This window comes from Cetorhinus maximus, chromosome 21 (genome assembly GCF_964194155.1).
Source record: "Cetorhinus maximus chromosome 21, sCetMax3.hap1.1, whole genome shotgun sequence".
In the NCBI taxonomy this organism is placed as follows: Eukaryota; Metazoa; Chordata; class Chondrichthyes; order Lamniformes; family Cetorhinidae; genus Cetorhinus; species Cetorhinus maximus.
The window spans coordinates 8962177-9087324 of record NC_135899.1 but is presented as its reverse complement, the minus strand read 5'-3'; the positions used below and the strand labels follow the sequence as shown (position 1 = coordinate 9087324).

The window sequence follows — 125148 nt, the reverse complement described above, 5'->3', positions numbered from 1 at the left end:
TGTGTGTGTGTGGTGGGGGTCCCTGTGTGTGTGTGTGTGGGGCGGGGGTCCCTGTGTGTGTGTGCGGGGTGGGGGTACCTTTGTGTGTTTTTGGTGTGGGAGTCCGTGTGTGTGTGTGTGTGTGTGTTTGGAGGTTGGAGGTCCCTGTGTGTGTGTGCGTGGAGGGTGGAGGTCCCTGTGTGTGTGTTTGTGGGGTGGGGTTCCCTGTGTGTGTGTGTGTGTGTGTGTGTTGGTTGGGGGTCCCTGTGTGTGTGTTTGTCGGGTGGGGGTCCCTGTGTGTGTGTGTGTGTGTGTGGGGTGGGGGTCCCTGTGTGTGTGTGTGGGGTGTGGGTCCCTGTGTGTGTGGGGTGTGGGTCCCTGTGTGTATGTGTGTGTGTGTGGGGGGTGGGGGTCCCTGTGTGTGTGTGTGGGGTGGGGGTGCCTGTGTGTGTGTGGGCTGGGGGTCCCTGTGTGTGTGTCTGTGTGAGTGGGGTGGGGGTCCCTGTGTGTGTTTGTCGGGTGGGGGTCCCTGTGTGTGCGTTTGGGGGGTGGGGGTCCCTGTGTGTGTGGGGAGGGTGGGGGTCCCTGAAAGACCAGCGAGGACCTCTGTAGGGCTGGGGGAAAGAAGGAGGGGGAGAGAAGAAACAAAGAGAAGCTTAATTGCAGAGAGGAACTTACTGGGTAGAATGAGCTGTGAACTGCCGGAACCCGGTGACCTTCCTGCCTGTAATGTTGCTGCACAGGCGGAAGGTGGTGGAACATCAGCGTGTTTGAGATGAATCAGTTCAGTGATCCTCAGACTGGGGCCCGGTGAATCTTTCCAGGAGGTCCAGGAAATAATTTCTTAAATAAAAAGAAATGAAGTGGGGGAAATAACAAGCTCCCGCTTTGTATAAATTCCCAGGAGTTAGTGTTATTCCTGCATGAGCAGCTGTCAAGATTTCCACTCCCAAACCTCCCGAATTCTCCCCTTCTTCATGGTGATGGATATTTCGGCTGTCATGGTTTTCAGCGGTGAGTCTGACATTTCCTTTCGGTCGGAGGGGAGGGGCGGGGATGGGAGGTGGGAGACCAGCTGCTGCTGTGATCCTCGGCTGTCCTTCAATTTGGGCTCAGGCAGTGAGCAAGTGCCGTTATCATGCTGCCTGGCCTGCTGAGTATTTCCATCATTTTCTGTTTATATTAATCTCTAGTTGATTTGTTTCTTATAATCGTGATAAAACTGTCAGTTTGACTTAATCCAAACTGTCACCATGTTTCAATAACCGAACTTACTTGAGTGATTATATAACACTGAGAAACTGGACTGGGTTTGTACAGTTCTGTAAAAGAAGTTGCCTTGAGACTGTTTAAACATGTAAATGATGTGAGATTGCTGTGAGAAGTGTTTTGACAGTCTCTCTGTATTGAAGATGATGTGTGAACTGATCGGGTTTCTCTGCCATTAACAGATAATGTTTAACCACATGAAAATCAGTTCATTTGCTGCACTAGAATGTTATTGGATGTAAAGTTGGGTCTGCCCAAAACTTGTTGGTCTTCCAGCGCAAAGAGTTGTCCCTGACCGAGTGTTGCAGACTGGCACATTCCAATGTCCAGGACTACGTGCTGAGGGACGCACTAAAGCTTGGGGCAGCCGCCGCAAAGGCGCAATGGGGAAGGGTCACTGTCTAAGACATTTCTGCCACAGTGCACCGAGGGGCTGGGAACTGTTGAGAGCCCCTCGGGCTGTACTGCTCAAAATGAATGTCTGCATTGAATGCTAATTGTATTATAAATGTATTGAAGCACCCCAGAGTGCAACATGATGTATGTTGACAACTCCAATACCATTGTCTGATTAAAAGAGTTGACGTTTCGAGTCCTCATGACCCTTCAACAGACCCTTCTCTGTTGAAGGGTCATGAGGACTCGAAACATCAACTCTTTTCTTCTCTGCCGATGCTGCCATACCTGCTGAGTTTTTCCAGGTAATTCTGTTTTTGTTTTGGATTTCCAGCATCCGCAGTTTTTTGTTTTTACCATTGTCTGACTGTCTGCTTTGACCATATTGAAATGATTGAAATATTCATTGATTTTATTGATGCACCTTGTGATACATGTTGTAAAAGTTGAACCTGATTGTACTTTTGTTCTACCAGATATTTTATGAATTAAGTATGTTTTTCAAAAAAAAAGTCAGTGGAGGTAAAGTTGGAGCAGATTTCCAGCATCCGCAATGTTTTGCTTTTATCTTAAAGTTATCATTTATCTCTGGTTTGTCTGTTTACCTGTTTTATTAAAAACATTATTAAAGCTCTCTGTGCATGTAACCTGTTCATATTATGGCTATTATATAGAATTATAATTTACACTGGGTGTCCATGATTACATTTGTAAATTGTTTCTTCAAACAAAAGTACCTGAGAACCACTGGAATGGAAGACGGATTCTTTTGTCAAAAAGGACACAGTCTCTCATTAAATCCAAGAAGCAGAAACTAAACATGTTGTTTGTTTTATTTCCAAATTGCTCCAGAGTCTGGATCCTTCCAGCGTCCATTCCAGTTTCATCAGGGTGATTTTAAGAGCCTCCGGCTGGAGTAAATGGAGAGATAGTTGTCTGGAAATGGGACTGAAGTTTACTCTGGGACTTCATGATTCAATCATGACTGATCTGCACCTCAACTCCATTTACTCACCTTAGCTCCAATTCACTGCATCCACATCAATCCCATCTGGAATCCATACGAAATACCAGCAGCTTCTCCTGTTCCTGTCAGGAAAAACCGGACCTGGAATTCTGTCCACTATCACAATGATTTTTAAACAACATCACCTGTCACTCAGAGGATGGGAGGCGGGTTTCCAGCGACTGGAGAAGGAGATTGGCTGAAGAGACCGTCATTCAGCATAGGGAGGCGGGTTCTGGGGATGGAGAAACCGATTGGCCGGAGAAACTGTCACTCAGATTGGGGAGGCGGGTTTCCTTGAATCGCGAAGCATATTGGTCGAAGGCAGTGTCACTCTGAGTGAGAGAGGCGGGTTTCCGGAATTTAAAAGCGGACAGACTGGACCGGCAGTTACTCCGCGCGAGGGAGGCGGGTTCCTGCGGCATTGTAAAAGGCGATTGGTTTGAGCTCCTGTCAGTCAGAGTGATTCAGCGGTTTCCGACCAATACGGAAATGACCACTGACATTCAGAGAGGGAGGCGGGTTTCCGGGGAATGAGGAAGCCGATTCGCCAGCGCACCTGTCACTCAGTGAGTGAGGCGGGCTTTCGCGGAATGTGGATTGGTTGGTGTGCCTGTTACTAACAGCAACGGGTTTCCGTGGAATTAGGAAGCTGTTTGGTCGCTCCGCTTGTCACTCAGACTGAGGGAGGCAGGTCTTCAGGCAGTCGGGAAGCCGCTTGGTCCATGAGCATGTGACTCAGAGAGCGAGAGAGATGGGGAGGGTGGAAATCGGTTTTCGTTAAATGGGGAAGCGGATTGGCCGACGTGCCTCTCATTCAGGGCGATAGAGGCGCGTCTCCGGTGACAGTGAAAGTGGATTGGCCTCAACGCCTGTCACTCAGATTTATTAAGCCGGTTTTCCTGGATACTAGAAGGTCATTGGTCGCAGTGAGGAGTTGTTCCGGGTAATGGTGAAGTTGATTGGTGCTCGTGCCTGTCACGCAAAGTGAAGGAGGCGGTTTCCGAGGAATGGGCAAGAGGATTGGCGGAGCGCCTGTCACTCATAGGGAAGGAGGCGGGTTTCCGAGGAATGGAGTAGCCGATTGGTGGAGCGCCTGACACTCAGTTTGAGGGAGGCGGTTTTTCCGGTTTGGGCCTCGGTCGTATTCGGACTTCGGGGCGTCCAGGAATGAGGCACCGCTGGCTCTTGTGTCGGGACTTATACCCTTTGGAAGCTATTGACGCCTGATTTTACCGTCGGGAGCGTTTATCGTTTAAAGTTTTGACTCGTGTTGTTATTGTTCACCCTGTGGAAGCGCGGACGCCATGGCAACGGATTTGGTGAGCGAGCTGGAGAGTCGCTTCTTTCCCGAGAACCTGCTGAGCAGCGAAGACTGGGGTAAGGAGGAAGCGGGGTCGGGGAAATGGAGAGGATGGGGGGGAGGGGGGAGCAGTGGGTGGGGAGGACGGCGGGTTTAGGGGGTTTGGAGGGGGAGGGGGAAGACGGGCGAGTTGGAGGGGGGACGGCGGAGGGATGGGGGTGTGAGGGGGAGTAAGGAGTTTGTGATAGTCTATTACAACACCTTCAGCTTTGTAATGGATTGTTACAACGGGGAAAGCTCCTTCTATATTGTATTTGCAATCACATGTTCTACTGACCCAGCGAGTGAGGCCTATAGTCCGAGCTTGTGGGTACATCATGTCTGCCAGCCAGATGGTACAGTTTTAATGTGTAATCCATTAAGTACATTCCTGCCAAGTGTCAGTTTTTTGTAATGGGTGCAATAAATAGCACCAATTTTTAAATTAACAAACCAAAGCCAAGTCTCCAACTGACTGGGCCCTATGGTCTGGAATGTTCTAACTACACCTCATCCCAACCAGTTGATGCTGATGTTTATGTTCCACTCGCATCTCCTCCCATCTTTTCTGATCTAAATCTCTCATTGGAAACATCTATCCTCTTCTCCCTCATCTGCTTGTCTAGCTTCCCTTTAAATACTGTTCACTCCCTGTGGTAGCGAGTTCCAAATTCCCACCATTCTCTGGGTAAAGAAGATCCTTCTGAATTCCCTATTAGATTTCTTGGTGACTATCTTATATTGATGGCCGCTCGTTATTCTCTTCCCCGCAAGAGTCGGGGGGAGTGGTGGTGGTGGGTGTTAAAAGCTTGCATCATTTTCAAGATCTCTTTTAGGTCCCACCTTGGCCGCCTTTTCCCAAGAGAAAAGAGACCCAGCCTATCAGCTCTTTCCTGATGTGTGTGTCCAGGTATTTCAGCTTATCATCCTTGTAAGTCTGCTCTGCACCCTCTCCAGTGCCTCTATATTCTTCCTATAATCTGTTTTATAATATATACTGATGCACTACTCAGTGTGGTCTAACCAAGGTTTGATACAGCTTTAGTGTAACTTCACAATTCTATTCCTCTAGAAATAAAACCTAGCGCTTGGTTTGCTTTTTAACAATCTTGCTCACCTGTGGTGCAGCTTTTGGTGATTACTGTTGTACTCCAGGATCCTTTTGTTTCTCTACTCCACCGATACTTGCACCTTCCAAGGTGTCCTATTCTTCCTGCACAACGTACTGCCTCACATTTTCCTGTGTTCAACTTTATTTTCTAATTATTTACCCAAGCAGCACGTTTATTAACGTTCTCTTGTAATTTGGTGCAGTTCTCCTCAGTATTGACTATTCCCCATTTCCACTAATTTGGTGTCATCTGCAGATTTAGAAATTGTGGATCTTTGATTCCAAATCGTTAATGTAAATTGTGAATTGTGCTGATCCTTGTGGAACACCACTTCCTACCTTTTGCCACACCTGAATAATTCCCCTTTACTCTCACTGTCTGCTTTCATTCTTGAAGCCAGCTGGTGATTCATTCTGCAACTTGTCCCTTGACTCCCCTTTTTCTGTTATTAGCCAATTTGTGGCATCTTATCGAAGGTTTTCTTAAATTCCAGGTAAATTGCATCTGTACATTCCCATTGACCCTGTTGCCCACTCAAAAAAATCAAGAAGGTTAGTCGAGCAAGATTTTCCTGTTTGAAATCCATTTCTAGGTTTTCTTCTATCCTTTTCTTTATTAAAGTCTCCATTATTTTTCCTACCACTGATGTTAAGCTGACTGGTTTATAATACCCTGGACAAGTTCTGTCCCCTTTCGGAAATATTGGGATTACATTAATTATCCATTGTCTGGTGCTATATCTTTTTCAAATGAGTTATTAAATGTGAGTAGTAATGCCTCAGCTATCTCTCCCCTATATCCTTTTCAAACATATGAATGCAACCCATCTGCATCAGGGACTTTATCCTGAGTTTGTTTACTCCACCATCCCCAATTTTTATTTTAAATGCACTTACCTCACTACTCATTTCCAGTCAATGTCCTGTCTACCTGTTCTATCGCCCTCGTAAATACCAGACCCAAATAATTATTTCATAATTCTGCCATCTCTCTCTGCACTGCCGCTGAATTTTGGCCTTGATTATGACTCTTGAATCTCTGGTGTGGGCCTTGAACCCACAAACCATAAGACCATAAGATATAGGAGCAGAAATTAGGCCATTCAGCCCATCAAGTCTGCTCCGCCATTCAGTCATGGCTGATAAGTTTCTCAATTCCATTCTCCCGCCTTCTCCCTGTAACCTTTGATCCCCTTACCAATCAAGAACCTATCTATCTCGGTCTTAAATACATTCAATGACCTGGCCTCCACAGCCTTCTGTGGCAATGAATTCCATAGATTAACCACTCTCTGGCCAAAGAAGTTTCTCCTCATCTCTGTTCTAAAAGGCCTTCCCTTTACTCTGAGGCTGTGCCCTCGGGTCCTAGTCTCTCCTACGAATGGAAACATCTTCCCCACATCCACTCTATCCAGGCTTTTCACTATTCTGTAAGTTTCAATCAGATCCCCCCTCATCCTTCTAAACTCCATCGAATATAGACCCAGAGTCCTCAAACGTTCCTCATATGTCAAGCCTTTCATTCCTGGGATCATTCTCGTGAACCTCCTCTGGACCCTCTCCAGGGCCAGCACATCCTTCCTGAGATACGGGGCCCAAAATTGCTCACAATATTCTAAATGTGGTCTGCCCAGAGCCTTATAAAGCCTCAGCAGCACGTCCCTGCTTTTATATTCTAGTCCTCTCGAAATAAATGCCAACATTGCATTTGCCTTCCTAATTACTGACTCAACCTGCAAGTTAACCTTAAGAGAATTCTGGACTAGGACTCCCAAGTCCCTTTGCACTCCATATTTCTGAATTCTCTTACCACTTAGAAAATAGTCTATGCCTCTATTCTTCCTACCAAAGTGCATGACCTCACACTTCCCCACGTTGTACTCCATCTGCCACTTCTTTGCCCATTCTCCTAACCTGTCTTAATCCTGCTGCAGCCTCCCTGCCCCCTCAATGCTACCTGTTCCTCCACCTATCTTTGTGTCATCTGCTAACTTAGCTCGAATGCCCACAGTTCCTTCATCTCGATCATTAATGCATAAAGTGAAAAGTTGTGGTCCCAACACTGTTACATTCGTGATTTTCCAGTCCTCTGGGACCCTCCCTGACTCCAGTGATTCCTGAAAGATCACCACTAAAGCCTCCACTATCTCTTCAGCTATCTCCTTCAGAACTCTGGAGTGTAATCCATCTGGTCCAGGTGATTTATCTACCTTCAGATTTTCAGTTTTCCTAGCACCTTCTCCTTGGTAATGGCCACCATACTCACCTCTGCCCCCCGACTCTCTTGAATTTTGGGGATGTTACTCGTGTCTTCCACTGTGAAGACTGACGCAAAGTACCTATTCAGTTCCTCCGCCATTTCTTTGTTCACCATTATAACTTCTCCAGCGTCATTTTGCCGCGGCCCAATGTTCACTTTTGCCTCTCTCTTACCCTTTACATATCTAAAAAACTCTTGCAATCTTCTTTTATATTACTGGCTAGTTTACCCTCATATTTAATCTTCTCCCTCCTTATTTCTTTTTTAGTTGTCCTCTGTTGGTCTTTGTAGGCTTCCCAATCCCCTGGCTTTCCACCGCTCTTCACCGCATTGTATGCTTTCTCTTTAGCTTTTATGCTGTCCCTGACTTCCATTGTCAGCCATGGTTGCCTCGTTCTCCCTTTAGTATGCTTCCTCTTCCTAGGGATGAATTTTTGCTGTGTCTCCCAAATTACTCCCAGAAACTGCTGCCATTGCTGTTCCACTGTCTTTCCTGCTAGGCTCATCATCCAGGCAATTCTGGTCAGCTCCTCCCTCATGCCTCTGTAGTTACCTTTATTCAACTGTAATACCGTTGCAACTGATTCCAGCTTTTTCCTCTCAAATTGCAGAGTAAATTCTATCATATTATGGTCACTTTCTCCTAAGGGTTCCTTCACCTTAAGCTCCCTTATCAAATCTGCCTCACTATACATCACTAAATCTAGAATTGCCTGTTCCCTAGTGGGCTCCACCACAAGCTGCTCCAAGAAGCCATCTCATTGATATTCCACAAATTCCTTGTCTTGGGATCCACTACCAACCTGTTTTTCCCAGTCTACCTGCATATTGAAATCCCCCATGATCATTGTAACCTCGCCTTTCTTACACGCCTTTTCTATCTCCTGGTGTATCTTGTGCCCCACATCCTGACTACTGTTCGGAGGCCTGTACATAACTCCCATTATGGTTTTTTCACCTTTGCGGTTCCTCAACTCTACCCACACAGATTCTACATCATCTGACCCTACGTCGTTTCTTGCTATCGATTTAATTTCATTTCTTACTAACAAAGCAACCCCACCCCCTCTGCCAACCTGCCTATCTTTTCGATAGGATGTATATTCTTGGATATTTAGCTCCCAGTCCTGATCCCCCTGCAACCACGTCTCTGCGATGCCCACCACATCATACCTGCCAATTTCAATCTGCGCCACAAGCTCATTTACCTTATTTTGTATACTGTGTGCATTCAGATACAACACCTTCAGTCCTGTATTTCCCGTTCCCCTTCTCATTGTTGACCCTTTATCTGATGTGCTTGAAGTTAGATTCCTAGCCCTTTCCAAACACACTCCTATTTTGTGTTCTGGTGACTTTAATAGCCTTTCCTGGGCTCTCCTTCCTTTTCAGTTTTTTCATAATTTTCCATGAAGTTGAATCCACCCCCCCACATGCTAACCTGCTGCTTTGTTTCCCATTAGTCATACTTCTTGGAATTTTACCCTTCCCCTCCCCCCCACTTTCTAGTTTAAAGTCCTGTTGACTACCCTATTTACCCTTTTCGCTAGAACATTGGTCCCAGATCGGTTCAGGTGGAGACCGTCCCAACGGTACAGATCGCTCCTGTTCCAATACTGATGCCAGTGTCCCATGAAATGGAACCCCTCTTTCCCGCACCACTCCTTTTGCCACGTGTTTACTTCCCTTATTCTCACGTCCCTACGCAAATTTGCATGTGGCTCGGGTAGTAATCCGGAGGTTATAACCCTTGAGGACCTGTTCTTTAATTTATTTCCTTGTTCCTGAAAATTCCCCAACAGGTCCTCTTTCCTAGTCTTACCTGTGTTATTTGTCCCGACGTGGACCACAACAACTGGATCCTCCCCCTTCCTCTCCAATATTCTTTCAAGCCGGTCAGAGATGCCCCTCACCCTAGCAACGGGCGGGCAACATACCATGCAGTACTCTTGATCCTGCTTACAAAGGATGCTATCAATTCCCCTAATTATAGAATCCCCTACAACTACCACTTGTCTTTTTGCTCCCCCCTCTTGAATGGCCTCCTGTGTCACGGTGCCGTGGTCAGTTGGCTCATCCTCCCGACAGCCCTGTTCCTCACCTACACACGGAGCAAGTACTTTTTTTTGAAAAATATACTTTATTCATAAAATATCTGGAAAAACATTCCAAAACATTTCAAAATCACCATCACAAAAGTACAATCAGATTCAACTTTTACACATGAATCATAGGTGCATCAATACAATCAATGAATATTACAATCCTTTCAATATGGTCAATGCAGAAAATCAGACAATGATATTGGAGTTATCAACATACATCATGTTGCACTCTGAGATGCTTCAATACAATTAGTATTCACTGCATACATTCATTTTGAGCTGTCTAGCTCGAGGGGCTCTCAACAGTTCCCAGCCCCTCGGTGCACTGTGGGCAGAAAAGTCTTAGACAGCGACCTTTCCCCATTGCGCCTTTGCGGCGGCTGCCCCAAGCTTTAGTGCATCCCTCAGCACATAGTCCTGGACCTTGGAATGTGCCAGTCTGCAACACTCGGTCGGGGACAACTCTGCGCTGGAAGACCAACAAGTTTCGGGCAGACCAAAGAGCGTCTTTCACTGAGTTGATGATCCTCCAGCTGCAGTTGATGTTTGTCTCGGTGTGTGTCCCTGGGAACAGCCCGTAGAGCACAGAGTCCTGTGTCACGGAACTGCCCGGGATGAACCTCGACAGAAACCACTGCATCTCTCTCCAGACCTTCTTTCCAAAGGCACAATCCACAAGGAGGTGAACAACGGCCTCGTCCCCAGCACAGCCACCTCGAGGGCAATGTGCGGAGGGGGTGAGACTCCTGGCATGTTGGAAGGATCTGATGGGGAGGGTCTTTCTCACCACCAGCCAAGCTACATCTTGGTGCTTGTTGGAAAGTTCTGGCGATGAGGCATTCCGCAAATGACTTTGACAGTCTGCTCGGGGAACCATCCCACAGGATCCACCCTCTCCTTTTCCCGCAGGGCCTCTAAGACGTTACGTGCTGACCACTGGCTGATGGACTTGTGGTCAAAGGTGTTTCTCTGCATAGATTTTTCCACGAGGGACAGGTGGTACCCCACGGTCCAACTACTTGGAGCGTTCCGCGGCAGCGTGGCCAGACCCATCCTTCGCAACGCCGGGGACAGGTAGAACCTCAGCACCTAGTTACACTTGGTGTTTGCGTACTGAGTGTCTACGCACAGCTTGATGCAGCCACACACAAAGGTGGCCATCAGTATGAGGGCGATGTTGGGCACATTTTTTCCCCCTTTATCTAGAGGCTTCTACATCACATCCCTGCAAACACGATCCATTTTCGACCTCCAGATAAGGCGAAAGATGGCTTGGGTGATTGCCATCATGCAGGAGTCTGGAATAGGCCAGACCTGCGCCACATACAGCAACAGCGAGAGTGCCTCACACCTGATGACCAGGTTCTTACCCGCAATGGAGAGGGAGCGTCGCTCCCACATGCCCAGTTTTCTTTGCACCGTAGACACTCGCTCCTTCCAGTTTCTAATGCGTGCCCCGGTCCCTCCGAACCATATCCCCAGACTTTCAGGCTGTCAGCCCTGATGGTGAAGGGGACAAAGGATCGGTCAGCCCAGTTCTCAAAGAACATGGCCTCGCTCTTCCCACGATTTACCTTGGCTCCCGAGGCCAGTTCAAACTGGTCGCAGATGTGGATCAGTCTGCGCACCGACAGCGGATCCGAGCAGAAGACGGCGACATCATCCATGTACAGGGAAGCTTTGACCTGAGTGCCTCCACTACCTCGGATCGTCACTACTCTTATGCCCGGATCCTTCCTGATGGACTCAGCAAAGGGTTCTATGCAACACACAAACAGGACAGGGGAGAGAGGGCAGCCCTGCCTGATTCCAGATTTAATAGGAAAGCTATCTGATACCCACCCATTGATTCAGACTGCGCTACTGATGTTAGTGTAGAGCAGCTGGATCCAATTGTGAATTCCCTCCCCAAACCCCATTTTGAAGAGCACATCCACCATGTAGGTGTGCGATACTCTGTCAAAGGCCTTCTCCTGATCCAGGCTGATGAGGCAGATGTCCACACCCCTGTCCTGCACATAGGCAATCGTATCCCTGAGCAGCGCGAGGCTGTCAGAGATCTTCCTGCCCGGCACAGTGTAGGTCTGGTCAGGGTGGATCATCAATTCCTGAGCGGACTTAACCCGATTGGCGATGATCTTGGACAGAATCTTATAGTCCACATTCAACAGTGAAATGGGTCGCCAATTTCTAATTTCCTCCCTTTCCCCCTTGTGTTTGTAGATGAGGGTGATGGTGCCTTTCCTCACGGATTCTGACATGTTGCCGGCCAGAAGCATACTCTCGTACACTTCTAGCAGGTCTGGGCTGATCCAGTCCCACGGAGCCGAATACAACTCTGCCGGCAAGCCATCGCTTCCGGGAGTTTTACTCTTCTCGAAGGATTCAAGGGCTTTAGTCAGTTCGTCAGGAGTTAGCGGTTTGTCCAGGTTCTCCCGTGCACTGTCGTCTAAGACCTCCGTGATAGAGGACTGGGAGGCCGTGCTGTCTGTGGGCTTCACGTCGTACAATCCGGCATAAAAGGATTTGCTGATCCTCAAAATGTCGGACTGCGATGACTTTACTGAGCCGTCTTCTTCCTTCAGGCTGCTGATCACAGAGCTCTCTCTGTGTACGTTTTGGAAGAAGAAACGTGAGCAGGTATCATCCTGCTCCACGGAGCGAACTCTGGACCGGAAGATGATCTTGGAGGCCTCCAAGGCAAAGAGTGAGGCTTGCTGGCTCTTCACCTCTTGGAGTTCCTAATTGACATCGACCCCCATCGACTGCAGCCGGAGCAGGTTCTGCATGTTTTTCTGGAGTTGGGACATTTCCCTCTGTTCCTTTCTAGCTTTCTGGGTGCTTTTGAGGATGAAAAACCTCTTGCTGTTTCCCTTGATCACTTCCCACCAGTGTGTCAGGGACTCAAAGAGGGGTTTCACGATTCTCCAACCTTTGTAATCCCTCTTGAGCTCCTCAATGTTCTCTGGGGTCAACAGTTGCACGTTTAGCTTCCATGCCCCCCCCTGCCCATCCTCTGGTCTTTCTCTAAGTGACAGTCAGCCAGTAGGAGGCAGTGGTCAGAGAAAAACACCGGCTTGACGTCGGTGGATCTGACTGCGAACGCACGGGACACAAACAGGAAGTCTATCCTGGAACGGATGGACCCGTCTAGCCGCGACCAGGTGTATCTACGCTGCGCTCCGTCTGCAGGGTTGCTGAAGACGTCTTGCAGCTTGGCATCCTTAACTGTTTCCATCAGGGATCTGGACATAGTGTCCAATCTGCTGTCGGCCCTGCCGGATCGTCCAGCCGCAGTTGAATTCACCACCCAGAATGACCAGCCTGGAGGTCGCCAGCAGCAGTGGGAGCTGATGAAAGATTGCCAGCCACTCGCCCTTTTGTGCCTGGGCGTACATGTTAATTAACTGGGGTGGAGCATTCTTGTACATTACCTCTGCTACAAGGAGGCACCCGTCCACCACCTCCTTAACCTAGGAGATGGTGAAGTTGCCTCCCCGCAGCAGAATACCCAGGCCAGAGGAACGAGAGTCATTTCCTCCCGACCAGTTCGATGGCTCATGGGACCACCATCGTGACCATTGCCTGTAGGAGCTGAGGTGCGGTATCGCACACTCCTGCAGAAACAACAGGTCAGCTTTGACCTTGGCAAGGTAGTCCAAGGTCGCAACACATCACATAGTAGATTTAATGCTACACACATTTATGCATACAATCTTTACACCCATTTTAAAGCATTAAGTCTCTTACCAAACCTGTTGTCTTTGAGAGTTCCAGACCTTTGGTCTGCTCTTGCATACCCATAGTATTCACAAATTGCCTCACTTTGGATGGGCTGAGGAAACTGTCCTGAACCACCACATTGGCAATGTTTTGCTCAGGTAGCATCTAGGGGTTCGTGCAAAGAACGGGATTTGAAATGTCCTCTGCTAGAGAAGTCTCTCCAATCCTCGCCCCCTCTGGGGCGTTGCTGCTCCCGGCTTCCCGGAGCTGGGGTGCGCTGAGCGCTTCCCTGCTCCCAGATTCCTGGGGCTGGGGTGCGCTGGCCTCTTCGGGTTGTGGGCAAAGTTGGGGTGCGCTGGTCTCTTCATTGTCTCCAATATCCTGGAGCTCAGGTGTCTCGTCCTCCAACTCCCTAGAGCTTTGCCGCTTCTTCTGTAGGTGCCGCCTTTGCACTTCTTCGTCCGAAGAGCAGCTGCCCTTGTTAGATGGGAGACGCCTCTTGCCACTTGTCTGGGAAGTGGCTTGGTCCCTTCTTAGCCCCTCCTTCCCTTTGGCTCTCTTCACCAGCTGCCACTCCCCCTGCTGATTTTCCGCTGCTTCCTCCTCCTCCATTGATTCGCTCTCCTGAGGAGTGGGAGATTCAGGGGGCAGTGCTCTTGTTTGGCTGTCTGCTGCCTCAATCTTTTCCTCCACCTTGTCTCTCTCTGTGTCCTCCTTTGTCCCGTTGTTCTCACTGGGGGCCTTGGTGGTTGGAGTGTTGCAAATGTCCTTGGTAGTAGTGACACGAAGCATTTCCTCTGCTTCCCCCTCGTTGGCTTTGGCTACCTGTGCATAAGTGAGGCAGCGTTTGGGGCAGGTCCTGTAGAGGTGGCCTGCCTCGCCACACAGGTTGCAGCACTTAGTCTGTTTGCAGACCTTGCAGAGGGCGGCGCTGCAGTTGGCCGCCACATGATCAGACTTGCCGCATGAGCGACAAAGTTTGGGCTGCCCAGTGTAGACAAGGTAGCCACAGCTTCCCCCGATAGCGAAGCTGGAAGGAGGTTGGAAGATGGCTCCCTTACCATTGGTCTTGAGCGTGACCTTAACCTGGCGTTTGCATGTCCAAATCCCGAAGGAGTCTCTAACCTCGGTGCAGCTCCCAACCTTGTCGACTTACCTGGCGAGGAAAGTGAACACGTCGGCGCCAGGAACGTAGGGGTTGCAGAGATGCACAGTCACCACACAGTCCCGTTGCAAGGGCAGAGCGAAGAGCGACTCCACCATCAGGATCTTCATCTCCGGTTGGTCTCTCTTCTCCTCGAACACCTTCAGGAACTTGACGCAAGCTGCCACAGGCTTGAAAGTCACGTCGAAAAATCCAGCGCTGGGGAAATCTTGCAGGGGGTAGATCTCTTCCGCTTCAAATCCACACGCCTTCAACAGGATCCACTGATGAAGAAGGCCCGATCCATGGGTGCTCCTCCTTCACTGTCCTTCACCGTCTCCCGAATGGTGTTACGTACCCCATGGTATGGGGCTTGATTGGTTATAGCCATCGCTTCACGACTACACTTGATCTTAGCCAAAAGGCCGAGAAGCGATCCTCATCCACACAGGGAGCAAGTACCTCGTACCTGTTGGACAAGGTCAAGAACTGAGGCTCCTCTGTTCCTGAACACAGGATTCCTCTACCTGCCTCACTTGCAGTCACACCCTGCTGACCCTGACCACTGACCGAATTTGAGGTACTTAATCTAACGGGTGTGACCGCCTCCAGAAACAAAGCGTCCAGGTAACTCTCCCCCTCCCGGATGTGCTGCAGCGTCCGGAGCTCGGACTCCAGCTCATCAATTCTGAGCCGGAGTTCCTCCAGCAACCAAAACTTGCTGAAGATGTGGTCACTGGAGCTCGCAATGGGATCTGCCTGCTCCCACATCGTACAGCTACAGCACATCACCTGTCCAGCCATCTCGACTTAGTTAATTAGTTTATTAATTAGCTTTGCAGTGTTTTTTTTTGTTCAAATTTGGTGCAGATTTCCTACTAACCAATCAGGTCACAGCTTTCCTGCGATGTCACTTTTTCAGTTTTATCCCGGGTCTCCACCACTCTCCTCGCGCTCTTTTATCCCGCGCCTCTGCCGCTCTCCTCGCGCTCTTTTATCCCGCGCCTCCGCCGCTCTCCTCGCGCTCTTTTATCCCGCGCCTCCGCCGCTCTCCTCGCGCTCTTTTATCCCGCGCCTCCGCCGCTCTCCTCGCGCTCTTTTATCCCGCGCCTCCGCCGCTCTCCTCGCGCTCTTTTATCCCGCGCCTCCGCCGCTCTCCTCGCGCTCTTTTATCCCGCGCCTCCGCCGCTCTCCTCGCGCTCTTTTATCCCGCGCCTCCGCCGCTCTCCTCGCGCTCTTTTATCCCGCGCCTCCGCCGCTCTCCTCGCGCTCTTTTATCCCGCGCCTCCGCCGCTCTCCTCGCGCTCTTTTATCCCGCGCCTCCGCCGCTCTCCTCGCGCTCTTTTATCCCGCGTCTCCGCCGCTCTCCTCATGCTCTTTTATCCCGCACCTCCGCCGCTCTCCTCGCGCTCTTTTATCCTGGGTCTCCGCCGCTCTCCTCGCCCTCTTTTATCCCGCGCCTCCGCCGCTCTCCTCGCGCTCTTTTATCCCGCGCCTCCGCCGCTCTCCTCGCGCTCTTTTATCCCGCGCCTCCGCCGCTCTCCTCGCGCTCTTTTATCCCGTGCCTCCGCCGCTCTCCTCGCGCTCTTTTATCCCGCGCCTCCGCCGCTCTCCTCGCGCTCTTTTATCCCGCGCCTCCGCCGCTCTCCTCGCCCTCTTTTATCCCACGCCTCCGCCGCTCTCCTCGCCCTCTTTTATCCCGTGCCTCCGCCGCTCTCCTCGCGCTCTTTTATCCCGCGCCTCCGCCGCTCTGCTCGCGCTCTTTTATCCCGCGCCTCCGCCGCTCTCCTCGCGCTCTTTTATCCCGCGCCTCCGCCGCTCTCCTCGCCCTCTTTTATCCCGTGCCTCCGCCGCTCTCCTCGTGCTCTTTTATCCCGCGCCTCCGCCGCTCTCCTTACGCTGTTTTATCCTGTGTAAACCCCCTGAATCCACAATACTAGATGGCAACAGTTGGGGCAGTTCTTGGAGCTGGTGTTGCCCTCCAGTCACGCTATGAAGAGGATTACTTCTACCCAGAGAGTTGTTAGACTGCTGAACTCACTACCGCGTGCAGTCACTGAGGTGCATAGTATTAGATGTATTAAATATGAAGCTAGATCAGCAGACAGAAGAAAGAGAAATGAAGGATACAATAAGGTGAGATAACAGGTGGAAATCAAACCCCCATATGGTCCAGTGGGGACGAATGGCCTATTTATGTACCATAAACCATGTACGATGCCAGGGGACATTGATGAGTAACTTGGTCAAAAGAAAATAAAACAAAATGTGTTGATTTATTTTGATTTAAATCAACAACCTGCATTCCACAAACCAGTTAACTCCCCTAGCTGTCAGTTTGATTGGAAATGTGCATTTATGTAACACCTGTACCATCCTCAGGACATCCCAAAAAAACTTCGCAGCCAATTAAATACTTCTAAAACATGATCACTGTTGTAATGGAGACAAGCACGGCACCCACATTATGCACAGCAAGCTCCCACAAGCACAACGTGTTAACCAGATAAAATATTTCAGTGATGTTGGTTGAGAGATGGATATTGTCCAGGAAATCGGCGAGGACTTCCTTTGCTCTTCAAGATAGTGGCCATAGGAGCTTTTGTGCTCACATGAGGGGGCAGCCAGGGCCTCGATTTGAAAGTCTCATCCGAAAGACAGCACTTTTGACAGTGCAGCCCTCCCTCAGGACTGGCATTGGATTTCTCTGCTCAAGTCTCTGGAGTGGGATTTGAACACACTGCTGACTTGGAGGCGGGAGTGCTACCCGTTGAGCTCAGGCTGACGCACGTCGGTAGATATGAGTGTTAAGCAATGCTTAATATTGAGCTTCTGTTGAAACTTTACAGGGAGCACTTGTATCTGATTTGTCAAACAAGTTAAACTTGTATCTCTGCTTTTTAATTGCTTATGCTTTTGTCTGTTATAAAATACTTCACATTGAGCTGAAGAATGTGACTTTCAATGTTCAGCCACTTGCTCAATCTATTCTTCCTCCACATATCGTTTTTTAATGTATCCATTGATGGGATGTGGGTGTCACTGGCTGTGCCAACATTTATTGCCCATCCCTAATTTCGCTTGAGAAGGTGGTGGTGAGCTGCCTTCTTGAACTGCTGCAGTCCATGTGTAGGTACACCCACAGTGCTGTTAGGAAGGGAGTTCCAGGATATTGACCCAGTGACAGTGAAGGAAGGGTGATATATTTTCAAGTCAGGATGGTGAATGGCTTGGATGGGAACTTTCAGGTGGTGGTGTTTCCATGTGTCTGTTGCACTTGTCCTTGTAACTGGTAGTGGTCATGGATTTGGAAGGTGCTGTCGAAGGAACCTTGGTGAGTTTTTGCAGTGCATCTTATAAATGGTACACACTGTTGATGATGGTGGAGGTGGTGAATGTTTAAAGTGGTGGATGGATGCTGATCAAGTGGGCTGCTTTGCCCTCGATGGTGTCAAGCTTCTTGAGTGTTGTGGGAGCTGCAATCATCCAGTGGAGAGGAGAGTATTCCACCACACTCCTGACTTGTGCCTTGTAGATGGTAGACCGGCTTTGGGGAATCAGGAGGTGACAGACTTTAAGCTTGGATTCTTGCTTTGCTAGGCCCATTTCAAAGCCTGCAGCTTTATTTTAACTGATCGTGCTAGCGGGGCCACAAGACAAAGCTTACACTGACCGGCTTGACCTTGGTTAAAAGCAAAAAACTGCGAATGCTGGAAATCCAAAACAAAAATAAAAATACCTGGAAAAACTCAGCAGGTCTGGCAGCATCTGCGGAGAGGGTAGAAAGCAGGACGAGCAAGGTACAGATAGCCCTAGTGGGGGTGGGGTGGGGGGAAGGGAAGGGATCGAAATCGGCTAAAAGGTAGAGATAAAACAACCTCAACAGTGTCCAGCCTATCTCCCGCGCATCCGTCCTCACACCTTCCTCTCCCTCCCAGAAACATGATAGGGTCCCCCTCGTCCTCACTTATCACCCCACCAGCCTCCGCATTCAAATGATCATCCTCCGCCATTTCCGCCAACTCCAGCATGATGCCACCACCAAACACATCTTCCCTTCACCCCCCTCCGGCGGCATTCCGCAGGGATCGTTCCCTCCGGGACGCCCTGGTCCACTCCTCCATCACCCCCTGCACCTCAACCCCCTCCCACGGCACCTTCCCATGCAATCGCAGAAGGTGCAACACCTGCCCCTTTACTTCCCCTCTCCTCACCGTCCAAGGGCCCAAACACTCCTTTCAAGTGAAGCAGCATTTCACTTGCACTTCCCTCAATTTAGTCTACTGCATTCGTTGCTCCCAATGCGGTTTCCTCTACATTGGAGGGACCAAACGCAGGCTGGGTGACCGCTTTGCGGAACACCTTCAGTCTGTCCTCAAGCATGACCCAGACCTCCCTGTCGCTTGCCATTTCAACACTCCACCCTGTTCTCATGCCCACATGTCTGTCCTTGGCCTGCTGCATTGTTCCAGTGAAGCTCAACGCAAACTGGAGGAATAGCACCTCATCTTCCAACTAGGTATTATACAGCCTTCCGGACTGAATATTGAGTTCAACAATTTTAGATAATAAACTCTCTCCTCCATCCCCACCCCCTTTCCGATCTCCCCCCGCCCCTTTTTTTCCAATAATTTATATAGATTTTTCTTTTCCCACCTATTTCCATTATTTTTAAATGTATTTCCATCCATTGTTTTATCTCTACCTTTTAGACTATTTCGATCCCCCCCCCCCCCCCCCCCCTCCCATCCCACCACTAGGGCTATCTGTACCTTGCTCGTCCACCTTGCTCGTCCTGCTTTCTACCCTTAATGTCACCAATTAGCACATTCCTTAGATAACATCAACACCTTCAACACCTCTTTGACCTTTTGTCTATGACATCTTTTGGTTATCTCCACCTATCACTGGCTCTCTATCCAGCTCTACCTGTCCCACCAACCCCCTTAAACCAGCTTATATTTCACCTCTTTTCTATTTTTACTTAGTTGTGTTGAAGAGTCATACGGACTAGAAACATTAACTGTGTTCCTCTCCACAGATGCCGCCAGACCTGCTGAGTTTTTCCAGGTATTTTTATTTTTGGCTTGACCTTAGTGTCAGCCTCAATATTAAAAAAAGATGCAAATTGTGTTTGTATCGCTGCATTGAAGAATCATTTCCTCTGTGGCTGCGTTTTAAATATAGTCCACTGCCTTGCAAGAGTTTTTTAAAAATCCTCAGCAATACTGCAGCGCATAAAGTTAATATGCAGGTCACCTCAGAAACCGTTCTGCTGACTTCCTCCAAGAATTTGACTCTGGAATTTTAGCAGAGACAAGCCACCTGCGGTTCTGTCGCCCTGCTAGAAATTTGCACTGTGATTGACAGATTGAGGTGATTTTTGCCTGCACATTAAACCTGTTCCGCAGGGAGTGTGGATGTGGTGGAAAGTTTAAATGAGGCAGTCTCTCTGGCCCTGCTGACAATCTCCTACATAGTTGCTTTTCATTTTTATTTAATTTCATTTGTGTCTGGCAATGTCAGGTGAATGGAAACAGTCGGAGACTTTGTCCGGATATGTTTAGAGCTAACCCCTGAGCAGAGGGAATCTGGTTTGTGCCTCTGCTGTGTTGAAATCATGGTCTTGGGCAATCTGTTGGTGTAGACTTGCTTCTGTGCTGGGTACCTGGTGGACAAAGGAGCACAAACCACTTTCTCTTTCCCTGTCCGCACCCCACCAGACTGAGTGCAATGCCTGGCGTGAAAATCCGATTTAATTCCCCAGGCCCATTCTGTGCTTTGTTTTAAAATAAAGATAGCCATGAATTTTTTTCAAAACAAAAACAGAATTACCTGGAAAAACTCAGCAGGTCTGGCAGCATCGGTGGAGAAGAAAAGAGTTGACGTTTCGAGTCCAACATGACCCTTGTTGAAGTTTTTCCAGGTAATTCTGTTTTTGTTTTGGATTTCCAGCATCCGCAGTAGCTTTTTGTTTTTATCCATGAATTTTTTTTGTAGCTTTACATCACTGCTTTATCTGCTCAGCAAGGTGAGTTGCTGATGGGAGCCTTCTGATATTGCTGCTGATCCCCAACTCTCTGGTGGGTCTTCGGCCCCTCTTGCAATGCCTCACCCCACCCGCACTTTGTGTTCCCTCTGCCTCCCCTCTCCTTGAGCCGCCCTTTCTATGATTGCACTGTCTGTTAACTCTGAGCTGTAGATATCGTAAGGTGGAGCCCCAGCCCTTGATATTAAAAGTGGTTTGCACCTCCCTGAGAAGCCACTGCAGCAATCACTATGTTGTCGATCCCCGCCTATTTAAATTAGGAAACATTGGCCGCAGCTGCCAGCTAAGGTATTGGTAGAATGAAGGATGAAGTCTTGCAGGCAGATTTTTGGGGAATTGGATTAGGGTGAAGGATGCTATGAGCCCAGACTGGTTAAACCCCAACAAAGTCAAGTCTAATATTGCGACAGGGAGATTTGCTAGTGCTGCTCGGGAAGGTTTAAACGAGCTTGGCAGGGGGAGTGGGGGACTGCAATCTGAATGTCGATTCAGAAGAGAGACTTGATGCCAGTCTAGTGAATGAGGCAGGTGAACTGAACTAAATGAACTAAAAGTCATAAACTAGGGAGAGACCAATTTTACTAAGCAGAGATTTGATTTGGTAAAAGTAAAATGGAGATGGCTAGTTGAAGATAAATCAGTGCCAGAGCAGTTGGAGTCATTCATGGCGGAGATGCAGAGAGTTTAGAACAAGTATGTTCCTACAAAGAAAAGGGTGGGGGTCTCAAATCTAGAACCCATCCCTCCCCAACCCCCCCAAACCGGATGTTGAAGAGCATATACAGCAGGACAAAGCCAAGAAGGGAAGAGCTCAGTATTGGAGGAGGTATGGAACGTGCAGGGGTGAAATTTTTTTAAAAATCAGAAGGCAAAGAGGTGGCATGATTATATCCTGGCAAACAAAAACAGATCTCTTTTATAAAAACATAAACAGCAAGAGAATAATTAAGAGTAGGGCCAATTAGTGACCAAAATGGTAATTCATGTCAGGAGGTAGAAGATATGGGCATGATTCTTCATGACTATGTCTGTTTTCACAGAAATGTGGAAGACAATTGTAGGTGAGGAGGTGGAATATGAAATATTGGATGGAATAAACATAGGGAGGAAATGTTCAGGTGTCCTTAAATTGGATAAATCACCAGGCCTGGATGAAATGTATCCTAGGTTTAAGGAAACAATGGAGAAAATAGGGGAGGCTCTGACCATCGTTTTGCTACCCTCTATCTACAGGCATGCAGCTAGAAGATAGGAGGTCTACTAAAGTTGTATCGTGGCTTAAAAGGGAGGAAGGGATAGCCAGTTGGGCTAACTTCAGTGGTGGGCGAGTTATTGGAAGAAATTCTGAGAATATAAATAGTGATGTAGGAAGGCACAGATTAATTAATCCATGACAATCAGCATGAATTTGTTAAGGGAAGGTTGTGTCTGATTAATTTGATTGAATTTTTTGAGGTAACGGGAAGGGTTGATGAGGGTGACTGGTGTGTTTGATGTGGCCTTTATAGATTTTAGCAAAGTTTTTGATCGAGTCCAATATGCAGACAGTCAGAAAAATGAAAGCTTGGGATCCAAGGGAAGGTGGCAAGTGGGATCCAGAGTGGGCTATGGCAAGAAGCAAAGGGTGATAGTCAACTTGTGTTTGTAACTGGAAAGCTGTTTCCAGTGAGGTTTCATAGGGCTCAGTACTGAGTCCCTTGTTTTTTTTGTGGTATACATGTTGATGATTTAGAATTAAATGTAGGGAGCGTGATTAAGAAATTTGCAGCTGATACCAGAATTGGCCATGTAGTTGGTGGTGAGGAGGAAAGCTGGAGACTGAAGGAAAATATCAATGTCAAGTAGGCAGGAAAATGAAGCTCAACCTGGAGAAGTGTGAGGCAGTGCATTTGGGAGGGCAAGCAAGATGAAGGAATACAGAATAAATGGTAGGATTCTTAAAAGTGTAGACAAACCTAGGTTTGTATGTCCACAGATTTCCCTGAAAGCAGCGGGTCAGTCGATAAAGTGGTTAAGAAGGCATAAGGAATCCCCTCCCTCCTAGAAGCATGATAGGGTCCCCCTTGTCCTCACTTATCACCCCACCAGCCTCCGCATTCAAAGGATCATCCTCCACCATTTCCGCCAACTCCAGCATGATGCCACCACCAAACACATCTTCCCTTCACCTGCCCCAGCGGCATTCCGCAGGTATTGTTCCCTCCGGGTCGCCCTGGTCCACTCCTCCATCACCCCCTACACCTCAACCCCCTCCCACGGCATCTTCCCATGCAACATGTGCAACACCTGCCCCTTTACTTCCCCTCTCCTCACTGTCCAAGGGCCCAAACACTCCTTTCAAGTGAAGCAGCATTTCACTTGCACTTCCCTCAATTTAGTCTACTGTATTTGTTGCTCCCAATTCGGTTTCCTCTGCATTGTCGAGACCAAACGCAGACTGGGTGACCGCTTTGTAGAACACCTTCGGTCTGTCCGCAAGCATGACCCAGACCTCCCTGTCGCTTGCCATTTCAACACTCCACCCTGCTCTCATGCCCACATATCCGCCCTTGGCCTGCTGCATTGTTCCAGTGAAGCTCAACGCAAACAGGAGGAATAGCACCTCATCTTCTGACTAGGCACTTTACAGCCTTCCGGACTGAATATTGAGTTCAACAATTTTAGATCATAAACTCTCTCCTCCATCCCCAACCGCTTTTCGATCCCCCTCTTTTCTTTCCCAATAATTTATATAGATTTTTCTTTTCCCACCTATTTCCATTATTTTTAAATGTATTTCCATCCATTGTTTTATCTCTATCTTTTAGCCTTTTTTGATTCCTTCACCCCACCTCCACTAGGGCTGTCTGTACCTTGCTCGTCCTGCTTTCTACCCTTAATTAGCATATTCCTTAGATAATATCACCACCTTCGGCCCCTCTTTGTCCTTTTGTCTATGACATCTTTTGGCTATCTCCATCTATGACTGGCCCTCTATCCAGCTCTACTTGTCCCATCCCCCCCTTAAACCAGCTTATATTTCACCTCTTTTCTATTTTTACTTAGTTCTGTTGAAGAGTCATACGGACTCAAAACATTAACTGTGTTCCTCTCCGCAGATGCTGCCAGACCTGCTGAGTTTTTCCAGGTATTTTTATTTTTGTAAGGAATCCTTTGCTGGCTGAGGCGTGGAATTTAAGAGAAGGGAGATTAGGCTAGAACCTGTATAAAATACAGGTAGCCCTTACTGCCTTCAGTTCTCGTCATTGCATTACAGAAAGGGTGTGATTATATTAGAAAGGGCACAGTAGGCACCATGGTATTGTCGCTGGATTAGTAATCCAGAGACCCAGGGTAACGCCCAGCGGGCCTGGGTTCAAATCCTGCCACAGCAGAAGGTGTAATTTAAATTCAATAAAAATCTGGAATTAAAAGATGACCATTAAACCATTGTCGATTGTTATAAAAACCCATCTGGCTCACTATTGCCCTTAGGCAACTAGGGATGGGCAATAAATGAACAAATAAAAAAAAAACCCACAAGGATGGAGGCAGGACTGGAGAATTTTAGCTAAGAGGAAAGATTAAATGGGCTTGGGTTTTCTTTAGAATACCGGGGATCAAGGGGAGATTTGAGAGACCTGGATGGAGAGGTGGGGATTCCATTAGAGAGGTCAATAACCAAGGACATAGATTTAAGAGTAAATGGAAGAAGGATGAGAGGGAGTGGAGAATTATTTTCATCGAGAGGGTGGTGGAGGTGCCCTGGAACTTGCTGTCTGAAAGGGTAAGAGAGTCAGAAACCCTCTTCACATTTTAAAAACTTATATAACGAAATTGAAGTCCTGTAACCTACAGGGCCACAGACCAGAGAGCTGGAAAGTGGGAATTGACTGAATAGCTCTTTTTTTGGCCTACGCAGGCATGATGGGCCGAATGGCCATCTTCTGTGTTATAAATTCTAAGGAAGGCCTGGGGCTGGGGGTAGGGAGGTGCAGGGAGTGTGGGGTGGTATTTTTTTTTCCCTTCCTTCATGGGATGTGGGCAAGGCCAGCATTTGTTGCCCACCCTTAATTGCTCTTGAAATGAGTGGCTTGCTAGATAGACCATTTCAAAGAGCACAAGAGTCCTTTGGATCTGGAGTTGTATGTAGGCCAGACTGGGTAAGGGTGGCAGATTTCCTTCCCTAAAGGACACTGGGCTTTTACAGCAATTGATGATAGTCTCAGTAATGGTGACCATGAAACTAGCTTTCAATTTCAAATTTATAACATAATAGAATTTAAATTCCTCCAGCTGCTGTGGTGGGGTTCGAGCCTGAGACGGGGTAGGGTGGGGTGGAGTTGGGTGCCTTCAGAGAGACCGGAGAAACTGGGTACATCTCCTTCGAGCTGCGAAGGTTAAAAAAGAGATTTAATAGAGGTGTTGAAAATCATGCATGGTTTTGATAAAAGAAGTGAAGCGAAACTGTTTTCAGCAGCAGAAGGGCTGGTAACCAGAAGGCACAGATTTAAGGTGATTGGCAAAATAAGCAGAGGTGATTTGAATTGAAAAGCACTGCCTGAAAGGACGGTGGAAGAAGATTCAGTAGTAACTTTTAAAAGGGTATTGGGGATAAATACACTTGGGCTTATGGAAACTGAGCAGACACTATTTGGATAGGCTTACCAAAGAAATGGCACAGGCACAATGGGCTGAATGGCCTGCTATGCTGTATCATTCTGTGTATCCCCATCCCGTGCAGAACCCTCCATCTTGCCACTTATCAAATCTTTGTAACCTGCAGTGGCCTCAGCTGTCTCCCACTGATCAAATCCCCTGTGGCTGTACCTCAACTCCCTCCACCTCACAGCCTCCTCCTGAGCTGCTGAGAAGTTGCTGGCCCCATAGCCCCGGCAGCTCGTTGGCTGACGGGTAAATCTTGGCCAGGGAGAGCTAGCCCTGCACCTCTTTAAACAGTTGGCGTGTGATCCTTTATGCCCATCCGAGAGGGCAGACAGGCCCCTTGGCTGAAAGTCTCAACAGAAAGACGAATATCAGCGCTTGCAAAATAAACACGTACACAACAGGTTTCCTGTAGTTAATAAGTCAACCATGAGATGCAGATGCTTTCAACAAACAAGCTGCAGTGTACAAACTGAACCCTTTTGCTGTCATGATGTGATTTGGCAGAGGGTTCAGTTTTGTTGGGGTGGGGAGATGGCCGATGAATGACAGCCAGCGGTTGTAAAATCCAACTGTTTCGCGATTAAAGTGACCTCCTTTTCTATCGTGACCAGGGACACTTCCTATTTCTTCAGTATTCTAATTCGATTTCCCACAAGACCCGTTTGTTCCGACACGTTAACCCTCTGTGGAATTTGGCACCTTTTCAATTTAGAAGTGAATGCCTGAGGTATGATTTGTTCTTGTTAGTATTATTGTGCTTCCACAACGCTGTGCAAAGAATCTGCTGCGTTGTACAGAGAAAAACAATTGAAGAACAAGCCTTTAAACCCGCCAAGATCTCTGCGCGCCTCCAATTCTGGCCTCTTGGGTATCTCCAATTTTGGTCGCTCCGCCATCAGCAGCTGTGCCTTCAGCTGCCTTAGCCCTAAGCTCTGAAGTTCCCTCCCTAAACCCCTCTGCCTGTCTACCTCTCCTTCCTCCTTTAAGAAACTCTTTAAAAATCTTTCTCTTTGACCAAGCTTTTGGTCACCCGTCCTAATACCTCCTCATGTGGCTCAGTGCCACGTTTTGTTCGATAATCTCTCCTGTGAAGCACCTGAAGGTGTTATATAAATGCAATGTTTGTTGTTGAAGGAACACTCATTGTATCCATGGCCCAGATATAATTGGTGACCACTAAACCTTTCTATGGGGACTAGAGTGCCCTTCCTGATTGAGATTTTTGACCATTTTATCTATGTTTAAAATTGAAAAATTGCATGCATTTAAGTTCAAATAGAACCTGTGAATCATATTATTTTTGGCATGACAGAGTTCAGTGTATGGAGTGTTATTTATAGAATGTGCACTGATGAAGATCAGATATTCTGTTTCTTGCATGCTACCACAGATCAGTAGGCCCCACATTCACACCCGCAGGTCCTCATGTAGTGAACAGCTGGATATTGCTGTGGATGGCTGGGTGAAAGTGGAACCCAAGCATTTCACTGCAAGTAAGGGTAAATACTTAGAAATGTTACAAGAACTAAAAGGTGTAAGGCAGCACTGGACAGCTTGTTAAATGTTACTTTATCAAAATGTGAAAATAAGGCCTTCAACATTTATACAATGACTTTCATAACCGTTGAAATTCATAAAGCACTTTCAGACCAGTGAAATACTTTTGAAGTGTAAGCACTGCAGTAATTCCGGGAAATGCAGCACCAATTTAGGTAGCCAAATCCTACAAACTAAATGACCAGATAATCTATTTTAGGTGTTGGCTGAGGGATAAATATGGCCTCTTATACCAAATAAAGCTCCCCTGCTCTTTTTCAAAATAGAAATGTGTTTTTGTTGTTGAAATAGTGCAAATAGGGTCTTTTCCCTCAAGCCAAGAAAGCAGATTGAAGGGCTCATTCGAAAGGCAGCACTGGGGGAGTCAGTGGAAATTTGCTCAGGCCTTTGGAGTGGGGCCTTCACACTCTGAGGCAAGAATGCCGTCCACTGAGCCGCATTGACACTGATAAACAGCAGATATGTAGTAATTACTATAAATGTTACTATTGACCAGAAATTTAACTAGACCAGCCATATAAATACTTTAGCTACAAGAGCAGGTCAAGGGAAACTGGAAATTCTGTGGCAAATACCTCAATCCCTGACTCTCCAAAGCTTGTCTACTCCACTTGCCTGGATAATTGCAGCTCCAATAACATTCAAGAGGCTTGATGCTCTCCAAGATGAAGTAGCCCACTTGATTGGCACCACCTTCAACATTCTGCCTCCACCACTGACGTACAATGACTGCGTACCACCTACAAGATGCACTGAAGTAACTTACCAAGTTTCCTTAAACAGTACTTTCCAAACCCCCAACCTCTAGCACCTAGGATAGATGCATGGGAACACCACTACCTGCAAGTTCCCCTCCAAACTGCACACCATCCTGACTTGGAACTATATCGCTGTTCCTTCACTGTCATTGGGCAAAAATCCTGAAGCTCACTCCCTAACAGCACTGTGTGTGTCCCTACACCACATGGACTGCAGCGGTTCTAGAAGGTGGCTCACCACCACCTTAAGTGCAAAAAGAGATGGACAGCAAATGCTGGCAACACCCCTTGAAAAAATAATTTTAAAATGCTATAACTTTATGCAACACAAGTCTCTTTACCAACTTTTCGGAAATCTGCATGTGTAATTTTCTTTTTCTTTTTCTTTATTCTTTCATGGGATGCGGGTGTCGCTGGCAAGGTCAATATTTGTCGCCCATCCCTAATTGCCCTTGAACTAAGTGGCTGGCTAAGCCATTTCAGAGGGCAGTTAATAGTCAACCACATTGCTGCTGGAGTCACATGTAGGCCAAACCAGGTAAGGATGGAAGATTTCTTTCCCTAAAGGACAATAGTGAGCCAGAAGGGATTTTACGACAATCAATGATAGTTGTCATGGACATCATGCTAGCTTTATATTCCAGATTTATTAAAAGAATTGAAACTCCACCAGCTGCTGCAGTGGGATTTGAACCCAGATCCCCTGGATTACTATTCCAGTGACATTACCATTACACCATCATTTCCCCAATCACAATGTTAAATTAAACTAAACAATATAATGAGCTCAAAGTCCTGCTGGAACCTCGGTGTATATTGTTCTACAGAATCATAAACTGTACCAATTGTGCAGAAGGTCAGAATGTCTTCACAGCAGGTGCATGTCTGCTCTAGGGTTGTTAGATTTTGTAGAGGAGGTTAGATTTTTATGCTTCCAAGTTTATGTAACTGCCTAGAGGCTGTTTTTCCTGGCTGGACAGTCTAGAACTTGGGATTATTGTCTCAGGATAAGGGGTCGGCTATTTAGAGTTGAGATGTTTCTTCTCTCAGAAGATTGTGAATCTATGAAATTCTCCAGCCCAGATGGCTGTGTTTATTTGGTTATTGAGTATATTCAAGACTGAGATTGATAGATTTTGGGCTCTAAAAGAATCGAGGATATGAGGATAAGGCAGGAAATTGGAGTTGAGCTATAAGATGAGCTGTTATATTGAAAGATGGAGCAGGCTGGGGGTATTGGATGGCTACTAACTGCCTGTTAACAGAAGAAGTAGAACTGTTAGAAACTGAGCAGAAATACACACCACTCTGATTAACTTTAGCATAGATACCTGGAGCAGCATCTGAAACACTAACTTGCTAAACCTGTGCTTCAGACTGTTCTGTAATCAGATAATCAGAGTATAACACACCAACTACTTTGCAAAGATTGTTGGACATTTTACCACCACTAGTGCATAGATTAAATTATATAATCTATGAAACTTGTAATTGATAATTAATGGCAGATTTTTGTTCAGTCCAAACTATCTCCAAGCAGTTGGCAATAGAAATTCAACTTAATGGTTTGTTTTAATACCTCATGTTAACAGTTGCCAGCCGCAAGACAGGAGCAGCAAGACTCAAATGTACATTTCTAATGTGAATAGTTATAATGCTAGATTGAAGTTAATTAGTAACTATAAATTATATAAACCTAATTGCCTGAGGTTGTATAATGTCCAAAGAAAATCACCAATTATTTCAGTAGATTGGGAGAAATTATTCCCTATGGTGGGGGAGTCAAGAAAAGGCTATTTGATGTCAGGAAGCACTTCTTTATACAAAGGGTACCTGGAACTCACTCATGCATCACTGCACCCGCCCCCACCCACCGAAAAAAAAATGCTGTTGAGACTAGCGATCGATCATTGAACACCTTGAACATTCACCCCCTTTGCCACCAGCACAAAATGGCAGCAGTGTGTGCCATCTACAAGATGCAGCGCAGCAACTTCCAAGGCTCCTTTGACAAACCTACTTCCTCTCCAACCTTGAAGGTCAAGAGCGGCAGATGCATGGATAAACCGTTTGCTGCAAGTTCTCCTCCAAGGCAAACGCCATTCTGACTTGGAACTATATTGCCGTTCCTTCTCTGTGACTGGTCAAAATCCTGGAATTCCCTCCTCGTTCTCCTTGGACCGTCCTTTGGGATCAAGGATGACTTGCTTCCATTCCAAAGCAATGGATTCTGAGCTGGTTGATAAGTCCAATGTGCGATCTGCAGAATGTCACTTGCGAGGCAGGTGAGGCTTTCAAGATTGAGTCGATGAGTTGTTTGGAGATTTGTGCGTTCCCTCTTGACTTCACCGCTACATGTTCCTGACTAAGTTGATATGCTCAGTGCCTTCCCACATGAACCTTCTCCGTTTTGGTCAGTCAAAGCCAGGGGCACCCATGAGTTGAGTGGGATCTTTGATCTCTTCGGGGTTGCTTTCAGAACTCCCCCAAAGTGTTTCCGCTGTCCTGTCGCTACCGAGCTCTGAATAGAGCAAATGCTTTGGGAGACTTTGGTGTCAGGCATATGAATGACATGTTCATCCAGTGGAGCAGGTTTTCAGTGGTTAGCACCTCCATGCTGGGCAAGTTGGCTTGGAAGATGATGCTGCTGTTGGACCGCCTGTCTTGCCACTGGTTTGAAGGATCTTACAAGGGCTCTGCTAGTGGCAGTTCTCCAGTGCTTTGGGCTTCCTGCTGTAGGTTGTCTGAAGCACATAGGAGCACGGAGATCACTGCTACCTAGTAAACCATGACCTTAATACCTTCATAACAGCATTGTTGGTGTACCTACACCACGTGGACTGCAGCGGTCAAGAAGGCAGCTCGCCATTACCTTCTCAAGGACAATTAGCGATGAACAATAAATGCTTGCCTAGCCAGTGATGCTCATATCCCACAAATTAATATAGGGAAAAAAACCTCAAAACTAAGATTTATGGTTTTTTATTGGACAAGAATATTGAGATATGGAACCAAGGCAGATAAATGGAGTTTAGATTCAGATCAGCCATGATCTAATTGAATTATGGAACAGGCTTGAGACACCATTTAGCCCCCTCCTGCTCCTATCCCTTTATACCCTTGCCTACCCATGCCCCTAACCAAACTGTTTCAGTACAGCTACAACACTGGCATCTACCCGGCAATGTGGAAACTTGCTCAGGTATTTCCTGTACACAAAAAGCAGGACAAATCCAACCTAGCCAATTACCGTCCAATCAACCTACTCTCTATCATCAGTAAAGCGATGGATGGGGTCATCAACAGTGCAATCAAGCAGCACTTGCGTAGCAATAAGCTGCTCACTGATGCTCAGTTTGGGTTTCACCAGGGCCACTCAGCTCCTGACCTCATTACAGCCTTGGTTCAAACATGGACAAAAGAGCTCAATTCCACAGGTGAGGTGAGAATGACTGGCCATGACATCAAGGGCGCATTGACCGAGTGTGGCCTCAAGGAGCCTTAGCAAAACTGGAGTCAACGGGAATCGAGGAAAATTCTCCACTAGTTGGAGTCATACCTAGCACAGAGGAAGGTGGTTATGGTTGTTGGAGGTCAGTCATTTCAGCTCCAGGACATCACTGCAGGAGTTCCTCAAGTTAGTGTCCTCAGCCCAACCATCTTCAGCTGCTTCATCAATACCCTTCCTTCCATCATAAGATCAAAAGTGGGGATGTTCACTGATGATTGCACAATGTTCATCACCATACACAACTCTTCAGATACTGAAGCAGTCCATGTCCAAATGCAGCAAAACCTGGACGACATCCAGGCTTGGGCTGACAAGTGGCAAGTAACATTTGTGCCACACAAGTGCCAGAAAATGACCATCTCCAATCTAACCATTGTCCCTTTACATTCAATGACATTACCATTGCTGAATTCCCCATTATCAACATCCTGGAGGTTACCATTGACCAGAAACGGAACTAGCCATATAAATGCTGTGGCTACAAGAGCAGATCAGGGGCTAGGAATCCTGCGGCGAGTAACTCACCTCCTGACTCCCCAAAACCTATCCACAATCTACAAGACGCAAGCCAGGAGTGTGTTGGAATACACTCCCCTTGCCTGGATGAGTGCACCCCCAACAAAACTCAAGAAGCTTGACAACATCCAGGATAAAGCAGCCTGCTTGATTGGCACCCCTTCCAAAAACATTCACTCCCTCCACTAGCGATGAATAGTGGCGGCAGTGTGTCCCATCTACATGATGCACTGCAGGAGCTCACCAATGCTTCTTAGACAGCACCTTCCAAACCCATGATCTAGATGGACAAGGGCAGTAGTTACATGGGAACACCAGCTGGAAGTTCAAGTCAGCCACCGTGCTGAGTTGGAACTACATCACCGTTCCTTCTCTGTTGCTGGGCCAAAATCCTGCATCTCCATCTCTAACAGCACTGTGGGTGTACCTACACCACAGGGACTGCAGCGGTTCAAGAAGGCATCCACCACCACCTTCTCAGAGCAGTTAGAGATGGTTAAGCCCAGCCAGCGATGCCCACACCCCTTGAATGTATAATTTAAAAAAAAACAAATCTATCAATCTCAGTTTTGTAAATTCCAATTGGCCCAGCATCCATAACCTTTTGGTGAGTGTTTCGGATTTTCACTGTGTGTGTGGGAAGATGTTTCCCAATGTTACTGCTTTAATTTTAATATGGTGTCACCTTGTTCTTGTGAAGCTTCCATGCAATTAACCTATCAAAATTCTGAAGCACAGTGTGGCAGATTACAGTGCATGCAATCCTGCCTGAATCAGCAATGATATTTCTTTCAGACTGCATACTGTGGCTAGCCAAAAGAAACAAAATTGCTTTATAGTAAACATGTTTGTAACAACCTTCATGAAGAAGTTTAAGCAAGTAAGCCAAAAGTTAATACTGGGGAATATTTGCTGGGATATTGACATGACTCATGCTAAACTTGATGCTACCAAAAATTTGGAATCTGAGTTTTTAACTCTTCTTTGGGATGTGGGTGTTGCTGACTAGGTCAGAATTTATTCCCCATGCCTAATTGCCCTTGAGAAGGTGGTGAACCGCCTTCATGAACCACTGCAGTCCATGTGGTGCAGGTACACTCACAATGCTGTTAGGGAGGGAGTTCCAGGATTTTGACCCAGCGACAGTGAAGGAACGGTGATATAGTCCTTCGGGGTGGTAGAGGTTGCGAGTTTGGAAGGTGCTAGCAAAGGAGCTTTGGTGAGTTGCTGCAGTACATCTTGTAGATGGTGTACACTGCTGCCGCTGTGTAAGTGGTGGCAGGAGTGAATGTTTAAGGTGGTGGATGGAGTGCTAATCAGGCAGACTTCCTTGTCCTGGATGGTGTCGAGCTTCTTGTTGGAGTTGCACTCATCCAGGCAAGTGGGTAGTACTCCATCACACTCCTGATTTTGAACCTGGCCGATGGTGGACAGGCTTTAGGGAATCAGGAGGCGAGTTACTTTCTGCAGAATTCTCAGCCTCTGTGCTGCTCTAGTACCAGCAATTTTTATGTGGTTGGAGAGGGGGATTCATTGAAAGTAATGCCAGTGAATGCCATGGGGAGATGTTTAGATCCTCTAACCTTTAGATGATGCTCTTTCAAATGAAATGTTAAACCAGTGCCGTGTCTGCACTGTCAGGTGTTTATTAAAGATTCAACACTATTTTGAAGAGCATAGGAGCTCTTGACATCCTGATCAATATTTATCCATCAACATACACTGCCAAAACAGATGATTTGGTTGTCTTCACTTTACCGTTTGTGGGAGCTTGATGTGCACAGATTGGCTCCTGTATTTCTACATTATATAAACGCAAGATAGTTGCTAATAAATTTAATAGGGAAGTCAGGGGAAACTTTATCCAGAGCGGTGAGAGTGTGGAACTCACTACCACATGGTAAAAGCAAAAAACTGCGTTGTTTTGGAAAAACTTTGTTTTGGAAATCCAAAGCAAAAACAAAAATACCTGGAAAAACTCAGCAGGTCTGGCAGCATCTGCGGAGAGGAGCACAGTTAACGTTTCGAGTCCGAATGACCCTTCAACAGAACTAAGTAAAAATAGAAGAGAGGTGAAATATAAGCTGGTTTAAGGGGGGTGGGACAAATAGAGCCAGTGATAGGTGGAGATAACCAAAAGATGTCACAGACAAAAGGACAAAGAGGTGTTGAAGGTGGTGATATTATCTAAGGAATGTGCTAATTAAGTGTAGAAAGCAGGACACTACTACATGAAGTAGTTGAGACAAATAGCATAGATGCATTTAAGGTGGGGGGGCAGTGTCTGGATGAACACAAGAGGGAAATGAGAAGAATAAATAGATAGGGTGAGATGAAGTGGAGCATTCAAGCCAGTATTGATCAGTTGGGCAAAGTGGCCTGTTTCAGACTTTTGGGGTAACACACAAAGTGATTGAGATGGAAAATCTTTTATTGTCTATCCCCTGAGAACAGTTACGAGGCAACCACATTGCTATGGGTCTGGAATCGCATGTAGGCCAGACCAGGTAAGGACAGCAGATTTTCTTCCCTAAAGGGCGTTGGTGAACCAGATGGGTTTTTACGACAATCGATGATAGTTTCATACTTACCGTTACTGTGAGTAGCTTTCAATTCCCTTTTTTTAATTAAATGAATTTATTAAATGAATTTAAACTGCACCAGCTCATTAACCTGAGCTTCTAGATCACTACTCCAGTAAACTATTACCACTTTGCCATCAGCCAATTCTGGGTTAGCGGACATGGGGCTGAGTGTAACTGGGACTTGGTGCAGGCTAGGATACTGGCGATAGGGTCTCAGGTTGAATTGTAGGCAGTAGGGCACAGAGCGAGCCCACATCATGCACACCTGGAGAGGAAGACTTGTTTTTTCTATAGAGACTTTCATGACTCCCCAGATGCCCCAAAGCACTTTGTATCTATTGAAGTGCTTTCAAAAAGTAACTTGCAGTTGGGGACTGACCATTACAGCGTTGTTGCTCAGATCAAAGTTGGGATTTCTCTGTCAGTGTCTCAACACTGCTGGGATCAAAAGACTGGAGGGGAGAATGTGAAGTTGTCCCTCTTGCAAAATTGGTTGCGTTGTATTTGTACGAATCTGAACAAATGCCATGGATATAGAATTCCCCTGTGTTCAATGCTTACCATTTTCTTGACTAATTGCCAACAAGTTGGAAACATTGGGCTGCTGCCAAATCCTGGGACTAAGTGGAGGCAAGGCCAGGACTTGTGCCAACAAACATGAGGCAGTTCAAAGTTTTTAGACAGGGGTATAGATGTTAAAAGTAGTAATCACATCAGGCTGGAGTTTTTTTTTAAAAAGTATTAAAAATAAATCTTGATGGTTCCTGTCCAAGGAGTTTGAAATGCTGCTGTACAGAACCTTTGGAAAAATAGTAGCAGCCTCCTGAACTTGGTGACAGATGAATGTGGCATTCAACAGTTAGCAACAAAGCTACTAACATAAAGATTTTGATTTTTATTGAACCTGTCACAACATCAGGACATCCTAAAGTGCTTCACAGCCAATGAAATACTTCTTGAAGTACAGTCGTGAGTTTTACTGTAGGAAGTATAGCAGTTGATTGTTTGCGGGAGCTTGCTCTGCTCAAATGATGTGATCTGTTTTACTGGAATTTAAATGTTGGCATCAGGACACAGAGGAGTGCACTGCTGCTCTTCTTTGAAATAACAGGATTTTATACGCTCACTCAAGAGGCCGGCTGAGCCCTCTGCTTAACGTCTCATCCAAAAGAGGTCACCTTCGACAGTGCAACATTCCCTCAGTACTGGCACCAGCAATGTCAGCTCAAGATTGTGGAGAAGGATTTGAACCCATGGACTTCTGATGTAGAGGTGCATCAGTGTTACTCACTGAATCATGGTTAGTTGTAGGACTGGTATCAGAGAGAAACACAGCAGTATGTGTGGACATCCTAACATGGGTTCCTTACATAGGAAATGTTTACATACAACTTTACAATGGGTAGTGTGACTGACCTGCATCATTAGCATAATTCTGTTAATAGATTTGGTTGTTTCCTGCCCTTGACTCTCCACTATCTGCACACCCTGAGATGCAGTTCTGTGCTAACTGGAGCTTTGTGATAGTGAAAGGGCTTTATGGTACATCTGAGGGAAAGAAGGGTGTAACCTGACAAAAATTCAAACAGGCTACATAGGACTGACTACTCTGAATGACAGGATTGGTGCATGTGATGTACAGCATAAATGTTCTTCACTTTGTGCAGTTTATAAACAGTATTGATAACAGCCTTCAGCTCCCATGACAAGTAACATTCACGCCACCGAAGTGCCAGGCAATGATCATCTCCAGAAGAGAGAATCTAACTATCGTTTCTTGACATTCAATGGCATTACCACTGCAGAATCACCCACCATCAACATCATGTGGGGTACCATTGACCGGAAACTGAACTGGACCAGCTATATGAATACTGTGGCTACAAGAGTAGGTCAAAGGCTGGGAATCCTGCGGTGAATAACTCAACTGACTCCCCAAAGCCTGTCCACCATTTACAGGGCACAAGTCAGGAGTATCATGGAATGCTTCCCTCTTGCCTGGATAAGTGCAGCTCCAACAACAAAAGAAACTTGACACCATCCAGGTCAAAGCAGCATGTTTGACCCCATCCACGGTAAACTTTCACTGCTTCCACCACTGACACAGTGGCAGCAGTGTATGCCATCTACAAGATGTGCTGCAGCAAGTTGTCAAAGCTCCTTCAAAATTCACAACCTCTGCCACCTTGAAGGACAAGAGCAGCAGATACATGGGAACACCATCTGCAAGTTCCCCTCCAAGTCACACACCATCCTGACTTGGAACTATATCTCCATTCCTTTACTGTCGCTGGGTCAAAATCCTGAAATTACCCCCCCACCCCAGCTAACAGCACTGTGGGTGTACCTACACCATGTGGTATGGAGCAGTTCAAGAAGGCAGCTTCTCGAGGAAAGTTAATGTCGGGCAGTTAATGTTGGCCTTATCGGCGACACCATATCCTCTGAACAAATTAAAACAAGCTGCTATGTAGGTCAAGGGGAAGCAAAAGAATACAGAAGTGTGGTACCCCACTCCTGAGACTGGAGCACAAGAATCTAAACCAACACTCCAGTGCTGTACTGAGGATGCTGCCCTGCTGTAGGTGCCATCCCACTTAATGTAAAAGATCCCTTGGCGCTATTCAAAGAAGAGTACGAGAGTTCCGCTGATGTCCTGGGGCCAATATTTGTTGCTGTCTGTGCAAACTTGCTATGTGCAAATTGGCTACTGCGTTTTCTCCATTACAAAAGTAGCTGCACTTCAAAAGTATTTCATTGGCTGTAAAGCGGTTTGAGACATGAGCTAATGAATGGTTCTGTATAAATAGGAGTAATTTATCAATTGATGCTGGAGTATAGAAAAGCCTTTGTTAAAAGTGATTGGTTGTAGTAAGAATGGAAAAATTTATGCAGAGAAACACCTTTGACCACAAGTCCATCAGGCAGTGATCGGCATGTAATGTCCTAGAGGCCCTGAGGGAAAAGGAGATGGTGGATCCTGCCGGATGGTTCCCCGAGCAGACTGTCAAAGTCATTTGGCAGAATGCCTCGTCGCCAGAACTTTCGAACAAGCACCAAGACGTAACTTGGCTAACGGTGAGAAAGGCCCTCCCTGTCAGACCCTTCCAATATGCCAGGAGTCTCACCCCTTCTGCATGTTGCCCTCGAGGTGGCTGTGGTGGAGAAGAGACTGTTGTTCACCTCCTTGTGGAATGTGCCTTTGCAAAGAAGGTCTGGAGAGATACGCAGTGGTTTTTGTCGAGGTTCATCCTGAGCAGTGCTGTGACACAGGACTCTGTGCTCTACGGGCTGTTCCCAGGGACACACACCAAGACAAACATCACCTGCAGCTGGAGGATCATCAACTCGGTGAAAGACGCTCTTTGGTCTGTCCGAAACTTGTTGGTCTTCCAGTGCAAAGAATTGCCCCTGACCGAGTGTTGCAGACTGGCACATTCCAAGGTCCAGGACTACATGCTGAGGGACACAGTAAAGCATGGGGCAGCCGCTATAAAGGCGCAATGGAGAAAGGTCGCTGTCTCAGACCTTTCTGTCATAGTGCACCGTGGGGCTGGGAATTGTATAGACCCCTCGGGCTGTATGACTCAGAACGAATGTATACAGTGAACACTAAATGTATCATAGTTGCATTGAAGCACTTCAGAGCTCAACATGATGTGTGTCAATAACTCCAATCCCATTGCACTGTCTGACTGTCTGTAATGACCATATTGAAATGACTAATAGTCATTGATTGTATTGAATCACCTCTTGATCCATGTGGGAAAGTTGAATATGATTGCACTTTTTGTGGTGGCCGTTTTGTAATGTTCTTTCAGATATTTTATGAATAAAGTATATTTTTCCCAAAAAAATAGTGAGAATGTAACACTTCCCCAATTTCAAATGCACTGGTGACTTGTAAACCCGCATCTCACTGACAGAGGATGTAATGTTGTGTTTTTAATTTCAGCTGGTGCTGACTTTATTTTATAAATATATGTATATAAATATGATTGGGCTACTCTTTGGCTTCCAGCTTTTTGAAGTTCCACCCTATTTAGATTGTGAGGAGGGACAGGTTTCAGAACCAGTAGCATTGGGAGAAACAAGTTACCATCCAGTCATTTCAAAACCACTGTTATCAATACGCTTTCCTGGTGCCAGGGGACTCTGACTGGGATTCTTTGCTACTGCACTCACCAGCCCTTGGCAAGGACACAAAGAGCAGAAGTAGGCCATGTGGCCCCTTACCCTCTGTGTCATTCAATGATCTTCCACCTTTATTCTACTTTCCCTTTTCTATCCCCATAATCCCTCACGCACAGTGTCCAAAAAACCTTATCGGTCTCAGTCTTTAATTTACTCAACGTCGAGCACTCACTGCTCTGAGGTAGAGAATCTTGAGAGATTTGCAGGGCCCTTAGGTGGAGAAGTTCCCCCTCAGCTCGGCTCTAAATGGTCAAACCCCTTATTCTGCCAGCAGCATTTCTCACATGACAACAACGACAGTGCTTCAAAGGCGCATCATTGGCTGTGAAGCACTTCACCTTTCACCACAGCAGGACATCCCGCTGTGTATAAACACACTTTTGTTTTTGTGTGATTCTGTTTGTGGGTTTGTTTTGTTGTCGCTCGTGGCCAATGTTCATCCCATGCCTGGAGCCTGTGTGTGAGGATATCACCCTTGCAGAGTTAATAGTTCTGATGCAACACTGCCTGTAGATTGAGGGATCGAGGAAGTTAGTCCATGTGACCTTGCCAGCATTTTGATAGTTAAACTGGAAAGGAACCATCTGAGCTTATCAAGCCAGAATCAAGCTATAAAGAGTTCTGAAGTTTTGTATGCTCTATAAAAATTTAATAGTCTGTTGATGGAACAGAAGTAAGCTTTGTGAAGTGGGTCATGCGTCGCTGCCTCAATTTCATTTTTGTGTTGTGTTTTTAGTTTCTCTTCCTCCTCAGTTTTTAACTCCATGACTTCTAACGCTCAGTATATATACAGCTTTCACGGTTGGCCCCCTTTATCTGGGGTGGGGTTTGCCCCTTTTGCAGATGGCTGCACTCGGAAAGAATGTGTGAGGAAACAGGTGCCCTGTTTTTGTCTGGTTGGCAAAGCATCAGTGACTGAGCCAGTTAGCTCTGTAAACTCGTTGGAGAGCTGCTCCTTTGTCACGAGTTACATGGAGAGGCTGAGAGAAGCTGGGATTTTTCCCTGAGCACAGAAGATTATGGAGTGATCGTCACGAGGTTAGGACTCATGCGATTGGGGTAATATATTGGTACAGAATGAGTATTGACTGGTGGCAAGAAAACAGGGTAGGATTAAGGGGTCATTTTTGGGTTGGCAGGCTATAAGTAGTGAAGTCGCACACGCATCAGTGCTTGGGCCTTCACTGTTAACAAACTATATCAATGACTTGGATGAGGTGACTGAGTGTATTAGTCCAAATTTGCTGATGTTACAAAGCTAGGTGGGAAGGCTGCAAAGGGGTATGGATAGGTTAAATGAATAGGCAGAAAGTTAGCAGATGGAATAGAATAAGGGGCTATGTGAAATTGTCCACTTTGGTAGGAAGAATGGGAAGTCAGAATCTTTTTTAGGAGGAGAGAGGCTGGTAAATGGAGGCCTGCAGCAGGATTTGCGAGTTCTCTACAGATGCAAGCTGCTATATAGGTCATGTTGGTAAACAAATAATCTGTCAACCTTTATTGCAAAGTACTTGGAGTATAAAGAGTAAGGAAGTCTTGCTGGAATTATACAGGATTTTAGTGAGGTCATACCTGGAGCACTGTGTACAGTTTTAGTCTCTTTATGCAAGGAAGGATAAACTTATGTTTATCCTTCACAATGATTAATGAGACTAATGAGAATAATAATAATGGAGATCAATGTGACTGACTCCTGGCATGGGAGGGCCATCCATTGAGGAGAGATTGCATCGAATGGGCCTATTGGTGTTCAGGTGAATAAAGGGTGATCTTATTAAAATGTATAAAATTCTTAGGCTCTTACTTGAGAGCCTAGAAATCTGTCAGAGTAAAGGGTAACTATTTAGAACTAAGATGAGAAATTTCTTCACTCAAGGCTGTGAATGCTCAGTCATTGACCACGTTCTTGAATATACTCAGTTTTTATTTGGACTCTTATGAGAATTGAGGGGCTATGAGAATAGTGTGGGAAAGTGGAATTGAGAAAGTTAGCTATCTTATTGGCTGGCTCAAAGGGCCTTATGGCCTTTTGCTACTCTTTGTTTTTGTGTTCTTAATTGAGGTGGTCAAAATATTTGTTTTTGATAGAGTACTTAGAGAATTTGTTTCCACTGACGTGAGTTGGTAATCAGATGAGACAGATTTAAGATAATTGACAAATCCAGGAGGGAGTTTATAGATTTTTACAGCAGTTACCTATGCTTGATCTGGGCAGCAGAGGGAGAATCCAAGATTCTATTCTACAGCCTTCCGGACTTAATATTGAGTTTTCAGATCACGAACTCTCTCCTCCATTCCCACCCCCTTTCCGATCCCCCTTTTTCCAATAATTTATAATTTTTTTACAAATATATTTTTCTTTTCCCTCCTATTTTTAAATTTATTTCTATCTATTGTTTCATCTCCACCTTAAAGCCCATTTCGATCCCTTCCCCCCACCCCACCCCCACTAGGGCCATCTCCCACTTGCTCGTCCTGCTTTCTACCCTTAATGTTGCCATTAGCACATCCTTTAGATAATATCACCACCGTCAACACCCTTTGTCCTTTTGTCTGTGACATCTTTCGTAGTCTCTTCTTGGCCTCCACCTATTACTGGCCCCCTATCGAGCTCCACATGTCCCACCCACCCCCCTCTACCAGCTTATATTTCATCTCATGTCTATATGTCTTAGTTCTGATGAAGAGTCATATGGACTCGAAACGTCAACTGTATCCCTCTCCGCAGATGCTGTCAAACCTGCTGAGTTTTTCCAGGTATTTTTGTTTTTGTTCTAGATTTCCAGCATCTGCAGTATTTTGTTTTTATTCTATTCTATCACCCTTGATCCCAATCACCTCTGTGCTCACTGACCTACATTGGCTCCCAGTCAACCAATGGCTTGATTTTAAAATTCTCACCCTGTTTTCAAATTCCTCCATGGCCATACATCTGTCTATCTCTATAACCTCTTCTGAGATATCCGTTCTCCTCTAATTATGGCCTCTTGTGTATTCCAAATTATAATTGCTCCATTAGTGGCTGTGCCTAGTCCCCAAGCTTTGGAATTCCCTCCCTATGCCTCTCTGCCTCTCTACCCTGCTTTCATTCTTCAAGAAGCATCTTAAACCTACTCCTTTGACTAAGCTTTTGGTCATTTGATCTGATATCTCCTAATGCGGCTTGGGTCATGCTTTGTTCATAATGCTGTGAAGTGTCTTGGGATGTTTCATTATGTTAAAGGTTATATATAAAGATTGCCAGCACCTTCCAAACCCATGACCTCTACCACCTAGAAGGACAAGCGCAGCAGACGCATGGGAATACAACCACCTGCAAGTCCTCCTCCATGTCACGTCGCATACCTTCGTGACCTGGAACTCCCTCCCTAACAGCACTGTGGGTGTACTTACACCACATGGACTGCAGTGGTTCAAGAAGGCAGCTCACCGCCACCTTCTCGAGGCCAACTAGACATGGGCAATAAATGCTGGCCTGGCCAGCACTGCCCACATCCCATGAATGAATTGTAAAATTTTTGATACAGAGCAGAAGGAGGCCAATTGACCTGCTGTGCCTGTGCTGGCTCTTGTTCCACTCCCCTGCCCTGTTCCCATAGGCCTGCAAGGTTTTTCCCTTTCAAGTACAATATCTTTCTACTTCCCCTTTGAATGTTACCATTGAAGCAGCTTCCACCACTTTTTCAATTAGTGCATTCTAGATCTTGCAGTGTAAAGAAAAAAATCAGGAAGTCTATAAAAATAAACTTTCTGTTAAAACTGGCCTAAAATGGTGTCAATTAATGTGCTGAGCACACTTAAACTACAAAGGAGCACAAGCTTGCTGCTGATCAAGTCTCCTGTTGCTCATCCAGAGCAGAAGAACATACAGTTCATCATTTGAATCCTGCTGCTAAATGATTCCAAGTTTTTAACCCCCTATACCTGAATGTCCAAACCACCGGTTAACGAATCCTTCAGTGAAGGATAAATCGGGGGAGCAGATTTTGCTGTAATTATAGAAAGTGCTGGAAATACTCAGCAGGTCGGGCAGCATCTGTGGCATGAGAAACAAAGTCTGAGTATCGGGGTGACGACCTTTCATTGGTTCAAGGGCCTGAAACCGCATGCCCAAAGACACGAACTGAACTGTTCCCCACCCCGCTATTCCAAAAGCATCAAAATAGAGAAGAGGTTAAAAATGCAAACACATTTCTGATATGAGGCTAAAAGGTTGAATTTGGGTTCAAAGCCATTAATACGCCAAGAATGTTTTTAGGGAGTTTCTTTATAAGACGAGTTTTACCAGCTTTTATCCACTATAGGAGCTCACTGCTGCATACGAGAGACAGTGCTCATTTCAAAAACTGTAATGTGAATGTCACTATAATGGTGATTAACTTTAATGCTTAGCTTCTCTTGCTCCTGCTGCCACTTTGCATGAGCTTGAACACTTCAAACTGCTAACTGTCTCCTAATTCAGACCAAAACCCCTTCACCCAACACCCCGATGCTCGCTGACTTACATTGGCTATTGGTCCCTCAGCAGCTTGATTTTAAAATTCCCTCCCATGTTTTCAGATCCCTCCACCTCCCCCTTGTCCCTGTAACCTCTTCCAGCCCGTCAAGCCTCCAAGATATCTGTACTGCTCTAATTCTGACCTCTTGGGCTTGATTTATTTTTTATTGCTCTGCCATCAGTGGCTGCGCTGTCATCAGCCTGAGCTCTGGGTCTCCCTCCCACACCCCCCCTCTCACCACCCCCCACTCGCCACAACAAACCTCTCTTTCCTGGTTCAAGGCACGCCTTAAAACTTACCCCCTTGACCAAGCTTTTGGTGATCTGCCCTAATATCTCCTTATGTTGCTCAGTTTATCAAATTTTGTTGATAATCGCTCCTGTAAAACACCATGCAATGCCTTGCTACATTAAAGGTTCTATTTTCACGTAGGTTATTCTGAATAATTGGTTGTCAGTCAACCATCCTGATAAGATCGTCTCCAGCTGCTGGTGTGAGAATTATTCACTTATGAATGGATTCTAAGATAACTCATTCAGTGAGGTTGAGTCTTTGCCTTGCAAAACTGCAATTTATTTAGAGAGCATTGCTAACACACACATGTAATTAGCGGTTGCTCATAGATTAGAACCGTAGAATGATACAGAACGGAAGGAGGCCATTCAGCCCACCGAACCTGTGCTGGCTTTTTGTCAGAGCTTTCTAGTTAGTTCCACTTTCCCGCTCTTTCCCATGTAGCTGTTCCTTTTTTTTTACCTTTGTGAATTTATCTGGATTCCTTTTGACTGTTGCTATTTAATCTGCTTCCACCTTTTGATGTTGCAGTAAAGTTTAAGCCTCACTGCTTGAACCCAGGGCATTCTGATGATTTCTGCTTCCAATGCACTTATCTGAGGCTGTGGAAATTTAAGATGGCTGCTATTTGCAAAGTGTTGAGACCTGTCCTGTTTGTTCTTCAGCTGTGCTGAGAGTTGAAGGGTGTTGAAGTTCTTCCTGCTGTCCTTTCACCATCACCTCTGATGTATAATGTACACGTGCAGCTAGCCAGGGTCACTCCCCGCTTTCTGCTGTCTCCTCTCTTCTGCTTCGTGTTTCCTCCTGTTGTTTCTCCAAATTTTGGTTAAAATTTAAGGGAATCACTTAAAGAACAAATGGTGAGGTAGACCCTTTGCTCTGGAATCCTCTCTACCTCTCTCTCCTCCTCCTAAGACACTTCTTAATACCTACCTCTGTGACCAAGCTTTTAGTGACCCATCCCAATCTCCTTATGTAGCTCAGTGTCAAATTTGTGGTTGATCATCTCTGTGAATCACATTTGGATGTGTTACTACGTTAAGTGCACAACATAAATGCAAGTTGTTGCTGACATTTTCTCAAGTAGTGGCAACACCAACTAAATCCAGTTTAAACAGAGAAGTGGGCCTTCTGCCTCCCAACATGATTACATCTACAGTTCGAGTTTGGTGTTGCCATCTGCTACATAAGAGCTGTGTAACACCCGGGCATCACAACCAGCTGGAGAACACCATCCAGAAAGGATTATATTTTAGTATAACCCAGTTTTGTTAAGCAAATGAATATAACTATGAACAAATGTTTTATTCATTTATTCGGAATCAGGTGACTTAATGCAAAGTGTTGACCATCCATACACTTTGTATGGATGGTGCCATGGATTGAGCCTGTGTTTGAACATCTTGGACCCCACCTCTAACCCTCCGAATGCATGCAAATAAGATGTGAGTGACAGAAGTGTACCTGATCCCTTGTACTGATGTCATGCTTATATCTATGCAATTCAGGCAAAGTTCATGACACCTCTGATTTGTGCCTTGTAAATGGTGGGCAGGCAATTCTCAAACTGCCTTTGCAAAGTGGGCACTTGGGGAATTTGAACCAGCATTTCCTGGATATTTGATTCAGGTCTCTAGATTACTGGTGCAGTTACAGAACCACTGCATTACTGTACTCAAAATGAGTGACATTGTGAAGAAGTGAGATGGGGTTACGATGACTGGCTCTAAGTTAAGTGACCTCACAGCAACCCAACAGTTCCTGTGTGGGCTGCACACAAGTCAGCTCCTCTAAATTATCGTGCATGCAAGAAGTGTAGGAATGGTTATAAGAGTCCATGCCTGTGCATGAATCAGCCATGCACTGCAAAACTAAATTAGAGAGTACATAGGCAATCGGGCGTGGTGACTCTTGGCTGTTTAGCCTATTAACTCCCCTCTCTGCAACACCTGCCCCCTCTTTGAAAGTTAGTTATCCAATTGTGGAGTGTGTCTTTCTTTTCTGTGAAAGTATACCCATGCAGTGCAGGTGAACCCTGTTTCTTGCTAAATCTACCTATGCCAGGTCTTGTTCCAGGGGATGGAGGGACTCTACTGAGTGCTGATTAAGGTGCCATTTAGTGCAGGTTTTGAACCGGCTGCTGGCCCATGTCCTCCTTCACTGTCGTTACTTGAATTGGTCCCTGACTGAGAGTAGCTTTGTTGTTTAAAGGCAGAGGGAGCATTAGGAACTCAGGGACAGGAGTAGGCTGTTCACCCCCTTGAGCTGTGACACCACTTAGTTAGATCACAGCTGATTTGTACTTCTACCCAGCTTGGTTCCCTAACCCTTGGTGCGTAACAAAAACTCTAATTCCGTTTTGAAATGTTAAATTGACCCCCAGCCCCCCACCCCACAGCCTTGACTGCTTTTTGAGGGAGATGTGCAAATTTTTACTACCTTTTGTGCGAAGAGATACATTCCACCATCGCCCCTGAATGGCCTAATTTTAAGGTTATATCCTCTTGTCCTGGAACCCCCTCCCGCTATAGGAAATAGTTTCTAGTCCTTTAATTATTTCAAGTACCTCAGTTTAGATCGTCAGTCGTCATATTCATATCCAAAATAATACAAGCGTAGTCTAATCAACAGGGCAAATGAATATCAGGTTATTTTGGTAGTGTGATCTCTGAAGATGATAAGTACTTGGCAGAGGAATGCTGACATGTGAATTGATGCTTTCTGAACTATTGAGGTGTGTAGTTCCTGGTTATAGAAATTAGCTGTGCTCCACAGAGTCAAGAGCACCAACATTAAGTGTTTGACCAAACTTTCTCTTTAGGTGGCACTAAGCAGGCAGAATAGAATATGTGGGAGATGTAGAGGCTATTCTGGCTGCTTGTTTGTTTTATTTGTTCTGTTAGCTGGCAGGACCTACTCAACCATTCTTCCTTCATATTTTTGAGTGCCTGCACTCTCTCTGCAAATGCATCCATTCCTAATGATAACAAATGTGGTAGGTTTTTTGCCAAGGAGTGATTGGAATGAATTACTTGCCTGCAAACGATAAATGAACAGTGGGTCATCGCTTTGTATTGTAAATGTTCTGCTGCCTGTCTCATCCTAAGGCGCTTGTATGCAAAGCCTGGGAAACCAATCAAAGACCCACTTGTTCCTTTTATGCTGGAACAAGAAAGCGAATTAAAGATGTTGCTGAGTTTTTATTGATTCTCAATCTGCTGTTCCATCGTGGCTTGTTAAAATTGTTACCAACAATAAATGGCAACAAGGCTATGAGAATGTGGCACATTTCTATCCATTCTTAGCATGTGGCAATTTATTGCCCATCCCCAATTGACTTCGTGAATGTGGTGATGAGCTGCCTTAAACCACTGCAGTCCATGTGTAGATGTACCCACAGTGCTGTTTGGAAGGGAGTTCCAGAATTTTGACCCAACGATGATGGAGGAATGGCAATATAATTCCAAGTTGTGATGGTGTGTGTGACTTGAGCTTGGGAATATCTGTCGATGCCTTTTGCACACTCCCTCTTTCTCCCCCTCTCCCTAGAGAGGAGGTGGTTGGTGACTAGTACACGCCACACTTCCTACTCTTTACACAGGTCATCACTCCTCCTTGTTCCATCCAGCCATTCAGCTGTATTCCTCATTCTTCAGCTGTTACTATCAACTGTCTCCCATTTTCTCTGCAAAAGCAGCCCTGACAGCCTTCTCTCTCAATCCCAGTTCAAGGACACCCTAATAGTAGGTCCTCCTCCATGTCCACCTATCTCTAACACACTCCTGCATTTTAGCTGCAGTTCATGCTCACTCTGACACCATCATTCTGTTCTTAAAAGGAATTGCAGCAGACCAATTATACCTTTCAAAGTTTGCTGGGTCATTATGGACTTAAAATGTTTTATCTCTTTCTCCTCCTTCCCTGCCACCCGCATCTCCTCCTCCCCACCAACCCCCCTCCCCACCCTCGTCCACCACACTATAGCAGCACTTCCTAGTTTGGAAATGCTCTGAAAATTAGGGCCAGACCTTTCAGGAGTGAAATTAGGAAACATTTCTACACACACACAGCTGGTAGAAGTTTGGAATTCTCTTCCACAAATTGCAATTGGTGCTGGGTCAACTGTTAACTTTAAATCTGAGGCTGATAGAATTTTGTTAGCCAAACGTATTAAGGTATATGAGACAAAGGCAGTTATATGGGGTTAGGTCATAGATCAGCCATGATCTCATTGAATATGGGACAGGCTCAAGGGGCTGAATGGCTCCCTCCTGTTCCTATTCCATACTTATCCTGTACAAATACTTGGGCTGGAGCAAATGTAATCGCTAGAAAACCAGCGAACCATATCCACTGTAGGAGCCTAAAGGTGTATGATAGCACATAAATCACTACTGCCCCACACTGACTGGAGTAAGTTACTGAACAGTCGAAGCTAGGTCCAGTATGTGTATTCTAGTCTACCCTGCGGCCATTCCCTCTACAGCAATAATTAAATGATCCTGCAGCTGTATGGCAAGGTCCTTTTCGTGGAGTGGGTAAATGTGACCCACACAGAGCATCAGAACTTCATAATCGACCCACAATCTCATCGCACACTTTGTGTTTGGAAGGAGTTTTGGCCTCTAGCACAGCCTGGCCATAAAGTTGGTGACACATTTTGTTTACCAAATGCCCAGTATTTGACAGAACCTCAGAAAAACTCTCCACTTCTCTCTCTCCACGTGAGCAAGCTTTGTAACCATGGCTTGATAGGTGACAGCTTAGGGAACTAGATCGGCATCGTGAGTGAGTTCAGCATGTGCAGCCCGTAAGCATAGACTCATTTCAGTGCTTGGTATCTTCGGAACATTGTATACTTCGAATCTCGAGGCGAAAAATGTGCCTGCTGATCTGCTTTAACTTGTATGTAACATTGGAAGTGGATCATTGCCTCCCAGGATAGGGAAGTTGGAAGATGAATTGGGGGACAATTGAAGATTTTGGTTCAGAGGAGACTTTAAGGTAGGGGAGGGTTATCTTGGTAAGAGGGCTTTTGGTAGAAAATTCCAGTGGGTAGTATCTGAATGCGTTTTTCATGATATGTTTTGATGCAACTAAATAAGGAGAAACTGTTTCCATTGGCAGGAGGGGCAGTGACCAAATGGCAGAGCTTTAAGATAATTGGCAAAAGAGCCAGAGAAAGAAAATGAGAATTAAGTTTACACAGTGAGCTATGACCTGGACTGCATTGCCTGAAAGGAGTGAACAGATTTGGTAGCAAATTTCAAAAGGCATTGGATCAATATTTGAATGGGAAATACTTGCCGTGGGAATTATTGGATAGATCTTTCAGTTAGCTGGTACAGACATGCTGGGCCAAGTGGTCATATTTCTGCTGCTTTGTGCAGCAAAGGGATGTCTGAGGTGGAGAAAAGGCAAACTGGAACATAAGATTGGAGCAGTTTGCAAGGAGAATTTGGACTCAACTATAAGGTGTGTTGTGCACGGGGTGCAGATTCAATTGAGTTAATAGTAAAAAATCTTTACTTTCTTTTGCAGATGCCTGCCTGTATGACTGTGAAACGATGGAGGAGTTGGATGATTCCACTGATCTCTTTCGCTGCTTTGATAATGTCACTGAGGTATTAACATTAGAGTGCAGGAATGCTGCATCTTTTCTGTTCTGTAGCCCTGTAGCAGTGTGTTTGCTTTCCATGTCGACAGTGCTGGGTACAAACACTCATGGGACCTTTTGGAGGCATATCCGAGGGCAATGTCTAAACTTAAGGATGCTGCAGAGAAACTGGAAATGGAGAAAGAATGTGGCCCTCGTTTTAGTCTCCACCATAAGAGAAAATATCTTCCCTGTGTTCAGTGGGTTTTTACTGCTTGGACCCGATGACCGAGGTTTGGTCACCTTCTTGACAGCATTAGTACGCAGGTTTCATGTGGGAAAGCTGACTTTCACAGGAAGACCATGTGAAGGTTGCTGTCTGCAAACCACCCCCGCCCCCGCAGTGCTATTGAAGCTCTGCCATAGGCAATAAAACCCGTGCACTCGTCTGGAATCCTATAACCCCTACTGGAACACACTCCATACTGTGCAAACTGATGACAGCCCCACCTGTCGATGGCACGCCTCCTGACTGACTGCAAACAACACCGACCGTGACCTAGTAACTGACCCGAGTGGTGAAGTCCCAGCTTTCAACCTTCCACGGAAAATCTGAGCAACCCTCAACCGCTTGAGGACAGGCATGGGAGGACATGGCCTCTTGCTCCATAAGTGGAACATGAGGAACAACTCAATTTGTGACCGTCCAAGTCAGACCATTGCTGAACTCTTGCCCTGAGCGATTCATTGCTGGTGGCCTCGCAACCATTCACACTGTCAGCTGAAACTATTGACTGAATTGTTAACCTCTACATCGAACCCTGCTTCCCCAGCCATATGAAATATCTCTATCCCCACCTTATCAAACCCTTACAATTTACAATCTCTAACAGGAACCCCACCCCGCTCCTCAGCCTCCTTCCTTATAAATAAGTTATTAAGTGGGATTGCTGAATTTAATGGTGAATGGTATTTTTCAGCTAAGCTGGTTCAGCAGGCATAATTCAAACTGGGAAAGTACAGGAAAAATGTCAGGAAGCGGTTCTTCATGCAGTGACTGGTTAATTCTGGTTCTTCCACAGAAAGTCAGATTCTGTGATGGGAGAATTGTAGGTTTCAATGAGGTTGATGGGCCAAATGGCCTCCCTCATTTGTGCTAACTTTGGTCGTGACATTAAACCAAGTCGGGCGGATATATAAGATCTTGTGGGATCTTGCTGTGCAAAAATGGCTACCGTTTTTCCATACCAAATGTAATCCATTGCCTCTAAAGCACCTATTGGAGGGTTCAGAGGACATGAAGGTCAATCTATAAATTCATCTTCTATAATGGAATGCAATTTCTTGATTGTTGTGGAGTTGACCGTCCTTTTTAACGTCTATTTTTCAGTTTGGCACAGAGTTGGATTTGGATTTGAATTTGAATATGGACATTGGAACATCAGACTTACCTTGGAATCAGATCAATGGAGGCCTCTATTCAGGTAATGACTTGTAGTTAAACTTGCGACTCAGGGATTGGAATCGCCACTTTCCTGTATAAAATGTGAACCTTAGAAACTAGGAGCAGGAGTAGGCCATTTAGCCCTTCGAGCCTGCTCTGCCATTCATCATGATCATGGCTGATCATCAATAGCCTGCTCCCGCTTTCTCCCCATATCCTTGGATCCCTTTCGCCCCAAGAGCTATATCTAACTCCTTCTTGAAAACATACCATGTTTTGGCCTCAACTATTTTCTGTGGTAGCAAATTCCACAGGCTCACCACTCTCTAGGTGAAGAAATTTCTCCTCATCTCAGTCCTAAATTGTCTACCCTATATCCTCAGACTGTTACCCCTGGTTCTGGACTCCCCCACTATCGGGAACATCTTTCCTGCATCTACCCTGTCTAGTCCTGTTAGAATTTTATAGGTTTCTATGAGATCCCCCCTCATTCTTCTGAATTCCAGTGAATATAATCCTAACCAACTCAATCTCTCCTCATATGTCAGTCCCGCCATCCCAGGAATCAGTCTGGTAAACCTTCGCTGCACTCCCTGAATAGCAAGAACATCCTTCCTCAGATAAGGAGACCAAAACTGCGCACACTATTTCGGGTGTGGTCTCACCAAGGCCCTGTATAATTGCAGCAAGACATCCCTGCTCTTGTACTTGAATTGGATTATATACTTAAAAAGGGAAAATTTTTAGTGGGATAGCAGGACTAATTGGACAGCTCTGTTTGGCTGATCACCCTCGCCTCTATCAGAAGGTTGTGGGTTCAAGATCCACTCCAGGTTTCTGGGCTGGCACTCCGAGAGACTGCTGAGGTGTGATGGCTGACCTTTGGGTCACAGCACTGAAGAGCAAGCGATGCAGCTCCTGGTATCTTAGACAATGTTCTTCTTTCCATCAGCACCACCTGAAACAGATTACCTGGACGACCATTTGCTGGTCATGACACCATGCAAATCAGCTGTCCCGTCCACTCACATAAGAGAGCTTTGCAGAAAGAATTTGGTGTCCCTGAACTGTGAAGTGCTACGAAAAGTTCTGTGGATGTTGGATATTCTTATATAAAATACATAATGTATTCAAGGTTGAGTAAGAAAAGTAAAAGACTTACATTTATATAGCACGTTTCACAACCAACGGATATCTCAAAGCACTTTTGAGTCACCGATGTAATGTAGGAAACGTGGCAGCTAATTTGCACTCAGCAAACCATCACAAACAGCAATTTGATAATGGCCTGACCATCTGTTTTTTGTGATATTGATTAAGGGATAAATATTGGGAAGGACAAAGGATAACTCCCCTGGTATTTCCCAAACAGCACCATGGGATCTTTTACATCCACCCAAGCAAGCAGCTGAAGCCATGGTTTAACGTCTGAAAGACATCAACTCCAAGAGTGCAGGGCTCCCTCAGTACTGCATTGGAGTTAACCATGATTTTTGTGCTCAAGCTCTGGAGTGGGCTTTGAACCCGACCTTTGTAATTCAGAGTTGTGTCTGCTACCAACTGAGCCATGGCTGGTGCACAAGGGAGTTAAGGATTAAAGGGGGCAGGCAGGAGAGTGGGGCTGAGGCTGCCGTCAGATCAGCCATGATCTTACTGAATGGCAGAGCAGGCTTGAGGGGCCAAATGGTCTACACCTCCTATTTCTTATGTTCTTATACAAGCTCCCCTGTCCTCCTTTCTATTAGAAATATTCACTTTATGAAAATATCACAGAACTAAAACTGGCACCTTTTTAAAATGTGTGTGCCTGGCCACTTTCTCCAGTCTGTCTACTGGCCCTTCCATAATTATAAAAACAGAAATGAACAAGTTTCTGGGTGTGCTGCTGTTGGATATCTTGTAACTTTATTTAGTTTGCAGTTTAATAGTGCTGTACTTCCCAAGGCTTTGCCTGCTCTGGTGGCGAAAATAGTTGCAACTTGTGTTTCTAATTTTCCAAAATATTCTTTGCTTTGAGGTGTAACTGGTTCCCATATAATTCATGGTGCAGTGCTGTTTCCAATTAATCATTCACGCCCTATGCCTCAACATCTAATGATGTAATGCGGGATATGCAGTCCATGTATAAATGCCAGTTGATGTTGATGAAAAGATGACTTGAGAAACACGAATTTGCAATTGTATAGTGCTTTCAACAGCTTGCATTTAGAGCTGGCGGAAAGTCTGGGGGCAGTCGGACTGGCTAATTGGAGCCTGTATGCGCAGTCACACATGGAGTTGTGTGTTTGCAGAGAGTGGAGTAGGCAGCTTAACCACATCTTAACCTGCCTGCCCACACCTTACAGGAATGCTACTGATCCTGTACCTCTTGTCTTTCAACATCATCTGAACTGACATTGAAATGGGGGACTTGTCAGCAGAAATCGCGTGGATTTATCTTGCTGTAACCGGGTTATTGCTTTTATTACTCAAGCCATTATTAATGTTTACTAAAGCTGAGCTGCACCTTCTGCCACAGACCTGCAAGTGAAATTGGAACCGCTTTCACCGGCATCTTCTCGCTGTTCAGATTCCTCACTTGCCTCCTCTTGTGACATTCCCCTTTTACCACTGGTAAGCAAATTATGTTCTTGGTTTGTAACATGACTAGTTGACCACCATCTTAAACTGATGGTTATATCTCATGCAGTTGAGATCATGGAAAACTATATTGAATAAGTATTGGTTGAAACTACTCTCCAGCCATTTTCCTTTGTTTCTGGAGCCTCTTTGTGTGAGCAGCACCCTGCAAAAGCTCAGCTTGAGCTTCCCTTGGCACCTCTGTCGATAAACAGCCGTTCTTCTTCAGATCAAAGGAAAACCATCCCAGATGTGTAGTCAATTGGAGAACGTCTGTGACTTGAGCCTTCCTTTCCGAATAAGGGGAATTGGATATATGCTTGAAGAAAAAAATTGCAGGGCTATGGGGAAAGAGAAGAGTGGAATGAATTGGATAACTCTTCCAAAGAGTTATCCAAAGAGCTGGCACAGGTGTGATGGGCCAAATAATTCCGGAAGTTCTCCCTTGATCATCAGGAGGCTCACTTGAGATCGCTTGAGGCTCATGCACAGACTGCTGCTAATTGCTGGTCCACCTCTTGGAAATCGAGCATAGAGGCGCCTTTACCCAGCATTCATAGTGGTAGAGGAAGCCTTCTGTCTTAACCACTTAGCCTGTGAAGGGCTTTCACTGCTGCTATAACACTGAGGTAACCCTGCCTTTGAGCCATTCCTTGCCTTTCTCTCATTCTCCAGCTAGAGAGAGTAAACGGAAATGGTGCAAACATTCTGAACATTTAGGCTGAGGAGAGAGAGAGAGAGAGGGAGAAAGACCTGTTCATGCTGCTTGGCAGTCCTCTGGCCAAATGACAGGTGCAGCTTTTTAGACACACATTGGGCATCTAGATTAGGATTGAAAATCCAGAGAGTCTGTTGATACCACTGTGTCAGTCAGTGAACTGGAGACAGGATTTATAGCAGGACTCATAGCAAACAGTCTATATAAACAGTACACTACAGCAAATAGAGTCTAGTTAAAAACGAGTCTCAATGACCTGCAGCAAACCAAGCTTGTGACCAAAACTACAGTAAAGTCTCTCGATAAAAGTTAGTTGATTTTGCTGGTAAAATTCAGTGATTGAAGGACAATCCATAATGCAAATTGATTGTCTCTCCAGCAAAATACAGACCGTGGAGAATGGATACATGATACAAATTAATTGAGTAAAATCACTTACAGTAGTGTGATTTCCAGGTGTGATTAATGGGGGAAATTACTTAATTGCCTATATTGTGACTGGAGATAGCAGCATCTCTATACACTGGCTTGAAAATCTCACGTCTATGAGCCATGCCTTTGGGAGAGGCCAGAGGGTCAAGGTGCCCAACTTTATATCATCCATATGGGGGTGGGGGGGTTGCGGGTGGAAGGTTGGGAAAATAATAGGAAGCAAACCCTTTTTGTAAAATTTTACAAGTCACATGAAGTCACTCCTGCTTACCTTTTCTCTTCCAACATGAAGCCTCATCAGACCCTAAACACGGAGTCAACTCTACCAGTTGTGAAAACCGAGGATCCTCCGACACCACCATGCGCATTTGGGGATGTTCTCAACCCACCACTGAATGATGTCCAGCTCAATGTGGTCAAAAAGGAAAATGGGACCTCGCCAGTGAAACAAGGACCAGCAAGTAAATGACATTCTTTTAAAGAGCGGATTTGACCGTTTTGTTTCTATAGTAAAGCTTTGATAGTGAAGCTCGGCCCAATTCTTCAAAAGAAAATGCTTTGAATACCAGTCCCAACAGTTGCAATCTCCAGGTTAGGCGCGCCCCATGTGCTACACAGAGCTTGGTGAGGCTGCCACTGTGATTTGCCTGCCAGACTCTAAATGGTCACCCTAGAGGAGGTATAAGTGTTAAACCACTTAAATTTATATTGGCAGAATCAATGTTAGCACTAAGGAATGGAATTTGTTATCACTTGTCTGGAGCCACAGTTAGATCACACTTGGAGTCCTGTGAACAGTTCTTGTCTCCATATTCTAGAAATGCATGCAAAGGTACTGACATGGGTGCAAAAATTATTTACTCGATTGACATCGGAACTGAGAGGCTACACCTATCAGGAAAGCAATTTCCCCTCTAGAAAAGAAGAGTGAGGGGGCGCGGAATGATCTGAAATCTCTTAAAATTATGAAAGGATTTGGAAGCATAGACACAAAGATGTTTCCACTTGTGTGGTGACCAGAACCAGGGACCATAATTATAAGATAGTCACTAATAAATCCAATAGGTAATTCAGCAGAAACCTCTTCCCCAGAGGGCGGTTGAGAACGTGGAACTTGCTACCACAGAGAGTAGTTGAGGTGAATAGCATTGATGCATTTAAGAGGAAACTAGATAGTCAGATGAAGGAGAAAAGCATAGAACGATATGTTGATGAAGAAAGGTGGGGACAAGGCTTGTTTCGATAATATGCACTGGCATGGACCAGTTAAGCCAAATGGCCAGTTTCTGAGCTGTAAAGAGGAGAGTGTAAGAGGAGGACCATGGGACAGGCAGTTAGCAGCACCTAGAGGAGAGTGCGAGAAGAGGACCCTAGGACAGGCAGTCAGCAGCACCTAGAGGAGAGTGCGAGAGGAGGACCCTGGGACAGGCAGTCAGCAGCACCTAGAGGATCTAGTCTATCTAGAGGATCTAGCATCTAATCTACACAAGTAGAAGTAAGGGTAAAATAAAAGCAAGGGTTCATATTCTATTTAGTTAAGATATATCTGGGGAGCTCAGTCCTGTGATTTGCACATCCTGCGCTATGTGGGAAATCCTAGACGCTCCTGGTGGCCTGGATGACCATGTGTGCAGGAGGTGCCTCCAACTGGAGCAACTCGAGCCCCTGGTTTGGGAGCTTGAGCGGCAGCTGGGCACCACAGTGCATGCACAAGGCTGAGAGGTTCGTGGATAGCATGTTTCAGGACGTGGTCATCCCGCAGCTTAAGGAAATGCAAGCAGGGAGGGAATGGGTGACTGCCAGACAGAAGGGGACCAGGTAGTGAGGGAATCCCCTGAGTGCATCTTGCTCGCAAACCGTTTTTTGGCCTTGCAAAACAGTGACAGTTCCTCTGTAGAGGCCAACCAGAACAAAGGCCATTGCACTGTGGGTGGTCCAGCTGCTCGGTGGGGAGGAAGAAGTGTAGAAGGGCAATAGTCGTAGGCGATTAGTTAGTGAGGAGAGTAGACAGGCGCTTCTGTGGCCGTAGACACGACTCCAGGATGGTATGTTGCCTCCTGGGTGCCAGGGTCAAGGATATTACGGAACGGCTGCAGGACATTCTGAAGGGGGAGGATGAACAGCCAGAGGCCATGGTCCATGTTAGGACCGATGACATAAGAAGAAAAAGAAATGAGGCCCTACAAGTGGACTTTAGGGAGTTAGGTCTGAAATTGAAAAGCAGGACTTCAAAGGTAGTAACTTCCAGATTACTCCCGGTGCCACGCAGTAGTGAGTATAGGAACAGAAGGATAGAGCAGATGAATGCAAGGCTGGAAAGATGGTGCAAGAAGGAGGGCTTTAGATTCCTGGGGCATTGGCCGTTTCTGGGAGAGTTGGGACCTGTACAAGTTGGACTGGTTACATCTGAACAGGAACGGGACCAACATCCTCGCGGGGAGGTTTGCCAATGCTGTTGGGGCAGGTTTAAACTAAATTGGCAGGGGGATGGGATCCTGAAAAGTAGTTCAGAGGGGAGAGAATCAAAGATGGAATTAGAAGTTAAAACGCTAGTGAGTCTGGAAGGCAGAAGAAACACAGGCTAGATAAGAAGGAAGTGAGTTTAGCAAGGCTAAATGGAATATATTTTAATGCAAGGAGCCTGAGGACTAAGACAGACGAGCTGAGGGCACAGGCACGTGGGAGTATGATATCATAGCTATGACCGAGACTTGGCTAAAAGAAGGGCAGAATTAGCAGTTCAACATTTCTGGTTAATAGGGTATTCAGACAAGATAGAGAGGGGGGTGGAAGAGGAGGGGGTGTTGCAACATTGATCAAGGAATTATTTATAGCAGTGAGGAGGAATGATATCTTGGAAGGATCATCAATTGAAGCAGCATGGGTAGAAGTAAAAAACACAAGGGGCAAACACGCTGTTGGGTGTATACTGTAGGCCCCCAAACAGTCAGGGAGAGATAGAGGGTCAAATATGTAATCAAATTTCAGAGAAGTGTAAGAATAATAAGGCAGTAATAGTGGGGGAGTTTAACTACCAAATATTAACTGGAATAGTTTTAGTATGTAAGGTAGGGATGGAGCAAAATTCTTAAGTTGCATCCAGGAGAACTTTTATCGTCAGTACATAGCCCAACAAGGGAGGGGCAGTTCTGGACCTAATATTCAGAAATAAGCCTGGGCAAGTGGAAGGCGTATGAGTAGGGGAGCATTTTGGAGATCTTGACCTCAACTCAGATTTAGGATAGTTATGGAAAAGGTTAAGGTTGGGCCGGGAATAAAAGTTCTAAACTGGGGAAAGGCTAATTTTACTAAGTGGAGATGCATTTTGGCCCCAAGTGGCCTGGGAGCAGCTACTTGCAGATAAAACTGTGTCAGAGGAGTGGGAGGCATTCAAGGAGGAAATAGCGAGAGGACGGGGCAAATATGTTCCTGTAAAGACAAAATGGGGGCCACCAAATCCAGGGAATCCTGGATGTCAAGGGACTTAAACATTAGGATTAAGAAAAAAAGAGAAGCTTATGTCAGATACTGAGGGCTCAATACGGCAGAGTCCTTAAAGGAGTATAAAAAGGGGGAACTTAAAAAGGAAATTAGGAAAGCTAAGAGAGTGCATAAGAAAGCATTAGTGAGTAGAATAAAGGAAAACCCAAAGGGTTTTTTTTAATATATAAAGAGCAAGAGAATAACTCGAGTGGGGCCAATTAGGGACCACTGTGTGTGGACCTGGAAGACGTGGGTACAGTCCTCAATGAGTACTTTGCGTTGGTCTTCACAATGGAAAAGGACGACGCAGATATAGACAGAGTGGAAGACTGTGAAATATTGGAGGAAATTAACATAGAGAGGAGGTACTAGCAGGTTTAGTGGCCCTCAAAGTGGATAAATCCATAGGCCCAGGTGAGATGTATCCCAGGCTGTTGAGCGAGGCAAGGGAAGAGATATCAGGGGCCCTGGCAGTAATTTTCAAATCCTCTCTGGCCACAGGTGAGGTGCCAGAGGACTGGAGGACTGCTAACGTTGTCCCATTATTAAAAAATGGAGGAAGGGATAGACCAGGAAATTACAGGCCAGTCAATCTAACCTCGGTGGTAGGGATGTTGTTAGAAAGAATTCTGAGGGACAGAATATATCTCCACTTGGAGAGGCACAGATAATCAAGGATAGTCAGCATGGAGTTGTTAAGGGAAGGCGTGTTTGACAAATTTGATGGAATATTTTGAGGAGGTAACCAGGAGTGTTGATGAGGGTAATGCATTTGATGTGGTCTACGTGGACTTTAGCAAGGCTTTTGGTAAGGTCCCTCCTGGCAGACTGGTCAAGAAAGTAAGAGCCCAAGGGATCCAAGGCAAAGTGGCAGGTTGGATCCAAAATTGGCTGAGAGGCAGGAAGCAGAGGGTGATGGTAGAGGGATATTTATGTGACTGGAAATCTGTTTCCAGTGGGGTTCTGCAGGACTTGATGCTGGGGCCCTTGCTGTCTGTGGCGTACACAAATGATTTGGACTTAAATATAGGGGGTATGATCAAGAAGTTCGCGGATGATACAAAAATTGGTAGGGTGGTAAATAGTGAGGGGGATAGCCATAAACTGCAGGAGGCTATCAATGGACTGGCCAGGTGGGCAGAACAGTGGCAAATGGAATTCAACCCAGAAAAGTGTGAGGTAATGCACTTGGGGAGGGCTAATAAGGCAAGGGATTACTCTATGAATAGTAGGACCCTGGAAAGTACTGAAGATCAGAGGGACCTTGGTGTGCATATCCATAGATCCCTGAAGGTAGCAGGGCAGGTAGATAAGGTAGTTAAGAAGGCATATGGGATTCTTGCCTTTATTAGCCAAGGCACAGAATATAAGAGCAGGGAGGTTATGTTGGAACTGTATAAAATGCTGGTTAGGCCACAACTGGAGTACTGCGTGCAGTTCTGGTCACCACATCATAGGAAGGACATGATTGTACTGGAGAGGGTGTAGAGGAGATTTACCAGGATGCTGCCTGGGCTGGAGGGTCTGAGCTATGAGGAAAGATTGGATAGGCTCAGGTTGTTTTCCTTAGAGCAACAAAGGTTGAGAGGGGCCATGATAGAGGTGTATAAGATTGAGGGGCATAGATAGGGTGGATAGGAAGGCACTTTTTCCATTAGTAAAGAGGTCAGTAACCAGTGGGCATAGATTTAAGGTAAGAGGTAGAAGGCTAAGAGGGGAGTTGAGGAGAAATATTTTCACCCAGAGGGTGTTGGGAGTCTAGAATTCACTGCCTGAAAGGGTGATTGAGTCAGAAATTTGTAACATTTAAGTATTTAAGATTCACTTGCATTGCCATAGACTCCAGGGTTATGGGCCAAGCGCTGGAAAATGGGATTAGTGTAGTCAGATCTTTGTTGACCGGCACGGACACAATGGGCCGAATGGCCTCCCTCTGTGCTGTAGACGTCTGAGTCTATAAATACTCTAAGAGCAGATAACACAGCACTGAAACAGCATAAGGCTTCTTCTGTTGTCCCTCAACAGAGTATCTCAACCCTGCTTCAGAACAGCTCCAAAAGCTGTGGGATGATGTTCCAATTGGTGTTGAATTAGGAGCCATATTTATGCTGTCAGCCAAACTGTGATTGAGACAGACCAAACAGACTTCACATATGACTGTCAGACAGAAGAATCTTTCCCTCACTCGATTCGAGCCCAGGTCCCAGAGGTGACAGGCCAGTGTCTGTCACCCATTGCATTGCCCATTCCTTACATTCTACTTTGAAAGTTTGCTTTGTTCTGGATTTTGCGGTTGAGATTTATGAATCGTGCAATAACCATTCATGTTTTCATAGTGCTAAAATATAAACCAGTGGGGTGTTTTGAATATTTCCAAAAGTGACGTCGTGTTTTATAGTTGTGCTGTAGCTGGAGAATATTGTATTGATCTTCACTGCCTGATTCATGATGCTGAGATCAGGCAGCAGCAGAAGGTTGGATGAGTGTTTTCCGTAATTTCACTTTTATTTCTCCCACACTCCAGTTCAAGCTACCACAAATATGAAGGCCAGCAGCATCCTGTGCAGCAAGCCGAGCATCCAGCCCAAGCCTGTTGCCGTGACGACGCGACCCACTGCCCCGGCCACCAGTCCAGCAAAGACCATCATTCTTCAGTCGGTGCAGACCAGCCTGCCCGTGTCTCAGCCGCAGAGCCTGCCGTTGAAGCAAACCATTCCAGGTTCATGTCTGCTGCCACTTTCTTATTTGAAGAGCTTTCTTTTATAGACCTTTTCTTTCCACTTGAAAGCTATGATTGAATCTGCTTCCACCGCCCTTTTCAGCCAGTGCATTCCAGTTCATCACAACTCGCTAATAAAAGAAAAAAATCCCCTCCTCTCCCCTCCAGCTGTTTTGCCAATTTCCTTAAATCCATCCCATCTGGTTATTGACCCTCCTGCCATTGGAAACAGTTTCTCCTTATTTATCGGTTAATAAAGCATGCAGGACCCTGGGCTTTGTAACCAGGACATAAAGTAGAAAAGCAAACAAGTTGTGTTAAACCTGTATAAAACACTGGTTCTGCCTCAACTGGAGTGTTATGGCAAGTTCTAGGAACCTCGCTTTAGGAAGGACGTGACGATATTAGAGAGGATGCAGAACAGATTCTCAAAAATGGTTCCAGGGATGAGGCACTTCAGTTATGTAGATAGATTGGAGAAACTGGGCCTGTTCTCCTGGGAGAAGAGAGAATTAAGAGGAGATTTGATAGATGTGTTCAAAATCATGAGGGATCTGGACAGAGTAGATTGGGAAAAACCGTTCATGTTGGCAGAAGGGTTGAGAACCAGAGGACACCAATTTAGGGTGATTGGCAAAAGAAGCAATGGCGACAAAACCCCATTCACCCATCACTCCTTCCTCACTGACCAACCTTGGCTCCCTGTCCAGCTAGGCCTCGATTTTAAAATTCTCACGCTTGTTTTCAAATCCCTCTCCGGCCTCGATCTTTCCTACTTATGGAACCTACTCCAGCCCCAAAACCCTCTGAGCTATCTGCTCTCCTCCTATCAATAACTCTGCCATTGGTGGCCGTGCCTTCAGCTGCCTCAGCCCTAAACTCTGAAGTATCTTGCCTAAACCTCTCCAGTCTCTCCTCCATTTAAGACTCTCTTTGACCAAGCCTTTGGTCATTTGTCGTAATATCTCCATGTGTGGCTCAGTGTTTGACACTCCTGCAAAGCCCCTTACAATGTTGCACTACGTTAAAACATGATATAAGTTGTTTTAATGTCAGCTGTTGCTGCTGTTATGCACTGTTTACTTTTCGCCACTTGATGACACAAGTGAACAATGTGTAAACTGGAATATGAATTTGCTCACCAGGCCCCTATGGAAACTGGTAAATACTCAGTTATATAGCGACAGAAAGAAATGCAGTACAGTGCAGGGCTGATCCAGCTATGTACTTACTAATGCTCTAAATCAAACAGGAACCCAAACACATGCACTGAATCTCAGTTAAATTAAAATTCATACTCTCATCAGAGCTTCAACATCAAATACAGGGCTTTTTAACTGTATTTGATTTCAGTGTAGTCGAGCTGAGCTGGTAAATACTCCGTAATTAATTGCTCCTTTATAGCTATAAAAGGTCCTTTCTAATGAGTGCACTTATGTCTTTGTAATGCTTTCCAGTGAAGTGGTCTTTCAGGCAGTTCCTCTATAATCCAAATACAATGCTTTCCACACCACATGTGCCTGTGAACATTTAATCTGTGATAAAAGGCTAATAGAACACTGACCTTCATATCCAGATGACTAGAACACAGAGTAGAAATATGCGACACCTATACAAAGCCCTTGTTCGACCACACCTGCATTATTGTGTTCTGTTCTGGGTTCCACACCTTCAGAAGGACATATTGGCCTTGGAGGGAGTGAAGTGTAGATTTACCAGACTGATCCTTGGAGTCCAAGGCTTATTGTGAGGAGAGATTGCACAAACCAGGAATTCAGACAGTTAAGGGATCACTTGATTGAAGCTTTCAAGACATTAAGGGGATCAGGTGGGTTAGATATGGGAAGCCTCTCTGCTGGCTGGGGAGTCCAGCAATAAGGAGCATAGACTATAAATTAGAGCCAGACCATTCAGAGGGAAATTAGGAAAAGTTTCTTACAAAGGATGGTGGGAGTTTGGAACTCTCTTCCACAAATGGCAATTGATGCTCAATCAATCTCAAGTCTTAAATTGCTAGATTTGTTAGCCAAATGTGTTACGGAATATGGGGCAAAGACATATGGAGTCATGTTGTGGATCAGCCATGATCTTCTTGAATGGCAGAATAGGTTTGAGGGGCTGAATGGCCTCTTCCTGTTCTTGCATTCTAATAAGGTCGGTAAAAGGACCCTGTGGTTTATAGTAAACCAAGTGTACTGGGGGCAACACACTCACTCACCCTTTGGCAATATGGCCACTTTGTATAACACCCCTGCTTCCTGTTGTAATGCAGGACAGCTGGTTAATGCAATGTATTGCTGTCTGTGGTGACAGATGCTTAACACCCTCAGCTGTAACAAAATAGGGAATCTTTAGCAGAGCAGCTACATCCAGTTTGTAGCCCAGCAGTAGGTGGGCGTAATCACCAAGGCCCCTTCGCAACCAAACAACCAAGGCTCCTTCAACAGCACCTTCCAAACTCGCGACCTCTAGCACCTAAAAGGACAAGGGCAGCATGTGAATGGGAACACCAACACCTGCAAGTTCCCCTCCAAGTCACTCACTGTCCTGACTTGGAACTATAAGCGCCATTCCTTCACTGCTGCAGGGACAAAATCCCTGAAAACTCTCCCTAACAGCACTGTGGGTGTACCTACATCACAGGGACTGCAGCGGTTCAAGAAGGCGGCTCACCACCACAAGGGCAATTAGGGATGGGCAATAAAAATGCTGGCCTGGCCAGTGATGCCCACGTCCTGTGAAAGAATAAATAAAATCTTGGTGCTACTGTGTGCTGCAAGGTGGTTGTAACTCACTTCCGAACCTCTGTGCATGACGTGTGAGTAGCTAAGGGGTGATAGATTGAAGGTGACTGGCCAAGAAAAAAACAGAGGCAATGAGAATTTAATTTTTTGCGCTCTGCAACACACTGCCTGAAAGAGTGATCAATGTGGTAACTTTTACAAAGGAATTGGATAAGAATGTGAAGGAGAAAGGTTTGCAGGGCCATGGGAATCAGCAGCAGAGAGGGATCAATTTGCTAGCTCATTCAAAGAACAAGTACCGACTGAATATCCCACTTCACTGCTTACCATTCTATGTAATGATTTAAAATTAATTGGGCACTTTAAGGGACAAAGTCCGGATGTATAATGGACTGAAAGCGACCGTAACGGGTAAGTGTTTTTGGGCGGATGCTTGTATTAAACGTTGTCTTTCCCCCCCAGTGTCGAGGCAGTCAGTGGTTCTAGCCCAGTCAGACCTGGTGAGAATTCCTGTCCAGGGACTGATCAAAGTACCAGCAGTGAATGGAGTGTCCGTCAACTGCAAGCCAGCCAATGGCATCTGTAATGGGATCACTGTCAGCAAGTCCACCACTAAACCAATTGTTCCAGCGCCGACACAGACCGGAGCTAACTCTTCAGAAATCGACGTGAGTATAGCCGTTTCTGGAAAGTGGGCGTTTTGAGCACAACAAATCACGTGCAGCTTTAAATTTGGTACACAGCGTAGGAACGCTTTTCGGGAATTTCCGGTGCCGATATCGGGTGGCAAAAGATTCCATAGTATTATCCGAAAGCTGGTGTGTTCTGCTCAGTGCCCTGGGCAAGTATTTATCCCACAGGCAACATCACTTTTTAAAAAAAAATAGTGACCTGGCCATTTAATTCATTGCTGTGTGGGGGAGCTGGCCATGTGCAAGTTATCTGCCTCATTACAATATTGAAACTGAAAAACAAAAATAAAAATACCTGGAAAAACTCAGGTCTGACAGCATCTGCGGAGAGGAACACAGTTAATGTTTCGAGTCCGTATGACTCTACGACAGAACTAAGTAAAAATAGAAAAAAGGTGAAACATAAGCTGGTTTAAGGGTTGGGGGGTGGGGGTGGGACAGGTAGAGCTGGATAGAGGGCCAGTGATAGGTGAAGATAGCCAAAAGATGTCGTAGACAGAAGGACAAAGAGGTGTTGAAGGTGGTGAAATTATCTAAGGAATGTGCTAATTAAGGGTAGAAAGCAGGACGAGCAAGGTACAGATAGCCCTAGTGGGGGTGGGGTGAAGGGAAGGGATCGAAATAGGCTAAAAGGTAGAGATAACAATGGATGGAAATACATTTAAAAATAATGGAAAAAGGTGGGAAAAGAAAAATCTATATAAATTATTAGAAAAAAAGGGGGTGGGGATGGAGGAGAGAGTTCATGATCTAAAATTGTTGAACTCAATATTCAGTCCAGAGGGCTGTAAAGTGCCTAGTCGGAAGATGAGGTGCTGTTCCTCTGGAACAGTGCAGCAGGCCAAGGACAGACATGTGGGCATGAGAGCAGGGTGGAGTGTTGAAATGGCAAGCGGCAGGGAGGTCTGGGTCATGCTTGCGGACAGACCGAAGGTGTTTTGCAGAGCGGTCACCCAGTCTGCGTTTGGCTTCGATAATGTAGAGGAAACCGCATTGGGAGCAACGAATGGAGTAGACTAAATTGAGGGAAGTGCAAGTGAAATGCTGCTTCACTTGAAAGGAGTGTTTGGGCCCTTGGACGGTGAGGAGAGTGGAAGTAAAGGGGCAGGTGTTGCACCTTCTGCGGTTGCATGGGAAGGTGCCGTGGGAGGGGGTTGAAGTGTAGGGGGTGATGGAGGAGTGGACCAGGGCGTCCCGGAGGGAACGATCCCTACGGAATGCCGCCAGGGGGGGTGAAGGGAAGATGTGTTTGGTGGTGGCATCATGCTGGAGTTGGCGGAAATGGCGGAAGATGATCCTTTGAATGCGGAGGCTGGTGGGGTGATAAATGAGGACAAGGGGTACCCTATCATGTTTCTGAGAGGGAGAGGAAGGTGTGAGGGCAGATGGGCGGGAGATGGGCCGGACACGGTCGAGGGCCCTGTCAACCACTGTGGGTGGAAATCCTCGGTTAAGGAAGAAGGAAAACATGTCAGAGGAACTGTTTTTGAAAGTGACATCATCAGAACAGATGCGACGGAGGTGAAGGAACTGAGAGAATGGGATGGAGTCCTTACAGGAAGCGGGGTGTGAGGAGCTGTAGTCGAGGTAGCTGTGGGAATCGGTAGGCTTGTAATGGATATTGGTGGACAGTCTATCACCAGAAATTGAGACAGACAGTTCAAGGAAGGGAAGGGAAGTGTCAGAGATGGACCATGTGAAAATGATGGAGGGGTGGAAATTGGAAGCAAAATTAATAAATTTTTCCAGGTCCAAACGAGAGCATGAAGCCGCACCGAAGTAATCATCGAAGTACCGGAGAAAGAGTTGTGGGAGGGGGCCGGAGTAGGACTTGGAACAAGAAATGTTCCATATACCCCATAAAGAGACAGGCATAACTGGGGCCCATGCGGGTACCCATAGCCACACCTTTTATTTGGAGGAAGTGAGAGGAGTTTAAGGAGAAATGGTTCAGTGTGAGAACAAGTTCAGCCAGACGGAGGAGTGTAGTGGTGGATGGGGATTGTTCGGACCTCTGTTCGAGGAAGAAGCAGAGAGCCCTCAGACCATCCTGGTGGGGGATGGAGATGTAGTGGGATTGGACATCCATAGTGAAGAGGAGGCGGTTGGGGCCAGGGAACTGGAAATTGTTGATATGATGTAAGGTGTCAAAGGAATCACGGATGTAGGTGGGAAGGGACTGGACAAGGGGAGAGAGAATGGAGTCAAGATAGAGAGAAATGAGTTCCGTGGGGCAGGAACAGGCTGACACGATCGGTCTGCCGGGACAGTTCTGTTTGTGGATTTTGGGTAGGAGGCAGAAGCGGGCCGTCCAAGGTTGGGAGACTATCAGGTTGGAAGCTGTGGAAGGAAGATCTCCAGAGGAGATGAGGTCAGTGACAGTCCTGGAAACAATAGCTTGATGTTCAGTGGTGGGGTCATGGTCCAGGGAGAGGTAGGAGGAAGTGTCTGCAAGCTGATGCTCAGCCTCCGCGAGGTAGAGGTCAGTGCGCCAGATAACAACAGCACCACCCTTGTCAGCAGGTTTGATGACAATGTCAGGGTTGGACCTGAGAGAACGGAGTGCAGCAAGTTCAGAGAGAGACAGGTTAAAGTGGGTGAGAGGAGCAGAAAAATTGAGACGACTAATGTCACGCCAACAGTTCTCAATGAAAAGATCAAGAGAAGGTAAGAATCCAGAGGGAGGGGTCCAGGCGGAGGGAGAATATTGGAGGCGGGTAAAAGGATCCGTTGAACGGGGAGAGGACTCCTGCCCAAAGAAGTGAGCATGGAGACGAAGGCAGCGGAAGAAGAGTTCAGCATTGTGCCGAGCCCGAAATTCATTGAGATGAGGGCGCAAGGGTATGAAACGAAGTCCTTTGCTGAGCACTGAACGTTCAGCATCGGAGAGGGGAAGGTCAGGGGGTATGGTGAATACACGGCTGGGGCTGCGATTGGAAGATGGGGTGGGGACGGAGGGACAGGCGGGGTGGAGGGTCCTGGATGGGTGTTGTTGTCGATGAGTTGTTGGAGCTTGCATTCCCTTGCACCTGAAAGAAAGAGACAAAGTTTCTTGTTGAAGCGTCGGTGGTTTGTTATCTGGAAAGCAGTTTGGGATGTCCTGAGTTGGTGATGGGCACTATATAAATGCAAGAGGCTATTAACAAATTGTGGCCTTTTTTTTAAGCATGTCAGCTTGTGGAGCAAGAGGTGACGTGAAGCCCAAGCTTACCAGGCCTTTCTGTCAAGTAATAGATTCGCAAGTTTTATTAGAGCAGCAGAACCATTTTATAAAATATATATACATTGCAGATAAATGTTTGTCCAGTGTACACTTCCAAACCCACCTTACCAATGACGCACAATGGCAACAGTGTGTACCATCCACAAGCCAGCTCACCAAGGCTACTTAGATGGCACCTTTCAAACTCATGACCTCCACCGCCTAGAAGGACAAGGGTAGCAGACACACGGGAACACCACCACCTGGATGTTCCCCTCCAAGTCACACCATCCTGGCTTTGAACTATATTGCCATTCCTTCACTTTCAAACTGCTGCAGCTCCCTCCCTCACAGGCTGCACTCTGGGTGTACCTACACAGGATGGACGAGAGCTCCACCTTCACTATCTCAAGGGCAACAGATGCTGGCCTTGCCAGCCATGTCCACATTCCATGAATGGATTAAACAAAAATTGATCCAAGGGTAGGGACATTAGAACAGATGGCTGGAGGTAGGATTTAAACTTGAAATGAGGAGAGAGAGAGGTTGAAAAGTCTGGGGTGGAATTCAAGCTTTGGGCCTCGAACAGGAGTAATTGAGCTGAATAGCATGGATACTTGGAAAAGGTAAATTAGATAAACACATGAGGGAGAAAGGAATGTTGATGGGTTAGATCAAGGAGGTGGGAAGAGGCTAATGTGGAGCATAAATGTCAGCATAGACTTCTATGTAATTCTTTGTAAAACTCCACCTTTTAGATCAAACTGCTAAAACGCCAGCAGCGAATGATTAAGAACCGCGAGTCGGCTTGCCAATCCCGCAAGAAGAAGAAGGAATACCTCCAGGGCCTGGAGAGCAAACTGCGTGAGGCACTCAATGAGAATGAGAAGCTGAAGCGGGAGAACTCGCTGCTGAAAAAGAAACTAGACAGCATCATGTCTGAGGTGAGACTCCTGACAGCCGCATTGCTTTTGTGCGCACAGGTGTGTATATGTCACGTGCACATGCGTAGGTGCCTGTCCATATCATGTGAATGGGAAATCTCCCATGGCAACATTTCAACAGCAGTAGGCCATTCGGCCCATCGAGCTTTCTCCACCATTCAATTAGATCATGGCTGGTCATCAACCTCAGTGCCACTTTCCCACATTATCTCCAACACCTATAATTAATAAATATTCTATAAATTTGAGGAGAAACCATCCTTCTCTGTTGTTCTGGGTCACTACTTTCCTCAACCAATGCCAGCAAGAAAAGCCCATGAACTGCTCATTCACTGCTTCTGCAATATTGCTTTGTATAACGTAGCTGCAGCCTTTGCAACACATTAATGACTCATTTGAAAAATGCTTCTGTAGATCTTTTGGGATATGGTAGGTCTTATATTAAAGATGGTTCAATTTTTGTTCCCTTTGAAGCTGGCTTGTTTTCATTTTTAAGCATTGTCCCTTCAAGATCTCTGACCTGATTGGGCATTTCACATTTAAAACTAACCAAGCTTCAGGCTTGGCTATGCTGGTGTTGTGCTAGACCCATGCTTTGCTTTTAAGAAGTCAGATTGGGTTTGTGTAGTTCAGAAAGCGTTTTGGGTATGAGGTAACACCACCATCTATCCCTGGGTGAGTAATAAAGAATTTTTTTTATTCTTTCATGGGATGTGGGCTTCGCTGGCTGGGCCAGCATTTATTGACCATCCCTAATTGCCCTTGAGAAGGTGGCGGTGAGCTGCCTTCTTGAACCGCTGCAGTCTGTGTGGTGTAGGTACATCCACAGTGCTGTTAGGAAGGGAGTTCCAGGATTTTGACCCAGCGACAGTGAAGGAACGGTGATATATTTCCAAGTCAGGATGGTGAGTGACTTGGAGTGGAATTTCCAGGTGGTGGCGTTCCCATCTATCTGCTGCCCCCCTCCTCCTTTATTTTGGAACGGTGTACTACAGGAGGAGGCCATTCGACCCTTTGAATCTGTGTCTGCTCTTTCGATGAGTAATCCAGTTAGTCCCACTCCCCTGCTCTCTCCCCAAACCCATGTCATTTTTTTTCTGATTCAGGTATTTATCCAGTTTCCCTTTGAAGGCTGCTATTGAATTCATATTCACCATCAGTGCATTCAAAACCCTAACTCCTTGTGTAAAAACAAAATTTTTTTCTCCCGTCACTGCCAATTCTTTTTCCAGTCACCTTAAAACTGTACCCTCTGGTTATCGATCCTTGTGCCATTGGAAACAGTTTCTCTTTATTTACTTGAACCTTTCATGATTTTGAACATCTCCAACAAATCTCTCCATAATCTTTTCTACTCTTGAGAACACCTACGGGTTCTTCAATCTATCCATTTACTGTAATCCCTCATCTCCGGATCCATTCTAGTAAATCTCTACTGTACCTTCTCCCAGAGCCTTTATGTACGTTTCATCAATGCATAAAATTATTGGAGTGTACACTCCCGGAGTTGTTCAAATTGTGGCACCTCGTGTTGACAGCAGTATAATTTGGAAATGTAATTTTGTGGAAACTATTCAGCTAATGTACAATACACGGCTGTTCTGGCCCTAAAGTCCAAGATTGGAATATGCATGTGTTTTCTGGCTGTGCATTCATTGCCTGTCATTTGCTGGTGCAGTCGTCATAGACCAGTTGTACTACTTTAATCAACCAGGAGAGGGTGATGTTGCTCCAGATTTAACTGCCGTGAATCTGCCTCAGACTCTTAACAACTCCTCCTCAGAATCTCGGTGTGCAGCCCTGAACCGCTCCAGTCTTCCTTACCTCCCTGTAGGCTTTTATCACCCAAACTGGGTGTCACTTCTTCCCGTGCAATTTATATTGTCTACGCTTCTGCAACAGAACCTTTGATCGGATTGCTCAATTTGTTCAAACGTCTGTAATGAGACACGCTCATTGAATGATACAACACAGAAGGAGGCCACTCGCTCGCCGTGAATAAGCTATCCAATTAGCCTCAACACCCCATGCGTCTTTCTGTCGGCCCTGCAAGATTTTTCTCCCTTTTCAACTATTTATCTAATTGCCCTCTTAGAAGTTACTATTGAATCTGGGTCCACCACCCTTTTGAAGCAGTGAATTTCAGATCACAATAGCCCGCTGTGTAAGAACAAATCCCTCCTCATCTCACCTCTGGTTCTTCCACATTAGTTTGATGGGAAGTTCCAAAGTTGCCATTTAAGGCTGGGGAAAATTGGAGGCAGTAAAAATATAGGCATGAGAAGGAGGGAAAGTACATAACCATTACAACTTGGGTATGGTTCCACATTGACTATGTAAGTGAACGAGTAATCCTGGACTGAACTAATCCAGTCACGTGAGAATAAATCCCACCAAGGCAGCTGAGGAGCTTAAAATTTAATCAAATAAATCTGAAATAAAAAATCTAGTCTCAATAATCATGAAACTACTGGATTGTCATAAAAACCCACATGATTCACTAATGTCACATTGGGAAGGAAACTGAGGTCCTTGCCTGGTCTGGCCTACATGTGACTCCAGCCCACAGCAATGTCATTGACCCTTGCTAGGCACTTCAGAGTGCAATTAAGTCATTCAGATGCATTGAAACCGCTGTACAAACTGTGGTCGTTCAAGAAGGTGGCAATTTGGGATGGGCAATAAATGCTGGCCTTGCCAGTGAGAGCGACATCCCATGAATGAATATAACAATACTCAAACCATTGGGAAGCCTGTGTTGCAGCTGTACAGTCCATTGGGAATTGCTGTATGATTGCGGATAGCATTGGGGATGTTGAAATTCTGCCTTGGAAGCTCACTACTCGGTAATCACCGGACACTCTGTTGGATGCATTCAGGGTGCAAAATGCTGGCGGACAAGAGAGTCCTACCCTCTAGTGTCAGATGCAGATGCTGCTTGGCAATGAGTAATGTAGAGGAGACCAAAAAGCAAGCAGGGGAGATTGACAGCATGTCAATCAATGCCTCCTGAGGCCTGAACCTATACAGTGCGACCTGCACAGACAGACAGGCAGGGGGGGGGTGATGTTTGTGCTTTTAATCCCTTAGCAAACCAGATTGAACAGTTTGTGCCCTATTCTCTTTTTTTAAAAAAAAAGTAAAGGTTGACAGTTGACCTGAAGGAAGTCTTTATAAGAGCCACTCCCTTCTCCCAAAGCTAACAGAGAAAGTCATATAAAAAAGAGGGAAAGGAGAGTAATTATCAATAGAGTGCTGTGTTGTACATTAAAGCATATTTATGGTCTTTGAAATATTTTTTCTATTCTTTCCTGGGATGTGTACGTCGCTGGCTAGGCCAGCATTTGTTGCCCATCCTTAATTGCCCCTGGGAAGGTGGTGGTTGAACTGCTGCACCCCACCTGGCGTGGATACACCCACAGTGCTAATAGGATGGGAAGATAATTAAGCATACCTCTGAATCAGAAGTTAATATACAATCAGAAATAGCCAATGAACAACACACAGTTGTCTCCTTATCTGTAATGCTTGGTATTTTATCTTTCGCTGACAAAAGATGTGTTTCCACTCTGGCTTTTTAGTGCAAATTCAGGTTTTGCAAAGCTGCAGTGTGCCACCATTTGGTGAAGCAGCAGTGAGATTTTGGGGAAGTGACTGTAACTGGGTGGGAAGTCCACAAGATCTGGCAGACTAAGTTAAAGCTGCTCCTCATTGTCCCCAGTCTCTTTGCCATCTAATGACAAATGGGAGGAAATGCCCGAGTTTCCTGAATGATTCTCTCTTGCCTAGTGGCTGGTTACAGCGCAGCATTGTTTGCAGCTGATCACCTCCATATTTGGCACAGGAATGATACCAGATGTGAGATTGAAGGGTGGGGGGAGGGGGTGGTGAGGAGAAGCTAACTGGTCTGGGCATGCAGCAACAAACTAAATTTCTGGCAGTCCTTCTGACTGTAGAGCTCTTGCTCTCTATCAGTTTACTAGATACCTCTCCAAGTGAAACAGATAGAGATTTGCACAGATTTGTTACATTTTTAGTGATGTGCACCCTGTCTTTCTGATTTTCAGAATACGGAATTGAAGTTGGGTTCGGGTAACCGTAAAGCAGTGTGTGTGATGGTCTTTCTCCTCTTTGTCGCCTTTACCTTTGGACCTGCCAGGTGAGAATGAGTCACTCTCTTCATTGGATACCGAAACAATGCAGATGACCCCCTACCTGGCGCATCATCTTCCTCTAATTAATTATCTTTTCTTGTTAAATTTGGACTACAGTGAAGAAGGCTCAAATGGACTTGAAACATTAACTCTGTTTCTCTCTCCACAGATGCTGTCAGACCTGCTGAGTTTTTTCCTGCAATTTCTGTCTTTATTTCAGATTTCCAGCATCCGCAGTATTTTGCTTTTATCCAGTGTTGGTGGCTGGAGGTGCTTGGCTCTTGGTCCGTCAGTGCCTCCATTTCAAAATTCTCATTCTTGTTTTCAAATCCCTCCGTGGCCTCACCCCTTCCCTAACTCTGTAAATTTCCTGCATCTACAACCCCGCAGCACAAAAATACCCAACTTGATCAGCACCCCAACCACTACAATGAGCATTCACTCCCTCCACTGCCAATGCACAATGGCAGCATTGAGTACCGAAGCAGCTCACCAGGCCTCCTTTGACATCTTCCAAACATGTAACCTCTGCCACCTAGAAGAACAAGGGCAGCGAATACATGGGAGCACCACTACCCACAAGTTACCCTCCAAGCCACTCACCATCCTGACTTGGAAATATATCGTCCTTCCTTCAGTGCCACTGGGTCAAAATCCTGGAACCCCCTTCCTAACAGCACTGTGGGTGTACTTATACCACATGGACTGCAGTGGTTCAAGAGGGCAGCTCACCACCACCTTCTCAAGGGCAATTGAGGATGGGCACAGCTGAATCCTGGCAGTTTTGCCAACTGTAATTGCACGTGAAGTTACTGATTCTGTTCCTTTTGTAGTAATGATTGAACAAAGGTGGTTTTGGTGATGGACCATATCATGCCCTCGTCTGGCAAAGTGACTTGACCTGGCGGCAGGATGCCTATCAGTCACCCACCATCAAGCTCTAAGGCACCTGTTAAGCAATGCTTCCACCTGTAGCCCAGAGCAGGTCATAAGGCAGGCAAGCAAGAGATGCCTGTGTTTATTACCTTGTAAAAATTTTGCTCTTGTCCTTCAATCTCACGGGCCACCTGGGTCATGCAGTTTTTGATATGGGAAGTAAAATGCAGTGCGGTTGGATGGAGGAGCATATGAGGATCAGTATGCACCTAAAATCAAATGCTGAACAGAAGCTCCTCTTTGAAATATGATTTTTTTTGCCCTTCTTTCTGAAAACCACTGCCGATTTTTGTTTTCTCTTTCGAGCTTTCCAAGGGCTTGTGTGTAGCTGTCATAAGAACATAAGAAACAGGAACAGGAGTAGGCCATTCAGCCCCTTGAGTCTGCTCTGCCATTCAATAAGATCAAGGCTGATCATCTTGTGTTTTGATTTCCACGTTCCCAAATAACCCCTATAACCTTTGATTCCCTTGCCTACCAAGAATCTATCTACTTCTGCCTTAAAAATATTCAGTGACGCCACCTCCACCACCTTCTGAGGCAGAGAGTTCCAAAGTCACATAACCCTCTGAGAGAAAAAAATTCTCCTCATCTCTAAAAGGCGACCCCTAATTTTAAAATAGTGTCCCTTGGTTCTGTACTTGCCCACAAGAGGAAACATCCTTTCAACATCCACCTTGTCAGGACCATTCAGGACCTTGTATTCTTCAATCAAATCACCCCTCACTCTTCTAAACTCCAGTGGAAACAAGCCCAGTCTGTCCTCATCCCAGGTATCAATGTAGACATGCTGTGGTTTGTGCCTAGGAGGCAGCATGATGCAATGCATAGTTTCCAAGTTGAAGCATATCCCTCTTCTTAGCTCAAGAGTTAAGTCATTTGTTAGAATTACAAAAGTAGTAGCTCCCAGAATTAACTCAGGGTAACGGTGGGGGTGGGGTTGGTTTCTCTGGACAGCACTTCCATTTACAAGCAACACCTTCCAAAGGGCACCCCAGAGCACTTTGCACTTGGCTTTTCTTTTGAAGTGCAGTCACTGTTGTACTGTAGGGAAATGGCGGCAGCCAATTGGCAAACTCCCACGTATGACAGCCAGCCAGATAATGTTTATTTTAGTTGAGGGATAAACGTGGCATTTATACCTTTCATGACCTGAGCACATTCCAAAGTACTTCACAGCCAATTGAGTACTTTTGGAAGTGTAGTGGCTGTTGTGATGTAGAAAGTAGCCAGTTTGTACATAGCAAGACCCCACCAACAGCCATGCCTTTTTAATAGTGATGTTGGCTAAGGGATGAATATTGGCCCAGGATCGTCGGGGGGAACACCCCTGCTTCTCTTCATGCCAATCCAATAGGCGAGACAGGGCTTCAGTTTAATGTCTTGTCTGAATGACGGCGACTCCAGCGCCCCCTGCAGAACTGCACTAGGAGTGTCCACCTAGATTTTCTGCTCCATTCTCTGCAGTGAGGTTCAAACCCATTCAGAGGTGAAAATGCTACCTACTGACCCAAGGCTGACCTGATGTGAAATCTTGGCCCATCCCTGAGGCCTTCTGGAATAAAACTGCGTTGGGTTATCCATAGGGAACCCACTGCGGTCGTTGGTGGTCAACCACTAGACTAACCTATCAGTAAACCATGAAGCACGGATGACAGTCAGACAGAAATCTGATTATGTCCAGAGCCCTAGTCTGAAAGCCTGTGCCTTATGTTTGCCTACAGCTTTGGGTAAGCGACCACTCCCTCGGCTTGGAGCTCACAAAACTGCAAAAGTATTAATGTTCAAACAGCTGGCACATCAAGAATCGTCACTGCACTGTCTCTATACTGTACTGTCGCTAAACTTCAACTAAAAATGCCACCTTTCAATCATACAGCTCTCACTTTTCACCTAGGAGCACAAATTTCTTTAGGAACATTAGACTTGGGAGCAGGAGTAGGCCGTTCAGCTCCTCCAGCCTGTTCTGCAACTCAATTAGATCATGGCTGATCTCGTTGTGTCTCACCTCCACTTTGCCATCTGCACCCCCCACCCCGCCCCCCATAACCCTTGTGTCCCTTGTCTATCAAAAAATCAGTCTGATTTCAGCCAGGTCTACAGCTTGGGTGGCGGTAATATGAAAATTGGCCACGGTCTGATTATAGGTGTGCAACCGACAGCAGCCACTCACACAAAAAGGCATTGTTTTACTGACGGACAGATAATTACATGTTAACCTGTCACCCTGTTTATCAAAGTACATGTAGGGAGTGTTAGATTGAAAAGAAGCAAGGTCCACCTTGTTCGCCTTCTCGCATTCTGGCAGTCACATGATTTTTAAACGCTCATCCTTCTTATCAAATCACGACATCATTTCCCCTTGCACCTCCCCTCCCCCCACCACTTAGCTGCCTAAGCTCTGGAATTTCCTCCCTCCATTTCTCTAGATATCTATATTTCTTTCCTCCTTTTAAGACGCTCCTTTAAAATCTACCTCTTTGATTGAGCATGTGCCCCAATACCTCCTTGTGTGGCATACTGTTGACTTTTATTTGATAATGCTCCTGTGAAGTGCCTTGGACCCTATTCCTATGTCAGAGGTGCTATATAATTGCAACTTGTTACAGTAAGCGTAATAAGAGTTGTTGACAAATCTTCGCATTCAATCTCGTATCAGTGAGCCTACAATGGACCTAGACGCGGAGTGAGGAAAGCCTTCAGTGGTGGGGAGTTTTGGGAACCATGGGGTACCAATCAAGTGCTGCACTGTCTGAGGGACCATCTTTCCAATTTAAAAAAAAAATTCAATTGTACAGCACCTTTCATTAGTGTTTCAACACTCTTTACAACCAATGAGGTAGTCTTGAAGTGTAGTCACTATTGTAACATAGGAAACACAGCAGCCAATTTGCACAATAGGCATTAAACCAAGGCCCCCTGCCCCCTCGAGGGTATAAAAGATCCTACGGCCACTATTGTGAAGAAGAGCAGTGCAGTTTTTCCCCCTCTATCCTGGCCAATATTAGTCGCTCAACCAACATCACTTTTTTCTTGAAAAAATAAATCATCGCATTATTGCTTGTGGGAGCTTGCTGTGCGCAGAGAGATTTGGGATCTCCCGAGGTTGTGAAAAGTACCGGGAAGATGATGTTGTGCCTGTGTCATTCACACGCAGCTAATAATTTGGCACCAGGGACATGAGGGTGGTTGGTGTGTGAAATGGTGAAGTGTTATAGTGGTGTAGTGGGCTTGAAGAATGTTGTGGGAGAACATAGGGAGCCCTCGAAATGAAAAGTGTCCCATTCTCTGATGTTAAAATGCTTGAAGGGGAAAAAAAAATTCTTGCATTTATATAGCACCTTTCATAACCTCAGAACATCCCAAAGCGTTTTACGCCTAATGAAGTACTTTTGAAGCTTAATCACTGGTTTAATACAGGAAACGCAGCAGCTAATTTGTGCACTGCAATATTCCACAAACAGCAATGCAATGTACTTTTTTGAACTTGGCTGGGCTACATATTGGCCAGGACACTGGAGGCACTCGCCTGCTCTTTGAATAGTAGCTCTGGGACCTTTTACAGCCTTTTGACTGAGAGAGCAGATGTGGCCTTTTTTTCATAAGTTATGGCGGCAGTGACAAGGCCGGCATATATTGACCATCCTTCAGTGCCCTTGAGAAGGTGGTGATGAGCCACCGTCTTGATCTGCTGCAGTCCATGTTGTGTAGGCACACTCACCATGCTGTTAGGGAGGAAGTTCCAGGATTTTGATCCAGCGACAGTGAAGGAATGGTGATATATTTCCAAGTGTGACTTGGGGGGGACTTCCAAGTGATGGTGTCCGCATGCACCTGCTGTCATTGTCCAAGATGGTCATATTTGTGGGTTTGGAAGGTGCTGTTGACGAAGCCTTGCTGGGTTGCTGCAGTGCATCTTTTTGACGGTACAGGCTACAGTCCGAAAGATGGCACCTCAGAGAGTGCAACACTGGGAGAGCCAGCTTGTTCTATGTCACCAGAGTGGAGCTTAAACCCATGAGCTTCTGATTCAGAGGTGTGGGTGCTACCCACAGAGCCTTGACCATTCAGCACTGCAGGGCATTCATCGTGTAATGTACAAAGACGGCAAGACAATGACCAGTTCACAGTGAGGTTCTTTTATACAAAGAACAAGAAATGCTGGAAGTACTCAACAGGCCAGACAGCACCTTTGGAGAGAGGAGCAGAGTTAACATTTTGGGAGCTTTTAATTTTAATATTTAGATTTATTTTGCAGGGCCGGGTGCAGGAAGGTGGGATTAGAAAGGGCACCTGGGTGCCCTTGGGCTGGCATGGACAAGATGGGCTGAATGACCTCCTTCTGTGCTGTAACTTTTCTATGGTTCTATGGCTCTTCTTTAATGGGGGTACTAGCGATAGACATTTTTGTCTGGTGACACAGGAAAAGCAGTGTCACTTTCCCCTAGTCTAGTTAAAATAGTCGAGCTTGAAGTAAGCCTTTATTTATCCACACTTTGAATTAGTTTTAATCAACCCCCTTCTCCCAATGAAAATGTTTAGACGGCTGTTCCGTTAAATTGTTACATTGCGTGTGTTTAACGAACCACCTTTCCTCTAACTAGATCCAATTCTTGCTCAGTGATGTTTGTGGTTTTGGGTTGAAACGAAACTCCACTTAATTGCAGGCCTCTGTTTTACTGACTAATTTTTACACAAAATACACACTTGTTGCGTGTTCCGCCCTCTAATTTCACTCATACTGCACTGAGCTATCATTAAACAGCAAAAGTCACTGGCTGTGGTGATGCTGCTGTTGTCCGGATCGAGCTTGTACTTCTGCTAACACTCTGTCAGCCTCAAACCAGGAACCATGTTGGCGCAGTTCATAGGTGGTGTTTCCCAGTTGATCAGATCAATAACCTTCAAACGCAAATTCTCGTGCTTAACCAAAGACCACTCACCAAAGCTACGTACATAGTTAAAAAAAGAGTAAAATTTGTAAAGTGCCTTTTATGACCCAAAGTGCTTTGCAGCGCACTTTGCAAGTATTTTTTTGCAGTGTCACTCGGAAAGTAACACAGTCACACAAACAGCAACATGACAATGACCACATCTCTTCTCTCCACCCCCGCCCAAAGCAATGTTGACTGAAGGATGCCAAAAACACTGGTGAGAGTTCTCTTGCTGCTCAGACTAGAGATCGTAGGGATTTTTATGTCCGTCACAGAGGGAAGACAGGGCCGCCCGCAGTTTAACATCTCGCCTGAAGAACCGCAGTCCTCCTTGTCGCACTTCCCCAGCACTACAATGAGAGCATCAGTTTGGATTTTGTACTGAGGTCTGGAATGTGGCCTTTGAACCCATGATGATCTGACTCGGATGAAAGAGCACTGTCCACTGTGTTGCAACTGACGGCCTTTTACTGTACAAATTTCTAATGGCCATTTTTTATCCTTCTCCCTGCCCCTCTCTCTTTCCCACTCTCCCTCTCATGCCAGTATAACGGAGAAGAAACCAGATCTCTTTCAAAAACAGGAAGACAGTACATATGTCAAGAGGCACCTACTGGCTTTCAAGGAGGAGCCAGGCACAGACACCTTGACGGAGGAAACAACGAAAGATTACACGCAGAAAGACAAATTCAGGTACAAAGCACTTCAGGGAAATCAGTGAGAGATTTTCCATTTTTGCACACTGGGTGGTTAAATGTTGCTTTCGTGACACATTTGATTAGCGGTGAATTAAAGAACATTCCAGAAGAACCCAAGTTGGATTTGCGCTTCTGAGATCCAAGCATCATATGTTGATTTTTCTTCTTTCGGTCACAAGCTGGTGCGTTGTAGATCTTGAACTGTGCAAAGGTATGCTGGACTATTAACCAGCATGTCTGCATATTTGGAGGGGTGGCTTGTGTTGAATGCTGATTTAAGTTACCAATGAAAAGGTTTAATTTGGAATTTAAAAAACTCCAATACTGGAATTAACAGAGCAGATCAAAGGAAAGACAGATCATTGATGTTCCAGGTGTGTAACCTGAGAACAGCTCCCCACCACACATCTGTGCCATTGCCAGGACCACCTACAAACACCTCCATAACAACACCCTGTCTTGGCTCATTTGCTAATAAAGCCTTCAACCATGCCTATGTTACCTCTAGATCTGGCTATTCCAACTCACTCCTGGCTGCTCTCTCACCTCCCATAAACTTATACTCATCCAAAATTCTGCTGCCTTAAGTCCTAACTCCCACCAAGTCCTATTTTGATATAATTCCTGTGTTCACTGGCCTACATGGGCTTCTGGTCAAGCAACACCTTGATTTTAAAATTTTATCCTTGTTTTCAAATCCCTCTATGGCCTCGCTCCTCCCTTACTCCGTAACCTCCTCCAGCCCATAACCCTCCTAGATCTCTGCACTCCTCTAATTCAAACCTCTTGAGCATCCCTGATTTTAATGACTCCACCACTGGTGGCTGTGTCTTCAGCTGCCAGGACCCTAAACTCTGGAAATCCCCTCCCCCCCCAAACACCTCTAACTCTCTCAACCTCTCTCTCCTCCTTCAAGGCACTCCTTAAAACCTACCTCTTTAAATAAGTTTAGATAACCTGCCCTAATAACTTGCATCACTTGGTGTCTAATTTTGTTTGCTTTTTTTAAACTACATTGAAGACAGTCTATAAATGAACTGGGCTACATACAAAACAACAAAATATTTTCTCTTTACATCTGTTGACTCATTTGTTTAGTATTTACAGCATATTTTGTTCTTTTCAGACTTCCAGCATTTGCAGGTTTTTTCTTGCTTTCAGTCGCTACTGGTGAGATGGGTTTTGTTGTGTTTGAGAAAGAGGGAGCGCTTTCAACATTCAAATAGAATCATGCAACGCAGCAGGAGGCTTTTCAGCCCATTGTACATGTGCTGGCTCTTTGAAAGAGCTATCCCACTAGTCTCACTTCCCCACCTCCTTTCATCCCTTCAAGTATTCATCCAGTTTCCTTTGGAAAGTTACCATTGCTTCCAGCACCCTTTCAGGCAATGCATTCCAGACCATATAACAAGGTGGTGATGAACTGTCATCTTGAACTGCTGAACTGTCTGATGTAGGAACACCCCCGCTGCTGTTTGGTAGGAGTTCCAGGATTTTGATCCAGTGAAGGAATGATGATATAGTTCCAAGACAGGATGGTGTATGACATGAAGGGGAATTGCAGGTGGGGGTGTTCCGATATGTCTGCTGCCCTTTTCCTTCTAGGTGGTAGAGGTTGCTGGCTTATAAGGTGCTGTCGAAGGAGCTTTGGTGAGTTGCTGCAGTGCCTCTTGTAGATGGTACATGCTGCTGCCATGGTGCACCAGTGGTGGGGAAGTAAATCTTGAAGGTGGTGGACGGGGTGCCGATCAGACAGGCTGCTTGGTGTTGAGCTTCTTGAGTGTTTTTGGAGCTGCACTCATCCAGGCAAGTGGAAAGTATTCAGTCACATTCCTGACTTGTGCCTTGTAAATGGTGGGACAGACTTTGGGAAGTCAGGAGGCGAGACACTCGCCCCAGAATTCCCAGCCTCTGACCTGCTCTTGAAGCCACCATATTTAATATGGCTGGTCCAGTTCAGCTTTTGGCCAATGGTAACCCCCAGGATGTTGAAAATGGGGGATTTAGCGATGGTAAAGCCATTGATTTTCGATGGGAGATGGTTAGATTCTCTCCTATTGGAGGTAACCGTCGCCCGCCACTTAAGTGGTACAAATATTACTTGCCACTTATCAGCCTGAATTGGCCCAGGTATTGCTAAATGCGGGCATGGCTACTTCAGCATCTGAGCAGTTGCGAATGGTGCTGAACACTGCAATCATTCCACTTCTTACTTTATGGAGGGAAGTCATTGATGAAGCAGCAGAAGATGGTTGGACCTTAGTCTTAACCTCGAGGAACTCCTGCATTGAAGATCTGGGGCTGAGATGATTGGCCTCCAAGCACAATCATTTTCCTTTCTGCTAGGTTTGACTACAGCTATTGAAAAGAGACCACCTTGATTCCCATTGTCTTCAATTTTGCAAGGACTTCTGATGTCACATTCAGCCAAATGCTGCCTTGATGCTAAGGACAGTCACTCACACTCCACCTTCATAATTCAGCTCTCTTGGCTATGTTTTGACCAAGGCTGTAATGAGGTCTGGAGCCAAGTGGCCCTGGCAGAACCTAAATTGTGCATTGGTGATCAGGTTGCTGAATAATTGCCGTTTGATAGCACTGTCGACAACACCTTCCATCACCTTGCTGATTGAGAATAGACTGATGGGGCAGTAAATGGGCAGGCTGGATTTGTCCTCTTTATGGACAGGACATAACTGGGCAATTTTCCACATTGCTGGGTAGGTACCAGTGTTGTAGCTGTACTGGAACAGCTTGGCTAAGGGTGCGTCTGGAGCACAAGTCTTCAGTACTATTGCCGGAATATTGTCAGGGCCCATAGCCTTAGCAGTGTCCAGTACCTTCAGCTGTTTCTTGATTTCATGTGGAGTGAATTGAATTGATTGAAGATCAGCAACTCTGATGCTGGGAACCTCGGGAGGAGGCTGAGCTGGGCCATTCACTTGGCACTTCTGTCTGAAGGTTGTTGTCTTTGTAGTAACATCATGGGGAGTGAGAAAATAGCAAGCCCTTTGCTTCCAGTACACCTTTGATAAGATTCACATGCACCTCCTTAACAAGCCAAGGTCAGTATGTATCCAAAGTCACAAATCTGAGTTAGAGGCTGATGAGAGAAAAAAATCATAAATTATACACAGATTAAGGCTGCAACACAGGAAGAAGAAGAAAGGGTTGCTTTTAGTATCCCCAGTGTTTTGACGGACCTGTATGTGGGGGCAGTGAGGGGATGATTCAGACAGACACACATTTCCCTGGGAGTCTGACAGATGGATGGACTTATCCCAAGGCAGCTGGAGGGTGTGGGATGGATTGAAGTTGCATTCGCAGTGCAAGGCAGTTAAATTCACTGATGATTGGGGTGAGGTGCATTATAGAGGTAACCATAATCCCGCAGAGAGCTTGATAAGGATTTGAATCTGGACTGACTGGCAATCGAAGTTTACTACAGACTAGTTCAGGATACCCACATGTTGAACATCGGAACAGCTATGTGTGTACAGCACGTATGGGGATTAAACTGAGCGAGGGGGTGCTGAAAAATACCAGCGGGGGTTCATTGGCCCCATCACTTACTGTGGACTCTGGGTGATGTTGGTCATTTTTAGGGGCTTCGAATGCCTGGCATTCCTGCTGAAACTGGAGTGTGACCTAATCAGGCTGTACATAAAGAGGCACCTGGGGCCCCTGAAAGAAATACACAAGCGAGTAACACGTTCAATTCCTGTTTACTGGGGGCTGGGAGAAAGAGCAGTGAGCAACCATTTGGCAAGAGCCGCTCCATTGGACATCTGAGGAGAAAACCAAAGCTAATAAGTTAATAAGCAGTGTAGAGAAAGGAAAGAACGCTTTCAGCTGTACCAAAGCAGAAAGATGAGAACACGTTTGTGATTTGGACTGCCGTGTACACTGAGATTAGCAGTTAAGATGGGCTGCAGGCAGGCTGAGGCATAAAACCTGCATGCATTTAAACCGCTGAATGAAGCATTGAAAAGATAAGGGTGGATTGGACTGAATGAGCTCAAAAGCCTGTGACCTAAACATTCATTGTAATTTAGTTTTTTATTTTGGCTGTCTGTTCCAAGTCCTGTTTGTCCGTCAGCCCTTGTTCACTTACCTACATTAGCCCCCGGTCCACTAACGCCTCAATTTTAAAATTCTTATCCATGTTTTCATATCGCTGCATGGACTCACCTTTCCCCATCTCTCTACCTTCTCCAGCCTTACCATCTTCAGATACCTGTAACCCTCCCATTTTGGCCTCATGCACACTCCTGACTTTAATTGCTCCACCATTGGTGGCTTTGCCTTAAACTGCCTCTGTGCTGATCCCTGGAATGCCGCCTTAAACCTCTCCACCTCACCCCGCCCCCCCGTTAAGACCGCTTTTTAAAACCTATGCCTTTGGCCAAGCTTTATGGCCATCTACCCTAATAAAAAAAAGGACATTTCCCTATGTTAAAGGTGCTATATAAGTAAAAGTTTTCCGCATGTGCAGAATTAGTAAGCACTTTAAACTGCAGGCTGTGATAAGACATAAAGTTACACATTCAGCTATTTTTTAATACAGTTATCTTGAACCTGGTCACTGGTGATGCTTTCCTTCTCTGTGATCAGAGTGGTGTTCCAACACTTAAAGAGTTAAATCTGATTTATTATGCTGAAAATATATACATGTTAATCTTTCAGCGAATCTCCCAGCCGCTGCCAATTTTCTCCAGAGTTGCACAACTACATTTTATGGTTAGTCTGGTTTCCAGGGCAGCGCTGGGTAAACAGGTAGATTGCCTTCTGACCTTATCTCCTTCGTACAGATTGTTAATGATGATGATTGACGCCAAAAAATATTCCCATTGCTCCTTGACGTTCCTAATAATTTTAATCTTGAGCCTGCTGCACCCGTTCTTTTATTTCTTTCATGCTTATGTTAACTGAGTCCTTTCAGTTCTGGAAAGTAGGAAGCCCCACCCCACCCCACTGCTTGAAGGAGGAAGCAGTTTTTTGACTTTGAACTTGCGCAGTTCAGCTGCAGTGACACCCTGTATCAAACCCCCAAACTGACCCAAACCAAGCCCTACCCCTTCAAACAAAGCAGCATAAGAAATTGGAACCAGGAGGAGGCCAAAATGGCCACTCGAGCCTCCTCTGCCATTCAATAAGATCACAGTTTTCTACCTCAATTCTACTTTCTCACCCTACCCCCACAGCCCTCGATTCCCCTCTGGTCCAAGAGCCTTATTGATTTCAGTCTTGAGTGTACCCCCCCTGGGGTGGAGAGGTCCAAAGATTCACTACTGTCTGAGTGAGTGAATAAATTTCTCCTCGCCCCTCTGCCCAAAATGACTGACCCCTTTACTTTGAGACTGTACCCCTGGTTCTCAACTCTCCGGCCAGGGACCCTCTGCCATCCAAACCGTGAAATTGTTACAGCTTAGAACGAAACCATTCGGCCCATCGAGTCCATGCCAGCTTCGTAAAGCAACTCAGTCAGTCCCATTCCCCCGCAGTGTTCTGAGCCCTGCAAGTTTATTCACTCACCTCGAGTGCATATCTGAATTCATTTTGAAATCGTTAAATGTCTCTGCTTTCCTCACTCTAGTAGGCACCGAGTTCCAGGGCATTACCACTCAAACTGCATAAAAAAAGGTGGTTCTTCACATCCTCCCGAAACTGTTGCCCAAAATCTTAAGTCTGTGCTCCTCATTCGTTGTGCCATCAGCTATTGGGAACAGCTTTTCTTTGTCTACCTTATCTAAACCTGTTGTAATCTTGTACACATGTAGCATATCTCCCCTCAACCTCCTAGCTGTGTTTAATGGAAAAAAGAAGGAAAGAAATGAGCTTTTAGATTTTGAGGTAGATGAAGAGTTTGTTTAGTGTGACAGAACCTCACCATAAACCGGCTTCACGGTAACTAAGCGGAATTAAAGGGGAAGTATGTTCATTTGAATTGTCACATGTTTGCAAACTCTCAAGAAAAGGGCAGTGATCAGTTCCTAATGGTGTGTTGTATCCCTATTTTTGTTTGTTTTGGCGAACGGTAGGTCACATACCGCTCGGACATCGCTGTCAAAACAAACATTTGTTGCCCATCCCTAATTGCCCTTGTGAGATGGTGATGAGCCCCTTCTCGAACCTTTCTGTAGCGCTTTGTACTGCTAGGGCAGTTAAGAGTCAACCATGTTGCCTGGCCTTACCTGGTTATTCATTACCTGGTCTGGAGTCACATGTAGGCCAGACAGATTTCCATTCCTAAAGGACATTTCTGAACCAGTGGGTTTTTACAGCAGTTGATGATGGTTTCATGGCACATTACGGAGGCCAGCTTTCTATTCCAGATTTTTCTTTTATCTTTTTCTTTTTCTTTTTTATTAATTAATTGAATCGAATTTGAACCAGTTGCCGTGGTGAGCTTCTGGATTACTAGTCCAGTGACATTACTGCTGCCACCAGAGAGAGGGAAAGAGAGTGGGATAGAACAAACCAGCAAAATAAACCATTCAGCATGTCTACAGACACTTTTCAGTCGCATTACAAACTCAACCAAAGACGCTGATGCAAAATAATACTGTTGTTATTAAAAGAGCTAAATCTTCTCCATATTCACAGATTAACATTCCAGGCTGTAAACGTGCAGACAGATGTGAATTGAGCCTCGGTGCAGTGTTCAGTCACTGCCCATGTCTGTGTGGATTGTAATTCATGAGGAAGCTTGTACTTTTTATCTGCTTCAGTCCTTCATCAGAAAGGAAGAAAGAACTTGCATTTCTGTAGCACCTTTCACGTCCTGGGATGTCCCAGAGCACTTCACCGGCAATTGAGTGGTTTGAAAATAGTCAATACTCTCAATGTATGAAAACATACGAATTAGGAGCAGGAGTAGGTCACTTGGCTCCTTGAGCCTGCTCCGCCATTCAATAAGACGATCACTGATCTGAATGTAACCTCACCCCCATATTCCTGCCTACCCCCGATAAACCTTCACCCCCTTGTTAATCAAGAGCCTACCTAGCTCTTGCCTTAAAAATGTTCAAAGACTCTGCTTCCACTGATTTTTGAGGGGAGGCAGTAGTGTAGTGGTATTATCACTGGACTAGTACTCCAGATACCCAGGCTATTGCTCTGGGGTCCCGGGTTCAAATCTCACCGCGGCAGATGGTAAAATTTGAATTCAATAAAAAAATCTGGAATAAAAAGTCTAATGACGACCATGAAACAATTGTCGATTGTCGTAAAAACTGGTTCACTAATGTCCTTTAAGGAAGGAAACCTGCTGTCCTCACCTGGTCTGGCCTATGTGTAACTCCAAACCCATATCAATGTGGTTGACTCTTAAAATGCCCTCTGAAGTGGCCTAGGAAGCCACTTGGTTCTCAAGGGCAATTAGGGATGGGCAATAAATGCTGGCCCAGCCAGCGACACCCACATCCCACGAACAAATAAAAAGAGTTCCAAAGACACTCAACCCTGAAAGAAAAAAAATTCTCCTCATCTGTCTTAAATGAGTGACCCCTTATTTTTAAACAGTGACCCCTAGTTCTAGATTCTCCTACAAAATGAAACATCCTCTCCGCATCCACCCTGTCAAGACAGCTCAGGATCTTAAAGGTTTCAATCAAGTCACCTCTTACTCTTCTAAATTCCAGTGGATACAAGCCTAACCTGTCCAGCCTTTCCTCATAAGACAACCCACCCATTCCTGGTATTGGTCTAGTAAACCTTCTCTGAACTGCTTCTAAAGAATTTACATCTTTCTTTAATTAAGGAGACCAGTACTGCTGCAGATGTGGTCTCACCAATGCCCTGTACAACTGAAGCATAACCTCCCTACTTTTGCAATTAATTCTCCTCACAAATAACATTGTTAGCTTTCCTAATTGCCTGCTGTACCTGCATACTAACCTTTAACCATGCACTAGGATGCTCAGATCCCTCTGAATCTCAGAGCTCTGCAGTCTCTCAGCATTTAGATAATAAGCTTTTTTATTCTTCCTGCCAAAATGGACAATTTCATATTTTCCCACATTATACTCCATTTGCCAGATCTTTGCCCTCTCACTTGACCTATCTATGTCACTTTGTAGCCTCCTTACGTCCTCTTCACAATTTACTTTCCTACCTATCCTCGTGTCATCAGCAAATTTAGCCACCCTTCCTTCGGTCCCTCCATGCAAGTCATTTATATAAATTGTAAAAAGTTGAGGCCCCAGCACTGATGCCTGTGGCACACCACTCGTCACATCCTGCCAACCAGAAAAAGGCCCATTTATGCCAACTCTCTGTTTCCTGTTCCTGCCAGCCAATTTGCACTTAGCAAACTTCTAACTATCAACAATTTGATTTTTTTTTTAAATGTTTTAGTTTGAGGGATAAATGTTTAGCTAGCATGCCAGGGCAGAACTCCCCTGCCTGTCTGATCATTTATATTCAGCCAAAAGGGAAAACTGGGAACCTCGGCTTAATGTCCCGCCTGCAAGGCGGATGAGACACTTAAGAGGCTTCCATCATCTTTTGGGGTTCTCAAAATGCTACCTGAGTTGGGCTGTGTGAGTTGGTGTGTGGACTTGATGCGAATTTTAAGTATCTGTTTCCCCTCTAGGTAGCCTTGGGCTTGGCCAGTTTTTAGACTCTCGTGCACCCACTTGGGATCAGAGAAAAGCTGCTTGCTGTAGATATCCCCTCTTCCATATTTCCTTAGCTCCATGCACTGGCACTATCCGGACTATCCCTTCTCCCACTACAGAGTGCACTTGGGAAACACTGAGTTTTGAGAGGCAACTTCTGGGACCCGAGCAGTAGCTACTGAACATTCTCTGTCTTGATGCATTGCGCCAGAACTGAGTTTTTACTTGTTACATCGTTCAGTTAGGAGGCAAGATGTCATAAACTAGGCTTGCATTCCCTGAAGTATAGAATCAGGGGTAATTTGAATGATTTTTTTAATGATTTTGAAAGGAATTTGAAAGGGTGAAAAGAGAAAATTATTCGCGTTGGGGCCGTTTAGGTAGAAGGACATAACTTTAAACATCAGAGCCAGACCATTGAGGAAAGGAGCTAGGAAATACTTCCACATTCAAAAGATGATTAAAGTGTGGAACTCTTTTCCCCCCCCCCAATGCAAAATGCTAGCGCAATTGACCATTTTAAACCTGAGACCGCTAGATTTTGGTAGGGAGTATAAGGGAACAAGGAGCCAAGTCGAGCAGCTGAAGTTAGGTCACAGGTCAGCCACGAACACACTGGGTGGTGAAGTAGGCTCAAAGGGTTGAATGGCCTCCGTTTCTTAAGCAAGAACAGATAACAGAAGTTGGATTCAGTTCAGGTCAACCAGTGTGAAATTGCGCACAGGTTTTTCTTGGAGAAGCGTTGATTCATTAACTCTCCGAAGAAGAAAACCCAAATTCCTGAGACACTTAAATGCTGTGCTGGTGTGTGGCCCTTAGCCCCTGTAGAAAATTGATCACGATCTGGCACGCTGTGAATGTTGGTTGTTGTGGAAATGTGTGTGAGTGTGTGTTGCTTATTCAAAAGCATCCCCTTACGCCCAATAGAGTGGTGCTTTTTTACAAAGTAAGGTTCAGCCACCCAGTGAGCTAACATGTCTGGAATTTGTGGTTGCTGCTGCGGGTTTCAGGGCACTCAGAAGGCTGGTTATAGTGGTTGCTCTGCATCATCTGTGCTACGATAGCAGCATTGGATGCAGGCAGGCAAAACATCGAGGGGCCTTACACCCTGCTTCACCAATTTGGCTCTCACCTGCCGTGGAGTCCTGTGAACCTCCTCATACAAGAGTTGTGCACTTCATTTTTTATCTGAACCTATTGCGTGACTCAAAAAAGAGCACAGAGCAAGTTTTGTTTATCGTAAAGATGGAGGCAATCAAAGGAGGATTATATGTGCTGAACTTAGACTCCAAGCCTCTTTAATAGACTTTGCCAGAAGGTTAATTTATGTGCGTTTGTAATTCTGGTGAAAATTATCGTTGACAAAGTTTGTGGTTTTCAGCTTTTGTTTGCATTACATGAGATTTATGGTCCTGTACTCCGCATAATTTGTTCATTCCTTTGTAATGGTGGGGAAGCACGGTTGTACTTGGGCTTATACACGCCACCCAGTTTCACTCCCCATCGAAATAAATGGGGATTAATGTAGGGCAGGATGTAAATCAGAACTCCCCCTGACCTTGTGAGATTCCTGACCAGAGAATGAGGTTAAAATTGTTGCCCCCACCTCCCCCCAGAGAGTTAAAAAGACTTGTGTTTATATAGCACTTTGCATGACCAGCAGATGTCGCAAAGGGCTTTGCATCCATTGAAATACCTTTGCAGTGTAGTCACTGTCATTCTGCAGGAAATGCCGCAGCCAATTTGCACTCGGAAAATTCTACGAACAGCAATGTAATGATGACCATAAGATCTTTTACATCCTCCTGAGCAGGCCTCAGTTTAACATATCATATGAAAGACAATGCAACACACCCTCAATACTGTGCTGGAGTGTCAGCTGCATTTTTATGCTTGAACCTGGACTCTTGTGATTCAGAGGTGGGAGTGCTACCAACTGAGCAGAAGCTGATACTCTTGACAAAGATGATGGCTTGAAAATATCTCCACAAACAAATCGGAATTCTGTGATGTAGGTTCTCATAGGCTCATGGAATACAGGAGCATTATTTCTGAAAATTTGACACGCAGCCACAGAGGGAGATGACAGGACAGTTGGCCAAAAGCTTGGTCAAGGAGTTAGGTTTTAGGAAGGAGAAAAAGGCATGGAGCAGATTTTAAGGAGAGAATTTCAGAGCTTTAGGGCCCAGGCAACTCAAAACACGGCTGAGAATGGCGGAGTGATTAAAATCGGAAATGCTCGAGATTTCCAAACTGGCGGAGCGCGGGGTTGAAGGAGATTAGAGTTGGGGAGGTGCGCACCCATGGAGGGATTTGAAACCAAGGGTGAGAATTTTGAAATTGAGGCATTGATGGACTGGGAGCCAGCTTAGATCAGCGAGCATACAGGGTGATGAGAAAATGTGACTTGGCATGAGCTTTGGATGAGGTCAAGTTTGTGGAGGGTGGGAGATGAATGGCAAGGAGAATACTGGTATAGTCGAGACTAGAGATAACGTACACATGGATCAGCAACAACAGGATGACTTCCGGAAAGTCAGGCAAAGCCCATTAATGGGCATGAGCTGTTTCCCCTGTTGAATTGTTCTCTGTGTACTGTACTCTGGTAATCCATTAGTCCTGGGTGAAGGGAATAGGAAAATATGCCCTGTCTGTATGTTATTAATGGGGGCTACCAGCTCCAGGCACAGAACTGTAACCAGTTAGTTCTTGAGTTGAAAACGTCCTTTGTACGTGATCCAAACTTTGGGAGACGACATCTGCAATCGCATTGCTGGGTGTTTTTCCACAGTTGAGGTGAACACAATGAGAGTTTTACATCGCCCTTGCGTTTTTCCTGCGTCCATTATGGCAACACTGAGGTGGTCAGTGCAACATCGAAATTACAACAAACGCCACTTGCGTAGTGAATTTTCCCATCTGCTTTATTAAAACTGCTCCAGCCATCCGCCCGTCACCCCTACACTAGTTTTGAAGTCCCAAAGTTGTGCATGTTCTCCTGAGTTGAGATTTAGTCGAGTGGTTTAACATTTTGAGGACTTTTGATAGTTTTTGCTTATTTACTGTATTTCTGCTGGCAGGAGGGTCATTAATCAGAGGACACGGATTTGAAACAACTGGCAAAAAAGGAAGAGGGGGAGATGAGAATTTTTTTTAAAACTCTTGAGTTGTTGTGACTTGGGATGGATTGCCTGATAGGGTTGTGGAAAAATGTTCAATAGTAACTTTCAAAAGGGAATTAGGTATACACCTGAAGGGCAAAAATTAGCTGGGCTGTTGGGAAAGAGAGACTAATTGGATAGCTCTTTCAGAGAGGCCCACTCCAGGATTTAGGAGCACAAAAATCTAGGCTGATGCTCCAGCCCAGTGCTGCACTATCTGAGGTGCCATCTTTTGAATGAGGCATTAAACCAAGGCCTCATCTGCCTTCTCAGGTGGACAGAAAAAATCCCACAGGACTATTTTGAAGAAAAGAGTTATCCCAGTGTGGTGGCTGTTATTTATCCCTCCATCAACATCACAAAAACAGATTATCTGGGCATAATCACGTTGCTCTTTGAGGGAGCTTGCTGTGTGAAAGTTAGCTGCTGCGTCTACAACAGTGACTACACTTTAGGAGTAGCTCATTGCCTGTGAAGTGCTTTGGGATGTTCTGAGGTTCTGAAAGAAGTTACATAAATGCAGCCCTTTTCATTGGCACAATTAGTTGAATGGCCTCCTCCTGTGCTATGAATTCAGTAACTTTCATACAGCAATGCTGCACTATCCGGCAGTAGTGAGAGATGGAATGGTAGCTGATAAGGCCAGCGTCTCCAGTGTGACTCTTAAAGTGAATTTGCAAGTTTGTGTTATAAATGCTGTCGATTATTAAGGTGGTGGCGTGGGTAATATTTAATCCCCTGCACCATGCTCTAAACCTGCACAGGTTGGGGATCTGCTTTTTTGAACCCTGCCCCACAATATCTTTTTGGGCGCTTTTATTTCAGCAACATCACCATGGCATACTCCGACGTGAAAGACCTGGTGCTCCGCGACATCGACCGAATCCTCTTCCCTTCCTCAGACTGCCGTCAATTCAACAAGACCGAATCGCTCAGGTAGGTTTAATCTTTGGAGGCTGGGTGGGGGAGAAATTGGACCGTCTCTCATTGGCTCCCTTAACGGGACGGGAGTGAGTGGCTGGACACACAGTGAAAGGAAAGAACTGAGGGGGAAGGGGAGCGGGAGGGGGCGGCACAGATAAAATGAGAAACTACAAGGTTCAGTCTTCACCCCAGAGCTACGAGCTGAAGTGCTAGAGAATATTTTGTGCTACCCCTCTCTACTCCTCCCAGTTAGAATTCACAGAGAAGGAAAGGTAAACCAGCAAACGTCAGCCCAGTTGCCCCAGCTGAGAAAACAGATGTGGAATTGAAGTGTGTCTCTCTCCAATCCAGACTAGCCGCTGAATTGCAAGGCTGGGTGTTTCACTGAGAGTTTTGTTTCTCTAAATGCCTCTCTCCGATCCAGGCTCGCTGATGAATTACGTGGCTGGGTGCACCGACACCAGATTGAAAGGACAAAGTCCAATGAGAAACCAAAGCGTCAAAAGAAATTTAAACAAGGCATGGTAGGTAGAGATTACCCGAACGTTCGAACACGTCTGTATGAGGTGAAAAAAATGTGACTGGTCCTACCGTTTAATTGTGTGTACCCATTGTCGTTTTCAAGGTCCCCTGTTATCTCGCCAATAAAAGCATGCCCTTTATAGAACTAAAATATACCCAGCGGTCTCTGCTGGGGTACCCATAAGGACTGATCGTAATGCCTAATCTCGTAATAAGTGGAGGGCCTCAGCATTGAGACATTCTGTGTGCCTCTAGATTTATGCTGTATTTCCCATCCTTGTCTAGGAACATAGGAACAGGAGTAGGCCACTCAGCCCATTGAACCTGCTCGGCCATTCATTTAGATCGTGGCTGATCAACTACCTCAATGCCACTTTCCCGCACTATCTCCGCATCCCTTGATGTCATTGGTGTTTCTCGAATCACTCCACTGCCTTGACCTCTCCCTATCTCTTTAACCTCCTCCATTCGCACCACCCTCTGAAACCTACGCATTCAGCTAAATCTAGTCACTCGCTGAGCCTCAATTTTCTTTCGGTGACCATGCCTTCAGGCGCTGAAGCCCTAAAGTTTCAAATTCTCCTCCTAAATCTTTTTATTTCTCTCGTGCTCTCTCTTTACCTCCTTATCTCTCTCTCTGGCTCCTTCCAACTTTGTTCACCTATTCTAATATCTCCTTTTGTAGCTTGGCATCAGATGTCCACCTTAGGACACTTTACTATGTTAGAAGCACTATATAAATGCAAGTAGTTCATGATGTGCCCAGGTCACTTGTAGCTTGTGGCATTGATGTCTTAGGCACTCAGCCAAACTGACACTTCCTTCCTTACACAGTTCTTTGGGTGAAGCTGTCGCTTTTCTGAGCTCCTTCGGAACCCAGGATACTTGCTCACCCCAATTATCAGTTATCGGTAAGTAAGTGCAGCCAGGGATTACTAAGAACTTTTTGAAGTCATTGAGACTGTCCATTGCTGTCTAACCCAAGTAAAGTCTGGACATCTATAATGCACACCAAATTTGTGCAGTTCATTCGAACTGCTGTGCAGCATTGTTTGGAGTTCATGGAGGGGGTCGCTGAAGAAGAACTTGCATTTTGTGGATCACCCTTTCACATCCTCTGGGTATCCCAAGGCACTTCAACCAGTGTGAATTACACGCCAGCTAGTTTGTTCACAAGGTTTGATTTAGGGAGGAGTGTTTCTCAAGAATCCAGGAGAACTCCTTGCTACTCTGTAATGCTGATGATGTTTTATGCACAAAAGATAAATTCATGTATGTCACATGTCTAAGTTTTAATAAAAAGGCAAAATACTGCGAATGTTGGAAAAACTCAGGTCTGGCAGCACCTGTGGAGAGAGAAACCATTAATGTTTCGAGCCTCTATGGCTCTTCAGAGCTCTGAAGAAGAGTCATACGGATCCAAAACATGGTCAGCTACGTTATTTGCTAATTGCTATTAATTAACGTCTCCATTTCAGAGGACACAGCAGAGGAAAATCAATCTGTCCCGTTTTATTCCAGTTCACTCTGCAGAGGCGACCACAAGGTGAGTTCCAGCAGCTTCCGTCTCGGTCAGTCCGTGTGCGCGCAGTGGCCACCATTTCTTTTATTTTGGAACTCTGATTCTGTAGAATAAAAATTGGCCTCCCTCACTACAGCAAAACTGGCTATTTTCAGTGTGAATCAAAAATTGTTGCTTGACCGAAGTTGGGAGCGGGGGGAGGGGGTGGGGGTTTGGTGTGGTGGAGAAAAGGATAGTTGATATTTGAACCAAAACAAGTAATTTTTAGATTCCTGAGCGATGATTATCTAATTGTGTTTACATTCCAAAGCTGCCTGATGTAATGGCACTGTAAAATTACAGGAAAAATGCTCTGTTGAAATTGAGTAAAGGACATCATTTTCATTTGTAGAATTTCCAACTTGGATAGTTGGAATGTTTTAACCGGAGTTTGTATTATCCTGCGTTGACTGTTCAAAATGTTCCACATCCGATGTAAAATCGAGCTTGGCTTTTAAGTGCCCATTTTTCATCTTGTTTGGGTTATTCCCGTCTCTCTCTCTCTCTCTCTCTCTCTCTCCTCTCTCCTTTCTCCCCTCTCTCTCCTCCTCTCCCTCTCCTCTCTCCCCTCTCTTCTCTCCTCTCTCTCCCCTCTCTCTTCATCCTCCACAAATGGTAAAGGTTCCTACTTCTCTAACTGAGAGGATAAGCAGATACGAATTGAGACTATCCAGGGCTCCGACCATAGCCACCCTGCTCTGCCTTTTTGGATGAGGCGCTAAGTCGAGACCCCGTCTGCCCTGTCGGTAAAAGATCTCTCAGACGCAATATTAAAGGGGAGCAGGAGAGTTATCTCCAGGGTTCCCGCCCATATTTATCCCTCAAATAGCACCATTTTAAAAAATAACATGCTGGTCATTATCACTGCTGTTGTGGGAGTTTGCTGTGCTCAGATTGGCTGCTGCATTTCCAACGTTACAGCAAGATTACTTGATTGGCTGTATTGCACTTTGAGATTTGCTGAGGTCGTGAATGGAGCTTCGTAAATGCAAGTCTTAGTTTTCTGCCTGAGGGGCAGTGTTTCCCTTCCACCGTCCTTCCATGTGTAACTCTGAGTCTGCCCGTTGCACAGCGCAGTGCCTTCTCCTGGTGGTTTGAAACATTTTCCTTGTTGGGCAGGTTGGCCTCGAGTCAGCTGCAGGTTTACCAGAGCCCAGAGCAGAGTTACTACGACTTCATGGATGCCATTGATAGGAGGGAAGACACCTTCTACGTGGTTTCATTCCGAAGGGTAACTATTGTCAACCTTGTAGTTTTTCTGACTGCCATTGGGGTTTGTCTGTGGGGCGCTTGGGGCTTGGGGCTTGCACACGCGGGGGAGGGGGCTTGGGCGTGTGCAGGGGGTGCTTGGGGCTTGGGCACTCCAGGTGGAGCTTGGGGCTTGCACGCTCCGGGGGGAGCTTTGGGCTTGCGTGCGCCGGGGGTCTGGGGGCTTGCGTGCACTGGGGGGGAGCTTGGGGCTTGCACGCTCCGGGGGGAGCTTGGGGCTTGCGTGCGCCGGGGGGAGCTTTGGGCTTACGTGCGCCGGTGGGGCTGGGGGCTTGCATGCACTGGGGGGGAGCTTGAGGCTTCCACACGCCCGGGGGGGGGGCTTGGACTTGCGCGCGCGGGGGGGAGCTTTGGGCTTGCGTGCGCCGGGGGGAGCTTTGGGCTTGCGTGCGCCGGGGGGGCTTGGGGCTTGCGTGCGCCGGGGGGAGCTTGGGGCTTGCGTGCGCCGGGGGGAGCTTGGGGCTTGCGTGCGCCGGGGGGAGCTTTGGGCTTGCGTGCGCCGGGGGGAGCTTTGGGCTTGCGTGCGCCGGGGGGAGCTTTGGGCTTGCGTGCGCCGGGGGGAGCTTTGGGCTTGCGTGCGCCGGGGGGGCTTGGGGCTTGCGTGCGCCGGGGGGAGCTTGGGGCTTGCGTGCGCCGGGGGGAGCTTTGGGCTTGCGTGCGCCGGGGGGGCTTGGGGCTTGCGTGCGCCGGGGGGAGCTTGGGGCTTGCGTGCGCCGGGGGGAGCTTTGGGCTTGCGTGCGCTGGAGGTAGCTTTGGGCTTGCGTGCGCCGGGGTGGGGGCTGGGGGCTTGCACACGCCCGGGGGGGGCTTGGGGCTTGCACACGCCCGGGGGAGCTTGGGGCTTGCGTGCGCCGGGGTGGGGGCTGGGGGCTTGCACACGCCCGGGGGGGGCTTGGGGCTTGCACACGCCCGGGGGAGTTTGGGGCTTGCATGTGTGGTGGGGGCTTGGGGCTTGCGCATGCGGGCCTGTTGGGTGGGGGTGGGTGGTGAGAGTTTGTGTTGTCTATATATGTGTGTGTGTGTGTGTGGTGGGACCTGCTCCTTTCTCCATCCTAGATCCCTCTGCCCTGTTCCCCACAGGATCACCTGCTGTTACCAGCCATCAGTCACAACAAGACCAACAGGCCAAAGATGTCCCTGGTGATGCCAGCCATGGCAGTGAATGGTAAGTGAGAGCGGCATGTTTATTCCTGCTCCTGGCATCTCCTTTTGTGTGTCTGCTTAAAATTGAGCCTGAATATGGAATTTAGAGCACAGTGCTTCATGATTTCGAACATATCTCCTCTCGAGTGCTGTAAAGGGGAGCAACTCGATAAGACTGATTGTGGCCAGTGCTGCACTAAATGCCCCATAAGCTAGACCTGGCTTTTGACTGCTGTTCCTGCCAGTCTGTCCATTCCATCTGGGACGGATGAGAAAGGAACAGCATTTGGAAAGCTGCAGGAACTTTACAATTCAAGTCAAATAAATAGGGGACTATCTTCTAAAACTGGGAGATTAATGCATTGATGAAGCAAAAGTAAAGAACCCAAATGAAATAAGGTTCTATACCCCAGCAAAAACCTTTCAATAAAACCTGGAAACAAACGCCACTAGCACACTCGAGCCTCCATTCTGAACTTCTTGCGATTCACACATTTCTGCATGTTACAGCAGGCGTGCTGATTCGGTAGCTTGTTTTCATTAGGCTGCAACTGTACTTAAACGACACAACATTTCCAAACAGTGTAAAGCTTGATGCACTCAAAAACAATACACGCGCACAAACAGCGACAGTGTTGTTACCTGGCCTTCCTAAGCCATGGGCTATAATGACGTGTCTGCAAGCCCGCAACTTGCCTGTGTCTTTGTGAAAACCACCTCATGATGCTTTCCCTCCCCTGCTTCTGCCTTGGTGAACATGGGAAGGAAATGCAGCCAGGTTCAAATACTGAAACTGCAAAAGGTAAAGGTGGTCGGAGACCAGATTCGCAAAAAGAAACTCTCTGAATGGAGTACATTATAACAGGGATGCAGCTTCACAGCAAAAACGGTCTTACCCTGAAAGTCACTTTATTGTGTTTTTTTTTGCTACGCCAGTAGGGCACGAATATAATAAGCTCGGAAGAATAGGCACGGGAGTAGGCCACTCAGCCCCTCGAGCCTGTTCTGCCGTTTAGTTATGGTTGATCTGATCTGTGTTCCTCATTCTGCATTCCTGCCTGACCCCCCCCCCACCCCCCCCATAACCCTTGACCCCCTGTAGATAAAAAAATCTGTCTTAAGTCAGCCTTGAATATATTCAACGACCCAGCCTTCATACTGGCCGGGCAAGAAAATTCCAATTCGCTTGGAAGAAATTGCTCCACCTCCCCCTCTGTCCTAAGTGGGAGATCCCTTATTTTGAAACTGTGTCCCCTAGTTCTAGATTCCCCCACGAGGGTGACATCCTTTCAGCATCTAACCCATCAAGCCCCTCAGAATGTTATGGTTAATCAGATCACCTGTAATTCTTCTAAACTCCACAATGAGTATAAACCCAACCTGGTCAGCTTTTTCTCATAAGACAAACCCCATCATCCCAGGAATCAGCTTAGTGACCATCTCTGAACTACTCCTAATAAAGTTATATCTGTCCGTAAGTAAGGTGACCAAAGCTGTGCACAGTACTCTGAGGTGTGGTTTCACCAGATCTCCAAACAGTTGTAGCAAGACCATCCTACCTTAATACCCCATCCCTCTTGCAATAAAGCCCAATGTTCCATTTGCCTTCCTAATTTCTTCGCTGTACCTGCATGCTGACCTTTTGTAATTCATGTACAAAGACACCCCGCTACCTCTTTCCTGCAGCGTTTTGCAGAGGCGATGGCATAGTGGTATTGTCGCTGGACTAGTAATCCTGAAACCCAGCGTAATGCTCTGGGGACCTGGGTTCGAATCCCGCCACGGCAGATGATGGAATTTGAATTCAATAAAAAATCTGGAATTAAAAGTCTAATGATGACCATGAAACCATTGTCAATTGTTGTAAAAACCCATCTGGTTCATTAATATCCTTTAGGGAAGGAAATCTGCTCTCCTTACCTGGTCTGGCCTACATGTGTCTCCAGACCCACAGCAATGTGGTTGACTCTTAAATACCCTGAACAAGGGCAATTAGGGATGGGCAATAAATGCTGGCCTAGCCAGCGACACCCACACCCCATGAATGAATATTTTTTTAAAAAATCCTGCTCCCTGATACCTCTTTCCTGCAGCATTCTGCAGTCTTTCTCTCTTTAAATAATATCAGTTTCAATTTTCAATTCTTCCTGCCAAAGTGGGCAACCTTGCATTATTCCACATAATACTCCATCTACCAATTTTTGTCCATTATACCCCACCTGCCTGTTTTTTGAATGGGCAGTCTGGGCTGTGAAGAGAGGAATGGAGTTATTGTGGAAAATTTATGGTTTCCCTGCTCCCTCCCTCTTGCTACAACACACCACGCCCCCACCCCCCACAACACCCCTGTTCAAGGTCTGTCAGAATGACTCTCTTACTGCCACCGCCCCCCTCCCCCCTCAACTCCCCAACCATCTGCCCGACAGACTATACTTTGTGGTGTTGTGCAGTCGGTTCCCAGGTCTTGCGTACACCTGGGCTGATGTGCAAGGCTGCGAATACTAGACTAATTTACGGTTAGGTGTATTATTGCTTAAGACTTTCACAATTCCTCTGCATTCTTGGAGCAGTTCCTCAAATTCAGTGTTAACAAGGTTCACTCACGAACTGCAAGTGCTTGACTTTTTAATTGGGACTGTCTTGTGAAGGAAACCCTTTGTACTTGGCTCCGAGCAGCTGTCAGTCAAGTACTGTAGTTACAAACTAATCCTGCACGATGATTGTACAGACAGATGGCTGTGGATATCCGTGATATGTTTAATGATGGGTGGTACATACCAGAAAGATATGAGCATTTGGACTTGCACAGGCTGGTAAATCAACAGCAAAGGTGCTTTCAATTTTCTTTTAAATGTTAGCAACTCAAAGCCGAAGCTGCCTAGCTTTGCACTGCAAGCATCCCCTTCCCTGCTCCTGTGCACCTCACAATTTCGTGATCTCAGTAACCCTCCATAAATGGAAAAGCTGTTCCCTCGAGCAAGTGGGTCGATAACTGGAAGTCATAGATTTCGAGTCATTGGCAAAAGATCCAGAGTAGGGGGGGGGGGGGGATGAGGACTTTTTTTCACTGATATCGGGATCAGAGATGCTCTCAAAGCTGATTCAATCAATAATTTATAAGGGAATTGGACGAGTACTCGAAGATGGGGAAATGGCAGGCTAACGGGTAAAAAGCCAGCACAGATATGATGGGCTGAATGGCTTCCTCCAGTGCCGTTAAGTTTCTATGATTATTAGAGAATGAAGGGATGGGGGAATGAAATGATCTGTAGATTCCGAAAAGGCCTTTTTACCCATTCAGCAAGGGTCGCCATTGATATTCTCACCATCCCCACCCCAAACAAACCTCCCAGCATGCCCCGATTGAGTTGCAAGATGAAACTGTTCCTTGATGTAGGGTAAGTAAAGTTCAAGCAAAGCTTGGTAATGCCTCCATTAAACACTATTTCTCCCCCTATGACCTGAATTGGCTGGACATAAAAGTTCCTACAACACTAGATTCTTGATAAGCAAGGGGGTGAAAGGTTATCAGGGCTAGGCAGGAATGTGGAGCTGAGGTTAGAATCAGATCAGCCATGATCTTATTGAATGGCGGCGCAGGCTCAAGGAGACGAAGGGAATGCTTGCAGTGCAAAGCTTTGAGTTGCTAACATTTAAAAGAAAATTGAAAGCACCTTTGCTGTTGATTTACCAGCCTGTGCAAGGCCAAATGCTCATATCTTTCTGGCGGACTCCTGCTCCTAGTTTGTATGTTTATATGAACGTATTCATGTATTTTGAAGCAGACCAGGGGGATTCTCCCCAGTGTCTTGGAGCCAATATACATCCCTCAACAAAATCACTATTTTTTAAAAAAAGAGCATATTATCTGTGTATGGGATCTTGCTGTGCCCAATTTGCTGCTGTGTTTCCTACATTGTAACAACGATGATGCCTCAAAGTGCTTCATTGGCTGTAAAGCCCTTTGGAATATGCTGGGCTTGTCACAGCAGCCAAGGGATGTTTTACATCTATCCAAGAGGGCAGCCGGGATGGGGCGTCTTGGTGGAACACGACCCACAGCGACTTGAGTGCAGAGAACCCCTTTGGATCGACCCCAATGCATGAACCGGCAACGATTTGCTGTGACTGACCTCCTTGGGAGCAGTTTGCTTGGTTCATGCTGTTGGACAAAGGTATCGCACAGCCCAGGGTGAAACCATTGCCCAGAAAGTCCATGCTGGACTGACTTAAATTAAATTAATTAAAACTGAATTAATTATCTCAGTCCAGGTGTCAGTGCTAAAGCTAGTGTGACTTTCCGCAACATAAACTGCCTCCTCGTTCCTCCGCTCTTTTCATCTCTCTTTAAGATCATTTGTATTTTTAACATATTTATTTAATTCTGTAAATATTTTATGCAAAATACCCTGCTCACTCTGGTTCCCTCTCTCTCGCTCTCTATCCAGTCATAAGACTTCTATTCATAGAAACATGGAAATTAGGAGCAGGAGTAGGCCATTCGGCCCTTCGAGCCTGCTCCGTCATTCACTATGATCATGGCTGATCATCCAACTCAATAGTCTGCTCCTGTTTTCTCCCCATACCCTTTGATCCCTTTCACCCTAAGAGCTAGATCTAACTCCTTCTTGAAAACGTACAATGTTTTGGCTTCAACTACTTTCTGTGGTAGCGAATTCCGCAGGCTCACCGCTCTCTGGGTGAAGAAATTTCTCCTCATCTCAGCCCTAAATGGTGTGCCCCGTTTCCTCAGACTGTGACCCCTGGTTCTGGACTCCCCCACCATCAGGAATATCCTTACTGCATCTACTCTGTCTAGTCCTGTTAGAATTTTATAGGTTTCTATAAGATCCCCCCTCATTCTTCTGAATTCCAGCGAATGTAATCCTAACCGACTCAATCTCTCCTCATATGTCAGTCCCGCCATCCCAGGAATCAGTCTGGTAAACCTTCGCTGCACTCCCTCTATAGCAAGAACATCCTTCCTCAGATAAGGAGACCAAAACTGCACACAATATTCCAGGTGTGGTCTCACCAAGGCCCTGTATAATTGCAGCAAGACATTCCTGCTCCTGTACTCGAATCCTCTTGCTATGAAGGCCAACATACCATTTGCTGCCTTTACCACCTGCTGCACCGGCATGCTTACCTTCAGCGACTGGTGTACGAGGACACCCAGGTCTCGTTGCACATTCCCCTCTCTCAATTTATAACCATTCAGATAATAACCTGCCTTCCTGTTTTTGCTACCAAAGTGGATAACCTCACATTTATCTGCATTATACTGCATCTGCCATGCATCTGCCCACTCACTCAGCTTGTCCAAATCACACTGAAGCATCTCTGCATCCTCCTCACAGCTCACCCTCCCACCCAGCTTTGTGTCATGTGTAAATTGGACATTTAATTCCCTCATCTAAGTCATTAATATATATTGTGAATAGCTGGGATCCCAGCACCAATCCCTGCGGTACCCCACTAGTCACTGCCTGTCATTCGGAAAAAGATCTGTTTATTCCTACTCTTTGTTTCCTGTCTGCCAACCAGTTTTCTATCCAATTCAATACACTAACCCCTCCCCCCCACCAATCCCATGCGCTTTAATTTTACATGCTAATCTCTTATGTGGGACTTTGTCGGAAGCCTTCTGAAAGTCCAAATAAACCACATCCACTGGCTCCCCCTCATCAACTCTACTAGTTACATCCTCCAACAATTCCAATAGATTTGTCAAGCATGATTTCCCTTTCATAAATCCATGCTGACTCCGTCCGATTCTGCCACTGTTTTCCAAGTGCTTAGCTATTAAATCTTTTAAAATTGACTCTAGAATTTTCCCCACTACCGACGTCAGGCTGACTGGTCTATAATTCCCTGTTTTCTCTCTACCTCCCTTTTTAAATAGTGGGGTTACATTAGCTACCCTCCAATCTGTAGGAACTGTTCCAGAGGCTATAGAATCTCAGAAGATGACCAACAATGCATCCATTATTTCTAGGGCCACTTCCTTAAGTACTCTGGGATGTAGATTATCAGGCCCTGGGGATCTATCGGCCTTCATTCCCATCAATTTCTCCAACATCATTTCCCTACTAATACTGATTTCTTTCAGTTCCTCCCTCTCACTAAACCCTGAGTTACCCAACATTCCTGGTATGTTATTTGTGTCCTCCTTTGTGAAGACAGAACCAAAGTATGTATTTAGTTGGTCAGCCATTACCTTAGGCAATCCTAGCCAGTGAAATGTAGTCACTGCTGTAATGTGGCAGCCAACTTATGCACAACAAGCTCCCAATAATAGCAATGTGATAATGACCAGATAATCTGTTAGATAGCTCTTTGCTGATTGAGGAATACATATTGACCAGGACACTAGGGAACAGTCCCCTGCTCTTCTTCGAAATAGAATCGCGGGATCTTTTACGTCCATTTGAGGGCATAGATATTTAATGCCTCATCTGAAAGATAGCATTTCTGACAGTGCAGCACTCCCTTGGTACTGCACTGTGTGTGTCAGTCTAGGTTTTTGTTCTCAAGTCTCTGGATTGGGATTGAACCCATTACCTTCTGATTCAGAGGCAAGAGAGCTGCCCTCTGAGCTTCAGCTGATACATGGACCATATCTATAGATAGCAGTGGAAATCTGGAATCATTTCAAAAAAACCTGAGTCTGGAGGTCAACCAGTCCGTGTTTGCAAAACCCAAAACAAAACATCTACTGTTAGATGTGATTCTGCGATGGGTTAGCACTTGCTGAGCAATCCTGAATGCTATGATAACTACCACAACCAATTTAAGATAATTAGTCAAGCTCATAACGTGGCTCTTCTACGCTTGCTAGAAGTGACATACATTCTTGCACAGGAACCTGTTCTCGGCAAACAAAAGGAATATGTTCAAGCCTTGCACCTTTTTTGAATTACCCAGGAACTTGGTGGGGGTGCCTATAGTTCCCTGTCGCTTTCTCCATGGCAATGCCTCAGCCAGTCAGAGTTGACTTGCTAACCAATCGGGACACTTTTCTCCTGTAGTATAAATTGTTGTGGTCATATGAAATTTGGCAATCTTGCATTTGCCCTGATGAGTCCAAGACAAAAAAAATTTCGGCAACTCGTCTCTCTTTTCAGTGATATTCAAAATTTCAGAACTGGGATTGAGGGTTATGGAACCATGGTGGCTAAACAGAGTTGAAATACGAATTAGCAATGATGTGATTGAAGGGCTGAGCAGCTGCCGCCTCTACCCGTTAGCCTGAGATAAGGCCCGCAGCGCTTTCTTTTTCGCATATCTCCAGGCCTAACACTTCCTCTGCTGTTTATTCCCTCAGAGAGCCTGTACAACACCACGCGGGGTTATGAGGTGATGATGCAGATCGACTGCGAGGTGATGGACACCAGAATCATCCAGATCAAGAGTTCATCGGTGCCCCCCTCCCTCCGCCATCCCCAGGACAACAGCACGGGTTCCTACCACCCTCACGGCAACGCCAGCCGGGCGCCCAGCGCGAGGAGGCTGCGACCCCAGCCACTGCCTGTTTCCACACCCAGCAACAAAGACCCTCTGTACCTCACGACAGAAGATGGTGAAGTGTAGTGCTGGCGTTTCCCAGCTTTGCACCCCATTTACAATCTCTCCCGCCCGGAAGCGAGCAGGATCCTTGCAATGACCGGAGAGGTTCCTCATTTGTTGTCCCTTCCTGCCTCCTCTCCTCCCTCCCCCCCCCCCTGCCCAACACATGCAAACTTCTCTTTCAACGATTGCTGCTTTAAGGGTACAAATGAAACTGGATACCAAGGTGGTGGTGTGATGGGGGGAGGGACACGGAGGGGAGATCTGGTGGCTTAAAGTTTCTATAAGTGGGTGGGGACCAAAGACAAGCTTGCCATCCTCCCGCCTTGGAAAGGCGCAACTCGACACCTGCTGCTTTTAAGGTTCTTGGAGCTGTGGCCCCACGTGAGCCTCTGGTTATGGCGAAACCCATATTCGAGGGAAGATGGTGCAGACTTGCACTAATGGCTTACAATTTAAATGTGACTAAAAAAATTCTCATGCCTGTTCTCCCCTCAGCCCCTAAGTACCCAGCTTGGAGAAATTCTGGAAATATGGACCAGTACTTTTTATTTCTCCTGAGAAAAGCCAAGCAAGCGATGCTCATCCAGTTCACCATGCTAACCTGTTGCATGCAAGTCTTGTATTTATCTTTAATCCAATTGCGCCATGTAACATGTTTATTTTGTGCTCTGAACTTGAAGGTGCATTGCAATTAAACAACATGCAGGTGGTCTGCTCAGGCACAGCTTGCTGTAGTATACACTGAAGAATCACAGAACAGGTCAACAAGCTGGAACGTTGTTGCTATCAAATTTGACTCTTTCCCCGTAACCTGCATGTGTGTATATAAAATGTACTTTTCCAGTACTGACGCAAGAAAACCTTCGTGCAATCCTGGTTTGATTAGCTCGGGGTCCTGTTTCACGCATGTAATGGCCTGGTTATAGTTACCCTTTTTTTAAAAAAGATCTTATTGCTTTAAATTCATCCTGTCCAATAATGCTGTGGTGGCAGCAACCGATTTCTAACCTCCCGCAGCACCAGAGTGTTAAATCGGTGGCTGCCCATCACCCCCCACCTGTTCACATATTCTAAATGAGTGTGTTCCCCATTTAATATTTTTCCGTTTCCATGACCGTGTGTAGTTCAGAATAGGAATTTCACTGTTAAGAAATGTACATAGGATATTGGGTTTCTATTATGTCGCCATTCTGTTAACATAATTATGTGTGCGCACCTGTGTCCCATGTGAAGCTCAGTACAATTTGGATTTTACAGTTTGATTATGTTTCCTTTCATGTGTTCTGAATCACCAAGTATTGCTTTGCAAAGCACAGGCCCTGCAGAACCCTCTCCACTTAAGAACAGGTGCATCATTGTGGGAGAAAAGTGTACGTGGGGTGGGCCGCTCAGTTGGATTTGCAGCAGTGTCAGTGTTGCTGAGGTTTTGCAGTGTCGGAAATTTCCCAGTAAAAAGAGAGTAAGGGCAGAGCCACTCTAATCACCTAGCCAATTTCTGACGGGTGGTAAGCCAGGAAGGATAATTAGCATGATTTCTCCCACCATCCCTGTGCCCCCGCCCCCACACTCCCAAGCTACTGGGGTGATGTATGAAGACCCACAAACACATGATATGAATCCTGCCTGACCACTACAATTATGGATTCATCACAGAACATGACACCAGTGTGATGTCATCCAAAGTTGTTAATTGGCCTGTGAGTGTATATAAACCTAAAGTTGTGATTTTAAAAAAAATATATATATATTTATAATTTATTATTTAACTTTGATTTTTTTTTTTGTTTGTTTTTCTTGTACTCAGTCTCACACACTCTCAGAACAGACTAAATTTCAATTGGAGCTGGCCCAGGATTGTGCAAAATGCTTTTCCTGCCCCAGTTTTATAAATGAAAAGTTTCAAATTCTCATGGACTCCTGAGGCATGCTCAAGTAAAGTAACATGAAAATGTCAACATTAGTGTGTTTCTTTGCAGTCGAATGAAAGTGCTTTCTTAAATTCTCCATTGGTATAAATAGCTTGGCACCCGGATGTCTGTTGTTAGTCCCTTGGCTGGACTTGCACTGATGTGGCTGGGCAGGAGGCATCGCGTCCATGATGTGTTCCAGCATTGGCAGTGCTTCTGTTGCGTCTGCCGAAAATTACCCCAGTAAAAAAACTCAAGTATCGGCAGTTCAGAGTTAGAAACAGGAAGATGTCATTGAGCCCGCCAACCTTGCCCTGTCACGGAGTCCCCCCTACTCACACACACACACTCACCCCCCACCTCGACCTTGCCCTTGCCCCTTCACGGCATTCCATCCCCGGGCCTTGCCCTGTCATTCATAAGGGCTGATTTGTCTCTCGACCCAATTTACCTATCTTTGCTCCATGTCCCTCACAAGGCAGCAGAAGAGGAAGTGCAGTTGTTGCATTTATGTAGCTCCTTTCACAGCCTCTGAGCATTCCAAAAAGCTTTAGGAAGCACTTTTTTTCCCCCCTAAAGTACAGTCACTGTTGTAATGTAGGACAAACAGCTAATTTGCACACGGCAGGCTTCAACAAACAGCAGCGCGATGCTGAGCAGAGAATCAGCTCCGGTCTTAGTTGAAATATTGGCCAGGTGCTCAACTCCCCTGCTGCTCTTCCAACTGAGGCATGGGACCTTTCTCATGCACCTGAGAGGGCACATGGGGGCCATGGTGTTGAAAGACAGATTAGCCCATTCTGACAGTGCAGCACTCCCTCAGTACTGCACTGAGTGTCCACCCAAATTCTCTGCTCCCATGTCTAGCATGGGAATTGAACCCACAACCTTCTCACCCTGGTAAGAGAGTGAGTGCGACCCACTGAGCCAAGGCTACCACACAAATCCATCAGTCAGGGTTTTGACATTGTAAGCAATGCAGCTTTTTGGGGGACAGAGTTACAGATTTTCACCACTGTTTGTGGAATAACTGCTTCATGGTTTCGCTCCTAGCTTTAGGAGCGGCCTTCATCTGGATTACTAGTTTCTGCATGTCCGCCTTAGTGAATCCTTTTATCTTAAACGTAGTGCGCTACTGCCCTTTGCCTACTTTCTAAAGGTCTTGTGTAGCAATGGAGAAGGCCTCCTCTTGACTGTTCTATACGGTTAGATCGGGCTTGAACGACTATTTTGTGCAGGAGGCCGCATTTAAATTTTTTTTCTCACTCGGGCTGATGAGCAAATTTCGACAAGATAAGGTTTGGCACAACATTAAACACGATCTTGAAAAAAAAATCAATGTCAAAGCAATAAATTGATAATTTAAAAGAGACTAAACCACGAAAACCTTTTTTGTCTTTTCACTTCAGAAGCAGAGCTAGAAAGACATACTAGGCCCCAAGTCCTGGTCAGCAGGGAAGGTGTGCGGACTGGGACTGAGATAAGAAGTTGGGTTTCAGGCAATTACCTCTGATGGCACACACACTGCTGCCTTGGAATTTACATGAAAAGTGGGGGTCAGAAGTGGGTTGCCTTTCAGCCTGGGTTTTTTTCCTTTCCTGGACTGCTCTATGGGTAGGTTTTGGGGAGGGAGGAGGGCAGGGTGTGTGTGTGCATGTCCGGTTCACTCCAAGACTTAGTGTTTTCGCTCGTGCTCTCACACACTCATTCAGAGAGAGCACAGGCTATGAAAGGAAACAGAAGCTGCTCACCTTCACACTGCCATCTTCTCCAATCAGAGACTGTTTCTGTCCCAGCTCTGTTGCTGATGGGCCCAATGAGCCTAATCCCAATCCTTGTACCATCAGCTATTAGGAACAGTTGTTCTTTGACTGGAGAAGCTAGGATTGTTGTCCTTAGAGCAGAGAAGGTTAAGGGGAGATTCGATAGATGTTCAAAATCATGAAGAATTTTGATAGAGTAAATAAGGAGTGACTGTTGCCAGTGGCCACTGGGTTGATAACCAGAAGAGACAACTTTAAGATTCTATATTCCCTCAGTTCTGATGAAGAGTCATACGGACTCAAAACATTAACTGTATTCCTCTCTGCAGATGCTGTCAGACCTGCTGAGTTTTTCAGCTATTTTTATTTTTGTTTCAACTTTAAGATAATTGGCAGAAGAGCCAGAGCGAATTGGGTAAATACTTGAAGGGAAAATTGACCAGGGCTATAGGGGGGGAAAAAAACAACAACTTGTATTTATATAGCACCTTTAACATAAAGCATCCCAAGGTGCTTTACAGGAGTGAAATTTGAACCATATAAAGGGATCTGAGGGCAGACGGCCGAAAGCTTGGTCAAACAGTGGGAGTGGGACTAAATAAAAAGCTCCATCAGAGAGCCAGCATAGGCACCATGGGCAACCCCCTGTGGTGCTCTATTCTTTGATGGACTGAACAAGCAAAAGTGGCAGGTGCTGCCTCGTTTGTAGTTCGTCAGGTTATGATCAGCATTATTGCGTGTCTGTATTTGACTTTGCTTGTAACTAGCTACTCAAGTCAAAAGCTTTGCTTCATGCCTTTGTATATCCCACCTACTCCCCCTCCCCCGCCGTTCCACTTCCAGTCTTAACGGGCCAGCCTGTTCGACTTGCACCACCAACTTAAGTTACAGTCATTGTGACAGTAATGTTACTCTGTTTGCAGGTGAGAATGCGGCGATGCAGCAGCAGGTTTCATCTTTCAATTAGATTTTTTTTTAAAATCTGAGTATTAACTTCTGGAACTAAGGTGCCATGAGCTGTTCTCACATTCCTTTTCCTTAATTTGAGGTTTTGGGAACCTCTCCTGTCATAAGGTGACCTAGCTGCCACTGTTTGTCTAGTTAAATCCATTTTCACTTGTCCAGCTTTGTGATCCCTAAATAGAAACCAGGTACACCCCACGACCTTCCTACATTTGATAAAGCAAGTGAGCCCAATACCGGTGTAAATAAGCGATTGCAACTTGTTTTTCTTTAACACTGGTGTGACCATCCTCAGGAATCGTGTCTGAATTAAGTCTGGGCCTCACTGAAGCTGTTCCTTCAAGAATCTCTGAGAGATGTTAGGATGATGGGAACCACCGTGCCTGAAGGCAAGCGACCTCTTCACACAGTGACTCAAGGCACCAGTTTCGATCTTGGCCTGGTTGTGACACGTCCAGTTTGAAACGACCCCAGCCCTTGGTTTCTGTTGTTTTTGCCCTCATCGACTAGATACTTGAAAGTAAACCGTTCCACCCATATCTGTGTGTGTTGAGGCACAGTCACAGTCCAAGAAAAGAAGACGGGAAGAGATTGTAGATTGCACTTAGACACTGTCTGTCATCAGCTAGGGCTGTTGAGGCAGTTTAAAGACAATTTTATTGATGCACTTAAATAAAACTTGTGCCTCCCTGCAAATTTGGCCAGACTTTGGCAAGTCAAATTCCTGTTGTACTTGACTATTTCATATGGTCCCTCTTCGTTTCCTTTTGACTATTATTGTAGAACAATTCTCTTGTGATTTGATATCTTCATATCCTTTTCTATTGTTTTGTAACCTTGTAGTTTTGAAATGTCGTACTTTCTGACAATATATTTTCAATTGGGGTGTGGTGGAACCGTAAAACGCAGTTAGCTTAGTAATTGAGATGCTCTTGTTACAATTCGGTGAACCTATTCAGGTCAAACATGGCCACCAGGTATGATGAGCCAAAGGTTTTCACTTGGGACCAGGAGGCAATTCCAAATGTTGATCATTCTTTGGTGTCACGTTCATCCTACCATCCTCCCTAAACTGGTTTGAACCTGTGCCCTGATTCAATTATACTCCTCTTCCTTGCAATCCTGTTTGGTCTCATCTTTTCTCTTCCCTCCAAATTGTCAGCTGCGCCTTTAGCTAGACCTTAAACTGGGGAATTCCCCCTCTTTCCTGCCTGTCTACCCCTCTCTCTCCAATAAGACACCCCTTAAAACCCTTACCCCTTGGACTAAACATTCGGTCACTTATATCTTGGCTCAGTGTGAGATGTTGCTTGATAACCACCCCTGCGAAGTATGTTGGGAGGTTAAAAGCACTTGAGAAAGGCAAATTGTTATTTTACGTTCAACCCCCCCTTTTTTTTCCTCCAATCCTTCCTTGTCACTCAATCCTTTAAACTCCTGACACCGTTTTGCACAATCCTTCGCTGTTTCCCATTATGTCTTGTTCAACATGACACTCGAGGTTTGCCCAGAGCAGGGCTCTGTACAGCTTTGGCACTGTGCTTTCCAACTTGCACTTGGAGCTGGCCTCGGAATATAACGTAGAATTCTATCCACTGTTTGTTGCTGTTCTATAACCATTTGACAGGTTAACTACCAAAATCTGTAAATGCCCAGATCCCCTTCTGCCTTGCCCCACCATTCATGACAACCCTGACGTATTATTTCCCGCCAACATGTGTATCGACTGTGACAGTGTTGCCTTGTCACTGTTCAATGTCAGCACTTGCTCATTCCATGACCTGACCTTGGTCAGGACTTTAGGTCAACCTTGCCAATCTGAAACAGGCTCTGCCTGGCCTTCTCTCCTGTCCCTCAACTTCTTCACCTACGGTGTATTGAAACTTTGCCTCCATGGAGTTGCCTCCTGTGACCAGTTTGCAGGGAAACGTCTTGGGTGAGGAATTTCTGGAGAGCCAGCACATCTCAGGGGAGGTGGAGTTAGAGCTCAGCAAACTATCCCATCGAGAGGAGGCCATTCAGCCATGCAAATCTGTTCTACCACTCAGTTCGATCGTAGCTGGCCCATGTCTTAACTCTTATTTGTCTAAGTTTCTTATTTTTGGATATCCTTCACTAATGATCTATAGATGTCTCATTTTCAAATGGAGCCCAGCACAGCGGCTTATTTTGGTCAGGGGAGGGGTGTTCACGAAGAGTTCCAGATTCTCACTGAGAAACAGCTTCCTGATGTCACCTATTAATGTCCTGCCTCTAATTTGAAGCTTATACCTTGTTCTTGATTTTCTCTCCACCCCCTGCACCACCACACACACACCACATGCGCACACCAGTGGTAATAGGGTGGACAGATATGCAAACTTATCAACTCCATAATCATGTTAAATATGTCCATTATATCACCCCTTAACGTCCTTCACTAAAGGGAGTACAAATATTTCCTGTCTTTTAAATTACACTTCTCCTTTAAGAAATAAGTTTACCTCCTTTATAGAGGGCATGGGAGGTGGTGTGGTGGTGCCACAGAGAGTTCCTTATCCCATTTGAGGTCAGGACATGTTTTGGGGCAGAATCTGGGGATAACAGGGTCTATCACCATCACTGACAGCTGTGCTCTCCCAGGCCTGTGTTTGGGTCAATGCCGGCTGCTAAAGTGGGGCCATGTGTTTATTGGTGTTGACACCCACTATGCTGGGCGGCATGGAATATTCAGCAGAAGTGCTGGGCCTTGAAAAAGCAGATACGTTTACAGCCCTTAAGCCAAAAGACTGTGGTATGAAATGGCAAGTTATGCAAGAGGTGGAGGCTAGCGGTGAGAATTAAACGGTATGGTGTTGCCAAGAGAGTGTGTAACTATTCCTGTCTGACCCTGTGAACTATGCAAATTTCTGGTGTGTTTGGTTTTTTTGTGTAAATAACTTTTTTATTTCTGAACACGATGTAAAATGTTGACGTTTATAATAAAGGTGTTAGAGATCAAACTTGCTGGTATTTTAATCCGCCTATTTGGCAGAGTGTACAAACTCTGACGGTGAGCGAGGGAGCGTCGGCGTCGCCGAGTTGTTTGATGTTGTAGACAGTTTTGTTTCTCGTACATTCCACAGACGGAGATTGAAACATTCCCCCGTCCTTCAGCTCACCCGATTAAACTCAGGTTCCATGGGGGCGGGCGGGGGCCTGACAGAATTATCAGGATCTCGCACTGACATGGTCCGTTTGATGTTGCTGTGATATATGAAAACAGCGTGAGCTCAGTGTAACGTGCAGTCTTGGGGGGAGGATCAACATATGAGCCCAAGTTGGTTCACAGTACAGGGAGTGAGAGGTGTTTGGTCAGGATGACTTTATAGGGTTGTCAAATTTATCTCATGTTCTGCCAAGGAAATGTTTCTAATTCTCTTCCCAGCCAATGGGCTTGTTGAAGCCAGATGTACTTCGTTGTGGAGAGCAGCACTGTCATGGATTTGGTGTTGAGAGTCTCCACTTATCATTATACTATGCAGTGGTACCCATGAAAGGGACTGACTGAGGCACTGATGATCACTCAAAGATGCACATGTTTTGCATGAGAGGGCATACAGGGGGTTGGGCAGTATTCCTAGAGTCATTGAATGCAATATGAAGAGCAATACTCCCAAGCTACACCTGGCTCCGTCACTTCCACACTTGGGGAGTGTTATAAAATCAGAATGATACAGCACAGGAGGCCATTTAGCTCATCTGTCTCTGCCAGATCTTTGAATGATCCTGTCCTTTTCTCTTTGAAGTGTTTATCTGATTCCCTTTAAATAGTGCTAGTGGCTTCATTTCCACCACCCTTTCAAGTAGTGCCTTCCAGATTACAACAAATTGCTGTGTGTAAAAGCAAAGTTTCTACTGTTTCCGCACCCCGCCCCCCCCCCCACCCCCAACCCCCTTTAAATTGGTGTCCTTCTGCTGGTGAAAATAGTTTCTCTTCATCCACTCTATCAAAACCATTCAGGGTTTAAACACCTTGATCAAATCTCCCCTCAAGCTTCACTGCTTGAAGCAGAACAGCCCAGTTTCTCTATGTAACTGAAGTCACCCAGCCTCTCCATTGCCCTTCTGAATATGCTTCTGAAAGTGCTGTGCCCAGAGTTGTCTGTGTGGTGAAGAACGTTTGAGGACACAAAGGAGAATGTGTTTCAGAACTCTGATTAACCAGAAGGGGTTCTGTGAGTTGAGACGCTTTATTTTCAACACATGCAGACAGAAAGTTTTTTTGTTTCTTGAGATGTGAGCTGGCAAGACCAGCATTTATTGCCTTAACCTAATTGCTCTTGTGAAGATGGTGGTGAACCACCTTCTAGAACTGCTGGAGCCATTCTGGTGTTAATACATCCATAGTACTGTTAACGATTTAGGATTCTAGGATTTTGACCCAGCGACAATGAAGGAACGGCGATATTCTTCCAAGTCAGGATGGTGAGTGGCTTGGAAGGGAACTTCCAGGTGGTGGTGTTCCCATGCATCCTCTGCACATGTCCCTCTAGGCGGTAAGAGGCCGCAGGTTTGGAAGGCACATTGGAAGAAACCTTGGTGAGTTACTGCAGTGCATCTTGTAGATGGTACACTCTGCTGCCACTGTGCGTCGGTGGTGAAGGGAGTGAATTTTGAAGGTGGTGGATGTGGTCCCAATCAAGCAGGCTGCTTTGTCCTGGATGGTGTTGAGCTTCAGTGCTGTTGTGATTGAGGTTTTTATTAAAAGGTGAAGAGGTTGGATTTGATTCAGTTGGTTAAGTGATTTAAGATGGGCAGATGGTGGACATGTATAAAGGCAGCAGATAGAGAGGGTAGATGGCAGGAGATATCTCCTTGCCCCAGAGTCGCTGTCCTCTGGAGCAAACTGCCAAGGAATAATAAGAAGGAAGTTACTGGAATTCATTAAACTTGTGTGGAGAATAAGTTCACACATTCCACAAATTGGCTGTAAATTGAGGCCACAGTAATACATAAAAATCCATACAACTGCAGTAGAGATTGATGTTAGTTAAAAGGAAGCTTACTGTACAATATCTGAAGTGCGAGTGCTCGACACTAGCATGGGGTTCCCAAGATGAAGTAAACCATTCTAGTCTTCGAATTGACCTTCAACTTCAATACAAAATTTGTTTTTTTAAAAATTGCAGGTTCAGAAAGTGAACTTTCACTCTACAGGAGGTAAAGAAAAGTGTGGTCACTGAATGTAATGTCGGAGGCATCACAACCAATTTACACACATCAAGCTCCCACAGACAGCATTGAATAATCACCAGATCATCTCTCTCATTCTTTTTAGTGGTTCAGATTGAGGGATGTAAATATTGGCCGGGAGAGCCTCCCTTCAAAAGCGCAGCTGAGGGACAGTGCCTGAGTTTAACGTCTCATCGGAGAGACATAACCTGTGGCAGTGCCATGCTCCCTCTGAACTACAATGGCAGTTTCAGCCTTGGGTCATCTGCTCAAATCTCTGGGGCTTGAACTCATGACTTGATTCCGAGGTGAGAGTGCTACACACTGAGCCAGAACTGACACAGAAGGAGGATAATGTGGTGCCTCTGCTCCTGAACTTGTAACCCAGAGCATTCGACCCACACTGTAGCTAGCTGTGAATTTCAATGAAGCTGTTCTTTTTTCAGGGCTGGCACTAGAAAGATCCAGTGGTCTCAAAGAGGCCAGGTTGTTGTTAAAATCTAACTAATACGCCTCAGGGAAGGGAAGCAGCCCTCTCCCCCAGCCAGTCTGGTCCAAATGCAACTCCAGTCCCACACTGCACAGTTGACTCTTAATGCCCCTTAAATGGCACAGCAAACCCCTCAGTGGTATAACCAAGCACTATGAGCACCACCTTAGGCCTGGACTCTCCACATTCCCAGAACAAGCTCAACACCAACTCCTGTTCCCATCAAAGTGCATTGAAAACCGCTCGTGTGGTATTACTACTACAAATGTCCTGTGCACGTTCCTGCTCTGATCTTGTATTAAAATAAGAGGGCTCGTTGAACTAAGTTGGCTCACGGTCCAGCAATATTTCACCTTTCAAACTTCTCACCTTCCTTTTCAGATCCCTCCCTGGCCTCACCCCTCCCCATCTCTATAATCTCTCCAGCCTCCGAGATACCTGCGCTCCTCTAATTCAGGCTGCTTGATCATCCCTCATTTTAGTTGCTCCACCACTGGCAGCTGCTGAGACCCTGAGCTCTGGAATTCCCCCCCTAAGCCTCTCCGCCCCTCCCTCCTGTAAGATGCACCTTAAAACCGACCTCTTTGACCAAACTTTTTGGGCCCCTCTCCGAGTTATCAGATGTTACCTGATGACACTTCTGTGAAGCCCACTGGGACGTTTTGCTGTGTTGAAGATGGCATATCACAGAATGGTTACATCATGGAAATAGGCCATTTGGCCCCTCATGTCTGTGCTGGATCTTCATAGGAGTAATTGACCTAGTGCCGCTCCCCCACCTTCTCCATGTAGCCCTGCACATTCCTCCTTTTCAGATAATGATCCAAGTCCCCCTTGAATGTCTCGATCGAACTTGCCTCCACCACACACTCAGGCCGTGCATTCCAGATCCTAACCACTTGCTGTATGAAAATGTTTCTCATGTTGTCATTGCTTCTTTTGCCAATCACCTTAAATCTGTGCCCTCTGATTCTTGATCCTTCCACCAATGGGAACAGTTTCTCCTGATCTACTCTGTCCAGACCCCTCATGATTTTGTATACCTGTCAAATCTCCTCTCAACCTTAATTCTAAGAAAAACAGTCCCAGCCTCTCCAATCTATATACTAACATACGAATTAGGAGCAGGAGTAGGCCACTCGGCCCCTCAAGCCTGCTGTGCCATTCAATAAGATCATGGCTGACCTGATTGTAACCTCAACCCCAGATTTCCCAGATAACCTTTCACCTTCTTGTTTATCAAGAATCCATCTATCTTTGCCTTAAAAATATACAAGGACCCTGCTTCCACCATCTTTTGAGGAAGAGAGTTCCAAAGACCTCTCAGTCACCCATTCCCTATCTGCCTGCTTGACAACCTTGAGAGAAAAAAATTGCTCCTCATCTCTGTCTTAAATGGACAAACCCTTATTTTTAAACAGTGACCCTTAGAAACTGAAGTTCGTCATCAAAAACGTTAACATGTATGAGCAGCCCTTTGCCGACCAGATGGTTCAAGACAGTATTGAGCCAAACAGGCCAGCCAGCTCAAAGCTTCAATGGGGTGGCTAGTATTACAATTTATGCCCCCATAAGAACTAGGAGCAGGAGTAGGCAATTCAGCCCCTCGAGCCTGCCCCGCCATTCATGACCATCATGGCTGATCTCATTTTGGCCTCGACTCCAATTTCCCCCCCTCTCCCCATAACTTTTCAACCCGTTACTAATTAAAAATCTGTCTACCTCCTCCTTAAATTTATTCAGCGTCCCGGCATCCACTGCACTCTGAGGTAGCGAATTCCACAGATTCACCACCCTTTCAGAAAAGTAATTCCTCCTCATCTCTTGATTTAAATCTACCACCTCTTAGCCTAAAACTATGGCCTCTCATTCTAGAATGCCCCACAAGGGGAAACATCCGCTCCACGTCTACTTTGACTATCCCCTTTAGCACCTTATATACCTCAATTAGATCTCCTCTCATCCTTCTAAACTCTAGCGAATATAAACCTAAACTGCTCAATCTCTCCTCATAAGACAAGCCCGGAATCTCTCGAATCAACCTAGTGAACCTCCTCTGAACCGCCTCCAATGCAACTACATCCTTCCTCAAGTAAAGGGACCAAAACTGTGCACAGTACTCCAGGTGCGGTCTCACCAATGCCTTGTACAGTTGCAACAACACTTCCCTACTTTTATACTCTATTCCTTTAGCAATAAGTACCAAAATTCCATTTGCCTTCCTTATTACTTGCTGTACCTGCATACTAGCTTTCAGCGATTCATGCATGAGGATACCCAGATCCCCCGGCACTGAAGCATTCTGAAGTTTCTCTCCATTTAAATAATAAGTCGTCTTTTTATTCTTCCGACCAAAATGGATAACCATGGCCTAAATTACCACTGCCGATCGACTACCCATGGCCGAAACAAGCAGTACGGCTTCTCAAGTGGGAGGCCAATCCACAGTGCCAGGCCTGCGAGGCCCATCATAGTTGGATAACCCAATCACAGCTCACTTTTTCTAAGCTCACTCCTGAAGAGTGCCCAGCCGGATGAAATACTGGATAGAATCACACGGGACTGGAGTAGGCCATTCAGCCCTTCATGTCTCTGCCTGCTCTTCAGTAGAGCTATCCAATTAGTCCTCTTACCCCTGCTTTTACGCCCTGTTCAAAGTATTCACCTCTTTGGGAAGAGCAGTCGGAGAGGCGGACCTGTGGGAGATACACAGAGAGGAGAGAAGATAATTGCAGCCTGGGGAGCGCGGCCTACATCACTCATCTTCGGGAAGAGCAGTTGGAGAGGCAGACCTGTGGGAGATAGGCTGAGCAGGGAGAGAATAAATACAGCCCAAGGACCTGTGCTGCTAGGTTCGAAAGGAGAGTGAATAAAAAACACATTGCAGGAAAGAAGCAATTTGATTGGTTGGAGAAGAAGCTAGCTATTTGGTGAATATCTAGTAAGTGTTTAAGGTTTATTCTATTCATAAGGTTTAGAAAAAAGTAGGAACTGTACTTTTGGGTAAGATTTATTAGGTAGAACCAACTAAAATAATTTCCTACTTGGATAAAACAGCGAGAGTTCAGAAGATAAAACGGCGAGAGTTCGGGGGATAAAACGGCGAGAGTTCGGGGGATAAAACGGCGAGAGTTCGGGGGATAAAACGGCGAGAGTTCAGGGGATAAAACGGCGAGAGTTCGGGGGATAAAACGGCGAGAGTTCGGGGGATAAAACAGCGAGAGTTCGGGGGATAAAACAGCGAGAGTGGAGAAACAGTCGGGAGTTTGAAAACAGCGCAAGTACAAAATCTTAAATTTCTAAACAAGCACATGGAAAGTAATAATTTATAGGCACAGGAGAGGGAGCTGATTTGTGAGTAGGGGCAAAGAATTTCTACTTTCTACTAATCTTCAGTTGATAGTTAATAGTACAAAAGTAAGGTTAAAGTAAGTAAAAGTAATTAAAGTTTAAGTAAAAAAGCGGTTTAAAAGTTTAAAGTTAAGGCATGGCAGGACAGCTCAGCCAAGCAGAATGCCCATCCTGTGGCATGTGGGGAGTCGTGGACACTTCTCATGACCCAGGAAGTGTCACCAGCTGCACAAGTTTGGGCTCTGCATTTCAGAGCTTGAGCAGCAGCTGGAGTCACTGAGGTGCATCCGTGGGGCAGAGAACTATATGGATAGCACGTTCAGAGAGGCTGTCACACCGCAAGTTAGGGGCAAGCAGGCAGATAGGAAATGGGTGACTGCCAGGCGGCCCAAGAGAAACACGCAGATAGTGCAGGAGTCCCCAGAGGTCCCGCTCACTAACCGGTTTTCCATTCTGGATATCACTGAGGGCAATGGATCCTTGGAGGAGTGTAACAAGAGCCAAACCCCTGGCACCACGGGTGGCCCAGCTGCACAGGGGTGGAGGAAGAAGGGCAGAAGGGCAGTACTGATAGGGGATTCTTCCTTTAGGGGAGCAGACAGCGTTTCTACAGCCATGAACATGATTCCAGGATGCTTTGTTGCCTCCCTGGTGCTAGGGTCAAGGATGTCATAGAACAGCTGAAGGATATTCTTGTGGGGGAGGGCGAACAGCTAGAGGTCATGGTCCACATTGGTACTAACAACATAGGTAGGAAAGGGGATTTGGTCCTGCAATTGCAATTTAGGGAGCTAAGCAGAAAATTAGCAAGCAGGATCTCTCAAGTAGTAATCTCCAAATTACTCCCAGTGCCCTGTGCAAGTGAGTACAGAAACAGGAAGATAAGACAGATGAATGCATGGCTAGAAAGATGGTGTAGGCTTTAGATTCCTGGGACACTGGGACTAGCTTTGGGAGAGATTTCACCAGTACAAGCTGGATGGGTTGCATCTCAACGTAGCCAGGACTGAGTTCCTTGTTAGTCATTTTGCTAGTGCTGTTGGGGAGCGTTCGAACTAACCCAGCAGGGGTTTGGGAACCAGGAAAGAATATTAGAAATTAATACCAGGTTGCACGAAATGCTGGGAGAGGCAAATAGCACTAAAATAGAGAATAGTAAGTTAATAGATGGAGTCAGAGTAAGGGAGCAAGTAATGAAGTCTAAAATAGGGTTACACTGCATGTATGTGAATGCACGGAGTACAGTTAATAAAATTGGGGAGTTACAGGCACAGATTGCCTTGTGGGATTATGATGATGTGGTGATAATGGAGAGCTGGCCTAAGGAAGGGCAGATCTGGGTGTTAAATATTCCTGGTTACAAGGTGTTCAGAAAAGATAGGAAAGGGAAAAAAATTGAAGAAAGTGAGAGTGGAAATTGCAGAGGCATTGGCAATAATCTCCCAATATTCCCTGGACTCGGGACTGGAGAATTGCAAACGTTACGCCCTTGTTCAAAAAAGGTTGAAAAGATCTGCCCAGCAATTACAGACCAGTCAGTTTAACTTCAGTTGTCGGGAAACTTCCAGAAACAATAATTCGGGATAGAATTAATAGTCACATGGAAAAATGTGGAATGATTCGGAAGATTCAGCATGGATTTGTTAAATGAAACTCGTGTCTAACTAACTTGCTGGAGTTTTTTGAAGAGGTAACAGAGGTGGTTGATGAGGGCAAGGCCGTTGATGTGGTGTAAATGGACTTCCAAAAGGTGTTCAATACAGTGCCACACAACAGACTTATGAGGAAAGTTATATGGAATAAAAGGGACATTAGCAACGTGGATACAAAATTGGCTGAGGGATAGCAAACAGAGAGTAATGGGTATTTTCTGGGCTGGAAGAAGGTTCGTAGTGGAGTTCCCCAGGGATCTTTGCTTTTCCTGATATATTTAAATGATCTAGATCTTGGTGTGCAGGGGACAATTTCAACGTTTGCGGACGACACAAAACTTAGGAGAATTGTAAACTGTGAGGAGGACAGTGTAGAACTGACACTGTCCTCCAGCTCACTGACACATTGGTGGAGTGGGCAGATAGTTGGCAGATGAAGTTCAATGTGGAGAAATATGAGATGATACACTTTGGTACAAAGAACATGGAGAGACAGTGTGAAATAAAGGATACTATTCTGTAGGGTGTGCAGGAGTATAGAGACCTGGATGTATATGTACTTATGTCATCTAAGGTGGCAGGACAGATAGAGAGAGCTGTTCCTAAAGCATACAGTATTCTAGGCTTCATTAATAGGGGCATAGAGTACAAGAGCAGGGAGGTTATGAAGAACTTATACAAGACACAGGTTAGGCCTCAGCCAGAGTATTGTGTACAGTTCTGGGTGCCACACTGTAGGAAGAATGTGTACGTATTGGAGAGAGTGCAGAAGAAGTTTACGAGAATTGTTCCAGGGATGAGATATGTCAGTTATGAGGAAAGATTGGAGGAGTTGCAGCTGTTTTCCTATTGGAGGAGAAGGCTAAGAGGAGATTTGAAGTTTTCAAAATCATGAGGAGTCTGGACAGAGTAGATAAGGAGAAGCTATTCCAGCTCATAAATGGATCGCGAACCAGAGGGCACAGTTTAAAAGTGTTTTTCAAAAGAAACAAATGTGAGGTGAGAGTTTTTTTTTCACACAGCGAGTAGTTAAGATTTGGAATGCACTGCCTGGAAGTGTGGTGGAGGCAGGTTCAATTGAGGCATTCAAGAGGGCATTGGATGGTTATTTAAATAGAAACAATGTGCAGGGTTACGGAGAAAAGGCAGGAGATTGGCACTAAGTTAAAATGCTCAGAGAGCCGCTGCAGACAAGATGGGCTGAATGGTGGCCTCCTGCACCTTAACGATTTTGTAATTCTGTGAAATTCCCTTTTCAAGTTACTACTTTCCAGTGCATTTTCAGATGGCGAATTCCAGCTCACAATAACTCGCTGAGCATTAAAATTGCCTCCTCACCTCTCACTGGTCCTTTAGTCAAATCACCTCAAATCTATGTTCTCTACTTATACCAGCCTTCCTGCAGAGAAGACAGTCTCTCTTTATTTCTTCCATCAAAACCATCCACGATTCTGGACACCTCTAGTAAGTCGGCTTTCAACCTTCTCCAATCGAAGGAGAACAACTCAAGCCTCTCCAGCCTCTCCACACAACTGAAGACCCTCAACCCTGGGAGGAAATCCCCTCTGTAACCCCTCCAGGGCTTTGATGTCCTTCCTAAAGTAGAGGTCACATGGATCCTTCCCTCAGCACAGGCGCAAACTTCAGGAGGAGGGAAATGTTAATCATTATATCATTTAGAAAGATGTTTTATAGTGCGAACTGTCAAGGGAAAATAATTTGCTCCACAAGGATGGAATTCTTTCCTATTTCAATGCAGAGTCGAAGGCCTCAGCAGGAGCATGAATTGTGGGGACGGTTATGAGGCCTGTGGGCCCCTTTTTGGATCCCTTCAGCGGCAACTCCCTCGTAGCCGTGGTAACCTTCTGTAAAAGCCCGGTTTCCTGATAGGCAAGTTGCAATGGCTACTATCATCACAAGGTGAGAGTGCCGGCCTCCCCATGCCGGAGAGGAAGGAGAAAGGATTACGGAAAGTATTTGACTATGCTTCCCAGTATGGATGAAAACCCCTCGTAAGCGTCCTGCAGCAGCTTGGGGGCAGTGGTTAAGGAGTCTTGCAATCAGTCTCAGCCTATAGACTGCAGGATAATGATTCTGGAACATTGCGTTCAGTTCTGGGCACCACATCTCTGGAAGGATCTATTGGCCTTGGAGCAGGTGGCAGCCCAGATTCAACAGAATAAAACCAGAGCTTAAGGGGGTTAAGTTACGAGGGCAGCTTGAACAGACTAGCCTTGTTTGTATTCCCTCGAGTCTAGAGGATTAAGGGGTGACCTAATTGGGGTGTTTAAAATGACTGAAGGAGTTGATAGTTACTCTCTTTAACCTATTTCCTCTGGTTAGGGGGAGGGGGTTTTGGAGGGGTGGTGACAGGGGTGTAGCCTAGAACAAGGAGGCTGTCATGAAGTTATTAATGTTTATAATATTATTGCAAAATATTTTTCTTTTAAAATGGAGGTTTAGTCTGTGGGCGTGTCTTAATTGGATTAAAAACAGCTAGTCTGGGTGCTTTGCTGTGTACTAGTTTTGATAGAGTGTGTTTGCATTTTTTGAATAGAGCTTTCAAAACGTGGGGTTAAAACTGACACCTATCTAGCAGATGCCAAGCAATATGTTTGTTACTAAAAAAATTGATACAATGAAAGGGGTTTTATTGTTAGAAGAGGCCGGTGATACAATGACAATTTATATTCAATGGACGGTGGTAGGTATAACCTCAGCAGTTTTGTGTGTGTAGGGCAGAGGCAATGGCAGTTGTAAGCCTCCAACTGTCTCCACAGGGACCAAAGTGAAAAGAACCTCATCTTGAATTCGTAAGGTGAAAATGCTTTTCCTGGTGTCTGGTTAAGTCTATGGGTTGCTGTTGCCTTAATGGAGATTAGTTTGGGAATTTGTTAAAAGTTATGATAGTAGTAATTTGTAACCATGTGTATATATATTTTAACCTGTGTAAATTAATAAAATGATTCATTTAGTTTAATGCAAAACCTTAAGAACTGGTGGTCTGATTCCTGAATTTAGAGTAGCATCTCAAACATAACACTTAAAATGATAAGTTATGACAGTTGTTTAAAGTTTCCCTCTGGGGTTTTTAAATAACTCAACTTTACCAACTGCATCGGTCATAACAGAGACATCACCTTAGAGTTTGAACCAGGACGTCAGGAGTGGTCAGGAAGCACTTCATCACACAAAAGTTGGGGAGTGGGATTTGGGAATCTGGAATCCCGTCCCTCAGCACTTCCCCCACCCACCACCCAAAAAAGTGGAGGGGGGTCAATGGAAAATTTCAAAACTGAGATAGATTTGCTAAAGGTATTAAGGACTGGGGAATCGAGTCAGTAAATGGAGTTAAGGTTCAGATGAGCCATGATCCAATTCAACAGTGGAACAAGCTGAATGCTCTTGTTCCCACTCCTGAACACGAGCAGTAGCCAGACTGACATCACACGTGTCAGCATTGGGTGAAAAAGAGGCTCCACTAAGCAGGTCCCTGACACCTCACTGGCTGAAATCGCACGGAATGAACAGGCATTTGAGTGCAACACTGAACAGGCCGAGGCTCTTTTCTCCAGCGAGGAGAGGGTGACCTCACCTTGGCCTTTAAAAGGTTGAAAGGGTTTGATAGGGTAGATCTGCCCCAGAGACTTTCACTGGTGTGGACAGAAGCAGAGACGAGGACCATAAATATAAGATAGTTACTGATAAAATCCAACCAGGAATTCAAGAGAGATCTCTCTACCCATAGGGTGGTGAGAATGTGGAACTCACTCCCACTGAGCTGGCTGAAGTGAAGTGTTTGGATTTATTTAAAGGGGGTAAAACAGCTGAAGAAAAGAGAAGTAAAAGGAAGACTTTCATTTAAGAGCTTTTGAAGTGAAATAATGCAGTAATTATGTGTAGTAATTGTCACTGTTGTAATGCAGCAGCCAATTTGCACTCAGTAAACGGCCACAAACAGCAATAAGATAATGACCTGATAATCGTGTTTTTAATGATGTTGATTGAGGAATAAATATTGTCGAGGACACACTGGGGATCGCTACCATGCTCTTCTGAGAAATATTGCTTGTGGGATCTTTACAATCCACCCCAGGGGGCAAATGGGGCCTCGGTTGGACGTCTCGCTTGAAAGGGGGGGGCACCTCCGTCTTGAGTTGGATGCATTGAGGGGAGGCCAGATAAGCAGAAGAGGGAGAAAAGAATAGGTTAATGGGATGAGATGAAGAGCGGTGGGAGGCAGCTCGCATGGGGCATCCATACTGGTAAGAACCAGTTGGGCCGAATGGTCTGTTTCTGTGTTGTGAAACTCTCTAACACTGGAGCCTGCTGCCGTACTAGGGTGGAGTCACGCACAGGGAGTCAGTAAGCAAACATAACATCGTAAGTGACTTGGAATCCATTGTCCCAAGCATAAAGGAGCTTGTCTGTTGGGTTGTAGTCTATCTGGGTGAGGTAAGAGTACTTGCTGTGGATGACCAGCCCTGGGTTTGACTCAAAACCGGTGTGGGTGTCAAAGGCATAGGTGATGGTGCCTTCTTTCTGCTCCCGCAGGCCCACCGCGTAGAAGACCCCGCAGATCAGGAAGTAGTTGCCATAGGAGGGCCGCCGCAGTTGGGTTTTCCAAGTGGTCTCTTTCCTGATGGTTAAGTCGACGGGATCCAGCTGGCTGAGCACCAAGATCTCCTCAGGGAGGTAGCCAAAGTCGTTGGAGAAGTAGGCCACCCAGAGGCCTCCCTCGTCCACCGTGAAGTCCACCTCGGAGTAGCCCTTCCACCCAAAGAGCCTGGTGGGCCCAGTCACCAGATCATCCAGAGAGGCCCAACTGGCAGCCGTCCGCTGCCGCAGGTCATATCGGATGATGTTCCGTGTGTAGGCCTTGTTGTAGTAGAAGGAACCATTGTAGACCGCGTGGCCCGTCCCCATCCAGCTGTACGGAAGTTTGTATGTGTTGCACCACCGGCCTGGGGAAAGCAAGCAAAATGGACGTCAGCTGCCTTCACAACAACAACAACAACAACTACTACTTGCATTTCTATAGCACCTTCCACAACCTCAAGACACCTCAAAGCACTTCACAACTAATGAAGTGCAGACACCATTGTAAGTGTAGGAAAGGTGGCAGCCAATTTGTACACAGCAAGGTCCCACAAACAGCAACGTGCTAATCTGCTTTATAGTCACGTTTGTGGTTGGCCTCAGTACACCCCAACCCCCTAGTTCTTCCTCAAATAGTGGCTATGGGATCTTTCCATCCACCTGAGATGGTAGATGATACTTCCCATCCAAAAGCTCTCGGGCAGTGCAGCACCTCCCTCAGTACTGCACTGGGAATGTCAGCCTAGATCTCGTGCTCAGGTCTCGGGGGTGGGTCTGAACCCTTGACATCCTGGCCCAGAGATGAGTGAGTGTGCTCCCCATCAAACCAGGTCTCGCAGCAGCAACAACGACAACAACTTGCATTTGTATAACAAACTTAAGGTAGTAGAATATTTCAAGGTGCTTCGCAGGAGCAAACATCAAAGGAAATTTGGTTTAGAGCCACATGAGGAGGTAATAAGAGAGACAAAGAGGTAAATTTTGAGGAGTCTTAAAGAGGCAGAGAGAAAAGGGAGGGAGAAATCCAAGATTTTAGGACCCCGGCAACTGATAAAATGGTTGCCAATGGCGGAGCAATTAAAATGGGGGGTGCTCAAGAGGCCAGAATTAGAGGAGTGCAGAGATCTCAGAGGGTTATGGGACCAGAAAAGGTTACAGAGATCCAGAGGAGTGAGGCCATGGAGGGTTTTGAAAACAAGGATGAGGATTTTAAAATCAAGATGTTGCTGGACCGGGGGCCAATGTGGCTCAGCGAGCACAGGGAGTGATGGGTGAACAGGAGTTGGTACAAGATAGGACACAGGTAGCAGGGTTTTGGATGAGCTCAAACTCACGGAAGGTAAAAGGTGACCCACCAGCTAGGAGTGGGTTGGAATAGTCAATTCTTCAGGGGAGATAGTGGTAATGTCACTGGGCTAGTAATCCAGAGGCCCAGGCTAATGCTCTGCAGACACATGTTCAAATCCCACCATGGCAGCTGGTGGAATTTAAATTCGGTTAATAAATCTGGAACTATAAAGATAGTCTCAGTAATGGTGACCATGAAACCATTGCCAATTGTTGTAAAAACCCATCTGGTTCACTAATGTCCTCTAGGGAAGGAAATCTGCCGTCCTTGCCTGGTCTGTCCTCCATGTGATTCCAGAACCACAGCAATGTGGTTGACTCTTTAACTGCCCTCTGAAATGGCCTAACAAGCCACTCGGTTCAAGAGTGATTAGGAATGGGCACTAAATGCTGGCCTTGTCAGCAATGCCCACATCACAAGGAAGAATAAAGAGATGATAACAAAGACAGAAACAAGTTGAGTGGCCAAAGGCTACAAGGTTAGACACTCATTCTTGGACCAGTTCAACATCACAACAGCTTGTGTTGTATACCCTGCCTTTGAGAATATCCCAAGGTGTTTTTCAGTGTCAGCTTGGGCTGCAGGGGCTTAAGATATATGGACAAGTAAAGAAGGAAAGATGGGTTGAGAGTCAAGTGAAGCATAAAGGGCGGTGTGGACTGGTTGGGCCAAATGGTCTGTTTCTGTGCCGCATATCCCATGTAATCCCATGTAAAATACAATGCCTGTCATTGGTGAGGGATCTGGGTGTCCTAGTGCATGAATCACAAAAGGCTAGTATGCAGGTACAGAAAGTTATTAGGAAAGCGAATAGAATGTTATCATTTATTGTGAGGGGAATTGAATACA

At 45.8% G+C, this 125148-nt stretch overlaps 2 protein-coding genes across 3 annotated transcripts in view; one reads left to right on the top strand and one right to left on the bottom strand.

Moving 5' to 3' along the window:
* Positions 1-3778: 3778 nt before the first annotated feature.
* Positions 3779-110647, top strand: atf6b (activating transcription factor 6 beta). Of its 2 annotated transcripts, XM_078566514.1 has the most exons (17): positions 3779-4030; positions 48487-48569; positions 49932-50025; positions 52504-52598; positions 54047-54215; positions 59762-59956; positions 63163-63368; positions 67353-67538; positions 71606-71697; positions 78109-78255; positions 90868-90978; positions 91391-91490; positions 92967-93034; positions 94169-94280; positions 95399-95483; positions 102789-103043; positions 103740-110647. In XM_078566514.1, the coding sequence occupies exons 1-17, from the start codon at positions 3958-3960 to the stop codon at positions 103766-103768; spliced, it is 2100 nt and encodes a 699-aa protein (XP_078422640.1). In that variant the 5' UTR covers positions 3779-3957; the 3' UTR covers positions 103769-110647. The 2 variants fall into 2 exon arrangements, with proteins under 2 accessions (XP_078422640.1, XP_078422641.1); XM_078566515.1 differs by lacking the exon at positions 103740-110647 and having other exon boundaries at positions 102789-103260.
* A 9501-nt stretch (positions 110648-120148) lies between these two features.
* Positions 120149-125148, bottom strand: part of LOC144695616 (olfactomedin-like protein 2A) — a 25282-nt gene continuing 20282 nt past the window's right edge. Inside the window, exon 7 of the mRNA XM_078566511.1 lies at positions 120149-123316. Coding sequence (XP_078422637.1) covers positions 122715-123316 — 602 coding nt within the window. The 3' untranslated portion in view covers positions 120149-122714. The remainder of the gene's footprint in view (positions 123317-125148) is intronic.

What these genes read in the sequence shown, in the direction of transcription:
- atf6b (XM_078566514.1), top strand. Translation starts at nt 3,958, where the DNA reads ATGGCAACGGATTTGGTGAGCGAGCTGGAGAGTCGCTTCTTTCCCGAG. An exon ending in CTAACTCTTCAGAAATCGAC is followed by an intron (nt 63,369 to 67,352) that starts GTGAGTATAGCC and finishes TCCACCTTTTAG; the next exon opens with ATCAAACTGCTAAAACGCCA. An exon ending in TTTACCTTTGGACCTGCCAG is followed by an intron (nt 71,698 to 78,108) that starts GTGAGAATGAGT and finishes CTCTCATGCCAG; the next exon opens with TATAACGGAGAAGAAACCAG.